This window comes from Prinia subflava, chromosome 5 (genome assembly GCF_021018805.1).
Source record: "Prinia subflava isolate CZ2003 ecotype Zambia chromosome 5, Cam_Psub_1.2, whole genome shotgun sequence".
In the NCBI taxonomy this organism is placed as follows: Eukaryota; Metazoa; Chordata; class Aves; order Passeriformes; family Cisticolidae; genus Prinia; species Prinia subflava.
Genome location: NC_086251.1, coordinates 41,953,188 through 42,097,366, shown reverse-complemented (window position 1 = coordinate 42,097,366; position 144,179 = coordinate 41,953,188). Strand labels below are relative to the sequence as shown.

General features: G+C 44.8%; 1 protein-coding gene across 5 annotated transcripts; it reads right to left on the bottom strand.

Moving 5' to 3' along the window:
- Positions 1 to 65,925: 65,925 nt before the first annotated feature.
- On the bottom strand, positions 65,926 to 141,601 carry ADCK1 (aarF domain containing kinase 1). Of its 5 annotated transcripts, none has more exons than XM_063399083.1 (11): positions 141,476 to 141,601; positions 138,525 to 138,662; positions 134,150 to 134,233; positions 112,865 to 113,068; positions 89,645 to 89,803; positions 85,826 to 85,984; positions 82,508 to 82,624; positions 72,979 to 73,128; positions 72,563 to 72,760; positions 68,769 to 68,962; positions 65,926 to 66,960 (listed from the first exon to the last, which is right to left on the bottom strand). In XM_063399083.1, the coding sequence occupies exons 2-11, from the start codon at positions 138,648 to 138,650 to the stop codon at positions 66,789 to 66,791; spliced, it is 1,563 nt and encodes a 520-aa protein (XP_063255153.1). In that variant the 5' UTR covers positions 138,651 to 138,662; positions 141,476 to 141,601; the 3' UTR covers positions 65,926 to 66,788. The 5 variants fall into 5 exon arrangements, with proteins under 5 accessions (XP_063255153.1, XP_063255151.1, XP_063255154.1 ...); XM_063399081.1 differs by having other exon boundaries at positions 138,525 to 138,665; positions 141,476 to 141,572; XM_063399084.1 differs by lacking the exon at positions 141,476 to 141,601 and adding an exon at positions 140,968 to 141,469 and having other exon boundaries at positions 138,525 to 138,665.
- Positions 141,602 to 144,179: the final 2,578 nt, after the last annotated feature.

The window sequence follows — 144,179 nt, the reverse complement described above, 5'->3', positions numbered from 1 at the left end:
AGGTTCAACCTCCAAAGTGACTCTGACCACTTGCAGGACATCACCATTTATTCTAGATTCACAGGCTTTTTCCTCCTCCAAGCATGTTCTGTTGCATTTATTTAATAGAAAATGTATACATTGTATACAGGAAGTAATTTTCTGAGCATCATTTTATTTAAGTGAGTGTACAGTGGACAGAAACTATAGAGACACAACTTGGAGTGTGTGGAAATGTATGAATGAACAAAAAATCTTGATGTGTGTAGCCAAGAATGTAAGGGTGAACCCATTCAGGTGAAAGGATTCCTTGTGGGAATAGGGCTTGAGAGAGATTAAATAAGTGGTATGTGTGCTAATGCTGCAAGAGCAAATTCAAGGCAAATCATGTAGGGGAAAAAAGTATATTTCGTTACATCAGCTGGTTTGGGGAAAGAAATTATGCAAGCCCTTCTCCAAGTTTCATACACTGTTTTCCATAATCTTTTGAGCATCATTGTAAGAGGATACATTGTATAAGTGTATTACACATAAACATTAACAACAAGAGATGAGACAGACATGGGTGCACACTCAGTTCTGCAAGGGAGAATAAAATAAAAGCTGTACATTCTTTAAGCCAGTGATACAAAATTTAATGGTGGTCACATTGGCTTTGTGGCCTCCACTGCCAGATATCAGACATTTATCTACATCTCATTCTAAGACGTCCACTGCCGTCTCCCTCTGTCAACAAGCCCACTGTGACCCTGGCTCTGTGCAGGCCAAGAGGAAGAGAATCACTTCCTAGGGGCAGCAGGTAGCATCCAGTGAAATGGCCAAAACCAAAGCCACAGTTCAGAGTTAAGGTACAGCCTTCTAACAAGTATTTCCACCAGTTTTGAACTCCATCCTTTGCTTCTTTTATCTTGTAACTCCATGGGATCACTCCAGTTTCCATGACGTCACCCAGCCCCTCACCTGCAGTAAGACTCAGCAGATCCAAATTGCTTACTACCTCTTCCACTTGAACTCTGCTTCTGCTCCTTGTTTCTGAATCTTCAGATGGAGCCATGAAAATTAACCAGTGACATCATAGTGTGCTTCCCTGGCAACAAATATCATGTCATACCTGCTGCTCCATCAATTGGTTGGTAAGAATGGGAATTGATGAGTACTAAAAGAGGAAGAGCTAGAGAGACATGCAATCAGGAAAGCTGGATTTAACATGAGTGAAAGATAAATCTCTCTTTAATAAAATGCTAATCTAATGCATCCACAGGAGCTACTCTTTGAAGAACTTCAGCAGCTCCTCAAGGAAGATTAAATACTATTTCCTTTTTGCCTTTGACCCCTTCAGTGACCCTAAAGTACAGACACCCTTGATTGCTCAAGATCATTGGTACTAGATAGGGACATTTCCTGCTTAACACTCCAAACAATGTTGGAAACACAGACAGTTTGGGAGTTTGTGTCTAGTATTGCATTCAGTCTTTATAATCAACCCCTACCAGTCCCATGTCAAACACTTAGCTGTAGCCGGCCAGTTATCCCCACAAGACAGAAACCCTTCCTGGCCAACAGGAGCAGGTGGAATGGAGACATCAGGGCAGTATAACAGCATTGGGGCATGACATTGGGCAGACTGCCCTCCCTTTCTCTCAAAAAGCAAACCACTCAGACTGACTACAGCACCCATCTCATGACTGAGTTAAATGTAGATTCCTCTGCAGAATATTTTTTATCCCATGAGGTCTTGAAAGGTGTTTGTAAGCATCATGTTATAAGCAACTGATCAGTTGGGAAGCTCTCAGGATAAGGAACAACTGCTGCACCAGTGCCTTTCTAATGATTCTGTTATCTCATTTTAAAACCTTATGCACTATTTTGGATGAACATGATAAAATGGAACAACTGTTATTTTCTCTGCTGACATGCCAGACAATGCCTTCAAACATCTTTCTGTGCGTAGGGGGAAGTACTTTTCATTCACAATCAGATGTCAATAAATGTATTTTTTTGGCATGAATCTATAATGTGAAGATTTAAGGTGAGATGAGAGACCCCATAAAACCAGGGCAAGGGAGGGAAATTCTCTTCCTGCTGCTATAATACCGTGGGGACTGGGAACTTGGTATCTTCCACAGAATCCTTCAAGGAGCGAAAAAGAGCAAAACATACCTTCTCACTGAGCAAACACTATTTTTGATAAAAGTCTCTTAGCTTCCATTTGGTGATGGGTGTGGCATATCTCCAAGGCAAGCCTAAAGCATTGCTTTTGACCTTTCAAGCACTATATGCCTCTTTTTCAAAATTTTTAGGCATTAGGTATCCAGACTACTTAAACACTTTCTGAAAATCCTATTGAGTACCTATCGAGGAAAATCCAACCCTCACAATCCTGGGTCTTATCTTTTCTCAAAGGAGCTTAAGCCAGCACTGACTCCCAGGCACACAAGGAGGTCCATCATGAACTAGCAGCCAGGACTCTGCCCTACACTTCTTGCAGGGCTGTGCCCTCCTGCGTGTCTCCCCTCCACACCTGGTGGAAGGTTTGACCGATGCAGTGAGGTTGGCAGCAGGCCTGTGTTGCCCGGTTACAGGTTCTGCACCCATCACTCTGTATTAAGGCATATTCTTGCATTTCCTGGGCTCAGTCTAGGCTTTAAGACAGGCAAGTTGAAAAGCTAGACAAATGCATATATTCAAAAAAAGGGACAGCAAAAAAAAAAAAAAAAAAAAAAAAAAAAAAAAAAAAAAAAAAAAAAAAAAAAAATTTGAGAGCAGTTCCCCTTCTACAGCCTGGCCCCTGTGTCCCAGAGCAAATACAAACCTTGCTTTAGGGCACTATATAAATTGGTATTATAAATTCAGATGGTGCACCAGGGAGTGCCTCATTCTGTATGATTGGAGTCATTCTCAGGAGCAGTTCAGGCACTCAGCCTGCCACATGCGACTGCTGCCCCAAGGGCTGCCATTACAGATGCATTATTACAAAGCGCTGCAATAAAGCATGAACTAAAACAACTTCATTGAAATGAAGATTAATACTGAACATGTGTTCACCTCCATACACTCAGAAGGAACAGTCCAGCAAACATAAGCACCACAGTGCTGGGGCTGATGGGCTAGGGGAGCAATGTGCTGGCCAACCACTGCTATTGCTGAAGGCAAGCAATACATTTCCATAGCATCTTTAAGTGTCCACGGATGGATTTAATGCAGCAGCTGTGAAGCAGAGTGAGGCAAGCAAAATATGTAGAGTGCTGAAACATGCAGAAAAGTGAGCGGCATTTGAAGCAGAAAACAGAGATGGATGCTTCAAACCTAGAGAAGAATTACCATTCACTGCAGAATGATCTGTGCCTTTAGTTATCACGGACTTCAGTGGATATTGATGGATATTCTGAGCACTTCAAAGTGTTGTACCCACATGAGACTTAGAGGTGAGAAAGATCAGCTAAGGTGAGAGTTCTTCCATTCCACTCACAATCAGAACAAGGTTATTCCGCATGATCTATTAGTTGGTGCCATTGTCACCTCACTTAAACTCTCCTATGCCATACAACACTCACTACCTCCCCCTTCTGACGCCCTTTGAGAGCCTCATAAATTTCACCAAAAACTGAGGGCCCTTACTATATATTTCTGTATATTTCCTGCTCAAACTAAATTCATGATAGTCTGTTATGGTTTAATGGCCCAACTTTTATGCTTCTTTTTCCTGGTGTAGGTTTTTCACTCTTCCTTTCCTTGAAACTATTGTAAGGCTCCTAGCAAAACTAGCTGTGACTACTGACTACAGGTCCCAGTGGATTCATTGCTTCATTCTAGTCACCAAATTAGACCTCAACTTGTAGTAGTAAGTACAAAGGAATCTCGAATAGACACAATCCATGACACCCAGAAGAAGTGACTTAGTCAGTTCTGGAAGTGAGTACTCCTAGATCCTTTTGAAGTCTCTGAGACGTGACCCAATATGAAGGCGTTGAAAGACAGTAAAATATTGTCTTTTTACTAAGGGGAAAAAAAGCCCACATGGGGAGGGGCAGATGGCATTTCACAAGAGAAAACAAAGCATTAGTTGCTATATTACACCTCCAAAGTAACAGATTCATGATTAATCTGCATGACGGTATTTTGCACTTTAAGGAAAAAGCAACAGTCTTCTCTGAGGGCACATCTCATGGAACAGAGGCTTTAACCCTTGGGAATCAACTTCATGTAAAGGCCTTTATTTATCATTTAGTAGTGTTTAAGACCTCATAGATGATCTGTCTTTGGCATAACACCCAGATAGGCACATTGTAATGGATGACACCGGCAGCTGGGAAAAAAACAAGAAAAGAAAACAAACAAAAACCAGAGTCATGCATCTCTGTATATGAGCTGAAAGTGAATGTGGGGGAAAGCACTAATAAGAGAACAGATGCCCTCATGATTCTGGCATCTACATTGCTTTCTGTTTCTGGAATGAAAAAAAAAATTGTCATAAAAAAAAGTAAACTGACATAAAACATTTAAATTTTAGGGGAAAAAGAAGACTGAAGGGGATATGTAAATACACAGTAAACAAGCAAAAGCTCCTGTTAACAGGTTTGTCTTTCCTCCCCAAGTTGACAGGCACTGCACCGAGGCAACTGAGAGAGAATGAGATCTGCTGCATGCAAACAATTCCTAACAGAGCTAAAACTCTGCACTGAACATGAACGAGGAAAGGCTGGGCAGCTGCCCTTAGACAAGGCTGCCATGTCACTGCCCATTCAAAGGGCAGTACTGTAAAGCAACGGGTGTGAATTATATTATTTCACAGCAAGGTGCCATCCATTCCTCCTTGCACTGCAATTTTATAACCCCAAAATAGAGTGGCCTTCACAGCCTTCCCACAGTGTACCTCTCACTCCACCACAAATACAGCTTGATAACAATCCATTGTCATCAATATTCTCCTGACTGAAGATGACTTAATAAAACATTCTTAGAAGCCAGTCAACAAGACTTAAAATTAAAAGGGAGTCCTTGTTAAGCTCCAGTGAATTACTGTTTTACTCAGTTCTCCACACTTGTACTAAACCAGACATAACACTACATCCCAGGATGGACCTCTGCTATGTCTACCTCTCAATGGAGAACTCCGTAGACCTCTAAAAAGACAGGACTTCTTCTATGGTCTTAAAACACAACTTCAAAGACCTACAAATCTCCTAGATGTAGACCATGTGTAGAAGCCAACAAAGGTCCATATGTTGGTGTGTCAATGCCTTCATAGACCTGATTCACATCACGTGGAAAGATACATTAGTCCTTATGCAGGCTTCCTATGAAATGACCATTACATTTCTCTAATGAGCAGGTTCCTGCTAGGCAAAATGTTACTTGGATACTTCTACTCAGAGGTGCAGGCACTGAAGCTTTCTACCATCAGATCTAGGATCAGGATTTGAATTGCAATAAAATAATTGGTGTACCTGGTTAAATGATGATGCAGTGCCTCTCAGCATTGGCCTTGAGTACACAGAAGATAGACTCCTCCTACAGTTGCTACATTTTATATTCCATCCTAATAAACAAGAAGGTTTCCAACAGGCTCTAACAAAGTTTTGCTTAGCCCAATGCTGTCTCAGCAAAAAGCTCAGGGGTTAAGTCAATGGGACTGTCATAACCCAGACACAGGCAAGAGTCAGACAAAGATGCACTGCAGTGTCTGGGAAATAGTGTGCTCCACTAGATGCAAGGAGTCACAGTGATCATATGCAGCATGCTTATGATCACCCCATGCTCAGGAAAATTCATAAAAGATGACTCCATCCTACCCCGTCCAGCTACAAACCACAGCTGACTGTGGAGATACTGGCCTGCAGACAGAAGACATTGATTATCTTGTCCTTTTTGCCAGGCACAATCTGAGAACTATAGCTCAACCTGCTTGTGGTATTACTGATCATCACTGCAGAAAGGGTCATGCCATCTCTGAGCTCCTCACAATGTCTGCAAGAATCATGCAAAAAGTGCTGCTGCATCAGAAGTCAATTATTCTGTTTTGTACAAGACAGAGTTTTACTGGGCATGTAAGTGTAACTTCAGGAATCTTGTTAAACAAGGAAGTGTTACAAACCTGTGTAAATGCTTGCTGCAGAATAGGAGGTGCCTTTTCTTGTTTTCCTTGGTTTAAGCTCCCTCCAAAGTGATGGAAGCTCACTTGTGAAAAGTTATCTTATAAAGAAACAATGAATTTATACCAGCATATCAATTTAAGTTCACACTTACACATACCAGTATCACTTCTCCAGGCAGAAAACAGATAGGGGACTTTCATAGCATTATCAACAGCAAAAAGGAAAGAAGCTCCATCAGATACCAGCACTGGCAGAGAATTGGGGTCATCTCCCAGGTCTTGTTTCCTACCTCTGGAAGAAATCATGGTTTGGTGTCAAGCTGGAATCACTGAGAGATGGAACTTGACAGTCCAGACACCTGCAGCCATGTCTATAAGCCAGTCTCCTTCTCCATATCTCATCTTATCCAATTTTAATATGAAAAGCCTCTCTCCAATGAACTTCCCATATCTTTTATAAAGGTTAACTATTTAACACTAAAGATACCTGCTATGAACAAAAATAATGGAAGGCTGTACATGAATAATCTTAAGAAGATAGATGAGTTATTGCCCTGACAGCAAGGTTTTTAGGTTTGGGGTTTTTTCAAATTTTTGAAGACAGAAATCTGGCTAAATCCCATCTTTAAAGACCTTCCATATTAACAAAAGTTTTCCTACCGTAAAACGTTCAGAATTACTCTTTCCTTCTCCCTCTGTGTCAGGGGAAAAAAAAAAAAAGCTATTGCAAGGGGTTATGATGCATCTTTAATGACAGAGCTGAGAGAAGTGCCTGCCATACAAAGAAGCTAATCAGTCAATCAAGAGCCAGCTCACCAGACAGAAGCCGTCAGTGCCTAACTGCTCTGCCTCCACCTGTCCAGGGAAACAACAAAACACCATGGTACATGCCTGACAATTGAGTGCAAAGTAGCACACATATTTATCTATTTCTAAGCATCACAGGAGCAAGTTTTTGCTTCAAAATAACATTTTCCGGAATAGCAAACCCAGTACCACACATGCACTAATGTGCATTTGAAACAAGGCTAGTGACTCTTTCTTTTTGAAAATAGCAGCAATCCTTAAGAAACAGAAGGGCAGTAGGTGAGAACTGCTATAATTAGGCTAGCTGGAAAATCATCTGCCGTGAGCTTAGCAATCTAGATCAGTTAAGTGAAGAATTGTAGTTTGAAGAAGGAAATACATCTCCTAAAACCAAAACAGGAAGGGCTATAGAAGCTGTATGGTTTTGTATTCAGTGGGAGCATAAAGGTCATAATTTTATTTCCCGAGTTCAATATTGGCTGAGACAAACCACATTATCTTTCTCTGCCTCAGTTTCCCCAACTAGACAAGGATAATGAAGCCTACCTACGTTATAAAGGGATGATTGATTTTGCAGCTGACTTCATTAATATTCACAAAGTGCGTGGAAACCCTTGCATGAAAAGTGCTGCCCAAGTACTGACTGCTAAACCTGCCATTTTGCTGAGTGCTCTTGTGAAAAAACTTCGATTTTTTTTTTTTTTCCTCCCAATTCTCTTCAGCCAAGTGAGTGTTGGGGAAGTGCTTGGCATACAAAGACTTTACAGAAGCAGCAAGTGGCTTGAAATACCCCGCTCGTTATCCGCGGCGGCGTGAGGGCGATGGCGCCGCGCTGCCCGCGGCCGCTCTCCACGGTGCTGAAACCCGAAGGGGCTTCCCTGCCGCGCCCGGCCCGGCGGGCTCTCACCTGAGCCCTGCCCTGCCGCACCCGGCCCGGCGGGCTCTCACCTGAGCCCTGCCCTGCCGCGCCCGGCCCGGCGGGCTCTCACCTGAGCCCTGCCCTGCCGCGCCCGGCCCGGCGGGCTCTCACCTGAGCCCTGCCCTGCCGCGCCCGGCCCGGCGGGCTCTCACCTGAGCCCTGCCCTGCCGCACCCGGCCCGGCGGGCTCTCACCTGAGCCCTGCCTTTGGCCTCACCCGGCCCGGCGGGCTCTCACCTGAGCCCTGCCCTGGCCGCACCCGGCCCGACGGGCTCTCACCTGCGCGAACAGAACTTGCTCGACGTGAGGAGAGGCGGGCTGGGCTGCCAATCATTGCAGCGTGTCCTTGCGTGTTGACTATTTCAACACACAAACCTGAGCTTCGAGTCTAGATTGTATTGCCCTTTCTTACTAACCTGACGGCTTCCTGATGAGAGGTGCCAGGTCACAACTGATCTGTGATCCCACCAGAGTTCACAGTATGAACATCTTTCCTTATGCTTAAATCACAGAGAGGTCTGTGCATGCAATGGGTCTAAACCCTTCTGTATACAGAATTCTTTTGTGGAGCACTCTGAACTCAGATTTCTGCACCCTGAAGCACAACCTGACTTAAAGCAGTCCGTCGCTTGTCTATTCCTATGACAGCGAAAGGCAAAAGGAATACCTGCAGACTATGGATTACAAAATAAATAAATTAAATATTACTTGGAGGGTAATCTCTCTGCATCTTACCTACCTTTATCTTTTTATTCTGGGTCACAATGTATCTACTTATTTCTATGCTGACAGAGACCTTGACCAGCAGCAAGTCTCAGAGCACTGTGCAGCTGCTCTGCAGGAATTAGTCTAAAAAACTGGGGGGGAAAAAGATCTGCCATGGTTCAACCCCAGCCAGCAACCAGGCACCACACAGCCACTTACTCACTCCCCCACCAGCAGGATCAGGCAGAGAATCGGTGTGGTAAAAGTTAGAAAACTCATGTGTTAAGATAAACACAGTTTAAGTAGGTAAAGTAGGTAAAACAAAAGCCACACCCACAAGCAAAGCCAAACAAGGAATAGATTCACTGCTTCCCACAGCAAGCAGGTGTTCAGCCATCTCCAGGAGAGCAGGGCCCCATCACTGTAACAATGACTTGGGAATACAAACACCATCACTCCAAACATCCCTCCCCTCCTCCTGTTTCCCCCCACTTTCTATACTGAGCATGATGTCACATTGCCTGGAGTATCCCTTTGGGAACTTGGGGTCACCTGTCCTGGCTGTGCCTCCTCCCAACTTTCCCTGCACCCCCAACTTCCTCACCAGCTCAGCAGTACAGAGAGCAGAAAACGCCTTGGCTCTGTGTAAGCCCTGCCCAGCAACAACAACATCTCTCTTGTATCAATAACATCCCTCTATTATCAACCCTGTGTTCAGCACAAATCCAAAATACAGCCCCATACCAGCCACTGCGACAAAAATTTACTCCAGCCCAAACAGCACATCTCACCTCTTTCATCAAAATCAACACTTTAATGAGAGGAAGCACACGCTTTCCATGTGCCCTCCACTGGCAGGGCTCACATAACAGGAAACCTTACCTGATCAGAGAATCCTACTGTCAGCCAGAAGGAGGAGGGGACGGGCCAGCTGCCTAGCATACAATACACTACACAGGAACAAACCTGATATTTTGTTCATGAAATATACAGTGATTGCCCTCTCATTCTGCCCTCATCATGAGTAAGGCCAGCAGTGAGGGGAAATGCCCTGTTTTCCACTAGGTCTTTTGAGGCTCATTAAATTACCCATTGTTTTCTAACCTGGGTATTTATGCCCTTCCCTTGCAAAAAAGGACAGCAACTAAAACTGTAATCCCCAATGCAAGGAACAAACCAAACTGCCCCAATCTTATACTTCTCTCAAGGACCATTTCTAGGTGTGAAAAGGCAGCTGGGAAAATACTTCTCAGAGTCACAGATATATATTAGACTAAATTATTTCATGTTTTTAAGGCTCAGATATTATAAGACTGCAAGTCATAGAAAAAGCTTATCAAAAAATTAGATAAAGGGTCCTAAGTGCCTACCTCTAATCTTCAGAACTCTCAGGATGGGGAAGAGAGATAAATAAAACCATAGTTGCTCTGAGGGTTAACTCACTGTCATGGCTAAAATCCAAATTGAGTAATTACATTCTGTCTCCTGAGTGTGCCCTTGAAGTTTCTGCTAAGCATGTGACTTCCCTTCACTTCCTGTTGCCAAGTTTTGTTACGTGTGCCTAAGCATCAGCTGTACCCACCCATATGACCTGACACACTGCAGGAAGAGGAAGGTTTTGTTCATTCCCCACTCTGCAATTTTTTGATGAAAGGTCTTGTTGCATTATCATACCTCATGTGAGTTCCAAAGGCATTTTGCTGGGGCTGCTTCTCTATTAGCAGCAATGCCATATTTGCTCCATAACACATTTTATAAATACCTTTTTCCAGTGACAGCTATACTAGGAGTGTGCCAAGCCTCTAATATCCACAGCACAGCTCTTTATACTGCCTTATTTAACAGATGCTGAAAAGGCTGAGAACATGCTGGTTGTTTGTTTTCAGCATGGGGTTTAAAGTTTGGCATTAGAGTCATTCCCTGTACTACAGCAAGGGCCTTTAAAAACCCCCACAAAAATCTCATTGTGATACTAACAGAGCCATTAATTGTCTCTTGAAGACACTTTTATACATCTCTTTATTGTATATTTACTTAGGCTTCCTTCTTTACAGCACATTTTTTCCTAACAGGAGACACGTTTTACACCCCTACAACATTACTCCAGAGAAGCCAGGATGAAGATACAGCAAAGGCAGCATCCACTTCTCACAGGCTGCTTGATTTTCCTAAAACTCTTCCTAACAGTAGAAATACTTGGAAGGAGATTTTTAAAATTGGGGCAGAAAGGAAATGAAAAAACACCCCCCACACATAAAAACCCAAACAAACCAAAACAAAAACAACCAAAACCCAAATAAGCAAAACACCCAAACAAGCAACCAAATAACCCCAAACAATCGAAAAATCCCACTCATACAAACTTGCTTCCCCAGCTAGATCTTACATCCTAAAGATATACAAGCACTTTAATCAAACTAGAAGAGATTACCATTAGCCACTTGAATATTTAAAAATCTGGTCCCCCAAGTCTCTATTCTCTTTTTTACCTGACATCTTGGACCCTGCTAGCCAAGAAACAATAACATCTTATAAAATCAAGAGATTCACAAGCAGATCTTCCAAAAGATCCCCAAATGCACACATCCAAACAGACTATCTGCATTTCCTGGAAGCTGCAAAACAAGAGAACTTCATTCTGAAGTTAAATCAATTACCAAGGCACCTTTTTTTAAAAAAAAAATCTAATATCAAGCAGCAAGTGGGAAAGGTAGACCTGAAAAAATAATAAAAATAATGAACTCTAGTTCTTATAAATGTTTTCTATCTCCACAGTCAGTAACCTCCATTAACAGAGAAGAGGTCTGTCTTGTAACATGACATTCCAAAGTGCTAAAAATCTGAAGCTCCATTTAGCTTTAATAAAAGCTGTGGAGAGTAAACCAAAAATAAGACCAGAGGTGTCTGATAGTATTTTGCTATACTGGGGGCAAGCAATTGTCTTCATCCATACCTGAAAAGAGGCCAAGTGCCATATGTAACTTGGCATCCCAAATGACTTCAAGGTTGAGTTCATGCTCTGACTACACAGAAGGATGCTCAGCGCTCACCTTCTCCTGAAGGAGCAAGATGAGAAAGGCACTTGAAATCCACATTCTGAATGTCAGGAGCGCAACAGCTGCAAAACACCAGTCAACAAGTTTGAATTACTTGCAGGAACAGCTACAAAGGAAGGGGCAGCTAGTCCTCTGCCTGGAAGTCTTGGAAGTTTCCATCTGAATCCAGACAAGGGAGGCACTCTCTGGACAGTTAAGTGTCTATGGTATGCACTTAGTGACTAACAACAGTCAAGAGATATGTAGGTAACTGACTCCAGCACCTCAGCAATAATTCTGAATTGCTGCTGAATTGCACCTACTTTTTTAATAACTTCACTCCAAGGTCAAGATATATGTTCATGTGATCAAGACCCACAGCTGTCCCTATAAAAATGGAAGCCATCTCCTTAGGGAACACTGGAAATGTCCCATACAGTTGAAGTCCTTTGGCAGTGAGAAATGTTCAATTGTTCTAGAACAATAAATCACAATGACAACACAGACTGATGTGGAACATTTTCTCTCCAAGAGAGCATTTTTATGCTTTGCACCTTTTCCTCCTATTTACAATACAACCCACATTCTATAATCTCAGTAAATGACCATTTTCCATGCTTGACTCAGACTAGCTACAGAAATGAAAAAGCAGCAGCATCACAAAAAAGTGACATAAGCGAATGAGCCATCTGATGACTGCTTACTAAAAGAGACCTAGGAACCTCATGTTCTCCCCTTCCTCCAGTTTGTCACTATAATGAAGGCTAGGATACTGAGGTCATAGCACTGCACACTCAGAGGACTGATGTAAATCCCTGCAAGACATCATACACTCTCTTCATACAGGACAGCTCTCCAGCTAGTTAAAATGGGATTCATCCTTGCTTTGGTTCCCTATGCTGTCTCATCTCCTCATTGGACTTTGCTTTGCCTCAGTGAACTCCCATTGTTCACAGCAGAACATGAAGGTTGATGAATTTATCCTCACATTACTCTCTGGAAGGCAGAGAAGTGTCAACTTCTCATCTGCAAAAGGGTGATAATTAAATGCTGAGAGAATAAATGACTCGCACAAGGTCACTTGGGAAGTAAGTGGCAGAACTGAAAATTAAATGCAGATCTCCAGAGCTGCAGGTCAAGGCCCAGAACACAAAATCTTTCTGCCCTAGTGGCACAGTGAAGATCAGGTTCCCAGCATACCATAAAACCCTCTGTAGGAATGTGTGTGTCAGTGCTACTGACACATCTTGCACGTAGTTTATCTGTAGGAAGAACTGGATACATTTCAAAGAGACAGGTAAGTACCAAAGATTAGGCAAAGAGAAAAGCAACACAGAATCCACCTGAAAAGTTATAAAAGGCCTTTTCAACATCTTGTGTAAGGCAAATGTGTCTCTATAGCCTTCTCTTGGGCATCCTACTAGTCCAGGGCAAAAGTTAACATCAACACAATATTTAATGTATAGAAATCATAAAATGCAACCATGGAGTTATCTTTGTAATTTAACATAAGACTTGTTAACAGATTAAAGGTTTTGGTAGTGCTACAGGTAGTGTCAATAGTTTAATAACTGTTTATCTGGATCTTCACATCTTACTTGCTATGCACACTTCTGCTAAACACACTCTTTTAACCTTCCTTCTCTTCTTTCATTTGCAGATGCTTCCAGCAGATTAGATTTCTCCCCATATGTATAACAGGTTTCCTCCATATCTCTCCATAAAAAGCTTTTAACTCTCAGGCTTTCAAAAGGAAATGAAGCACTGGAACAGGTTGCCTAGAGAAGTTCTGGATGCTCCATGTCTGGAAGTGTTCAAGGCCAGGTTGGACAGGACTTGGAGCAACCTGATTTTTTGGAAGGCACTTCTGTCCATGGCAGGGGGTTAGAATGAGATGATCTTTGAGCTCCCTTCTGATCCAAACCATTCTATGATCTTAAGTAGTATGTGGGTCCTCCATCTGCTGCATTTTGAAGCTAGAAGTGACACAACATTGTTTTGGCAGGGGAAATGTAGGGGTCCTGTACACCATAGAGCCTCCTTAAGAAAGCAGCAAGGTATGAGGAAGATGCCTGGGAAGCAGCACAGAGCTGAGCTGTGATGGAAGTGACACTGGGTGGTGGGGCAGGGAGGTACTTTTGAAGGTACTAAGAGAGGAGCACATTTAAAAAAGATGGAGAGCTGAGAGAGGAGGCAACTCATTCAAGTGGAGACCTGAACCAGCTGGATACCAACCCCATCTTTGATTTCATAACAACCAGGCAAGGCATAACAGCATTCTGTATTTGTTCAACACTTGGTGCTCCTTTTTAAGAGGTATCAGTACCACAATGGATTCTAGTGACTCTGCTCATCACTAATCCCAGGTGTTGGCCTCATCTCTGTGGTGATTCCTCCTCACATTTAATGCATGTTGCAATGCTGCTTTGGTGCTCTCTGAGCTCTCTGTGAAGTCCCAGAGTGGTCTTTGTTCTTAATGTGCACAGAGGGGTAAAGTTTAACAATAATAATAATAATAATTTGTCATCACAGTTCTGAAAATTTGCTACTGATTTGGCAAAATTTGTGTTTGTATTCAAAAAACGCAATTACAAAGTTGTGACATTAATTACCTGCTTCACTTGGACAGCTCAGCTTTTCATATTGCAGTCTAGTTTCCACATAATTCCATGGTGTTTCATCAAATGAAATATTTGGAAATATTCTAACTATAATATTTTCTTTCAAGGCACATTTCATCATCAAAATAAGTTCATATTTGCCTTACATTTTTAAAAATAAGATAAGTATTCATAGTGAGAAGTAGTATTTGGAGTAAAGAGAAAGATCAAATGGCTATAAATTATAGCCCAAAGGGAGTTAATAACTGTATTACATTTTTTCTGGTAAATTAAAGTATTCAGGAAAAAGTTCACTGTGAAAAAAAAAACTCTGAAATAACTGGAGGAAAAAACAACCAAACCTGTTTTTATGTTTCTCCACCTTTTTTAAAAAAGTTTTTGCTTAATACTCTTAAAGTGGTCACTATAGGGTGTCATCAAATTACACCTTTGGAATTACAATACGTTAGGATTATCCAAAGGCTTACTTCATCCTAAAGAACATCCCCAGATGAGACATCCAACTGTTCTGTACAAAAAATCAACTTTACCCTCTACTCCTCTGGGAATATTGCACAGTGTCCATAGGCAAATCTGCTCTACTGCCACTGAAGAGTAAATGCTGCTGCCCTGCCTTGCTTTTGCATTTACTCAGCGATTTAAGTTTTAAACATCCCAAAAAATCAACAATAAACCCCTTAAAGTCAATATCCTAAAGCCTTTCTTGCTGTATTGTTGGAGGATGTATATGCTGGTACATAAGAATAATCTCAGACATTTTTTATTAATACCTCACCAATACAAGACTATATCCCTATCAGGTCTATCTGCCCACTGATCCCAGCTGATTACATCTGTTTACAGTGCCTCTGCAGAGATAACTTTATACATCTAATACTCCAGAAGTGCCAATGGCCCAAAGCTGATCAGTGGATTTGGCTGCTAGAACCAAAGCTGCACACTCCCTTCACAGCCAATATCTGCTAGTGAAAAAGGGAAGGCTCACCAGGCTGCTCTCACCAGGAGACTCACCTCCTCCTTAACAAATATTTAATTTTTGTCCTTCTTCTTTCTCTTCCAAATCCACTACTCTTAGCTCTAAGAGGCAGATTTCAGTAGGGTGCCATGTAACAGCTATCCAAAACATAGAAAAAGCTAAACCCTGTAAAACTTGAGTGGCAGCTAGGTCAGGACTAATAACTTCCATGGAAGAAGAAAACTAAAATTACTTTCAGTATTAACAGGGCAACTCTGGGAGTAAGGACCATTGACAAGGACTCAGGTACATCAGATCTCTGTACACAAGCCTCAGGTAACTCTGGTTGTCCCACTGCCAACACTGCCCCAGCCAGGGCTGACAGTAAAAATAAAAATAAAGCAGGACAACTCTTCTTGCAGGCTGCCACTCTGTCCTCCAAGCAGCAGTGCACACACTAATGGGCAGCATAACCATTGTTAGGAGGGGAGCCCTGAGAGCTGGGCTGAATGCAGACATAAGCTGCCGGAGGGACCACAAGGTCCTGGGCAGTGCAGTGTCCTACTCGGCTCAGAAAGTACTCCCAAGTGTGTGAAGCAGACCCAGAGTGCTCTCCCAGCAGACACAGCCTGCATGGAGGCACAGATTTTGCACCCATGAATATGCTTAAAATGTGATAAAAGAAGGAGGGAGATGCTGCAAACGGGGAAATGAAGTCTCCACATTTTCATGGAACAATAGTTGGAGGGGTCCCACAGGATCACATGCATAATTTTCAACCTGGCAACCCCAAATATGCAAGGCATTGCGTGACTAAGACACAAAATTAGACACATAAAAATTACTAACTTTCAAACCCTGGGGGTTTCTCCCTTTGATGTAAACATCTCTTCCCATTGCTGCAACTTCATCATCTTTGCTTTTGAGGGAAGCAAATTTTGATGACTCCAGCGGAAGAGCACCAAACCTTGGATGAGAGTCAGAGCTCTGACATCAAAGTCAGCAATGCCCCTGCAGAACGAAGTGCAGCTGAGAAGCACAAGCACAGTCACAGGCCCCTTCTCTTCTGTAGTTTTGCCTTCAGCATGCTCACCCCCCCCACCCAGAGAGGAGGGAAAGAACACGATGACAGCTTCATCACACCTTTGCTGGGACTGGCAGCTTTACACTATGTGAATACCACATTCTTTTCTCCCTGATCTCTCATTTTCCACTCTCTAGGTAAAAACATCATCCCTGTTGTGCCCTTCACACTCTTTCCCTCTCAGACACACTTCACCATCTAAGCCTTTTCCCCATGTTTTGCCACCTTCTATCCTCCATGCAACCCCATTCCCAGTCCTTCCAAGCTGCTCCCACCTACACATCTCTTGCTCTTTCCCTCCTCAGCCCTAGCCCCTCTCTAACCCCTTCATCCTTTCTCTGCTCTCCTCACATCTACAGTTGTAATCTCATTCTCTTCCCTACTCCTCCCCTCAGCTCATATTCTATTCCCAAACTTTCTTGCTCCCTCAGACCATGTTCCCTACCCACTCCTCACTTTGCTTTCTCAGTTCCCACACAGGTATTTCTGAGCTCTCACCACTTTCCTGAGGGATCATCCCTCGCACAAGGTCCAGCTTGCCACCTTTTGTTTATACACAGTCAGGTCTTCCCTCTCCAGCTTTGCTTTTAGATCTGCCACATTTAGAGAGTCACCCTGACCTACTTAGGTTCCCTGACCTAGTTATAACAGAAATACCGATTCTAAACACTTGAGAAAAAAAGGGCAGTAGGAGGAGAGAAATAATATCATTATGTTTTGAAATAAAAACAAATCCACCAGCCCAGGGCTGCTGAGTTATTTCAGCTCTGACCATCCCCCCAGGGAAGGAAGAGCAGCAGTCCACTTGATATTTCAATGCCAGTGTGGCCATAGACAATTCAAACCAAGACATCACCTGGAAAACTGGTCTGTAGTCTCTTGCTATTATCCCGTTTTCTTTTTTGATTCCAGCCTCATTCTGTTTGGCCTTACTCACCTGTCCTGACCTCCACACAGGTATTTCACAGAAAATCTGGGTTTGCCCACTGCTCTCACAAGTCCCCCTTGACTGTGGATCCAAGCTACAGCAGCAACCTGTTGGCTCAAGAACAGCATTTCTACAGCTGAGATTCATTTAGAAATCAAGCAATGCTCTGCAGGTGTTTGTATGACCTCCTCAGCCCTTCAACTATTGTCACAGCTGTCTTCTCCCTTCTCCTCCAAATGGTGCTATTCACTCACCTTGCTTTCCCCAGCTAGCTTGGTGTTGCAGTGCTGTCACTCTGTTTCTGTACCAGCTCTGAAATGGTGTCAGCAGTGCCAGCAGTGACACATAAACCTGACTAGAAATAGCAGATATTCTTCAGAACTAGTCAGGAGTCTCAGGGTTAGCAATGCCCATTCACTGTGTTCTGTGTACTGTGCTCATGACTTAGCAGCCAGGAACCACTGCTCTGTGACAGCTGGGTCTGTGATTCACTTCCAGCTAGGCTTTTATTTTAGTCACAGTTAATAGATTTCCCTGTAGTGTTTGTATTTTAGGAATCATATTAGCCCTTTCGTTGCCTGGATGAGTTCATTAAATCAAATCATGTCTCTTTACAGCTGACACTTGTGGTGCTGACCCACCCTGTATAGGGCCAGTGGCCTGATTGACACTAAAAGCAGCCTGCTCTGCACCCCGAGCTCACCAGGTACTTCCACCACCACTGCTTCAAATCCTGCCAATTATTCCAGCAGAGGCTCTCCCTCCATTGCCAAAGTCCCATCAAAAAAATGTAGCTGAGTGCCCTATAGCCCTCCCACAATTCCACCAGATGTGTTTATTCAGACATGAGAGTGTAGTCATTCTGCATTTTTTTTTCTGTGATTTTATACCTGTTTGCCAGCATCACCATAAACTACTTTTTTTGGTTATTGATTTCCTGGGTTACGCACTAATCTGCTGAGCAAATGGCTTCAGAAATTTACTGTGGAGCCCCCAAATCCCTATGTTGTCATCAGCCACTCCCTGCAAAATGTGCACCTGCAGATACATTAAACTGCAGTTTTGGCTCCTGCATTTCCTTTATACCTGATTTCTCCAGTCTAACCCTCTACCTGTTAGTTTTGTACTCCTCATTGTACTGTATCTACATTTGGGTCTGGCCCTACAAAGGCAGGGCACACCCACAGTCAATTCAACCACCCTTGGTTTTGACTAAAGGCATCACTTGCTGGTGAGATCCAATTTTTGAAATTATTACAGAGATGCCTCTGCCCAAATTAAAGAGCAAACAAGACCACACGCCAAAGTCAATAGTATGGATTTTATGTAACAGTAAATGTGAGGTAGAAAGACAGACAGAAAGAAATAGAAAAGGAGGAGAAGGGGAGAAAGAGAGTGAGAGAGAGACAGATTAGGTAAAAAGATATCACAACTCTTTGGGGCAGTGGCATCCCATTGATCCTCTTGTTCAGTCTTCTCAGTGATGGGGGTCCCACAAAACAGAGTTCTATGGACTAATACAATTCAGATGTATGTGGGAATGCCTCAGTGCTTACCCTGCAGGGGAGAGTTTTACACTGTCTCTTGCAACCAGCTCTGGATCCAAAGTGTTGCAACACTTTGGATCATGTGCAGCCCTCTGGTGGAATGCCTCAGAAATGAGTCTGGGGGCACTTTGGGGTCTTTGATGGTTTATGACACCTTTTAAGTCATGACAGCTGCCTCTCATGTGAATGTCCCATGTGAATGTGACCTTTCCAGGGGCAGGGCAGGGAGTTTTACAACTGAGTAAATTTGTGCAAGGGAGGATTCTCCATAGTCTCTCCTTCTTATTGGGCTTGTAGCCTCTGGTGGTGGGAGTTCAGCCTCTCTGTCTTATCCTGACCAGATACATCACCACACATCCAAAAACTCTCCTCTTCTCCCTCAGCTGAAGGAAGAAGAGTATGCAAAACCAGCCTCAGCAAGTACACTGGTGGGCTATGGCCTCCCCCTGCCAAATTCAGCTGGAGCTGATTTTCAGCACAGCTGCTGAGTTTGGCTTTCCTTGTGGATACATTCTGCTCCTCCAGCCTTGTTTACTTGTCCCGTCAGGTGGCTTAACTCATGGTCCAAATTCCCATCAGGAGGCATATTTGAGGGGTGGGGTTCAGCGGTCACAGATCAGCAGTTGCTTCTTTGCACAGTTTGGTACAATGGGCAAAGTTCCTCAGTGATTTAAAAAACGTTTGAGCCATTATCCATTTCAGTATCTGACACTGGCCTCTCTGCTCTTTCCCCCACAAAACTTTGCTCTCCCAGCCTACATCAGCATCAGCGAGCCCAGCCACAGGCCTCCACACCATCCTGATAATGCCTCTGTCTTCTGACCTGCATATTTAGTCAGAGCAAAATTGAATTCTCCCAGCATGCAGAAGTGACAAGTGGGGTCTGAAATTTCAACAAGTCTTGAATCCTGAATACATTGAGAAAGTTCCTTATGCCACAGGCAGGAACATCCTGTGTTAGCATTACCCCCTACCTCCATTTATAGACTGCCAAAAAGGGGTAAAAGGACTGGAAAGGGAAAAGGTTGTGCCTGCACAAGCTGTGTGCAGAGGATCCTTGCCAGCTTCTCAAGGCAATATAAACCCAATGAATTAAGACAATTCCAGACATGCTAATTACATTTGCCTTTGCAATTTCTGATGGGATTTTCAGATGTCTCTAAGCATTCTCTACCTGGTGTGTGTCAGCCACACTTCACTGCTGCTTTTATGTTATTAATATTGACAGCCACTCAGTTTAAACACAGGTTAGGTTTGAAATCCTGTCTGTTTGCTTATCTCTGCCTTTTGATCTTGTTTGTTCCCATTCATCATAGAGAAAACTTTCTTTCCATAAAGCCCTTTTGAATGCCTCAGCAAACATGCAAACACAGTGCTAAATGGATTAACTGGGAGGTACTGGGGTCTGAGGCTTGCCCCAATAGATGCTCCTGGATCAATCAGCTCTGCATACCAACTAATGGTCTACATTCCCTTAATGGTCTGAGATCTTTCATTTGTGGGGTTCAGAACAGGTCCAGTGGCATGCTGGATATAACTCCATGTGATTGGAAACAAGCCATTCACAATTCAGTGTGTTTGATGAGGTTCTGGTAATGAGCACTCACTGTCTAGGAGCATGGGAACACAATAACTAAACTGAAGCTTTTGAATCTTTGTGGAAGAGTCATCTTAAAGCAGTCACAAGAAGAGGGGTATCCTCTAACAGAAAAGATGGGTGTGAGCATAGGAAAACACAGGTGATGGTCTGTGAGCTCTAGGAGGAAGACACAGTCATAATTATCCATCAGGTCCTAGCATTTCCTAGCTTTGACATATTGTAAGGTTATGGAGGAAGGATAGGAAGGAAGAGGTTGCTTGTACTTTGCACAAGTAGTAGCTGATGATGTGCATGGTCAGAATAGGCAATATGACCTTGCATTTCAAAAGCAACCAGGATAGACATAAAGCACCTTGGACTGCACCTCCAACCTTGATAAGCCATTTTGATCATGCATGAAGTTCTCCTTCTCCTCCGTATTAACATCTTGATGAAAAGTGACAAGCTGCCTGGTGAACAAAAGCAGATGAGCAGATCCCAAGGAAGCAGAAGGAGGATGCCTGTTAAATTCCATGTTAATTTGGGGGGTAAAATCCCATAAAAAAAAAAAAAAAAGGTGTTCATTTCTATCCACTTATAAAAGTATTTTGATGTTATGGGCAAAACCCAGATTACTGATTTTGGGGGTTTTCAAGCAATTTAACTTACTGTCAATGAACAACTTTCTAACTATCGATTCTGGTACTGAGACAAATAAATGGGCACACAAGGAAAGCAGTCCTTGCCTCTGCCAAGACTCCCTTCCCTACTTTCTTCTCCCCAGTCCCCTCCCCACACATCATACGCCATCCCTTCGCCTGCAAGAACAATGCAGGAGAATGGGGTCAGTGCCCTCGCCCGCTCCTGCGGCTGCCGCCCCAGCCCAGCCCAGTCCAGCCCGCCCGGCCCGCGGCTGCTCTGCTCCAGCGCCGCCTCGGGCTCCGCCCCGGTCTCCCCCGCAGCTCTGCCTCCTTGGTCCCAGGGCATGGCACCCGGCGCCCTTTCCAAGGAAAGCTGTGCCGGAGTGCCACAGGCCCGCAGGCGGCTCAGGGCCCGGAGCCCGTCCTGCGCCGGGGCTCACAGAGCGGTGAGCCCGCCGTGCGCTGGCCGCAGCCCCGGGACGCGCTGGCTGCCCGTGCCGCCCTCCGGGCAGGGAAGGCTGCGGCTCCCCCGGGGAAGGGAAGCTGCTGTCCCGCACAGACCCGCTCCCCTCTGCCCCCGCAGGAGCCCCGGTCCCCGCGGGTGGCAGTGCCAGCCATGCCCCTGCGCCACCGGCCACTCCTGCTTTGACTGATACATACATTTTCTGCCTATTATACATATATATTGGTTTTCAGGGAGAAAAGCATTTTTTGCTTTTAGCACACTTAGGAGTTTAAATAAAAACAAATATATCTGTATTGACTGTAGTTATTATGCTTGGTTTCATACAGAGTAAGTGGTTCAAACAAAAATAGATTGGTTGGAGTGAATGTGCATCAGTTCCAATAATAACACAGGCAGCTTCAAGAAGCATGTAAGTTTCATTTAATGTGCACTGGGCTTTCAAAGAAGAGGCAAGAAACACTGGGTTAGACCAGCTTTTAGTCTACATTTTCTGTCTAAAGGCCTCTGCATTTACCAAATTACTGAAATAAAATGGAAGTCCATAAACAAGTGGAGAGAGGCGTTTGTTAGGAGGCCAGAGTGGTGTAACTGAGGGAGGAAGTGGTACACAACAAAACACGATCCCAAGGTAGAATTTCCCACCTATAGTATCTCTTTATAGTTATTCCCCTGTGTGGGGGATTATCTCCCCACAGAAAGACTGGGCTTCAAACTGGAGCAAACAAAAACTTGGTATAACAAAGGGTTGCAGGTTTTGAGAAAACTGCACTAGCTGAGGGCCAGTTCTCAAAGGGAAAATTAAGAACAAATATGAACTGGGAGCTTGACAATTTTCTTGGTTTCAGGCCATATCCCTCAAGAAATGCTACAGAAAACTAAGAGAGGGGTGCCTTGGGCAGGATGCAGAGCTACTATAGTCATAATAGCTCCAGGTTAGATAAACACAAAAGGAAAAGACATCTCTTTAAGATATCAGATGTTCTTTCAAAAACATCAGGGAAACAATCCAAGAGGCAGTGATTCATTTCCAGGAATGGCTGTTGATGGTGAAAGGATCAGTTAAATCCAGCACCTCTGCTTCCCAAGATTATAAAATAGAGCAAAGCTAGGACTATAATTCAAGAGTGAATATTGAAAAGTGACTTGTTCAGGTCCACGTGAATTCATACGAGACCTAAGCAATGGATTTACACCCCGGTCTCCAGTCATGATGGAGGTGTGTGATGATCTTACCTCAGGTAGTGCAAGACATTTATCTGCAGGCAAGGAGCCATTTGAGAGGCACCAAAGAATAAGGCCATTACTTCACAGTCTTTGAGTTTATTTGTTTTACCTATTTCCCTCTTCACTCCTCAGATTTCTTCTATGTCCTTCAGAAAGGTGGACACTGCCTGTGCATTGGAACCCCTTGCTTCAAGTACCCACTCACACCTAATGGCAATGAGAGATTTCTCATGGGATGAGAAACATGCTAGAGGAGAATGCTCTCACTGTGCCTTTAGGATGGGCTTTTGAGGTAAAGGATGGGATCCCATCTCCCACAAAAGCTCGTGGAAGTTCCCAGTTCTGAGGCCATCTGTTTCCCATGGGACCATCTGTTCCCAGTGAGCAACACCCCAGGAGAGTGTGTTTATCAAGACTAGCAGGTTGAAGTTTGGCAGGATCTGCAAGTAAGCAATAGGAAGCCTTTAAATGCAGACTTTCTATTTGCAGTATGTGAAGCCTGCATGTGTGTGTTTCCTCCAACCACCCATATACCACAGGGGAAAGCATTCAAAAACAGGATCCAAAAATAGAAGAAATTGTGTGACTCACAGCTCTGCCACCCTGAGTTGTATGCTCAGCACAAATCCCGGGCAAAGCAGCTTCAGGTGCTACGCACCCTCTGCACTCAGAGCTGCATGTGACCCCAAAGGAAAACTGACATTGTCTACATATAACAATACATGCTGAAGACACTCACTCAACAGTGCTCTTCCCTTCAAATGGGCGCTGTTCCAAAACCACGCTCAGAGGGTTTGCTTCTGCTGACTATGTGGGTCTTTGGTGAGAGACAGCTGAGAGGACCAGCTTCCTCTGGTGTGCAAAGCACAGGCCTGGCTGCCTACATGGATTACAGCATGACACAGGAATAAAGAAGTATTAACACCACTGTCCTTGGCCACGTTTCTATTTCTCTAGGATTTTCAGCTAAGAAAGTTATGCTTTACTTCTGCTCTTAAATGTGTTGTGTTCAATATCATCACGGTCCTTCCGCAAGATGTGTGTAGTTCAGAGGTCACTGAATTGAGTTTTTGTCTATAGAGAAAAAAGGTACATGAGAGTTACCAATTTTTGCCTGGGTAAAATCCAGTTTCTTGTCAAATAAACAGCAACCAGCTGAACATTTTCTCAAAAAAACGTATTTCTAATAAGAGTATTTTAGCAAGCTTCTTTATTTTTTCATTGTAAGACTGTCCAATATTGCAATATATTCTGGCCTCTTCTGCAAGAACTACAAAGGATAAAAACGAGTTGTTTTAAAGAACGAACAAAAAACAATTAAATAAATAAAAGGGATTTTCTTTGCCAAACCCCATCTTGAAGACAAGTGTCAGTCAGAAAAGAGAAGTAAAAATTCCAGCAGGGAAAAAAAGCTCATTTCATGATCCGCTCCAGCCATTCCCTTTTTCATGATCACTCCAGCCATGTTGGCCAGGTGAACTGTGTGATACCAATAGCAAACAGGTTTTCTGTGTGTACTCATGTCTCTCTCTAGTGGAAAGCCCTTATCACTACACAAATGCAGATAAGAGGCATGGACTTGTCAGTTCAGCAAGGGGAGACCTGCACCCCGCAATACCCCTGCATCTTGGGGGCTGATGCTGCCCCATAATCGGGGCAGAGCTTTCCTGCCTTGCACAGGAATCCATTCCTTTTGCCCTTTGCCCTCAGGCAGGGCTAAGCCATGGCTTAACTTAACCACAGTATCTTGGGGAGGGGGAGACATTGGTGTCACACCCAGAGATAAATCAGTACCAGAAATATGTTGGCATTTAAGGATTTGAGTCAGATCCATTTGCATTGCAACAGACAAAAAGAATTATCTTCAATTATCTTGTTGAATGCATTTCCAGGTAGGAAACCCCACAGAAAGAGGGAGGTATCATCCAAATTCTCATGGCAAACCCTTTGAATTGCAGCCAAGCACCTATCAGCTACCAGCCCACTCTGCCCAGCTCCTCCTAGCCCCTAGGAACAGGCAGGTGACTGTGCCCTGGCAGAGCCCACTGGCCTCAGCTTGCCAGTCCCTGCTCACATCCCGACACAGCCACAAAATCTTCACTTTAGGCTCTGAGCAGCAGTTCTGAGCCTGCTGGCAGGAGGCACACGCACCCCTGACCCTTCTTGCACTGCAGCCAGCGCTGCTGCAAAGCCCCCAGGGAGCGTGGTGGGGTGCAGCAGACAGTGCTGAGCCTCATGCTGGCCAGGGCCAAGCAGCAGCAGCCCCCGCCAACAGATGTTGTGCTTGCACATGGCTGGGCTTTCCTTTCTGTGGTGACAAATAAGCACCATTCATCTGGCAGAGATGGGGGCTGTTCAGCACGGAGAGGGTGGGTCATGCCTTGCCCTTTGCCTCTGCGGGGCGGGGGGAAGCCAGATGCTCTCTGCTTGCCAGGGAATTGCTCCTTACCTTGCCAGGCCTGGCTCAAACATTGCTGCCCGCTTTTATTCACAAAGGGGCCTGCATTGCATTTGCACAGGATGACTGTGGAGCACTGTTAATCTGGAAGCTGCAGAGTCAGCACAAGTCATCCAGGGGCCCTGTGAGCAGCCTGCACTCAGGCTGGCCACAGGCTGTTTTTCAACACACAGGGACCTTATCAGTGGCAGCACCGGGGTCCATCTCTGTAGTGTGCTGTGAGCACTGCCCCAGAGAAACCACAGCATGGCTGGAGGCTGCAGGAAACCCCAAGGGCTTAGCTGGGTTGAGCAGCCTGTGATGGCTCTTAACACCCAGGTTTTCTTAAGCTTGCCAAGTTACCCAAACTTTACGTGCTGTCATGTAGTGTGTAAAGTCTATTTTGGCCTGTGGGCTTCCCACTAAGCTGTTTATTTCCTGCAGCATTGCCTCCATTACACAAAGGTGGAAACTGAGAGATGCTAAAAGCAGAAACCCTCAGTTGTAACTGCAAGATGCCTAAATGCTGGCTGCCTTGATGAACAGATGTACAGAAGTATGCTTGGTCCTGCTGATGGAGGGGCATCTGCAGGTGCTCCACACTTGGGTTAGCACTAATGAAGCACTCCAAATAACTGGGCACTTCTGAAAAATCTGGCCTAAATGATGCATCTGGGGTGGTGAAGTGTGTGTGAGGCATAGCTGGGAGGAGCAGCAGTCTTCAGGCAGTTTCCCAGGTCTAAAAACTAAGCCTTCTTTTCCTATGAACCCATATTTGACTGAATACCTTGTTATCACTGGCTTCCATGCATACACTAACCTCTGTTTTAACAAATTTTTAAGCCCTTGGGGTTTCCTGCAGCCCCCAGCCATCCCATGGTTTCTCTGGGGCAGTGCTCAGAGCACACTACAGAGATGGACCCCAGTGCTGCCACTGATAAGGTCCCTGTGTGTTGAAAAGCAGCCTGTGGCCCCTGGATGACTTGTGCTGACTCTGCAGCTTCCAGATTAATAGTGCTCCACAGACATTCTGTGCAAATTAACACAGATTCCATGACAGAAATCAGTATTGCATTTCTAAGTAATTGTATGTATTTCTAAGTATTTGAGCTATGTTGGGAGGACAGCAGTGGGTGCAAATGGGTAGTACAGTCACCAAGGCCCTTGAGCTAAGCAGCATCCACAATGTCCTCTGCTTGTGCCCAGCAAAGCTGATGACTGTAATATACTTCACTCAGGAGAGATGACTACCGTGTATCAGGCATGAGCTTTGAACCAGGGAGTAACAGGCATAAAGCTCTTTACTCATTTCATTTGAGATACAACATCAAGGAGCCACTGAAAACAAAATAAAAATATTTCAGAGAAGTCTTGAAATTCTCCCTACTTTGCCTGTTAAAAACTGGCTGAAAGAGATATCTTTGATTGCCTAACTTGTAATATGCCTCTAAGATGCGATGACAGCAGTGACTGTCAAGGCATAAAATTCCTTTTCTTTGCTTGCAATATTTGTCTTCCACCAATAAGCTAATTGATTGAGCTTGGCTGTTGGGAGCCATGAGTTTTATCCACAATGAACCCTGTATGTGTTTAATACCTGTCATCCAGAGGTCAAAAAAGAAAGGTATTTAATCTCCTCCTCAGTCCTAGTAAGAACGATTTTGAAGGGATAGGTTTAAGGGCCCACATCAATTTTGTCTCCTAAACAATTGTTTCCCCACATTCTTTCAGTTATCCTTTATCTCCAACAGGATCTAAGCAGCAGGTATTGAGCCTGACTTTAAATCTTCTCAAGCCCCAGCTTTCCCTGTGGCAATACAGAGGGAAGTATTTAGTGCCAGCCACTCTGCCACTTCACCTCCTGACACAATATTATTTCATCATAACCTGTCCAGTGATCAAATTGCCTCTTTGGCCCCCTTGCTGTCTCTGCACAAGGGCTGGGCTATTGATTGTGACAGTGTGCCAGTGTGCACAGGGTGATTCCTGAAGAGGAGGGATCGATGGGAGCATAATTGCTACCTTGTCGGCAGCAGCTGGGGAAGAGGGGCTGGAACAAACAACTCAGTGGCAGAAAAAAGCTGACACTGCTTCTGGAGCATCTTCTTCTGGCTGCAGGGTGCCCCACCATGGGGCAGGGGACACAGCTAAACTGATGCTAGGGGAAGAAGCATCAGTTATTCCCATGGAGGTGGTTCTGCACTTACAGAGTCACTTATGGAGAATTAGAGAGCTGCAGACAAGGGGAAAGAATGGGTGAAGGATTTGTATCTAGAAAGGAGCCATCAAATGAAGACTTCATGGGAAAAGTGCCAATGGCACTGCAGGTTAGCTTTTCCTCCAAGGTTCATGTGCATTGCAATCACAGAAAATAGGTCTGGAAGGGAGACTTCAAGGGTTATATAATCCATCCCCCTGCTCCAAGACATGACCATTAACATATACTTACACCATTGCAAGGCTGCAATCCTGGCTTGGGGCAGCACACAGTGGCACAAAATGGACCATAAACCAGCATTGTCACCTTTAACACAAGAACATAAGCTTCTGTACTGTGCAGAGACTGTAGCATACAGAGTGACCAAAATCATGCCAATAATATTACATGTTGGAGTAATCCACTTTGTAAGCAGCACCTCTGTATTAAAGTGCCTCAGTGGAATATTTTCCAAACTTTCCCTCTGGGGAAGGTGTAAGCTTAGGGGAGTTTCAACTGCAAGCAGGTCCTTGCAGGAATTGAAGCCTGCTTTCAAAAGTTGGGGACACTGGGCTAGGTTCCACTGCTTTCTTCTCTGTTTTAATTCCATTGAAATGTCCCAGATTAATTTCTGCCACACTGATGATGCAAAGTCATGGCATTAGCAGCTCTCAAATCTGTGTGGAAAAACAAGTCTTCAAAATTCAGCAGTGATCTCATGCCAGCAAGCAGACACTCAGCTGGCCGGGGTCTGAGGTGACAGTCCTTTTTGCTTTCAACACACATCACGGTTTTTTTCTCACTAGTACCATCCCAACTTATCACAGCTTTGTGTACTGCAAAAGATAATGTTTGTTCTAAGTGCTGCTTTTGTCCTCCTGGCAGGGACTGGCTGGGAAAGAGCCAACACATTGCTGGTTATCTCTATATCCACCTGGAAGTGGCAGCACCAGAAGTCGTGCTATGGAGCATCAGGCTTGGCAGAGGGCAGGGAAGCAGCAGTGTGCTCCAGCCACCCATGTTGAGACACACAGAAGCTAAGCAAGGAAGGCAGTATTGAAACAGAAGCAGTGGGGTGAGGAAAAACACCAAAACTCAAGTTGCAGCAGCTTAGCATTTTTCCAACCTAATGTTCAACAAGCACAGAAGAAAACAGAACCCAGACAAGCCTGAGCTCTAACATTCCCCTGCTGGAGAGCCTGTCTGCAGTATATCTTGCTCCACAAAGACAGAAATTGCACATGGTCCTCTCCATGAGATTCATATATCTTTTGTCTCTTTACTTGTCATGTTACATCATCCTAGGGACTGGCACAATATATCCCCATATGTGGAGATTGTGTAGAGATGCAAAGTCACTTATTAAAAAAGATCTGTTAACTCCCCAACTTCCCCCAGCTTTATCCAAGTCAGGAACAGACAGCAGCAGGGAGGGGAAGGAGGCAGGCATGTCACTTCATGTTTTGATCAAAGATTCAAGTTTGTTATTGATTCATCCAAGCCCATTTACCTCCCTCCCACCCCTGAATTCTTCCCAGCATCACTGATTCTGCCTCTGGTACTTACACACCAAGCCAAAGAATCTCGTCCTCAAAACTGTGCTATGAGAAAGCAAAGGCAATGTATTGTTCTGAGAAACTCCATCTTTTCAATCACACACTGGCCTCCTGCCTTCGGACTCAGCTTGCAGCAGAGAACAACTTTGTCATCACTTGTAAATGAAGCGCCTTAATGCAGATAGCACCCAGGGAGAATAAACATAAACTGCAGTTCTGTTTCACAGAGTTACTTCTCTGATGTTCCAACAGTATGTAGAGCTTGCCTGGTGCTTTGTCTCCTAAGACCTCAAAGCAGCAGACTTGCTGTCAACTTGATCAGGAAAAGGGCTTCTCCCCACACCTCAGACCTAGAATGAGATTAACAGCCTAGAACAGACTTCAAAAAAGTTAAAAGGAGCTTGAAATAGATGTAAAGCTCTGTTGGCTGTGCCTGTGTTTATGGTAGCAATTAACAATACTACCACTGAGTAACCACTCTACTCTGCACTGGTGTGGCCTCACCTTGAGTGCTATGTGCAGTTTTGGGCACTCAATATAAGAAGGACATAAAGCTATTAGAGAGCTAAGATGGTGAAGGTTCTGGAGGGGAAGCTGTCTGAGGAGCAGTTGAGGTCAGTTGGTCTGCTTAGCCTGGGGAGGAGGAGACCGAGGGCAGACCTTAGTGCAGTTACAGCTTGCTCAGGAGTGAAAGCAGAGAGGCAGGCACTGATCTCTGCTCTCTGGTGACCAGGACCCAAGGGACTGACATGAAGTTGTGCCAGAGGAGGTTTAGGTTGGATATTAGGAGAAGGTTTCCACTCAGAGGGTGGTTGAGCACTATAACAGCCTCCCTTGGTGATGGCACCAAGGCTGCCAGAGCGAAAGGAACATTTGGACAGCACTCTCGGTACATGGGTTATTCTTGGGGCTGTCCTGTACAAGGCCAGGAGCTGAACTTTGATGATCCCTGTGGACTCAGGATATTCTATTATTATAAATAATAATAATGTAATAGCAGAATAAAAAGGCAATCATCTCCAAATATTGGCAGTCTCTCAGAAGAAGAGGTAAGATGTTATCAGATGGTAAATCTGATAGAAAATAACAAAAAGAAGGTAACAAAGGAAACCCAGCATGAGTATTAGCATATATCTATTGGAAATTCATCCAGTACAGGACTCAGAACTGAAACACTTATTTCCTCTATTTGCTGTAAGTTGTTACAGTTTCTGAGACTAAATACAGAGGAAAATGCCTGTGGAAAAACAACTCCCCAGGATGGAGAGGACTGTGTGCTTCACCCATTAATAGGGTGGCCAATCTGCATCAGTCTTCTAGCCAAGCCAAGCATAATTCTTCATGGAGATTTGGCAATTATCTCATACTCACTATCACACCATGTTTAGAGAAAAAATCTAAATCGATTGCTATTCATACATCAGATGGGCAAACAGATACCAGCTGCAGAGTAACCCACTTATTCTGAATTAGCAACGACTGTATTGCGATTCAGGCTTTGAGCTTTTCTAAAATATAAGCAGGGACAGACCATCATAATGTCTGTGATAATGACTGGGTGTGTGGATCATGGAGCTGAAAATTATTTCTCCTAAACTTTTTTCTTAGAAGAGGACATGTGTTCGGATTTGGCTGGTTGGTCTGAAACTGTGCCTGTGTTCATTCATCCTTGGTACATATCCAGTTTGTGGGCTGGGACATATCACCATGCTGATTTCAGTTCAACAATATCACTTCAAACAGATAAAAAGCACAACCTTAAACTAACCTTCCACTGCTGTATTATTTAATAATTTAATAACACTTATAATTTTGGAATTACAATTATACCACGTAGAAGCCTGGATAAGAATGCCAATTTGGTTACACACTCAAAATATCTCCTCTTTTCTGGAACACAAGCAAGTTTCTATTATAGATTCACATTATAGGCCAGATCTTCACCTAGCATAAACTGGCAACACCACTGTCCTGTACCAATTTATACCTACAGCAGATGTAGCCCAGTGACTTTAAAATAATCAGATCAGCAGCCCCATCCATAGCACTAAGCAGAATCGTATACAGAAATATATTACACATGCCCACTCACTGTGGGTTATGTATTTATAGAGCAAGCTAAACTGAAAGGAGTTAAAACTGTGCACTGTGATGCATTCAGTCCTTTGATGCGAGCAACAGGGGTGATAGCAGTGTTGTATTGGAATTGGATATGAAGGCATGAACGTGCAGACGTGGCTAAGTGTGACAGCTGTGCTAATACTTGGAGACTCACGTAGTACAGAATGTACAGAATTTGTGATTTTCTTTCACTGAGAAAAGATTTTCATCAGCCTCAGCTAATGGTTATTGGTCTCTGAGGGCAAGAGGGGACATATGCATCTTCCCTTGCAAACTGCACTTGTGTGTAGTAGGAAAAAAGTTGGTATGTCCCCATAACTTTATGGGCTAAAGCAGCAGTTTAAATGGATGCCAAATCAGATAAATCCTGGCCTTCCACATTCAGGACTAGGTCAGTGTCCTAGGCTCACAGGAAAGCTGTAGACAGAGCAGGATGTAGCCTTACCCATATGCTGCTAGACAAGATGAGCAAGAGAAGTCCAAGTATGCATCAGCAGAGCACACCTTGGCTCCAGCTCTTAGTCAGCCTCCCAGTCTGTCTCTTCATCCCATACAAGCAGTGTAGCACCTACAAATAACTGCATAGGGAAAACCACAGCTTGCAGTATTTGTGCAGGCTACCCCACCTGGCTCGTCTGAGAGCATGAGCAGGTACAATCAGGAGTGCTGAGCACTGAGAGTATAGCTTTGCCTTTGAGTCTAATTAGCAATGCAAAGTTGCACCCGCAGCAGAGCCTGCCTAACGTACAAAATAAAAGTGGCCTATTTCTTAATGCTCTTATTAGCACTAAATACCTTCCCTCTCTACCCAGACACATGGCAGAGAGAGCAAGAGATGAGGGCTTTAGCTTTGTGCATAATCAGGTGGGGCGAGCTATCTGACCCACACTTGCCTCTGCCTTCCCCCTTCCAGTTTGTGCTTTCATCATGTTGAGCTCCTGTGCTGTGGTTTCCAGGCGAATTTCCACTCAGTGCTCAGAGAGCTGAAACCTTTAGATTAATCCCAGATCTGTCAGCCTCCATCATTTTCAAGCAGGGCTGTGAGCTGCAGGGCACTCCGTTACTTTCTCTAGTGCTGAGGAGCCTTAAGCTTCTTGCTCTCACTCTCCTGGAGAGTGGGCAGCTCCATTCTTTTCCCTCCCCAACCTGAGATGACCTGAGTCTGTGGCCAGTGTGGTTGCAGCAGGATTCTCTGTGAATCAGGTGATTAAATTGTTTCCTCTCCCTCAACGAATTTTGACTTATCTGCAAAGTTCCAAGCCAAGTGGGAGACAAATGCTGCCAGCAATCCCCTTGCTCCCTTCCACATGGTTGCCCCAGCCCCTAAGCTGCAGCCACTCTGTCTCAAACCATAATCTTGTTTGCTGCAATTGTGGAAATGAGCCTAAATACCCCACACTGAAACTCTTAAGCCAATTCACTGATAGTTCAACACTCCTCTTAGGCTAAACTTGAGATTTTGCTCAGATCTGTTTTGGTTAGACTGAACTTCTCTGATTCATCTATTGGTGATCAACTGCCAGGGGAATATCTTTCCCTTGCTCCAACAGACCATCATTGCCAGTTATCTAGCCCCCATCTCTAAAACAACACTCACCAGTCACTCATGGACTTTGCATCCTTTCCTCCTGGTTACTTCTGTTCATTTTGCCCTGCTGCAGACAGCAGCAATGGCTGCTGAGCAGAGGCTGAAGTACCTAGAACTAGTGCCTAAGACAGCATGGTTCAGCATGGCTCAGCATGGTTCCCAAGATCCTTGTGCTCACAAATCATGCATGAACCATGAGAACTATGGAGAACGCCTCCAGTAAGCTCTTAACCTGCTGGAGATGTTGCATAGCTAATCCAGCACCAGCAGAAACCTTGTAAGATGAAGCAGAAAGGACAGAGGATTTGTAAGAGTACTCACTGAAGACTCAGTTCTGTACAAAGCACAGGCAAATAACTGGTGTCTACTGCGATGACCCCTAATCAACCACAACACTTTACAGCCTCTCCCCATCCCTGAAAGTGAACTAAGCTTACTCAATCTGCAGCTGGCTCTGCTGGATTTCCTCCCATGCTCTCTAGCATGGCATAGGGATAGAAATCTGCAAGAGGCTAAGTGCTGCATAAGTCACCACTGGTAGAACAAAACAGTCCTATCCTGACTGGTAGGCATTAATGTCATGTTCTGGAAGCTGGAAGCCTGGTGTGAGGAGCTGGCTTGAACCAGAGGATATGTTCCCCTGTATGAGCCTGAAACTTTCAGAATATCAAGGACAAAGGTTTTCCACGTCTGTGACAGCCCTGTGCTTTAACCCCACTGATGCCAGGGAAGTGATGGGGAAAGAGAAAAGCACAATGCTGAAGCCCCTTGAGGGGGCATGAAATGAAGTAGAAATAAGAACAGTGAGGACCTGAAAGGTCTGTCCCTAAAAAAAAAAACAAACATTGCATACATTGGGGAAGCCTGAAAGTGTGAGCAGAGCAGTGCTGGTAGCCACTGCCCAGGATGCCAGGACTTTTTCTGGGGTCCTTCCCTTCACACAGGCGCTGAGATGGGCTAAAGAAACCTGGGAGGGACCCCATGTGCTGGACACCAGGCCATGCCCCTGACACCAAGCACCCCTAGGAAGAAGAATAGTCATTGCCAAGGGTTTCAAGAGAGACTTCTTGAAACTTCAGATACAGCCCAGGAAGCAAAGCCCGACATACCAACTATCTGTGATGCTGAGGAAACTGTGGTTTGCTCCAACCCCAGAGGAGCAGATGATTACCTAACACTGCAAGGAGGTCTCCCAGCCAGCGGGCCCTACAAGCCAGCCATGGGCAACTGTGAGCCTGCCAAACAGGGCAGGAGAGCTGCTCAAGGTGCCAGGCTCACTGATTCAGCAATTATCCTTTCTGTGGGTACCTCCTCCTCATGTGTGCAAAAGGGAGATACTCTGATGCTGGGTGCTGTGGGAAGAGTTTAACTCTTCAGCTCATAACAAATAAATCCCATTGTTCCAGCATCCTGGCTAGCACTCCCTTCAGCCTGTATCTCCTGAATCCCTTTTGAGAGCAGCTGAATCAATGTTTGACTTGTACAAACAGCTGCCTGACTGCAATTTGGAAGGGATTCAGATGGGGATTACAGCAAGGCAGTGGATAAAAATCTATTACATGGCAGTATTTATTTTAGATCTCTGTGGCACTCAGTGTGAACTCTGGCAGCATCTCCTGTTCCTTATTCAATGGCACAAGTGCAAGGGATTGAGAAGAATCACTTTCAGGAGTGTGTGCTGCAGACCAGTCAGAGGAGAGGACCAAGATCCAAAATGAGTATACATTTCCAAGCCAGACTTACTTGGCTCCACAGTGGATCCTCCCAAGGGGTGGGAACATGTTTAATTTTCAGGAGGATTTGATATTGGTAAAATTGCATAGTTTTGATAGCCCTAAGGGCCCATGCCAGCTCTGGTTTACCAGACTAATGTTCCTGGCTTAGTGCAGCTGCATCCAAGATCTAAATCCAATCCTGTCTTTTCTCTTTGAGCACAGAAATGATCCAAGCCCCGAGTCAGCAGTGGGACCTGCCTAAAAGGAGGAAGCTCTTGTGCCTTGGAGCAACATTGCAGCAAGCTCCACTTTGTTACCCTCTACTAATAGCTTAGCAATGAAGGGAATAGTTCAGGCAAGAGGGCACGTTCCTGTAGGTGGCAATCTCAGAGATGAAGTGTCCCAGGAACAGGACTGCAAACAACCCACTCCATGCCCACAGGGGTCACCAACAAACCACCACTGCTGGGCCAGCCTGGCCAAGCTAGTCAGGAGGGTACTCATGCCCGGGACAGGTGTGGGTACCCTCAGTCCTTTTCCAGCGTATACGCACACAGGCTGCTGGCAGGAGCAAGCACCAGGGTAGTGCTGAGAGATGCTGCTGACTTAACAGGCTGTGACAGGGCTGTCCAGCAGCAAAGAGAGGCAGAGAAACCACCACTCTTGAAAAAGAAATACAGAGAGGGGAGATGTATAGAGACTGAATTGCCTATCCCCAGCTTTGCCCTTTCTTGTGTTGAAAGTACAAAATTTTCATCTGCTGGAGGTACACCACGTGTCGAGAGAGACAGACCTCTCTACACCAGTGCTGCAATATTTTCTCCACAGGGTGACAGTGCTAAGAGCAAAATGAGCACTGGCCAAGACTGCCACCAACGAGGCAGCACATGTAGGCGCCCAGTCCCTGGCAGCAGCATTTATTTCTGGGCTGAGTGATGCAGAGATGACAAGAAGAAATGCACTGGAGAAGGGCTGGAGGAGCCAGAGCTAGTTTGGGCAGCCCTGGTCATGAGGGACCTGCCCTGAGCAACAGCCACAGACTTCAAAGCCCAAAGTGGCTGTGTCCAAAGCATTTAACAACTCCCTCTGGGGACTGCTCACATGGCTGCATCTGTGCTGTAGTCAGCCCCATGCCAGTGAATGAAGCTTTCCCATGAGGTGCCAGCAAAAATACAAGGTAGAGAACCTCCTCTTCCTCGGCACTTCCATGGGCTCTGCACAAGTCACTGCCCATCCTGTGCAGCTGTATGGGTGACTGTGTTGATGGACAGGCTTCAAATTAACCAGCATTGCTGGGGCCTGGAATGCTGGGTCATTTTCTCAGCTTAGCATTTTGAACTTCTGGTTTAAATTTTGCTATCTGTAGTCCAGAGATAAGCCTGCCCTACAAAGATGCTGGGAAACTTATGAATGGAAAGCTCGCAATGTGCTTTAAGATCACAAGACAAAAGATACAAGAGACAGGAAAAATACATGTAATACGTGCAATACATGTAACATTTTATCAGATTATAACAAATTTTAAAGTACTTCATGTATCAATCTTTATATATAAAGATGTTTCTATCATAGACTTTTTCTTACAGGACCCACACTGCACTGAAAAGATCTAAAGTTCTGGAGGGCTGGGAAGAGGTCATAAATCAGGTTTCTGTCCCCTGGATTCATCCCCTCCATATGGTCTTTTTTTCCCCTCACTTCCTCTTTCACTACAATCCACATTTCTGCTATCCCCCATTTCACCCTGTCTTCCTCTGTCTGCTGTTGTGAAGTTATTGCTCACTGGGTTTTGTTTTCACACAGAAGCCAAAAAGCATAAGAAATAACATGGGGCCCCAGAGGCAACCACACCGGGATGGCAGCATTCACATCTTTTCCTCTGGATGCTCTCACTGCCTTCAGGAGCTGCAACAGGAATAGGAATCTGTGACTCCCCCACTTTTGTGTGTCCCTTCTGTAACAACACAAGCTTTAGTCCCACACCAAGCTGAACTCCCCAGGAAGGAGAGCTTCATTTTTGTGTCATGGAAGAGCCTCCATCCTTGTGCATGTGCACTGGTCCATCCTAGTCCCCAGAGATCCTGGCTTACCTGAGCAAGCCCAGCTCTTCCACTCAAAGCGAGACACTGAGGTGTCATGCTATATTACTACTAATGAAGTTGCTTTTGTTTGTTCTGTTGCTTAGGGGAATAAGTTAATGTCTCAGAATGCCCTTTAACAGTATTTGACTTTGTTTATTAAATATTTATTTTGCAAGATAAATGCTGATAAGAGACTCCCAACAGGATTCCTTCTGGAAGGAGAGAGCGCTAGGAGTCACAGGATAAAACGGGTTCAGAGATACAGGTTGAGTTCTTATCCAGATCAGGATACGTCACCCATCCTTTTTAACAGTGTAAAAGATAAAAAGTTTCAATTTCCTAATTCTCAGAGTTTATTCCCCAATAACCAAAAGAATGTGGATATTACATGCTTAGGGGTCTTTTGCTCATCTTTGTCTGTGGCCTGACACTCCTTCCCTCCTTTTGATGTAAAAAGACTGTGCTTCCCAACACAGTGAAAGGGAATCCTACAGGCTGATTGCTCCAAGAAGAATTTTGCAGGGCAGGAGGGGAAAGCAGGATGGCACTGGTATAGGAAGCCTTCAGCAGCAGTATGAAGGGAAGAGGGGAAAATCACATGGATGTATCACAGCCAGGATTAGCTTGTTCACTGGTAGCCTTGCAGACTCCATACACACCTGCTTAGCCTTTCTTGAGTAAGCAAATGGCAGAGGACAAATACAGATAAACCATGGAATATTAAGGAGATGAAATGGACCTTAAAGATCATCCAGTCCCAATATCCCCCTGCCGTGGTCAGGGATGCCTCCCACTTGACCAGCTTGCTCAAGGCCTTATCCAGCCTGGCTTAATGCAAGAGGGTAAGCAGTTGGGATCAGAAGTGAGCACTGTGGCTATCCTGGAGCTTTGCAAGAAAGTCATAACAACCTCCCAACTCCTCCCCAGTAATGATAGCTGTTTGGTAGGTCCCTGCAGCCAGTCTGTGACTCACAGGATCAGAGGTTTTATATAGAGAAACAGAGGTTTTAGAAGGGACATGCCTGATGCATCCCAGCTCTCTGCCCCTGATGCCCCAAGGAGAATTGGCAGGCTGGGAAATGGTGCTGCTCTCTTGCACAGCCACATTGTATGATTGGAGCGAAGATGCCATCTCCTCTCTGCCCGTGCACATGCCTGGCATTTGAATCTAGCCTTTCTGGTCAGAGCCCACTGTGGCTCCTTGCAGAAAAAGATCCACCCCCATGGCATCCTTCTGCTGGGAGGATGACTCCCCTGGCCCCTCTTCCCTGGAAGCAGCTGTAAGGGAGGAATAGCCATCTCTTCCTGATGTGCATGGGAATTGAGCTGAGAGGGAGTGGCGTGGATTCAGCCTCCAGCCACCTGCTGTACAGAACGAATGGGCAGATCATTACCCAGAGAGCTCTGTAATTTTGCTTTGCAAATGCTTGCCCGCTGGCACAGAGCCCGAGGAGGGGAATAGGGAGAGGGTGTTTGCTCACAGCTCTGCATGCCAAAAAGGCACTTTACCATGCATGAGGCAACAAACGCTTCTCCAGCCATGAGACCTTGCAGGCTTAACCCTCTCTGCTGCTCCCCAAGGCAGCTTTTTGTAAGAGGGGTGGAAGAGAGGTAAGAGAGGGCAGAGAGGGAAAGAAGAACAAGAAGGTTTTGAAAAGAGAGATGAAAGCAATGCAGAGAAGGGCAAAGGACTGGCTAGGGAAAGGGATGTGTGGATATCATGGAAGTATGTCAAGACAGGAGTTCCCGCAAGAGTTGCATGAAAGGGAGATTCCGTCCCCAAGGCCTTCCAGGCAGGAAAGTTGTAAGAACCCACTGGGTACTAAGAGCAAGAGCGAGGAAGAGCCTGCTTGGAACTTGCTGCTACATGCACCAGCCTGCTCGTAGGGAGGCTGGCTCATGCGTACATACCGTGTGCACCTGCAGCAGCATACCATTCCTCCTGCCTCCCCAGCCTCCCCAGAGCTTTTTAATTTGTGGACAAATTTCAGCTAAATCTATGACACAGATACATCTCTGTCTGAGAAGATTCATGGAAACAGGAAAGCCAACAACAGAAGAGAAACCAAATTCCTATGAAGAGATGTGAAATGTGAATTCAACACCAGCAGAGAAGCCATATAGAAGAGTGCTTTGATGAATGTGTCATGAAGTTCAAACTCTAACCCTCTGAAAAGTATCTTTTCAGCCAGCAATTCTGCAAAACCACAATAATTTGAGTAAGCTGGATCTCCATGCTCTGCTCTATGCTGGTACTCACCCTCTAATTTTGTTTGAACTCATGCCCTAGAGATGTCCCCTTCTCTGAGGTGTACATCAGAGATGGCAGAGAGCTGAACCTGCTAAGAACAAGTGTAAACCCAAGTGCTCAGCAATCATCTTTGAAGAAACTCTCCCTGCCCTGCAAGTCTGAGTCCCCACACACACTGCCAGAGGATGGCTACATCCTACAGAGGATCTCTACAGGGAGCTGTGCAGATTTTCCCAGGCAGCAGGGTCTTTACTGCACTGACTTGGATCGCACCAAGAAACTGTGGCAGAAGTATGGCCCAAGAGGCTGTGTGTGGCCAGGATGCTGCACACCAGAGAGGGAAGAGAAGGCTCTACTGCTTTCCAGTTTTCCCAATGTAATCTCATGATTTCTGCTGCTAGGCCTATGCCCATCTGGGAAGAGGTTCTCAGGACAAAAGGGAAACAAGGCTTGATCCAGCTCCCACTTTTCTAGCAAGCTGGGAAAGCATGTTCTGTTTAAGCACCTCTAGACATTCCTTTTCTACAAGCAGGTAGCTCCAAAAAGAGCAACCTTTATGCTTTTCAAATGCCATTCCCCAGCCTTGCCTTAAGGGCTCTGACTAAAGTAAACATATCAACAACAAAAATATCTGACAAAAAGATTGTAAGTCGTGTGGAAGCAGGTCTTTGGTATCCAGGGCCAGATGCTCTCCTTTTTATAGCAGAACATCCGTTTTCTACTTCACAAGTGCTCTCAATCTCTAATAGTATAAGCCACAAGAAAACTAGATCCACCCTGGTCACCTGACCTATTGTACCAGCGAACACACATCCCAATTCTGCTGACACTCTTACATGCTCCCGTAGTATCTATAACTTACAGTATATTTATTGAGCTTAAAGTCACTTTAAGAAGCAATTTTTAATGTAATTTGATGACATTTTGATGAGTCACACCATTTTATTACAAATTTGGATCAGCCCTTATTTTTTTTTTTTTTAAGTGTAATATGGGTTTTTCAAGCAGATAATTAGGGGTTAATGCCCTGAAAAACTCCAATCTGTGCCCCTTGATCCTCCACATATACACGTTGACTTGATTTCAGCATCAGGGCTTTAGATATGAAAATGGACAGGCGGGAACAGGCAGAAAGGGGGAAAACCCCAGAATGACTAAGAGAGTATTCAAAAAGTTGGTTGTTGTGATTTTTACTGTTTTCTTCCCTTTCTCCTGAGTTTTTCATCCAGTTCTCACTCATTCACAGCATGGTGCAGTGGCAGGTGAGTCTTTCCTTGGCAGAGCTGAGAAACTAAAACTCTTAATTTTAGAACTTCAGGAAGAGTCCCTTCAGTCATGCTAACACGGCTCAGTATGATGTTGGAATACAGCTGGGAAATAAAGGGTCAGAACAAAAAAATTTTCCCCACTGTGGAAAAAAAAAGTATTGCTGTTGATTGCTTAATTGCTTTCCAAAGTACATGAGAGAGATTTCTTGTCAATAAGATTTCAAGAAAAGACAAAAAAGGGGGGAAAAAATGCAGAGACTTTCTATATTTAGCAGCTTCTAAATTTTGGCACATTTTCTTGCTAAAAATACCCAAATGGTATTACCTATAGGTGTGGTGAGGGAATCTGTATTCTGCTTTTTACCATCCAATTATCCAAGCAACAAGAGAGGCAGCCAATTGCAATTTGATGTTCCCTGACAGTTGTCTGCTGAACACAGAGCATTTAAATGCCGTTTGCAGAACATGTCGAGGAACAGAGTCCAGTTAGTGAGTGACTGAGGTGCTTGGCAGCGCACACAGCTGTGTCAAGGCTGAGCCCAGAGAGCCAGCAGGCAGGATATCAATGCCACTCCTCCCCTGAGGCTGGGAGATAGTGCCCTCATCCCCCTTTGGCAAGGGCCCACAAGCCACCAAAGACAGCAGCAGGAGGTGCACAAGGAAAGGAGACATGTCTGGAGCAAGTCTGTCCTGCCCAAACTCTCATCCCAGGACTCCTCTGAGCAGTGCGGATGCACAATCTATCCTCATTCCTGGATTAGGATGCAAGTTACTTCTTTAGGGAATGTGGGATGATGCTTACTCTGTTTCTTTTAAGCACTGCCCTAGCATGGTGCCTGTTAGGCAGCCCAGTGCCCAGTGCCCAGCTAAAGACCTAAGGTGGGAGCATCCGCAGCCTGAGGGGCTTGGCTGTCATAGCCAGCCCTGCTTGGTGCCTGCATCTCTGAGAAAAGCTACTGATGCTGCTGCAGAATTGTGCTGCCCGTTGTAATCTGGCTTACTTGAGTTACATTTCTGGACCAGGATCTAGGGGCAAGTTTCCTTGGGTTGGTTCTTAGTTTCAACCTTCTTTACATGACCAGTCATCAGTTTCTTGGGACTAAATCTTCCCTTCAGAGTAAATATCACTCGTAGTACATAACCACCTCCAAGCATGAACTGGATTTTATGAAGTACACATGAAGCTGCTGAGAGCCATTGGTTTAAAGTGCTGAGCTGTATCCTTTAAACAGGAGCACCTTGAACCTACAGTAGAAATTATTCCTAAACAGCAGCATAACAAGCAATAAGGATTTACACATGCATCTCTAATCACAGTGATCTAGCCTCCCCTTCCAAAACAGTAACAGGGCTTGGGAGGCAGCAATGCAATGTCTTGACATAGGATTCAAGATAGTCAAGAGAAGATTGTCTAGGTGAATGTGCTTTAGAAAAATATTTCTTTAAAATAGTTATCATTATTCCATTGTCAAATGAAAGGTGTATGGAGTGGATCCTACAGGTATTCATTGGAGGGTCCAGCACTACTCAGTGTTTCCATTAATGACTTGGATATTGGAAAAAAGAGTATACTTATGAAATCTGCAAACAACATCAAGCTGAGTGGGACTGAATACACTAGAGAACAGAAACAGAATACAAGACAAACACACCAAATTGGACAAATTATCTGAGAACACAAGATAAAATTCAACCAGGACATATTCATGTAATTAGACTTAAGCAGGAATATTTAACTTCATTAATTCATAAAAAGGAACAGCTGTCTGGGTGGTAATTCTACAAAAAGGAGTCTGGAAGTTACTACACATAACAGTCTGAAAAACAGTAAAAAAACCTGTCTCACCACCACAGGACAAACAAATATCATATTGGGACTCTAATGTCAGTCTGACAGACCTGTGATTTTTCCCTCAAGGATTATGTCCAGTGTTAGGTGTCCCACTCTGAGAGAGAGGCCAATTGGAGAGAGCCCATGAGAGAAGCAGAATGATCAAATCACAGCATGGGTTTAGGATCCATGGCCAACAAGAGTAGACAGAACAGACAGAGGATGTCCAGATAAAGAAATGATGACTGGGGAAGCACACCACAACAGTTTTCAAATATCTGAACAGCTGCTAGAAGGAAAAAGGTAATCAGTTTTCCATGCCCATGGTGAATAAGAGGCAATAAATTCAACTTCAGCATGGAAGATTTGGGCTAATCTGTTAAGAATAGGGAAGCACTGGAATAAATTGCCCAGAGCTCAGTCAAAATATTGGCAAAGGCAAAGGAGATGCAGCTGGATATGCCGTGGGCAAGGAGACAGACTAGATGATCTCTCAAAGCCCCTTCCAATCCTATTTCCTATAGCTTTTTTTGATAAGTAGTAGCAAGTTTAAACCAAAGCTGTTCACAGAACTCTGCATTCCCTGACCCTCACATGAGGTATTTTCCACAGTGTAAAGGGAGAGTTTTGAAAATTTTACAGTACAGCAAAACACACACACCATTCCCTACCTAGCTTCAGCAAATCTCTTTTCTAAATACGCCAGACACATATTTATGTGCTCTCAACGCTATGTGGAGCGGAGCCTGGAACATTAATCTTTCAGCAACAAAACCATAGTCCTCTTCCAACAAGCCTGTGTAACTGTTCCTAGGGGTGACTGCAGAGCCTCAGACCTCCGTGGTTGCCTGCACACACTTCCCTCACTCCACAGCCCCAGCTAGGAAAACTGTTTACATCCCAAGCTTGCTGCTCTGTGTATATTCCAAAAAATACAGAGTTTTGGAGGGTTGTTTTGTTTATGTCTTCTTGTGTGAACTTCTCACATCCTAAATCTAATGCACCCACCCAACAAATTACAGTCACATCTAGAAACATTATAAAACCCTAAAACCAGTGTCAGTCTCAGATTCCAAGAATAGGACCAATGGCAACTAATGTTTTTAACACCTGTAGTTGAAGTCAGCCCCTCATCCCTTTACAAAAAGAGGAGGAGTCCTGCCAAGAGCTAGAGCTGTTGCAGGACCTGTTGTGCATGTCACAGTGTTCTGCTGGAGGGCAGCATGTGCTCATGGAAATGGGCAGGGAGCATGTGCTGGGAGCATCATGGCCTGCAGTGCCCCTGGAGGAACACGACACAGGTTATGGAAGTGTTTACTACCAAGAGGAGAAAAATGACCGCAGGACTGTAACTAGTGGGATTAGGGCAGACAAAGACATGCTGCTTCCTTCTTTAGTGATCATAAAACTTTTCTGGTGTTACGATCAGGAGTGCATGAAACACCACCTCCCATGCCATACGTGTGTCTCCGTATGGTCCCATGGTGATTCCCTCCAAACTGAGGTCATGCTTCCTATTCAGTCTGCCAGCACTGAAGATCACTAAGGCCATTTCTTAGATGAACCATAAAGTTACAGACCAGCACTTACCAAAGGCAATGGGTAACATATTTTGATGCTGAAGAGCTTCTGAGACAAGCTGCCAGCTGACCCCAGCTGTCCCAGCTCCTCTTGCAAGGGCTCAGCTGCGGCTGAGGAGTTTTGCTTCCCTACCACTCTGTCTGTCTGGCAGGGAGCTCCTGCTGTTGCACACTGGGTGTCCTCACCTCCTGGGGACTTACAGCAAACGAGGGCATCTCCTTAAGTGGCTGCCCAAGCAGGACATTGAGTAATTTTGGTACAAGACAGAATGAGCTCCTCTGCACCTCATCTGGGGAGATGTGGGACCCTGCAGCCTAAGCGGATGCACCGCAGGGACAGGGCACAACTACGCTTTTCTTATCAATGCACTCAAGGGGGAACGGGGACCCCTGGGGCAGACTATCTCTGCAGCTGGCCATTCTTCCTCTCCCGTCTCTCGCCCACGGCAGCTCCCAGCGATGCTCCCAACACTGGCTGTGCCCCTGCTGCTTGAGTTAATTACAGTAATTATACCTGTGCTCTTCAGCTCCAGCTCACTTCTGTTGTCACTTCCCTGCCCATTCATTTGCAAATCTAATCACTCCGTGGATTTTTTCAAAAGAAAGAGGGGTAGGGAGAGCAAAGATTCAAACGAAAAAAGAAAGTATGATTCCTGCAACAACAATACAACAGAAATTGAGGTGCCAATGAGCAGCACGTGGGGTTTTTTTAGTGACACTGTGAGGGCTGCACGCTGCTCCCAGTTCTGATAGACAGGCCTTTGCTGGGTTACAGTACTAGAACAGGGTGAGGAATAAAGAAGGAATTGCATCAGCCTCCCCCAGTGCCTGCCAAATTGCCTCAAGACACTACCCAGTGCCTGAGAGCTCCCTTGCAAAAAGGCAGAAGAGCTTCCTGGGCATCCAGCGTTCCCAGCACAGCAGGATGCCCACATGGGCACAGGCACCATGAGCCCCCAGCAACCACTCTGCCTGGTGTGGGTCCTATCCATTTCTTGGGCAGGTTTTGTGTGTACAACGGGTGCTGCAGGATCAGCTGTGGAAACAGAAATCTCTTTTCATGCCTGGGAGGCTTTCCAGCAGTGACCCTGGAAGAGCTGTGGCTAGAAGCATGTACTTCGGGTCACCTGCCTGATAAGGATAGATTTGAGGTCAATCTTTTGAACACAGAGGGGAAAAACTGTAACCAAAAAAAAAAAAAAAAAAAGGCAGAAATGGCTTCCTAATTGTTTGCAGGTGCTCTGAAGAAGTGAAAGCAAGAAAAGGAAGCTGTGATGTGCCCTGCCAGCTGACACTGGGACCAGTGTTATATTGCTGCCAGGCAGCAAAGGAGAGCAGATGGGTTTTGTCACCCAGTACTGTGTATACGGTTTTGAGGAGAAAAATACAAACCTGTTATTTTTGCCTTTTACTGCCAATAGATACAGTGAAAGACAGTGAGAGGCAAAGGGACAGCCTGGTTCCTTTGCACGAAGTGCAGCAATTTAATTACACTGCACTGAAGCATTTTCACACCAGCATTACACCAGTTGTTCTGTGTAGCCACACACTTCTGAGCTTGTTCACAGTATCATCCCAGATGCCAGAATTTCCCACTGAGTGATGACACTTCAGTACCAGGGCTTCTTTCTCTCATTGACCATGCTAGAAAAGCAGCCCAGGGGCTGCAGATGTCTAGGAGGCTGAGAAAGGTTAGGATAAACCAATTCCCTGATAAAGTACTAGAAGTATTTAAGAAAATAGCTGATGATTCTCATCACCAGAGTAAATGTTTCTTATCACTGTATGCTTTGTACACAAAATATTTATTGTTTTGCATATCTGTGTAGGCAAGAGAGCACTTCTCTGGACAGGAGCGGGGGGTAAAAAGGCCTTCTGAACATCACAGACAGGAAGAGAGGTAGTCAGGGAAACATGTTGGAACTGTAAAGCAGTTCTACTTGCAGTTAATATCCAATTGGAATATCTTTGGTGAAGTGAAAGCAACAAATTCATTTTAATGTAACAGACGGGCAAGTGCAAACCCTCCAAAATAATGCCTTGTTTCCAGGCAAGAAATATTAAATGAATACTACACTGCAAAACATGTAACTGCAGCATGGCAAACTAAAGGGTCTCCTTTAGGTGACATGCTCAAAAGGTTTTTTTTATCTCCCAGGGGGCTGATTGCTCGGGGAGGAGAGAGAGGACCTACAATTAGGTTGATTAAAATAGCGGTCCCAGCATGGTCCGTTCTTCACTGTTGCCAGGAGACTAGAAGGCTAGGATGAACAGTTCAAACTTTTTGTAACAAAAATAAGTGTTTACTTCCACACCATATGATCTTGGCCCTCTCTAAGGTGGCCCTCTCTAAGGCTTAGAATTATCCACTAGTTCATAAAAAAAAAAAATCCCAACCCAACTTCACTTTCTTAGACCTGTGTTAAGATGGATTTACCATGTTCAAAACTGCACAAATTCTTCTCTGCCTCCATCCCAGCCCAGTGCCAAACTCCGGGCTCTATGTTAACTATTCAGTGGCTGTTCTTTCCCTTTTTGTAACATCAGTCTGGTCTTTCTTTCCAGATCCGGGCCCTAGAACCCAGTAAGCAGGTCAATTCTAGGTTACTTGTCCCCTCCACAGAATCTACATCTGAAGCAAAGGCTGGGCAGGTGGTTCAGCTGCTGGGTGAGGACACTGAGATGGGCAGCCATTCATAGGTTACTTGGTGGACATGCACTACCCTCAGTCAGTGCCTGATGCTGGAGGAGGTCACTGTAATACAACAGGAAACAGAAGATCTTGATGGAGAAACCAAGCCAGGCTATCTTACCAATTTGCTTCATTTCCCCCCCTTCATTTCCCAGCTGATACAGAAGTAAAAGGAAAGTAAAAGGAAACACTGAGTATATTGGTGGGAGAAGGTTATAGCATAAAGTGAAACCCTACTTTTTTCTTCGAGTCCCTTTTGGTTAACATCCTAAAGCATACAGAAAATACACCCAAACAACAACAAACAAATAAACAAAAATAATCTGCAGTACTAGCTGCTCCAAAGTTCGGATTTTGAAGATCTTTATGCATTTGAAGCATTTGATTTAGGCCTTTTGCTTCAAGGTAAGTCTTTTCTTTGCTAAAGCCAAGGGTATTAATAAAACTTAGCCAATATGCCTTTACTAAAGCTTTCTTTTGTTGTATCTGTTACTACAAAAATTGTACATGCCAAGCAATGTGTTTGCTTTTTAACACCCCAATGGGTGTTAAAATCCTGAAGCAGGTGGCAAGGGGCTGTGATAGATGGATGGAAAGCAGGCATGACAGAGCTTTAGAAAAGAAGGATAGAGATGACAGTGAAGGTAGAAGACTGCAAAAGTAGCAGCAAAATTAGCTGAAAGCTGAAGTCCCTGCTACAAAAGTACTGTACATGCAAGGTTTGAATGCCAAAAGAGAGAGGATCCTTGCTCTTGTTAACGCAGCAGCAATCAGGCAATAGCAGGAAAGAGGCATTTAAACCTCCCTGTGTAGCTGTGTTGCAACACAGTACATAATTACTCATCATGCTCCTTCCCACAGCCTGCACAGGCTGCCTCCTGGAATTCACAGAATCACAGAATGGTTTGGGCTGGAAAAGACCCTAAAGATAACCTAGCTTCAACTATCCTGCCATGGACAGGGACACCTTCCACTAGACCAGGTCACTCAGTGCCTCATCCAACCTGGCCTTGAACACTTCCAGGGATGGGACATCCACTACTTCTCTGGGCAACCTATTCCAGTGTCTCACCACCCCCACAGTAATGCATTTTTTCCTAAAATCTAAACCTACTCTCCTTCAGTTTGAAGCCATTCCCCCTTGTCCTATCACCCCATGATCTTGTCAAAAGTCCCTCCTCATCTGTCTTATAGGCTCCCTTTAGGTACTGAAAGGCTGCAATTAGGTCACCTTGATGCCTTTTCTTTTCCAGGCTGAACAAATCTCTCCGGCCCCTATGAGCCTTTCCTCATAGGGAAGATCTTGGCCTTTCACTTGATGTACTCCAACAGGTCCATGTTCTTCTGTGTTGGGGACCCCAGAGCTGTACACAGCACTGCAGGGCCTCACCAGAGCAGAGGGGCAGAATCCCCTTCCTCACCCTGTTGGCCACACTGCTTTGGATGCAGCCCAGGATACAAACTGTCTCTCTGGGCTCCAAGACTTTGGTCATGTTTAGCCTCTCACCCAGCAACACCCCAAGTCCTTCCCAGCAGGGCTGCTCCCATTCTGTTCATCCCCAGCCTGTGTTGATATTGGAGGTTGCCCCAACCTGGGTACAGCCCCTTGTACTTGACCTTGTTAAACATCATGAGGTTTACATGGCCCCACTTCACAAGCTTATCCAGATCTCCATGGATGCCATTTCATCCTTCAGGTGTGCCAACCACATCACTCAGCTTGCTGTCACCTGCAAATTTGCTGAGGGTGCACTTGATTCCTTCATCTATGTTAATAATAAAGATATTAAATAACACTGGTCCCAATGCAAACTCCCAAAGGACACCACTTATCAGCTGCTGTACTCTATAGTCACTTTAGCACAGTTCGGCCACGACACTCCCTGGATACCATCTGGATCAGGTAGAAATGAATTCACACAAGTACCTAAAAGTTTCCTGACAAAATCCCATCATGTGCATGAGCCCTTCATAGTCACCAAGCTTGCTGCTTGCTTGTACTCTTGTGGAGATATGGCACCATTCACAGGGATCTCTAGCCAGAGAAAGAGGGCAAGCAGCAGGAGTGCTACCACAATGTCTGGTTTGGTCCTTAGTCTTCAGGTACTTCACCACATTCAGATTGGACAGCAGCCCTGTTAGTGGCCCTTCCCTGCATTTGCTCCAACACATATACCCAGTACTATGAACAAGGATCTCTGGCAGACACATCCAGGAATCCTTGGAGGGGCTCAGATTGGAGCATGAAAGCACAGCCACATTAGAGGAGGATACAAACCCACTATTATTAGCACTAGAAAAAGAGCATGAGGTTTCTCACCAGCATTTTAATAGGACTGTTTCTGCTTCAAAACCACCTTGACTGGATGTCAAGGACACATTATAAAGGTAGGTCAATCCAGGTGTGAAGCAATGTAGCATAGACATAGCAGCTGAAAGAGTGCCAGAAGCAAGAAACTAAGAACACACCCCAGAACCTTAAGCCCAGCAAGCTCACAGTGCAATCACTAAATGAATTGCTTTCTGCAACCTCAGATGCTAATTAGTTGTGTGTTTTAATTTTTGTACTTAACATTCTTCTGTCCAAATTAAAGTAAATCTAATTTAATGCCCCCACACAGACTTCAAGCATCTTTTTCCTTGAGAGCTTTTGCTGCTAGCCAGCACCTAGATCCCACAGGAGGAATAGTGTAATTTTAACTCCTATGTGGCTTTTGTCTTCATGTTGACAAGACATTAAATTGTGTAACTGGTAAAGAATGGGCCTTCAGTCATGTCTGCCAACTAGATATAGCTATCTACCCTTCAACAAAAGCTATTGGGAGGGTAACAGAGACCAAAGAGATGCACTGCAACATGTTAACAGCATCCAATAGATGCTTCTCAGTTCATTTCCTGACTCTGCAAGAAAGGAGAGCCAGCCATAGAGCTCAAGAGTGCATTTCTAGCTTACTCTCATATATTCCTATCTATTTACAAACTCTTCTTGGATAGGCAGCCTCAGAGCCTTGCTTATATTCCTTCCATCTTGGATATTGCTCCTCTGACATTGTTCATTCCTCAAGTTTCCAGAGAGTCCTTGTGGCTCAGATAAAAAGATTTAAAATTCAAGATTGCTTTGGAGGGTCTGCAAAACCAAAGTTGTTATTTAGCATCTTGATATCAAAGTAGGGGGTGGATTTACAGAACTATATATCCAAAACCTATTTTGCCACAGATTTCTATCACTTCACAGCTCTTTGCTTCCACCTTGATGACCTTTGCCTCTGATGGTAGGAGAGGAGGACATCTGTTTCAGCAGATAAATGGCTTCAGAGACACAGAGGAATCTGTGAGGTAGATTATTGAGTAGCTGATACAAGGGGGATTAACAAGAGTATGGGTTATCTTCATAACAAATACAGCCTGCCACAGACCTCCATATTCAAGAGCAGCCTCTCAGGGTCAGTAGGCTTGGTAGCTTTGGTCAGTCAATAAGACCTAGTACTAGTCTCAGCAAAAGTGTCAGATACTGCTTAATAAAACATGGTTTATGTTTCGAGTCTCCTTGAGATGTTTCTACTGCAAGCTTCTCCTCACATGGCCAAATTCTTTAGAAGACCAGGGAGGAAAACAGAGATGCTGGTGAGCCAACAGGCAGCAATGTTTTTGTCTGTGTAAGCAATGCATTGATGCACTCAATCAAAATTCTCCTCAGTGACAGGGGGTGAGGAGGAATACAGGCTGGCAGAGACCTCCACAAAACACAGCTCCCTCCAAAAGTCTCTGCGCTGCTTTGCTTTTCTCACACTTTCTCACATTGGTCCTCAGCTGCCATCACACACCATCCCATGGCTACAACCAACATACAAGACAGGATGAAGGTCCCCTCATGTACTCATTGTCAGGCTCACAAAGAATTTCAAGAGATACACTATCATATTCAAAAGCCACCACCATCTCCAGGAGCAGCACTTCCACTAGCCACCCTGGCCTTGTTTTTTCCCACAGCAAAGCAGGCAAACAGTCAACTTTCTCCAGGTCACCAGACAAAACAACTCTGCTCCCTGGGACATCTCCCTGCTCTGGGCTCTTCCCCCTGCCCCTTCTTCCCTTCCTTCTTCACATTGCCCATATATCACACCAAATGAGCTACCAAAGCCTTCAGCAGATGCCCTCGTTAACTTCAGAAAAGGCAACCAGAATCCAGAGCTGCAATCTCTTTATAATTTGTAATGAGTTGATGGGAAAATATTTCTGCCTGATTAGAATATTTAGCAATCTCCTGATCATTTTGAGTGGAATATGGCTGGCCTGCTCTTTTGTCCCAGCCATAACTGCAGGACAGCTTCTAGTACACTGAATATATCTCTTATCCTCAGCCCAGCAGGAAGAGGTATACTCACTCTTCCCCTTCTGTGCCACACCCTGACAACAGCAAAAGAAAAATACTGCTGGTATTAATATATCAGCCCTTGCTGTAAATCAGGGTTAAACTTTCTGCTGCTTGGGAAAAACCTTTAGTCATCAGCAATGTCACCAAAGACGTCAGCCAAAGACAATGAGTCACGTTGGATTAGAGAATGTGCTGTGATTGGGGGTTTTAAGACCCTTTAACAAGTGCTTGGAACCAGGATGCTCTTTTTCCTTTATATTGTACCTATTAAAAATTGTTTGCAACGAGTACTGTTGAGTAATTCCATTTGCAGAGGAAAACTGCAAAATAGGTATTTACAAAAAAACATGCTCAATACTGAATGGCAACCACAGGGCTGGGACTCCCAAGGCTGAAATGCTCAGGAGCCATCACACTTTCCCCAGATATTCTCCTTGCTGGCAGCTTCAGGAGGAGCCAGAGAGGCCATGACAGCAAATGTTCCATCATCCCAAGGGGGATCCCTGCAAGGTGGGCTGTGGTGCATATGCAAGGCTGTTCTCTGGATCACACTGAGAGTTTTCTTGTCTTCTTTCAGCTTGGAACTACAGATTTCCCCACAAGACCCTCTCCCTCTACAGCCTCCACATTTCCCCAGCACTGCAGGCCCACCAGGCAGTGGCAATCAATAGAGGCCAGTCCCTCTCCATCCCACATATAAAGTCTGGGACTTCATATATGAAGAGTCCTTCACCTTCATCTCCTGTCCACTGTCTCCAATTTCAAGGCACTCAACTCCTCCTCCTTCAAATTCTTCAGACAAAACCCTTGCAGCCCGCCCTCTTGACTTTCTCTCCAAAAGCCATGACAGATAGCAGCTCTTCTCATCAAGGGATTCCTTCTTCCACAGGGACCAGCAGCATCTTTTCTCTGGCTCCCCAACATCCCAAACACCAGGCCAATGAGTGGGAGGGGACAGGAGAGGTAAAGCCAAAATTACTTTATAACACAGCTGATGCACTTGGTGTGGAAATTGGTTTAAGTTAGTCCCTTATAAATACACAGAGGCAGACTTTGAAAAAGAGGTAGGGTGAGAGGGAGGGAAGTCAGTCAGTCAGTCAGTCAGTCAGTCAGTCTTGGCTCCAGCACTGATGCATTGATCCAGCTGATGAAGTGTCCAGGGTTCTGGGGGCACGCACCTGGGCTTTCTGGGGGTACCTCAAAATAGATAAGTTTTCCTCACCCGGGCGCTATGTTTCTCTTTCTATGCAAATTAGTTATAATGCACAGTTTGTTTCTTTCTGAAAATGGGTCAGAGGTTTTTGGGAGTCTTTGGTGGTCTTGATCTTTCCCTACAGGACTGACCTTGGCTCAACAGTCCATGACCACTTCTTGACCTCATACCTGCACTTGCACTGTACTGTGTTGTGCTTATCTCCAAGAGCCAGAACAAGGACATTTGTCCCAGAAAAGCAGTGCCCTACCTCCATATGGCCCCTTTCTCCAGCCACATAGTGTTCTTGCTCATTTGCACAGCATGTTCTTACCAGCAGTCCTTGGTTGGCTCCACGACTATCTGGCTGTTGGTGTTTGAGACATGCATATTAGCCCCTTATCTTCTGGGCTTCTACAAAACTTTTACTGTATTTTTGAAGACACTCTGGAATTTACATGCAGTTGACTGGAGCAACTGAACTGATCTTGGGAAGTGAGATGCCTCGTATGGTCTTGGTGACTCAGCTCTAGCCCACACAACTTAAGTGCCTAAGATGACCTGGTGATGTGATGGAGCCAAGTGATTCACATGACTAGGAAGGCTCAGACAGGACACCTTGGTGACCACTATGACTCAGTCTTTGCCACTGTTGTATCACAAGGAATGGCTGGGCCCAGAAAGACACTCGGTTTGTCACTGAGCCCTGCATTGGTTGTAACAGTTTCAAAGTACTCAGGCACAGCTGCAATATATGTAAATACATACATATTTATTCATAAATGTTAAGAGATATAAATTTTCTTGTTAAAATTTTAGATCTATTATAATCAGAAGTATAAAGTAGGAAGAAGCTGCTCCACTTGGCAAGTTTTAAGTGTTGTCCATTTGTGTGGCTTTTCTACCGCCCTCTGCACCAGCCAGAAAGAGCTACTTTTAGAGGCTGCAGGCTGGACTAGATAGAGCATTGGTCTAATCTGGCCATTAAGATTCCAGTCTTATGTTACAAATTGTGGTTTTTAATTGTAACTAGTGCTAATATTTTTAATTACATTTTTTCATCCATTGTCCTTTAGTCTGTGTAATGCCAGATGTTTGGAGAATGTGGTTCCAGCAAAAGAGAACTTGAAGATTTGTGCCTGGGAATAGTGGTACATATTTGCTTTATACATGCAGCCCTGGAGCAGAGGTGGTGAAGAGCCTGCAAATGCTCTCAGGGACCTCAGTCTAGGACTGGTGTGGATTTCCCTTTGAACTGACATCCATGAAAACCTACAACAAAAAGTGGTGCTTACAAGGCTCTCAGTTGAGGTCTCTTGACTCTGTCCCAAACCTTGCAAAATCTCTGTGCCATATCATATTCTTACATGGCCAAACAAAAGAAAAATAAATTGAAAGACTGTGTGTAGTGGGATCACCCATTCGCACATACCATGACAATATAAACGTATCCTGTCTCTTGACACTGGTTATTCAATTTTTAACTCAGGCATTGATACTCAGGGCTTACAATGCTTTCAACCTCTATATATCAAAGGCCTTCTGTGAAAGGAAAGATGCTGTGTAGGCTGCTAGAAGCCGGAAGATAACCCATTAAGATTTGGAAATAGTGGCTAATGTACTTACTGACCATGCTACAGATCAAAAAAGTGAAAAAACCCTCTGCCTAACATACAGCTGGTTTGGTGTGAAGCCCAGAATGGCTTCCCTGGAGTAATGTAGAATGGAGTTCAAAAACATCTTTATGTGACTATTGCAGTAACACAGAGCTGCTTTTGTAATCTAAATTCCTCATTTCTTAATATAGTCTCAAGCAGAATCTGTTGTTTGAATCCAGAAGGCATAATATACCTGCCTGAACACTTCTCATTGCCATCCCAATACAGGCAATGAGATCAGAGATTAAACAGCACTCTGCTCCCCAACCTCTCCCATATGTTATAACCCATGCTGCATGCGTGCATTTATGGGCAGAGGTTGCAGTGTCCCACTGTGGAGAGATCAGTGGGCAGCTGTTTTCCACTGAACATGTGAGAAATCAATGACAAAATGAGGGTGCTGGTGGAGGCTGAGTTCTATCCTGCTGTAATAAACCCAGTCATGTCCTGTCTCTCCTGACCAAGCAAGAGCCCTTGACTTTTTGCTGTATGCTTTTAATTTCCCTTTTGCTTCCTCTTCCTCTCCAAACCACACTGTTTTCTCTTAGAGTTGCTCATCCCCTCCTCCAACTGTTGTCCATGCTCAAAGTGATTAACTCTGCCCCTTTCTCTGGGCCTGTTCCTCTGAAGATTACTGTCTCACGCTTGGAGTGGATAATCCATCAACCAAATGGCCTGCTGCCACCCAGGGGTCTGTCGCAGTCCTTTGGCACTAGTGCTAGAAGGTCTCTGACTGCACAACCACTGGAGCACGGAGAAGGCTGCACACCGGGAGCAAGACCAGCACAGGCTGGAGTTCAGTGCTCCAGCCAGCATGTGCACACATAAAAATCAGCACACATATGCACACTCATACTAGCAGCTCCATAGCCTTAAAACCCAGAAGATGGCTGGAAGATGAGCACAGGAATGAATTAGCCACAAGGAGACAACTTGCCTGCTCTTACACTGCAGTGACCTCCATTAAATCAGGAGAGGAAACTCTCCTTGCTAAGAGCCAGGTAGTTTTCAGATGCCTTATGGAACCTGAATAGTGTTATTAACTAACACAAATATGGAAGGCTGCTGGAGCTGATCATGCCCATGCTGAGCCCACATCCTGTGAGCACATAGGGTTCTCTGAGCCCTGTTCTTGAAATGCTGTAAGACTTTCCTGCCAGAGCTGGTGCTTCTACAGGATGATTGACAAACTCCTGGCCTGGTGATGCCATTGCAGACTTGGCTTTCCTCATAGCTTTGCAAAATGCCTCCAGCCTGACTGCTGTGCTTGTCCCAACTGCCCAGGATGAGCAGAGATCTGAGTTACACCACTATTAAAGGCTAAACTATGTGTCTTTGAAATGATCTAAACCACACCCAACAACCCTCCACAACAAGGATGATTGATAAGCAACATCAGCATCTTTACAATATAGCCCAAACCACAGCCAGGTCTCTTTCAGGCTGGAGAGGCAAACCAAGCATAAGAGAACCACTGCAGAATGAGCTAAGAAGGAAGGGTGCAGCAAGAAAAGTAACAGGGAAATGACTCGGCACAAGCAGACTGCTTTGGGGAGGTGGGCACAGCCCTACCAGCTTCATGCAGCCAAGACAGGGCAACATCTACCTTGTGGCTAAAACAGGGAGCGAAGGGAAGCTGTGCCCCATGCTCTAAGTCCCTCCCTGTGCCTTGTTTGCTGTGCCCATAGCACCAGCCAGAAGTGCCATGAAGTGATGGCACACAGGCTTCAGTGTAGCAGAAACTGGGAAGAAATCGAGCTCAGAAAACCTGTTGCAAGTGGTACAAATACACAAGAGAGGCGAAGTGCAAGACACAAGCTTCTTGATGGGAGTGGGGCTAAGCTGGCCAGGCTGATGGCAGAGTGAATGGGCATCTGGCTGATATAACAAGCCATTTAAGAAATCCATTTTCCATCTACTTTTCACCATTTTTTCTTTCTCTTTTTTCCTTTGCGTTTCCTTTATTAGTCATTCTTTTAAGGGCAGACAGCTTATCCCATCAAGCTGCCCTGAGAGGAGGGACTGGGCTGCCTGAACCTCTACCAGTTTCCTACTGACAAGCATCTATTCAAATCCTTCTGCAGTTTCAAGCAAGAGAGGCATACAGATCCCAGAGATAATTAAAGTCTTTCAGATGTAATGAAAATAGGTAGGTGGAGAGGGGAGAGAGGACTCTCTGAGCACCCCCACTGCGAGAGACTGCAGTGCGAGCTAAAATACCAAGTACCAGCAAACCTTTGTGGGAGAAATCCCATAACTACTGCTGGCCGTAGGAAACACATTTATTTGCCACTGCACTCAGAAGGGCACTTGCAGCTGGACATGGAGCAGGGAGTCAGCAGGCAATGGAGGCAGGCACAGTCCATAATGGTTGGATCAGTAGCAGGTCTTCGTTTCTGTGGCCTCTCTGCAGACAGTAGGCACAGCATCTGGGAGCAGATGCATCCATTGCACCCAGTTTATCATGCAGGTTGCCTTCCTGGCATCATTGGCCAGCCCTGAACTCTGTATTCATGTCTGGGACTGCCAAAAGTGTTTAAAAGGCCTCTCCATCTCTCATAAAGTAGAGAGCATTCTCATCCCTTTTTACATCTGTCCCAAGGAGACTGTATCCTCTATGCTAACAATGCTAGGCCAGCTTTGTAATGAAGCCAGACTGTGTGGCTAATGCTCCCGCATTCTCTAGGCAGAGAGAGGCCAATGAGCCTGCTCTCTGCGCAGGCCTTCCCACACCCTCTCTGCAAACAAGCTCATGCCAGGTCACAGCCTGACTCCACCACTGACTTTGCTGGCACATGAGCTCCCAACAGTTCCTTCAGAAGCTGCTGAACAATATGAACCAGGCTTAATGATGGATGCGACTCTTGCATGCTCCCTGCGGATTTTCTGTACTCTGCTTGGGAGATCCCATTTCCCCTCTGAAGGAAGTAGGCAGCAAATGGAAGGGCATTATCCCTCTTATTTGCACCGAAACTTTGGCAGAGCCAGCACATAAAAAATGGAAGGAGCCATATACCTTCCTCTTTTAAAAACAGAAAGGCTAGGATGCCTTCCAAGCCTAGAGACAAACTTAAGGCCGAGGCTGACATTTCAGGGATCATTGCCAGTTAACTTAATGAATAAAATTCTCTTCTTCAGCCATGCTCTGCATATGCTGGAGAGGAGCTAGATTGTTTTCCTGCCCCAGTTCTGGATAATAATTTTCGCTGTATTCACTCAGAGACATCTGTCTGTTTTCATGCCTGCAGTGTAAGCTAGTGTTGAAGTTGCATCTGCTAAGGAGCCTTTCAGCTCCCTATCCTGGGGGCTATTTCAGGGCAAAAGTATCCATTAACTCTTACTCTGAAGCACACATTTAACAAAAGCATGAGCAAAAAACATAAGGCTCAAGCTCCACATGTAAGTCCTTGGCTACAGCCATGCCTGAAGAGATGGCAGGGTAGTGGTCATGAGCAGGGTGGCGAGGATGCATGGACTACCCAGCACCATGCCTGTGCCATGGCCTTGGCAGCAGGACTTGTTCCTGGGCATCCTGATGCAACCAAAACCTCCAGCATGCGCGGGGCCCCCAGGCAGCCAGACTCATGGCAGCACTGCCCACCTGCTCGCTGGCCCTGGGGGGGGACACACACAGCTTCAAACCCTTGCAATCCTGCAGACCTGAATCCACATCACATCCACCCTCCTCTCCCTGCCATGCCTGAGAAAGGGATGTTTCACCAACCACAACTTAAAGATGCTGAATAAAATAGCAGTGAGTTCCAAAATCCACTATAAAAAGAGAAAGGGTGAAAGAGAGGGTTGGGTGTGGTCTGTTTCAGGGGGAATGAATAACTGGAAACAAAACCCAGATCCCTGAAAGCTCAGAGAAAACAGGAACAAAAAGTGGAAGAAAACCACATAAGCAGGAGGGAGGCGATAAGGAGAGGGGCTCTTGGTATTGATGTTTGAAACGGTCTCTTTAAAATGGAAGATAATGACACCGAAAATTATTCTGAGCTTTTCAAAGGCATAAATGACCAAACTGCCTCCTGACTCCTGAATTACATTATCCAGAAAGAACTTAATAGCATGTTATTATCGCTTCTCCTCGCTGACAGGATTTCAGCACTGAAAAGACAAACAAGAAGTGCATTCATAATCACAACCGCATTCACCTCTGCGACACACTGGCCACAGCTAATTTCAGGTAAGTGTCTCAGCAGCCAGCCAGAGAGCTCAGCAGTGAGGTAATTGCCTTTGTCACTACCTGAGAGCGGGCAGCTGGGTGTCCCCAGTGGCGCCAGTGCCAAAGCCTTGCTGTATAGGAAAGAGGGGCATGTCCTGGACTGGCTGATGGCAGCTGGTGAGGACACACCTCCATGAGGCTGGCTCCAGTGGATCACAGTGTGTCCCATCCTGGCAGGTACCTGTGAGGGGCCCAAGGCTGTGTGGATAGCCCTCTGTGGGGTCTCTATGTCTGCTGCAGCTGTGGCTCTGCTGGCCTGATGGGAGCTTGTAATAGGAGCAAGACAATAAGGGGGGATGCAGGGATGTGTGAGGGGTGGGGTAAACAGCATGGCCTGAGCTGTCCAGGGATAGCCCCAACCCTTGGCATTTGTCACATCATTAGTTTTCATGACCAGCAGCCCTCAAGGAGACAAAAGTGCTTCTGATTTCCAGAGCTGAGCAATTTGGCCAGCCTCTCTCCCTATTCCCCTACCTCTGCCACCCATTCCCATGCCTCAGCTGAGAGGTCAGAAGGCAACTTGGTCATACTGTGCTCCCTGCCAATACTCATGCCCTGGCAGTGTCCTAGAGGGGCCTGGTAATCATCTGGTGTAAGCTGGAGATGACCTTGTTATGTCACATAACTCTACTGTGCCACTGTCTGAGAGCAGTTTGCTTTGGGCTGTTCCCAAGGCTTTTCTTTACATCTTCCTTGTGCTCTACCAAGGTGTGCCACTGCAATACAAAGCATCTCTCTCCCAGGGGGTGCTCCATATTCTCCTGAAATCTGCCCGAGTGGACAGAGATGGGGCTGGCTGCAGCTAAGGCAAGGCAGCATGGGAGCTCAGCCCAGAGGGAAAGCAACAAGGAAGGGAAAGAGGCAGAGAGCCGTGTCTGCTCTGCTGAGCTGCCACTGCCATAGGATGCATTTGCATGGACACAGATCATGACCCAGCCCAGCAGGATCTCTGTGCAGAAGACCATCCCTGCTATGGTGCTGATGTGACAAGGCCAAGCTAAATGCCAGGGGAAGCCTTCACACAGCACTGTGTCCTGACCATGATTTATGTTCCAGGTTTAGAAGCATTTCATTTCAGCAGCCATGATCCGACATCTGCAGGCCCCTGCGCAAGTGAAGAAGGAAACTGCCAATGATAACAGCCAGCTCTGTGCTCTGCCACCTGCCCACTACACATGTAGGTGTGACTTTTTTCTCCAAAGCACAGTAAGTGAGATAATCCTTCCCCACTCCCAGCAGAAGATAGGCTGTGGAGGCACTCAGAGCTGTCCACATCAGGGTATGGCTCTGCAGCCCAGACTTTGCAGAAGGCTCCAAGGTAGGGGCCATAGGAGTACCTGCACCCATAGCAAAATTTGGGTGCTGCCAAGGACATTGCCCATGGCACAGGAGCACCCAAGCAGCTTTGCAACCCCATACCCTCCCATGGAGACCCCTACAGGGTCTGTTTCTTGTGCAGCCACTGCTCTTGGCAGAGAGAGCAAATGCAAAACCAAAGGAAACCATGGGAAGAAGACGTTGGACACAGCTCCCTTGAGTAGGACCATGGAGCAATCTCAAAAATGAAGGAGTTCCATCAACCACATAACCTGGGCAGGATTAAGACTGAAGAGCAAACTGCAGGGAATAGCCCTCAGCCAGCAAGAGCTGCAAGGGCAACCTTATACAGCCTGCGCAGCTCTTCATCACATTCTCTGGCTTCAGGAACTTAAGGGTAAGACTCTTCTCCCATAAAATTGATTGTTCAGTCTGTTGTGCAAAATTATCAGTGGTACCACACTTAGCTGACTCCCACACCACATCAGTCTGCTTTCCTCCCTTTGTCTTCCTTTGGTGTTCTCTCCAGTTCACTAAATGTGTTTTAGGTCTATTGATACCCCAAAGTAAATCCTCAGTCTGCATCACCTCATTGCTTAGGTCTCCAAACCAGCTGTTGCAGAACAGCTATTTGTCTGCTGACCTTTTGCTCAGTGACAGGCTCATCCTGCTCCAGTTTATCTGATGATGCAGAGAAAGGTACTGCAGTCCCAGTGCAGACTGGGTGCAGTGCAGGTGGCCATGGGACTCACTGCCCTGTGATGTATGCATCTTATATTGCCAAGTTTTCCTTTCAGCCTTATCGGCATGATGGATAGTTCAGCCCTGGTGAAGTACAAGACAGCAATAACAATGCCCATGTGGTTTTTTTTCACGTTTTCTTTAAAAGCAATATGTTATTACCAGGCTTCATGCATGTCACTTTTTTCATTAGCTATCATTTAGTAACCTCTTCCATCTTTGCTTTATTAAAGCTAGATGTACTGTTAGGCTGAGGGTTAGGAGGAGAGCAAGGGCTCAAGGGGCACTCACCCTGGGGAGATACTTGCCTGTGCACATCAATACTAAGCCTGAAGCTGCAAGCCTGCAAACCACTAGCAGCTAATGTGCATTTTACATGCAGACTTGTCCTGCCAGGTCAGACCCAAGTCCTGTAACCTTCTTAGCAGAGCTTCAGTTACAGGAAGGACTTTATGAGTGTTTTTTATGCTTGTATGTATCAGAGTATGCAAAAGTAGCCTGAAAAGTAGCCTCTCAATCAAATGGAAATAAAAAGAAAGTAAACAAAATAAAATAAAATAAAGGCTCCTCCCTAGTCCACTGTTCATGCAGTCTAGGTGAACAGTCTTTACCAGACTACCAGAAGTCACAAGTGCCTGCAAGCAGCTCAAGGCACAGCTGTGCACAGAGCATCCTCAGTTCTGACATCATGGCTGATCTGGAGTGACATGGAGGATGGTGCAGAATGATGCTCTCTGGATCACACAAGTCAACCCATTCTTTGGTTGTTAGCATTTGACAAGGTCACCATGAGCTGCACAGGGTCGGCAGAAGGTGTGTGGCTAAGAGCACAGTCAATGTCCTGCTCAGGGCTCCCTCAGGCACTGCTGTGCCATGTTCTCTGCAGGGGACAGAGGCACTGATCACTACCCTGGACAGGTGTAGCTCCAAAAGTCCTGTCAGGAAAGCTTCGAGCTGTCTTGATGGAACCTGATTACCATCACACAGAGGTCACTGAGCATCCTTCCAGCCCACTCAGGAAACCTTCAGCTGGATGTGCATACAATTTACTCCCGGTTTAAAACCTATTTAAAGCCTCTGTTAGCCTGGGAACAGGGTCCTGGGAAGGCATCCACTGTCTGTTCTCTGGAAGGCACTGTGATGTGCAGGTTTTGCCCAACAAAGAAGGACACAAGAGGCAGCTGGCTGATAAAAACTACAAGGCAAGCTACCCAGGCTGGCATTTGCCAGCACAGGCAGTCTCACACCCAGTTCCACAACTGAACCAAAAAACCCAGTTGGTAAGCTCTGGTCTAGACTTCAAAGCAAAGACAAGACCTGGTCAGGGATGATATCTTGCGTCTGAGCACAGACAGTGACACAGCAGGAGAGATGGGAAAGCTGAAACCCAGATCCAACCTCATCCCACAGCACTGACTCAATGGCAATGTGAGCCAGCTCCTTGCCTACTCCATGCCATGGCTGAATGGCTTCACCAACAGGCTGGCTGGAAGGGGCCACTGGGCGTCTGACTCTTCTCCTGCTCTGAGGGAGACTCTTGCTAGCAGATCAGCTGAGCCACTCTGCTGGGCAGCCAGGATGGAGACCCTTTCTGCGTGACATGTCCTAACTCCACACCCCCCTGCTGGTGAAGTTCATTCCTAACTTTGCAAACTCTGACTTGTGGACATCAGCCCTTGTTTACTCATCTGGTACTACCAGAAGGAGATTGGCTCTAATTGCCTTTTAGAGCCTCCAGCTATTATCAACTCACCTCCTTGCTTCTTCCTTCCAGGACTAAACAAGTCCATCTCCCTTAGAGCTATAGGAATAGGTCCTGACCATGTTGTATGCCGTCCACCAGACCCAATACAGTTCTCCAACATCCATCTTCAACCAAGAGAATGGAAAGAGGACATAGTTTCAGGTGTGGACTCAATATCACCAAGCAGAGGAGGAGAACAGGTAGCCTTGGACATGATTTCTACTGTTAAGTTTGTGTTTAATCTGGAGTCCCCCATAACCCCTTACTGCAGGGCTGCTAGTCCATTAGTAGGTTTTCCTAGTTCTAGTGATACCTCACAGAGTAACATGTAAAGTGATGCCACCATCACCTGTATAATTCTTGGAAAAGGTAATTTTTCTTAGGCAGATAATTAATTAAATGTCAGTCTCTTACTGTCCAGATCTTTTAAAGTCCTGGGCAACACCTGAGCAGATGCTGAAGGAAGGAGGATGACCCATATCCTGCAGACACCTCAGTGGGGCTGACAGAGGGCCAGCCCTTTCCTTTCCCTTTCCTTTTTCCATTCCTTTCCTTCCCTTTCCCCTTTCCCTTTCTGTTCCCCTTCTCCTTCCTCACCTCCCTTCCCATCTCCAAGCTCCCAGAACTCACTAGCAAAATTAATTTCTGCAAACACTCAGAATCACATGCATCCTCACACTGCTCTGTGAAGAGCAGTTTGGTGGCTGGCTGGAGCATCAACACTGTGCTAGCCACTGGCCACTGCCACACTGCAGCAAAGCAGCTGAGGCCAAGTCCTCTCACATCAACAGGGGCAGAACAGCAATTATCCCCTAAAACTAACAAAACTGAGGACTGCCAAGGGGAAGGAGCAGAAAGCCTTTGTGTCTTGCAGGCTCTCTCCCCACAACATGGCAGGAGGCAGTGAACAGGGAGTGTGACAGCAGCTTGCCCCTAGAGACCACAGCTGCTGGCACCTCACTGCCCAGGGTGGCCCCTAGGAAACTTTGGAGGTCCTGGCCTCCAGAACTGCTTGCAGCCTTGCCCAAAGGGCAAAGCTGCATTTATGTGGCTTAGGAGCCCAAAGCAGGGTCAACAGGGGAAAGCAGGATTCCTTGGGTGCTACTGCGTTCCTAAAGCAAACAAGACCTTCATCCCAGCCTGCAGGCAGGAGATGGCTCTTTGGTGCAGAGAGCAGCCCTTCTGCTGCTTTTCGAAGGACACCAAGAAGGAAGTCATGAGCAAACCTGAAGACTCCACCTGCTTCTTGTCTACACACCCTGCTTCACCTTAGGGCACGTTACTTGAGAATCCGCAGCTCCAGCCAGACCTGGATTTATCCTGAGGACTGAGAGCCTCTGAAGCATTCCTCCCACCTTTCAGCTCAGCAGCACCAGTAAATTCCACCCCCCAGCACAGTGCATGGCCCCAACCCACACCTCTCTTATCTCAATTTATTGGCTCTGGGCCATTTGAAAGCTGTGATACACAATTCTTGCAATCACCCTGGGTAACATGGGCATGGAGAGAGTTCAGGTTGCAGGGGCAGAAGCCAGCCCCAGATTCTTGCTTCTAGAGAGGAGCCAAGAAGGAAGAAACATCAATCCCCTCTTTCTAGCCATTCAGTTGTTGGGGGATGAAAGGAATAAGGCACTGACTGTCCTGAGGGCTGTATCACTTCAGGCATCCCTCCCTTTGTCCCCATCTGACTGCTGGGCATCTTGGCACAGCCCAGTCTGTGTGACAGCTTCTTGCATGCTCCAGGACCCAGCAGGCTGCCCATACCCCTTTGGACACAGGGTATGGGGGCAGAGGGAATACTACAGGGGGATGCAGGGATGCGCAGTGGAGATGGGGGAAGAGCCCTGCCAAGTGACGCACTGGAAGAGGGAGTCATTGTGAGGGGAATCATTTTGACACTGGCCAAGCTGCACACAAATCACAGCTCATAAGACATATGCTGTGGGAAGCAGCATGTGATTCATTCCAAGGCTTCTACACTGTAACTGCATGAGGTTTGTATACCCCTGAAGATGGCAGACAGCACCATGCGGCCTTGATCTGCAAATCTAAATGCCACCCACTTGTCATCATTAGTGTTCACTAGATGGGCTAGGCAAAGACTATGCTGTTCAGTCTGGACTAATGCTCTTGCTGGCTTTTCTTCAGCTGGATGTGCAAAAGCATGTTCAGTTCATACCTGAGATTCTTGGAAGTTTTGCACAGCAACTTCATTTTCCCTGACTGCCCCATTTTCCACCTTCACAGGATGTAATGATGGTACATATAAATGCTAGATGAAATATCCACTGATTTCCCAAGATGTCTGAGAGCATTAGGATTGGTGATGCCACAAGGCTACAACAAAGTACTTCATATTACAGGAGCTGAAAGACACCCATCAGTTTTGCACCTCTGGCCACATCTCTAACCCCCCTGTTAGTGCTGAGAAAGAGACGGTGGGCTGCAAGGCCAACATTTAGTGTTTGCACCAAACTTCAGTTCACTCACAGCTGAAGCTGGGCAGACAGCAGCCCATGTGCTGCCTGCACGCAAAGCAGCAGAAGCTGTAAACATTAAATGCAGGTTGGAAGGAGAGGCCAAGTGCACAGAGCTGATCCAGGTTACCCACATTTGACAACTGCAAATTGGGATGAGAAAGTTCTCAAAACCCCGTTAACACATTCACCTTTGAGAGCTCTCAGCAAAAAGACAAGGCAGCAATGTTACAGGGTCAAACTCCATGTGTTTGCTTGTTTTTCTTAAGACAATCCTTCATTGATTGACTGTGGGATGGGTGAGAGCTGAGCGCAACTGATGGAGGAGTCCCTCTGTAACACTGCAACACAGTTTCCCAGCAGACTAATGACAACAGACAAAGCTTTGCCAAATATTCCCTGTTCTCTGCCTGCTGCACACCCTCAGACCAGTCCGAGGGGCTGCTGGTTCCCTACCACTTTTAAGAGTCAGGACCTTCCTCAGGTAGCAGAACTAGCAGTCATGTGGTGGGATTTTGAAGGAGTGAAAGAACATGGATGGCTGAGAGCATGCTGTGAGCTTGACAGCCAATGCAAATGACAGCTACAGGGAGCCTTTCCACAATGTGGGATCCTCTAGAAATGAGGGCCTAAATGAGGGATGAGCGTTCACTCACAGATGAGAAACACAAACAGTGCTCTGGTCAGTATATCCAGCCATGAACAGGCAAAGGCATTTGCAGAGGCAGCTACAAGATAAGGGTGTGCAGTTGGTGGCCATTACTAGAGGGTCTCTGGCACTTTAACAAGGCACACCAGGCCAGCTTTCTGAGAGGAGCTCTACTTGTGATGAGAACAAGTCAGGTCCACCCATGCTGGACAGCCTACCAGCTGTAAGTGCCTGAGCAAGGCACTGATTCAGCCAGAATGCTCACATGGGCAAAGATTAGTCATGTACAGGCTGCAGCACCAGTATTCCAAGGCCACAGTGATTCTTTGTTGACTCAGGAGTCTGATCCAATTACCACCACTCTGTTCCCAGATGCCATCACACAATGCAGAAGTCAAGGGAATCTCTAACCTGTCATTGCATGGGTTGAAGACAAGCTCTGCAAGGACATTCAGTCTTACCAGGGTTTCTTTTTTCCCCCTAGGAATGATCAGAGGGCACATCACTCCTGCTGCTGTCCCCAAAGTAGGAAGGGCTGAGAGAGCTAATGCCAGGATCAGGTGATTGACTACACAAAGAGCCCTAAAACCCCCATTCAGTAATACCGTGTCCAGAACTCTGCCAATCACACACCACTTCTTGACAGTCCCTAGCCAGCCAGTTCTGCCAACGTGCTTGTGAATGTACACAGCCACTGTCTGCACATCTGCAGTCCTTAACCCATCATGCCCAAGCCCACCAGCAGCCAGGTACCTTGTCTGGATGACATTCCTTCCCTTTCCCACACAGCCAGCAAGATGATTGATTTGTCAGGGACTCACACACACACTTACCCACACTCTGTCCCTTGCTCCCCTTCTCAAGCAAATGAATTCACTTCAAGGTGGGGTCTCACACCTGTGCCAAGTTGGGAAATGTTGGAAACTGGGAGAGTGAATGGCCTTACAGTTTGCTCTCAGGGACAGTTTGGTGCCCGGGTAACCCTCAGCTTAGCAAGTTTTCTAACAGTAGATGGACATCCCCATCCTGTCCTTCATGTCCCCTTTCACCAAGGCAGTTTGAGAAAAGCTGAGATGATGTGAGAAGTCACCTTCATTCACCCTTCCTGGCTAAAGGAATTCTTACAAGCAGCAGTGATGTCTCCCAGTATCTCAAATATGTCTCCCATAAAGCAGACCTCTAGGTGGGACTCTCTGGTAGCTATCCCACAACTGCGGAGTCAAAGCCATCAGACCTTGCACCACTGAGCAAATGGCAGGTTTTTGTCTGAGGCTGGAGCAGTAAAATGTCACAGGCAGTGACGAGGTGAAATGCTCACTGTGGCATGGGGATGGTGACATCTCACAGATGTGCTGCAGTGCACTCCCACAGGCAGGGAGGAGGCAGGCTCAGCATGGATCTGGGCAAAAGGGTGTGAGGTGTCCTCCCAGGAGAAAAATGCCTCCTCCTCCATTCCACCCCAACACACATCTGATGCAGTACCAGAGGACTCAGATGTGGTACAAACCTCTTGGATAGAGAAAAGACCATGTGGACATTTTGCTTACAAGGAATTGCCGGCACTGCCTGGCATTACTCCCTTGTGGAGAAATGGAAACAGGATTTAGGTTAGAGGCCCAAACATAACTAGTGCACAGACAAGCATCCCTCCCCCAAAGGCCTTCAGTACAACACATTTATTTGGTTGTGTGGAAGTATTGTACAGTACACATACATTACCAGCAGTTTCAGAGCCCTGAGTCGTCATTCCTACTGCCTTCCCTGTTCTCAATTCTTCCTTAAATTTCAGAAGAGAGGCAAGATGATTGTCCCCTTCCCTCATTTCACCTGCAAGGAAACAGGCCAGGAGAAGTCCTAAAACAGAGGCACTTGCTGACAGGACTGGAGATGAACCTTAGAAAGTCAGACTCCCAGTCCACCACTCTCACCATTTGAGTCCTCTTTCCCTGGTGCTGGAAGAGAAAACTCTAGTGACAGCTCTCCACAAGGTCTCACTCCTCCGAGAAACCTTTTGCACACCTAAACAGAAATCAGACTAAGGAGATTGCACAAACTATTATAAACCCTACTGCATTTTAATGGGACTTACCACCTCTCTCTGAGGGTCTGAGAAATGTTTTGGGGCATTCTGGGTAGGGCTGGGATTCTCTTAAATTCTTTTAGGATTGTTTTAGAAAGAGTCAAAGAAGCATTTGCTTCGAGCACAATCCCACTAGAATCTGAGTGGAACTTAACCTTCACAAATGAGGCAAGAAGGTATCCTTTCCTGTCTTTCCTGGCACAAGGTATCATGCACCTAATTTTCCTAAACCTCAAAACAGTAGTGCTCTGGTACCAACTCAACCTCTCTGTGCCACAGTGGAAGCTAATTCTGTAAAGGAAAAGGACAGTGCAGTGTGTAATGTGGAGTAAGATCCAAAAATAGACAGAAATAGTCAGAAAGGCAAATATGCCATGGAGAGCAGAAGGGAGGGAGGGAGCACCCAGGCCTCTCCCACCAGTTCGTGTCAGTATGTGAAATGGTGCATCCGTCTCAGGAGAGCAATGACCCAGTTCCCCAGCTGGGACCCCTTCAGCCACAGAAAGAGTTCATATAAGTTGATCTGCCACAGGCTTAGGACTTCTGTGAGTGAGATCTGGGCCCTTCTGTAAAGTGAGTGACTCTTGCTCCTCTGGTACCTAGAATGAGAGAAACAGCTGCATTAGACCCAGCAGGAAACAGCCCAGGAGGAAGGAGGCCTGTCCTACATCTTCCGCACAACTGACTCTCCCCAGGGGTGGGCACTATCCACCATCTGGAGAAGCCACAGGGAGCAGGGATTTTCTCTAAGCAGTGCTTCTGAGGAGCTGGGGACTGCCTTTCTTAGAAAGAATCTGGCAGAAGAGAGAGCCTTCTCCCTTGAGAACTCAGTTCTCTTCCCACTGTGTGTAGTAATCCTGGGTTATGGCACTCCTCTCTTTCTATGCCCAGCTTCACCTCAGCTCACAGGAACAGGTGCACACTCTTATTGCTTTTTCTGGTAGCACACTTGTAAGACTCCAGCAATCCTGACACACAGATTCCAGGGAAAGTATTTCTCCAGCTTTCTTTGGCAGTGGCTAACTGGGATTCATAGGTCCCTCATCAGCCCAAGAAAAAACTGTTACATCATCTACAAGGAGGAGGAATCTAAGGCAGAAGTGCATTGATTCATAAAAATCACAGAAGGAAATCACTTGCACAACTCCTGTTCCTGGCTTTTAAACATCAGCCTGATCTTCAGTCAGCCCAATCCTCTCAATCAGGCTACAGTGAAATTTCAGATCTATGCTATTCACAAATACTGCCCAGTGGTAATGCCTGCAATGGGCAAGAATCCCCTTCCCCTCCTCCGGGCAGACAAATCCTAAACCCTTAACCTAGGTGTGGGCCTGATATTTCTGCTTCTGAGAGATTTTAGCCTGCTAGCAGCTGCTTCTTTCCCAAGGGAAAATTTCTCAAGAAAGCTTCTTCTCAAAACAATCTTGGCAAACAACTATCCTTTCTCAAAACGATCTTTCTCCAGGTGGTGTTTTGCCTTTCTAGTTCCCAAAGAAAACCATTTTAGTTGTTTCTCTAGTTTAACCAATGGGATTAGAGAGGTGTCGTTCCTATTCACCAACCATTCATTCATTCATATTAACTCTGTATCAGAACACCTTATAAAAATTAATAAGAATTAGACAATAAAGCTTTTTATGCTCTTTGCCTTCTGAAATATTTGGAGTCTCTTATCTTTTTTTTTGTGTCATACAATGACACCTAAGGCCTCCAACTCTATCCCTGTCCCCAGCCCCAGGGTGACAGGTTTGTCCTCTTGAGAGGCTGATGGATGTAAGAACAGCACAGACAGAGGCTGTGACATATAACTGAGCAGGGGTAGGACCACAATGAGGGGAAGAGATCCACAGCTAACAGTAACAGGTCAAGAGGTTAAGTCAGAGCTTTGTCAGGCCCCCTAAGTGGGGCCCTAATAAGCCTTAATGGCCCTGATGGGCCTGGAACCATCCGAACCCTCTGCTCATAGGCCCATGAACCTCAGCTCATCTCAGACCTGCACCTTCAGTTCCTGCCTGAGCTACACGGGGAAAGAGCAATGGTCCCCAGCTCATGCCCTGCTGTGAAGCCCCATGGCCAGGACCACAACTCACATATTGACCTCTTTGCTTGACCTCAGCCTTGTCTTGTCACCATGACCTGCTTGACAACCACTGGACATAATCTACAGACTGACTTTCTGGTTTGTCCTTAGACCTGCTCCATCACCAGGATGCTGCCTTATCATGTGGACTTTTGATTGGATCTGACCACCATCTCAGGGTCTGTCCTGCTTGCCTTGCTCAGCTGCAGTGGGACTGGACCCTGATGGGCCTGCTGTACCTGGGATCTCCCTCATGTCCCAGACTACAGGGACAGTCAACTCCTGCTGTTCCCTGTCTGGCCTCTGACGCCCGGATAAGAGACTCACGTGGAAACAGCTCTGATGCAGCAGCGAGACATGTTGAGGAAGGAGCTGGCACTGGCCCGTGTGTGCAGGGCTGACTCAATCCCCCTTAACAAGTCATTGGTCTTCAGCAGAAGCAGCATCTGGCGGGGAACGTTGTTGAGGAGCTGGGTGATCTGGGGCAAGTAAGCAGCAGCGTTGGACCGGATCTCCATATCCTGTGGCCAGCCAGGTCATGTCAGGGAGAAAGGAGAGAGAAGGTGAGAGTACATGGGAAATCCAGGTCCAGATGCAGCTGAGATTTGCCTGGAAGAGACAGTATTTTAACAGACCATGACACTAGGCCAGAAGCTGCAGAGCTCTGTCCTGCTTTCCTGCAGACACTGGGCACAGCACTCACAGCACAGATCAATCCTGCCATATCCATCTGCCCCTCGATGAGATAAGGACCTATCCCCTCACTGGAAGGATTATTAGCCTCTCAGGAGAACAGCCACTCACTGCTATCTTGGTTCCTGGTCCGAGGCAGCCTGCAGCAACCAGATCTCATTACTGCTCTTGGAGACTTCTCACCTCACCAGCCCCAAAACTGGCAGAGTTACAGGTAGTAGAATTGCTCTGGAGGGTGGAGGGATCCTGCAAAGACAACCAGGCTGCTTGCTCTTTGCTGCCCCATGCAACTGATGGCTCTATGCTATACTGATGAAGCCATTTCCAAGGCCTAGTTTAGTCTTCAGTCCTCAACACAATTGAGCAGAGGTGAGAAAGAGTTATGCACTTAAGCATCATGTTAACCCAAAAGATCAAAAATCATCAAATTGTCATGTGTCAGATCTAGATCTACATCCAGTATGACAGCAGCCATTAGCAAATAATTAAGGAAAGAGTGTAAGTCCAAGGCAATCTTTCATTTTCTCTGGTTCTCCAGATTCCAACAAACACATTGCCTACTGTAAGAACACAGTGATAACTTAGGGGTACAGTCTGAGTCACTTAAGATGAGCTCCTCTCCAAATACAGCCACAAGAGCATGCAAGACAGTCAGTCCTGCCTCTTCCTCCTGTTTTTAGATCTGAGAGTCTCCTCACAATCCCAGTAAATGTAGCACAGTGTAGCTGGGAACTGATCCTGTATGCACACCATGTCCTACAGAGGCCGTGACATGAATCATGACATGAAGTCCAAAGAACATCCCTGGAACACCTGAAATCTACAAAATCCAGGAGGATACATGCAGGGCAGCAGTAAATAACTTCTTACAGGAAGGAGGCTCCTTCATGGGAAATGACAGTTCTAAAGCCTCCTTTCTGGAATGAGGGATGGCCTCTATTACATGACGTGGGATCTCACACTCACTCTTTGTGAACTTCAAACTTATTATAGAGGTACAGACCTGCACAAAATGTGCAGGTCATGATGGTCAGAGATGTACACAGCTCACACACCACCATGCTGCTGACAAACAAATCTTTGTGTCCTCCTGCCTCCATCACAGACCAGATACACAAGGCTTCAGCAAGAAGATGCTTAGCTCTCCTAAATGTTGTTTTGTTCCATTACTTATCGGCAGAAAATTCCTCCCTGATAATCTGTTACCCTTTTCCCAGCCAGCATCATTGCAGAACCTACATTATTTTCCAGACATAGATTTTCTTTTCTACTTCTTTTCTTTTTATTTTTAGCTCCAGCTGCTTGTCCACATCACAAAACAACCACATGATCTGTCATCACAACTGTCATTTACTGTCAAGGGCAAAGCCTGTGTGCAGAGGAAGAAATAAGCTATGCCACAGGACCTGAGAAAAGCCCCTTGGCTGCAGCTGCTGAGGCTGCTGCAGGATGCAGCAAAAGACATCATAAAGTCAGATGAGATGAGGCTAGCAGCCACCCTAAGTGATCAGCTCCCTGGCCCTGGCTTAAGGCAGGAACAAATATACCTATGGCAATCCTCTTGCGTTTTCCCAGTCTGCATCTAAAACTCTCCAGTAACATAAAAACCTCCCCAGACATCTGCACTGGCATTTCACTACTTTGCCACTAGATCTGGCTTTTCTCATGTTTAGCTGAATCTAAACTCATGACTGCTTGTCCTGCTTGCAGCACTCTTTAAAAAACTCAAAAATCACTTCTACAACTCTTCCTGACCTGCCTTCTCTAGATTTTTTTTTCACCTAACTTGCTCAGACTTACCTCATGGTTGCACCTCCTTGGCCACTAGTTCTTGTAGATTCCTACTGGACTTGCCCCAGTTTCATCAAATCTTTCTTGAGATGCAGTGTCCCAGACTGACTACAGCACTACAGATAAGATTTTGTTTCAGGAAGGTTGCTTCCTTGTCTCACAGGCTACTGTCATGTTGATACATCCTCAGGCACTCTCTCTGGAGTTCTGCGCTGATGGTACCTGCCTACACAGCGCTCAGCTCTTGCTGCTGATAAAATCTTTCAAATTCACCTCTAAAGTAAGGGCAAGCAGCAGCTCATTTCCTAATGCCACAGCAAATCTGCTCAGCTCCCCATTATCTGCTGCAGGATTATCTAGTTTCAGCATTAATTGTGTCATGTAGGCAAAGACAGAGATGGTTCCATCACGCAATTCAACTCAATGACAAAGTTCCTTAGCACACACAGGGTACCATGTAGCTGCAGCTACACCTCTGGCATAACCTTCACAAGCAAGCTGGGAATAAACATTGTTCACTAACTCAGATTCAACACTGGCCTGGTAGTACTGAAGTGAGTGCTGCGCCAATTTGCTTTGGCACCTCTGAATTTTTTTTTCTGGAGCTACCAACTCCAGAACTAACCAGATGAAGCACAGATCTATTAGATAGTCATTACATTATTTCTGATGTGCAGAAAATTAACTCAGATAACTGGGAGTGGTCCATTACCCAAGGTATATGACCTACTCATTGCTATGGATAATGGCAAGCCAGGACAGCAAATTCTGCCACATCCATCAAAATGAAGGAACTTTTAGAAGAGAATTTCATAGGACAATATTATAATGCTACTTAAATAAATTTCATCCTCTCTACTACAAATGTGTGCAGATAAAAGCAAACCATAGAATACAACACACTTCTACTTACAGACACTCATCCATTGGCTGAATCACATTGCTTTATGCTCTCTAGAAACAGCACAGTTGGCAGTTGGTTTGCTGTTCTTAAGGTGGGTATTGCGTGTATCAGGTTGTGCGAGGAGGTGTGAGAAGGAACCCAGCACGTGTGGATATGAAAGGGTGGAGAATGTAAGTGGCAGTTTCCCAGATTTGTAGTGATTGAGTTGACAGGATCTGCAGTTAAGCAACCTTGACTCCAAGTTAATAGGGTTTTTGATTGGGAGGTAATTTCCAGGGGTTTTTAGGAGTTTGTATCAGTACTGATAGTCATTTACATGAATAGTGATAATGCATTATCATTCTCATGTCTTCCCACTAAGCCTTTATGTCTCCTGTACCTCATCATAGCCTCCTTGATGGTTTCCTGCACAGCTGCGTTCAACATTTTTTTAAGAAAAGGACAATCTACAAATGTTTCCCCAGCCAGAAACAGTGAACACTTAGGTATTAAAATATTATACAAAATTTAAGCAGCCCATGACAAGTGAATCTGGGAAATTATTCAGCTACTATAAAATACATTGCAGAAGGAGTCCTGGCTTTTTCTAGCTCAGCTATCAATGCAGAAATTGCTACAGAGCTGCCAGGGGTTGCCCAGCATGCTGTACTATCAGTGGTGCAAGTGATTTCAACGAAAAAAGGTACTGAAGAGAAGAAAGGACACACGTTAGGGAAGGACACACAAGACTTACCTCTCTGGCAGAGACTGGTGACTGGTCAATGCCCCTGTTGACAGATTCCCAAGATCTGGCAGTCAGCATGCAGGCAAAGAGAGGATACAAATCCCCTGCCCCAAGCCGCCGGCTGTACTTCTGCACCCTCTTCATATCAGCCTTGATGAGGGCCTGCCAAAGGCGACAGTAGTCCATGCGGAATGACTCGCTCAGCACCTGGGAAGGGAGAGAAGCCCACAGAGGACAGGAGACAGAGGGAAAGTCATGCACCCCTTACCTGTGCCCTATCCTCCATTTCAGAGTCAAAAAATATCATTGGAGAGTTATGGAAGTAATAGGAAAAATGTATTCATATGTGCTTAGAGGGGCAAGGCTGCAGCCTGATGCCCAAACGCAGCCTCCCAGGGCCCTGGAAGCCCCTCATGCCAACATACCTGGTAGAGCCCATGATCCAGGAGGATAATGTGAGCCTTGCCAGAGGCTGGGCACTTCTTCACCAGCACATTGCCTGGGTGTGGGTCACAGTGCACAAAGCCATTCACAAAGATCATTTCACTGTAGAGCTTCCCCAAGTTGCGAGAGATCTGTGAGGAGACAAGAGATGGTCACACACTGCCACTCACAGTAGGGTACCTGCTGGGGAGGGGAGGCAGCCTCTGTGTGACAACCCAGGAAGCAAGGGTGTGTATGTGCTGATATCCCCATTCAGAGCTGCTGCAGATCCTCACACTGATGGAGGCAAAGCGTGGCTGCTGGCATCTACAGGTAGCAGGGTGGTCCAGGGCATTCAGGGAAGGATCCATGCAGGGAGCACCATGAAGATATTTGTGGGATCACAGGTTATTTAAAGACACTTGTCTAGCATAAAAAAGAGATAGTACCTGTGGGTAGGACTGGGGTTTCTGGTAATGAGGAGGAAAGTGGGACAACAGATAATGGCAGACATGCATTCACAGGGGAGGCATAGAAATTGCTGCTGGGGTGACTGAGACTGCTTGGAGGAAGACTCAAGTGTTTCAATCCATGGATGGCAACAGGACACGGTGGCAAAGGGGTGGACAGAGACTCAGCCAGTCAGTTTGCCCACCAGAATGAACATGGGTTCCCTCTGCCCTCCCTCCATCACACTATCCCCCACTTTGCTTCGTCCTTTTCCCAGACCCCTGTTAATCTGATTTTCATTGTCTGTGAAGATGAAGAAGCACAGAAAAGCTGTATGAAACATCCTGTCACTGCTGTGTCTCTCCTTACTACTGCTCTTTATCACCAAGAGATGTTATTAAAGTTAAAAACCTCCTAGGGGAAAGCAAACATCCCCAGGGCGAGGGGTCAATCCCGTGCCATGCACTAACACAGCGGCCTTGCCCTGCCATCCCACCACCAGCCCTCCCTGCCATCCCAGAGAGGCACAGTGCTACACAGCAGAGTGCTGAACAAGCAATTAAAAGACAGTCGTTATAAATTATTTTAAGTATATCTCCAGACACACTCTGTAAGCAGCAAACTGGCAGCTGTCCCCATAAGCAGAGGTGGTAGAAGAGGTAACAGGGATAGTAATGACAGCTCATCCTGCAGGAAACCAGACAGACAAGAAAGGGCTTGCTTTACCCACCTCTGAAATGTGGCCACCTCTGAGAAGAGCATTCACTATGAATAGTGGCCAAGTAACTACAAATGAGGAGAAAGAACAAGAACCCTTCCTGCAGCACACCAACAGGGAAAGCAGTAGGATCATGTGAAACAATCCTCTGTCCCTCAAGTGGGACCTGGAACCACTGCTGAATCACGTGAAGGCTGGCCCACCTCATGATGAATCACCCACACAGACAGAACAATGCAACCCTGTGATCTCCTGTAGTGCAGCTTCCCTAATGCCATGCAGGTGTTATTTTAAGTACTGACTGAGGTGAGTGATGTTTCCCTTCTGAATCACCAGCAGAGATCACCATAGCCATGAACTGACCGTCACAAGTCTCCTTGATCAGCAAGCTCTAAAATTAGATAGGACCAAAGTACCAGGTGCTGTGATCTCATATAAGAGCTGAGTAGCCCTTGCTGACAGTCCAAGGACATGCCAAATAGTCTGTTTTATGCCCATCATGTCACTCATTCACAAAGCCTCCCACGGACCCATACACCAGAAGGAATGGACTCGGACATTATGACTGATCACAGCATCAACCCTGACACCGGTGCACACACCGGGCTAACCACACTCAGCCCTCACTGCCTCAGCTGCTTGTCTTTCGAGGGCATGGAAAAGCACAGCATTATTGAAGATGAGGACTTGGGGACAATCTGGGGGCCAACATGATGCCTCATACCCATTGACCACAAGTCCAGACAAGGGCTGGCAGTTATGCAAACCTATTGAGTGGTCATGGCTGAAGGGGCTGTGCAATCTCCATCCTCAGAGGTTTTACAGACCTGACTAACACCCTGAGTAAGCTGGTCTGATCTCATAACTGATCCTGCCTTAGAAGAAGATTTGATAGAAACCTTCTTGAGGTTCCATTCCAAACCCAAATATCCTAGGATCCTACAAAAACGCCTCTCACCAGGTTATCCATGCCAGCCTCATTAACAGCATCTTATGATATGGCTGCAAGTTCCAGATGCAGAGAAGGTCCTCCCTCCTGAGTCTCTATCACCAGAAAGGTGACTAAACTGGTCTATGGTCATAGCCTGTTGCAGCCCTAATGCCACACAAGAGCAGCTTGAGATCCATCTTCCCATCCTCCCATGAAACAAAGGCATTATAGCTCTGCTCAGACTCACAGGCTGGGTCATGGGTAGAAGACAATGTTCACTGCAAGATCCCCATCCTCTCTCTCTTCCCTCCTGTACTTATATTTACCTATTCCCCAACATGCAAACTTAAGTATCTGCAGTATCTTCAACCAAACTTTATGACTTCTTTAAGACATATGAATGTATTCTATACTCTTTCATTAGCATATAGAAGATATGTTACAGGGATTTATAATGCAAGCATATAAACAATCTTCACTTTTGGAAGAAATTTACCATGGAGCTGTGGCACACACTAAAGTATTTTCACATAATTTTGTCTGTTGTCATACCTCTAAAATAGGATACCAAATAAATTAAGATAGAAAGCAACAATACTGTCAAATTCTAAACGAAATCAGAAGCTTTACACTCTAGGTCCTAAAGTGCAGTATGTGAGTAGCAACCTATCATTATAATTCAGACAAAGGGAGTTTGCATTTCTTGAGAAAAAGTTTAGGAAAAAAACCTTTATATGAACCTTTATATACATTAATTCTTCAGTACTGTGCCTTGTCACTTCAGGCCTTTATTCCACCCTTACTGAGAAAGCCACTGGACAAATAATATCTACAGAATTCTCTTTGGAAGAACATGGCTAGGTGAAATGAGAAAACAGACTTATGAAAACCTCTGCTCAGGAGAAGGGAGGAATTCAGCATGCATTTAAGCAATGTAAGACCTCAGGGTGAAGGTGCATCACAAATTAGAAAAAAGGTTGCAATGATTTACAGAAGCAAAGACCACAGTTAACACAGAGGCTTTTTGTTATGACACAGAGAGGTCATCAGTCCTTTCTCTGTTTATCATCCAACAAAACAAGGTCTTTATCATTACCACTGTCCCTCAGCATTCTTCTGCTGCACACTGTAAAACAATAATAATCTTGTAATAATAGTCTTGGAATTCTGCATTCACTTCCAGACAACTCATTAACTCAAGAGATGCAGACTACACAAAGGGAATTCAGAGAAAGCAAATAAATGAGCAGGATGCAGGAGGCACTTACATGGGAAAAAGATTAAAAGAGCTGAAGATTCCAAAGTTGGCTAAGGAATGGAAGAGGGGGAACAGTCTACTGGTTAAGAGGTTTCAATAGCAAGGAGCAGAAGCACCTGTAGTTCTGTAGTTCTGTATGCAAGAAATACAACCAGGCAAAAGCGGGTGTAATCATGAATGGCATAATTTAGGCATAACACATAAAAACAAAAACTATGCTGATCAGCAAGCAGAGCTTAGCTTGATTTATCAGGATGACATCAGGCTCCAGGTCTGACCAGAGGCATGTCCCTGCCTATTGCCAGAATGTGTTTTATTGACTAAAAGAAGTTAAATTTGCCTGTCTGTGCTGCAGCAGAACATGATGACTACAGTCATCAAGTGAGCCTGTGGCCTTACCAGTCAATGCAAATACCAACCTGCCATTGCCAAATTATGTGACATGACCATGACACTGTGTCAGACAAACCACACATTTTCAGCCCAATGTTTTCATTTTGAAAAAAAGCCAGACCTGAGGAATAAAGAGATTGCTGACAACAGTCAAACAATGGAATGATAGATACATGTATAACAGCTGGACTCGGGAGTAACTGTTCACCAACCTAAGCACATGAAGTGCTTTTCACATACTCAGTCTGGCAATGATGTTACATGTCACCAACTATCCTATGTGAGTTGTAAACAAATACAGAAGAATATAAGAATGCAATGCAGACATTAAGGGTTGTTACTGTACAGCATCATGCAGTCCTTCTATAAACTGGTCAAGTTCACTGGAAATATGTAACAAAGAAAGTATGACTTTGGTAGCTGTTTGAAAAATTTGCCCTTTAGATGGTCAGAACGTTTCCCCTAAACCCCAGCCTAACTTTAAGGATGTTCGGTTTAAATCATTTCCTTAGCTAGCATAATCCTAGAGTTTAACTAGTTCTGTTCCTCTCCAGTATTTACTACTCCAATGTGTCCATCAGTCAGATAATAATCAGCCTAATAAGAAGCAGAAATACGCCCCATTTTCTACAGGATGCTCCTTTACCTGGTGTGTCCTAGAAGTCCATCTGTCCTTTGCAGTTGCACTGCACAGGAAAGACACACATGCTGTGATAATATCCTAAAGTTAATTCTAATGTGGCACTTCCCTCTGACAAACTCTCGGTATATTTAAGAAACTCTTCTCATTAGTTTTCAAGCACATAACTTTTCACTTGACATTGCTCCTTTTTATCCCTTTCTACCACTTCAATCCTCAAGGCCACCAAGTGCTATTGATACTCTGGTCCTCCTCTACAATGTCAGACCCCCCAGCCTGGAATCATCAACAGTCTCCTTGATATAGTTCTGTTTGTGCTGAGGTCATCACCAGTTTGTTAAATGAGGTCTGTTTGAAGAGCAAATCTCACAGAACTCCACTATGGTAACTTCTCTCCACTATTGCCTCTTTTGAGTTTCTTATCGACTTTGCAATTTCCCTACTAATCCCTACTTTTTCTAGTTAATGGTGTCATATCCAGTGTACCGAATATTTTAACAAGTATGCCTACTGCATTTCTGTCACCTAACTCAGAGGATCCCAAGCTGTAGTGCAGGTACCAGAAGCAATATATTTCTTCTTGTATATGTAAACAGCCACAATATGTTGGTGCCATCAGTTTTGAAAGCCTAGAGAACCTGTCACCTTTGCCCCTGTATGCAACTCTCCCTGCAACAAATCAGCACACCTCCTGACAGAGCAATGTGACAGTAACAAAACTCTAGAAAGTTCATCACAAGTAGTACCTTTAAAAATACCAATACCCAAGAGTTAGCAAGAAACCTCCTACAGTAAAAAGCACTCCTGGGTAGCGTGACATAATGCAATATAACAAACCAGCCGGGGTTATCTGGGGAAAGTCACCAATACTTTCCTGGACTTGTGAGCAAGCTGGAGTGGTTCTGGCTCTGTGCCTCTAATGGACATCAAGAAGAAAAGCTCAGAAAAAAATACTGTGCCATGGTCCTGTAGAGATGATTTCACTGCCTGCCCCTGATAAGTCCTAGATGAAACGGCCTGATAGTGCATCATCCCTTCTCATCCCACCTCCATCTGTGACTGTCTCTTTAGATCAGGAGCAGATACTAGTCTCTGGTCTTAATTTGGCTGTAATATTTGCCAATTATTTTAAGAGATGGCGACACTAACTTCTATTGATCTCATTAAAAGTAAAGGTCGTTGTGCAGCTCATTTCTCAGGGCTCAATATTACCTCCTCCGGCCAAAATAATACCATTGATTTTGGAACCTTAATCGAAGGTTAATTGGATTGAAGACTGTATTGGGTTTTTGCTTGCTTTCATTGCTGTTATTACAGCCATCGTCTAAGGTTTTGTTTAATCCTGCTAGGGCAATTCTGCCCAATTAAACTGGTGTCAAATTAGCAAAGGGTGTGGATGGAGAATAGCCACAATTTGAAGCCTTCTCTGCCTCTGCTCTGAAATGGCTCTTATCCATAGTAGATTAGGGCGGTCACACAAGAGATCTGATTTCACACTCTGTCCTCTGTGATCCAGTTGTGAGGATCAAAAGTGCTGTGTTGGGCAGTACTGTTACTATGCAGTGATCCAGCATCACAGCAAGATGATGTCTGAACACACCTGATGTCATTAAGATACAGGAACAGTTGTTAGGACTCCTGGCGTGCACTCCTAGCATGTCCTGTACTCTGTTGGGGACTCAGAAAATTATTTTCACGCTCAATGCTCCATCTTCCATGGTGTGTAAGTGGGGAGAAATACTCTGACTCATCCACCAGGGAACTGAGGCACTAACTCATCAAGTTTGCACAGATTCTCAAAAGGACACAGCTAGAGAAGACTAGTCATTGTATTTTTTATTGTTTCTTGCATCTGTCAGACCCAAAATGACCATGGGGATCATTCTCCTTTGCTTTAAACGCACTTGTATTTCCTTGGACTTAATGTAAAGCATCTTGTTGAGACTTAAGCAATTGATTGACATTGATGCTCAATACTTACTTTCAGTAAGAAACAGGTCTGTGTGTAATCTAACTCTTTTACCTGGTGTCTGTACACTGTTCAAAAGCTGAAAATACTGGAGGTCACTATTCCTGCTTATCAGTGCCTTGTGAATTTCACTAAGCTTCAGACAAGATGAAAGTAGGAGAATATGTAAAGAAACCTCTCCCCAGACTAACTCAGTAAGTGCAAAGAGCAAGAATAGCCATTTTCCCCAGAAACAGAGCTCTCCATGCTCCGATTCATCTAACACTTGAGTGTTATAAGCACAAATACTTGAGACATGAGAGGTTTCCACTGCTGACAAAAGGATCCCACACTGGGAAATCCCACTTAAATTTTAGCAGCTACACAGCTACAGCTCCTGACTCTTGGCAGAAGGGTAAATCCCACAGTGAAAGCGTATTTCAAGTTGCAAAGCTGTCAGCTACAGGAAGGTACTGGGCTCTTTATCAAGCTAAGAGATACTGTTTCAGTGCAGAACCCATTTAGTAACAGAAAGAAGCAAAAAGCCACAATAGGACAGAGTAACAGATGGCAATAATTGTGCACAGTAGTTCATCCTAAGTACCTTAGCTGTTCGCTTTCAATTCTCAGCTGGACAAAAACATTTCTGACTTCTGAATCAACCATGGCTTGTGACCAGGCTCTCAGTGAGCTGAAGTACATGGCATTGTTTCCTTTCCTTGACTCAAATCCAAATCAGGCTGATCATGGGGACTCTTCACTTGGCTACCTGAGCTGGCTGGTTAGTTTGAGGCAATACAGCACATGCCATGAGCACATCTGGAAGCTCCACAGCTGATACAGCAGCCTCTGCAGAGACAGGCAGAGAACTCACAAGGTGAGATATGGAAAACCCATGTAGCAGACCAAAGATAATGTTAAGATTTGTATATAAATAAGATCTCTCTAAATGAATCAGGTATAATCAGAATGGATGCAAAAGTAACATTTGTGCCATTTAGGATCTTCTTTAAAAATCCATGCTCTAAGTAGCCTTGTTGCCCTTCCTTTCCTCCTGTATACAGCATGTTACAACCCCCTTGCGAGCCCCTCAGTCTAATTTTTCTCTCTTTCTTGCTCTACCCACTTCTTCCAAATATACCTTTCCAACCAAGACTGCAAATTTTATTGTATTTAAAAATAGGAAGAGCCCCGTTTCCATATGCCCCCTTCTTAGCATTACCATGTTCTAGCCTTCCCTTAAAATTCCTGCCAGCTCACTCCTGGTAACTCCCCTCTCCAGATTTCCCTTTCACTGTCAATATCCCAGTTGCATGTTCCTCCTCAGCTACACTACAGTGTACAAGTACACTTGTACATGAATAAGTAACTGTTCCACAGGCACATATTTCAATGTTTGCACTTGTCTTTAGAAATCAAAGCCTTCTCTGATTAAATGCCATTACAATCCACCACTTGGACGGATCCAGAGAGATTAATGTGCTTTTGGGTAGCTTTAATGATAATCCTGCTACAGACGGTATTAAGTAAATGTCAGTAACCTGGTTTGAAGGGAGCTTTCACCTCAGGGATCCTTTCCATTTAGAGGAGAGAGGCTCAGCTTGCTTTTCAAGGCTGCATTGTCACAAAAGAGAAATCCTGCTTAGTGAAGACTCCTCTTCCTCCACACCATAAAACAAAATGGAGTAAAATGATAGAGGGATTGATAAAACAAGTATATTTGGGTGATTTACAGGGAGCTAATGCATCTCTTGAAAGCCAAGAGTGCTGTCATATTATAAGCCAGGTCACAGTTTTGAAACCCAGGTTGCCTCCCCCTCCTCATGCTCCTTTCAGTGTCTGCTGCCTTTTGCTCATCTCCCCACCATGCCATGCAGTCCCTTACCCAGGGCAACAACAGCAGCAGCCAATAATTAACCTAGGCAATATTTGTCCCCATCTGCTGCACCTTGCTGCAGAAGTCTGGGGTGTGCAGTGCCCCTACCTCATCTTACTGTGGCCATAATAACAGACATCTTTTCCCATCACATGATTCTGACAAGCTCAGTATTGCCTCCTTACTACCTTGCTTTGCTAGCAATCAGTAAAAGTTTACCATTAATTTCAGGCAGTGGGGAGAGAATATGAAAAAAGAAAACTCACTTCTACCACTGAGCTGAGTAACATCCTCTACCTGACAGATGGCTGGAACTCTCTGGGGCTTATACTTTGCAGTAATAGAAGTCTGTTGACAACTTTTTAAAAATTACGTCTTAGCTATTATTTAGAGACCAGCTCAGACTCAGGAAAGTACATGATTTCACTGCTGCATGGAACATATTGTGCCAAGTCATCACAAAACAACCTTCCCAAAGGCATGAATAAACAAAAAATTAGCAGAACTTTCACCCTACATTGCTTCCATCACAAGCAAAAGCCTCTGCAAGTAGGAAAAACTGAAATTAGCTGTTTCTCTCCAACTTTTCTACCTCCAGCAATGTGAGAAAATTCCAAGAAAACCCCAGGGAGCTACACTATGCTAACTACCTCAATCTCAAAATGGATCTGCTGTCTGAGATCTACGAGGAAGCACACCTCAAAATCTAAATGTACATATTGCTCAAGAGCTCTTCTGTTAATGTATCAAAACAAGCCCTTCTGACTATCTCAAGCCTTGAGGAATATTCACTCTTCTATCTGAGTATGTGGGCTAGATTTCACCTCTGCCTATAGCAGAAGTATAGGATAAACTCACTCAAAGAAACAACTCTCTCACTTGGGACCACTTGACTTGTCCAGATGAATGGAGCTGACCATGTTTTGCTACAGACAGAACTTTTCAAATCTCTCTTAATAGCAAAGTCCATGAGATAAAAATAATCAGAAACTGAAGGTATTCCTTTAGGGTAACAGGAATTTCCATCTTGGAACAAACCATGGGTGTCTTTTAATGTAAGAGCATGGTCATCTTTCACTATGCCTCCTTAAGATCTCCCTAGCTCTGCAGCTTACAGGAGAGTGTTCCTCAGAAGGGATTATGTACTTTTCCAAAATGCACGAGAACAGAAACCTCTCTGATTGCTCTGTTCACATCCATGTGTGCTTAGTCTTCTGCCCCACCCCATCCTGCCCTGTCAGCCTCCATTTTGCATCAAGGTCAAAATCAGTTTTGCATTGCTCAGCACGCCCAGTTCAGAGATGGCTGAGAAACTACCTCATTGACGTTGATGCCATTCCTCTCCATATAGGCCCTGTCATTCACTTGTCCTCCTTCCATAAACTCCATGAGAAGAACACGCTTTGTTGAGAGCTCCCAGTAGATCCTGGGGACCTGAAACAGAAACAGATGGGTTAGGTCAGACAACAGCTTGAGAAAGGAAGGAGAATATATCACACAAGTCCCAGAAAAGGTGTAAAAATGGAAGCAGCTGAAGCAAGGACTTGGTTTTTTGGATGAGCACAAAGGAAGTAAATCCATCTATCAGCCTCTTCTGCAGCAGCAATGTGTACAAGGATAATAGACCAATTCAACTACAGTAGGATCTGATCTCATGCAACATTTCTGACCACACTACAGGATTCTGACCACCTCCCATTCCCAGTGATGTCTGAGATACCTTTCTTACCTGCTCTGCAGCTCCTCTAGCTGGGCTGTTTAACTAGTACCTATTGCAAGTCTCTGAATCATCCACTCAGCTCCTTTAGACAGGAACTGCATCTTGTTTGCTACGCACAGGGTCCACTTATGCAGCTTTAAAAATTATAAGCCATGGTCATAAATTGTATCTCCGCAGTGCCCCTTGGAACATGAACGCCTTGGAGCTGACAAACCCTGCATACTTAGGCCATCTGCAATTGAACTGGGAGAAAAATCGAGTGTCACAAATAAGGGTCTTGTCACAGAAACCCTGGGAGACCCTTAACTATCTTATTGCCAACAACACAGTAATGAGTGTAAAATGTCAAAGCCCTTTTCATTCAAGCTGTGGTAGATCAAGCTGAGTGAGGTACCAGAGAAGAGGTCTGGTGTCATCCAGGGAGAAAGTGACTTGACAGGCTGGCTCCCCATTTTCCAGCCTCCCTCTCCAGAGAAATTTCTCCCATGCTCAAGTCCCTATTGTCAAGAGCCATTTTGCTGAATTCGCTTTTGAAACTCCTCATGTTACTGTGCTGATCAAACCCTAAATCTGCCCAAATCTGCCTCTGCACATGTGTGAAGACACACATGTACATTTTAGCAAAGACCTAAGGGAGCTCCGCCTACTCCCATTACTGTGCCCCAATAAAGAGATAATAATTTTGGATCATGCAAATAGTAAGCCAGCTTTGCAGTCACCTCTCCTCATCCTCTTGATTCAGCCATGGACTCAGGACCAGCACCTTGGGCCAGGACAGGAAGCGGTAAGAGGTGTTGTCCATCAACTGACCAAAACCAGGGGATGACCAACCAGGCCACTGTAGCTCATCATAGCTCCTGAACAAGCAGCATTTGTTGCTTTTAACTACTGACAATATCCCAGTCCCTTACCAACTATCTGCTTCCCTCCTTTCCCTGTCCTGGAGAGACCACTTCTACTTTCCCATGTGTGTGCCACTTTAGATCAAAGGCTCCTTTGCTGAGCAATTTCAATGTCCCTCAGTCCCACCATTCAACACTCCTGGTATACTTTGCATGCAAACCTTGCTTAGACTTTGATGCCATAGATCCACTGTGAGCAAGGGGGCTTCAGACACTCACAGACTTCCCAGCTTATCTGGATGCCCATTCTTTGCAGTTAGATTGGTGAGAAAGCCTCCTAACTCCGAAACTAAAACTCCCCATCCCCTCTAGCTCACTGATCCCTTAGATCACTTCCAGTGACACTCATTCTTGTCTCAGGATTTACACAGGCAAGTCAGTAGGCTTGTAAAGCGCTATTCATGCTGTCGAAGATGCCTCTCTCAATCACAGCCAAATTCTTCAGTGATTTTTTTTTAATTACTCACAGATGTTTGGCTCTAATGCTTGTGTGTGGAAATAATTTATCTCTGGCTTTAAAAGCTCAAACAGGTTCACAGCACAAAATCTGCTTCTCAGCTTTCTAGCGTGTTTAGGAAAATTTATGATACAGGAGCCCAATTCTTCTGTTGCTTTTAGGTGATGAACACGTCTCTGAATTGGCAGGTCAGACAGGAGAATCCATTATTTAGCCATCTCAAGTCATTTGTTATTGTTACACATACTGATATCATGATAGTTCCTTACCCCAGCAAGGAGGTGATAGGCCATCTCCACAGGGATTTACTTCACAGTATGCTACTTGCAGCTGCAATGGATACACTCTCTAAGGTGCATCACTTCTGATAAGCACCCACTCAGCAAAACTATTGGCCTCTGGCCTTCCATGTGGTGGCTTTTACCTATCTGTGCCTATGGGAAGGCCACTGCTGCCACTGGGCTCCAAAAAGACTGCACCAAAACTGGCATTAGGCAACATGGAATTACAGCCCTTACATGGAAGAAGCAAGGAAAACTGGATATATCCGCCTGTAAAGCCTAACAAAACTCACCTTATTTCAGACCTCTGTCACTTCTATCTTGGGACTTCTGCATAAACAGGAGCTGACAAGCTCATTTAGAAGTGTGTATGCAGGAAGGTCCACAGCAGGGTGCGTTTCTCACTGCCTCTTTGTATGTGCCATGGGCACAGTCACATCAGTGACTGCAACCATGGCACTATGTGTGTTTCCAGAAAGCACACACTGAACGCTTGTGTCTCTTGTATGGCAGCAAAAGATTTCTGAACACATGACTTTGAAGATGTGACCTTATGTCTTTCCAAGAATGAGATGTGTACATGTCTGGTTGTACTTGAGACATTTGTCAGTGACCTAAGCGTGTAGCAGGGGAGGTGGGGAAAAAGTATCAGTGGGGAAGACCACACATGAGTGCAATTTGGTTTCTCTATGAAGGTAACATGAATGCATTAGCCATAGATGTGTATGAAGGATAAAAGTCCAATTCTAGAGTGAGAATGTGCTCTTTTGCAGCAGGAAGGACTCATGTGAATATGCTTCTCCCTGAGATACAAATTGTCCTCAATACTACTTGACATCATATGTTTCAGTCTAGCTCTTCTGTTCTATGTCCATTTCTTGCCCTCAGTTGAGATAGAGCCCAAGGAAAGGTACCATCAGATGGCTCAGCAAAGAATGGCAAAACCACAGTCTCTGAACAAGTTCAGAAAGAAAATGAAAATGAAATTCAGAAAAAAAACCATGGGAAAATGAGTAGCAGGCTCCAAAGAATGCTGGTTGCAAGCCACTACTCCTGACCCAACACAGTGCATTCAATAGGAAACAGTCAAGGAGAAAGCACATCTTAGAGCATATTCTGGTCTGTATCAGCAGAGCTGTCTAGGATGAACAACACAGAGGGGCTGAACTCCATTCTCCCTCCTTATGGTTCCTCCATTTGGTGAATGAGAGGCATAAGATGCAGTAAGAGAGACTATTAATGCACACACATAGACAGAAATTTGTGCTTTCTCACCTTCAGAAAGTCAAAGTTTTTGAGCATATGAGCAACCTTCTCAGCATTTCTGCCTTCATTGAGGAAATCCAGCTCTAAGGGCAGATTCTTCTTAGCTTCTTCCACCAGCCACATGAACTCAAAATCTGGAAAAATCTGCTTCACAACCAAGAGGAGAACCTGAGAACAAGGAAACAATCAGTTGCATCCTGTCTCCAAAGTCACACAGCTACACACAGCGCTGTTTTGATAGGATCATTCCATATGACTTACAGATAAAAAACCCAAGTGTTTTACAAATTCTGGCCTATACTTCCACAGAGGAAGGCACACCTAGCAGTTAAATGATGGCACACACATCAAAGGGAGGCCAGCTGGCTGCTGCCTAGAAGTAAGAGAACAAAGCTCTGGAGAAGAGACCACATGGCCAGATCTCACCAAGGGGGTTGCGCTGGAGCAATTATCTTCTGAGTTCTATAATTCTACAAGTCATTCTTTGGCTTCCTTTGAACAGCTCTCAGATAACATAGATGAGGAAGATCTAAAGTAAGACTTGTCACCTCTATGTTACTTCTTCCACTGCTGAGGACAGAAAATCCTCTGGGCAGTTCAAAGAAGACAGTGGAGTTTGGATACAGTTAGTAGGCTACAGATTTTTAAGTAACACTCCTGGTGGGGGTGAAAGGGCAAGTTGCTCTTCAGCATCAGGCAAAGGCATCCTTACAAGGCTGAGGAGGTATTTCCCAAGTATCATATATTCAACACATGGAATGCTCCTCTTCGTAAAAGGGTTAGATATTCAGCGACACAGCCCCTTGAAAAGCCCAGCCAAAAAGTTCCTTGAAATATTTGATTGAAGAAACATTTAAGGAGTGAGTGAATCAACATTACACAATTGGATGGCATCATCAAAGCTTCATAGCAGCCAAGTATGCTTTCCATTCAAACAAAGGGACAGTTTCTCCACCAGAGCTGCAAATTCACACAAGCTGACAATTTGGAACACACCTTAAGGAAATTAATTTGTTTGCCTGTTTTTAACTAACTGAATCATAAAACAAATAAAAACCCCATAAAAATAGAATGCACTTTGCTGTCTTTATTTCACATTTATCTGGAAACAGAAAAAAGCTTTTAAGTGTGTGTTCTTGCAGAGTTTCCCTTTCTTGATCTCCACTACTGAGGCGTGAACTCCTGCACTGCAAGAGGAACATTTAAAGTACACACAGGAAGCTGCTATCACTGAAATGTATGACAAAAATAAATTTATGAACCAACACTGCTCCTGTTCAGTTGTGTGACAACATTTCTTCTCCACCCCATCTCAACTTCTCTTATCTAAATGTCAGTTGCAAACTCAATGTTCCTTTAAAAATGTAATCACCAGGTTCCAGACACTATTGAATTGTATTTTTACTGTTATATCTATAGGCATAAATCCTTTCAAATTTATGTTGCCCAAATGAAACGCAACCAGTGATCTTCATGAACATAAACTTCATAGGGTCTCCAGGATTATTTCACTAGTGTCTGACATGAGGAAATTCATGCATTTTTTCACTTTCTTCAAACGCTCTTTTCAGTCAATTTGCCAACTTGACCATCAGCAGAGACCTAACAAGTATTTCACCTAACCCTTTTCTGACATCTGTCTAACATATTGTCTTGAAATAATTATTGATATACAGAGCACTGAGGTGTCTCTCTCTGGATTTATCAGATGCTGTACTGATTTTTAATGAGTCAGCATTGATGCTATGAAATCTCAAGTGAATTTAGGAATTCTCCAGCTATGTTTTCTTGTTCAAATTCCTTCCCATCAGTCTCTAAATAAGGCCATCTCCATCAATATTTAAAATTAACCTCTTTACCTAGCTACAATGTCTGTCTGATTTTGAAAGGATCAGAACATTAGCACATGTGATATGGCTTTCTATGCAGTCTACACAAAAACAGTCCCACACAAGGATACAATCATGCATGTAAGCCAAGACTTCATAAGAGAGACCTTTTAAAAACAAAACATGTGTCACCTTCTGAGCTACTTTCCCAATACCTGTATATATACAACAAGCAGATAGTAAACTAGACTGTCTGTACAAGAAGGACAGTACTAAACAACCAAAAGAAAATAAACTGGTTTAGTTTCAAGTTTCCCAGAAGGACTATTTAAAGCCAGAAAAAATAGGAATCATTCTAAAATAATTTGTTTAAATGTCTCTTACCAGCATAATCAGCAATCACAGCAACATGGTGTGAGGAGGTATGTTTCTGTCATTTCCACTATTAGTGTCACAAATGGCCCAAGGTAAATACAGGTTTTGGGTCATTCACACATTCCTCTTATTGCCCTGATCCCACACTCTTTCATTACCTGCTCATCCTTAATCCTTGACTGCTCTTTTTCTGCCACCTTGTTTTGGGAGGGAGTGAGGGATGTCATAAGCACCCTGAGAAGTGCTGTGCACGTGATGACTCCCAGAAACAAATTCACTGGGCAGACCACTGCAGTGAGTCCTGGAGAAGATCTGAATCAAATTCAAATCTACAGCTGAACATAAAGCCAGTTCAAACAGTTTTGTGTTCTCAAACCAGCACTGAAACAGACAGATCCTATCTTATTGGGACATCTCTTTGGAACCCAAAAATTGATTTCACTATGAGTTCAAATTAAATACTCAGCTGCAAACTAATGTGCCTCAGCTGGAATCAGCTGTGCTTCTATGCAGACTAGCCAGGATTGCTCAAAGCAGGGTATTTTAACTGCCTAGAGAAGCTTTAGTTATGTGGCACTCTGAGAGGCTGCTGGCAGAACCTTTGATTTCTGATCTTCTGTGATGGAGAACTGTGTTACTGCATCAGCAATACCCTCCAAACACTCATCAGAACTCCTCAGCTTAAGCTTCCCCTCTTTAGTACCATGGACCTACCTGTCTGCCAATTAATGTGTACTTACTGTATATACAGACATATACATATATATATATATATATATATATGCTTTATTAGGAGAGCAAAAAGCTTTAGTGCTACCACTTACAGACCTAATCATTCCCATCTCCTCCACCTCAGCCCTGTGTCCATTTCCTGTTCTATGCCATACCACTGGCATTTTTGTCATTTTTGTCCGTTGCAATGCAGTACAGTGCTGCAGTTTTTCTCTCCCCCTTTCCATGGCTAGACTTAGAAGTTTGGGAAAAGCTACAACACTGCACTGGGAAATAAGAGTAGTGCCTACTATTCAGGAGAGGAACAAGAGCTAGGCATTGAAACTTTTTTCCTAGCTGAATCTCTCATCTGTGTTTTTGCCTGTTAGGTGACCCTCTCCATATTTCGGTATTTTTGTTTCTACCATGAATCAGTTCAGCATTAAGGAGCTGACCAAGAAACAAAACTGAATCATAGCAACCTCACCCACTGTTGAATCCATACTAGAATTTAATAAAAAAACCCCATGCTAATCAAGGACAGTGATTTTCCTTGCCACACAGCCCTGACTACAAGAGAACTGAGACCAGTCAATGGGCACAGAGGCTGAAAAGAGATCTCAGGACTCTCTATTTCTTAAATCTTTTATGGACTTACTGTGATGTCATTCATCTTTACCTGTCTTCTGCTCTCCTTCCCTCTTACCCTGTTGTTCAGTCTCTCCGTCCACACAATCACCAGCACTGCAATCCTCACCAATTTTCTCTATTAATCCTGCAAGACAGCATTGATCTCTGTGGAGGTTTCAAAGCCACAGGTTGGTGTTTTTCCTGCTTACACCATGGCTGAATGTGGTCCCCATATGTTTCAATGGCAATTGTTTAGTAAGTTGAAGTCAACAGGTAGTTTTACCTCCATGAGCAAAATATCCTTGGAGCTCTGAGCTTGGACCTTGGGGTGCTGGATTTTCACTGCCACGGTTCTCCCATCCTGCAGCACTGCTTTGTGTACCTGGGCTAGTGATGCTGCTCCCAAGGGAGTGTCCTCAAAACTCATGAAGAGCTCTTTTATCTGCCAAGAGAAGAGAAAGAGGCATCAGCTTGGGGTAACAGAGGCTATTCTCAGGAAAGCCCTGCCCACAGGCCAGAGAGTTCATGTGCCAAATCTGGGCAGACTCAGCCCTTTCATCCTTCTTCTGTCCCCTCTCTCAGCCTTGTCATTGTTTGGCCTCTGAGTCTGCCAAATGCGCAAGCGCCCTGGAGATACTCTGCTTCTGGAAACCTGTGACAAAGTCCCAGCAGCACGTTTCACCTTGGACTTGAAGTGGCCAGGCAGTATGTGAGAGATTTCTTCAGGTTGTCCTGAAAATCGTTTGGAGTGATTATGGTCAGTATCCTGGGTGCAGAAGCCAACAGCTGTTCCTTTGCACTTATTTCTTTTGCAGATATTTAATACCACCCACCATCACCCCTGAAACCTGACAGTGTGTATTTCTGTGCATTACAGCAGCAGCTAGCTTACTTGGTGAAAGCCAGTACATGACTGGGAGCAGGAGTTAAGGGCTGCATTCAGGACAGGGGGACAAAAATTGCTGTTTCAACCTCGACAACTTGGCCTGAAAACATGTTTGATGTGATGGACTTTGTACATGACACCTTCTGTAAAAGTAACCAGTGCTCTCAACTCAGAAAAAGCACCAATCAGGGATGGCAAAACACTTGGCCAGCAGGAGAGGAAATTATTAGAAGCTCTGGCTGAGAAATTCACGACTAGACTACAAGGAATGCTCCTCCAGGAGCAGGGCCAGGAAGCAAAATCCAAGGTAGACATGAGTGAGGCAAAGGGAGAGGGTAAAGGCCCATCTGCCCTGGATAAGATAGCACCCTGCTAGAGACCCTCTTGGCAGCACCAGGCAGCACAGGCTCTGCAAACACTACAACCATAGTGGTGCAATTTCACCCCAGCTGATGAGCCAGGGCCCTCCATGCAGTCAGTCAGCTCACAGGGAGGGCCAACACAGATATGTGGCTTCGGGCATAGTTCTTGTAATGCTGGGTGAGGATTTTTGTCCTGCTCTGTAGGGGAAGGTGAACATCAGCTCTGAGGTTTCCAGAAGTCAGCAAAGGAAACCTGTCCTACCCTTCTCACGGGCTCGACTGATTTCAAGTGAGCAGTTGAGAAGCCTGTAATTTATGCAGTAACAAAAAAGAAAGAATGTCAGTGCATTTTTATAACCTGCTTTTTAAAAGGTAATTAAAGATGGGAGCTGCAGCAACCTAGCAATTAAATATGAATAAAGACCTTCTAAGCAAAGTCTTCATGCAAAGCCTTAAACGAATACTCTTTTTGCTGAAAAGCAAGAAAAATACTACAAGGAGCAGCCTGTTCCCTCCTGCAGCTGCCAAGGAATGAGCCCCCTCCCACACCACCCTACCCGTTCTCTCCCAGCCCCTTCCACAGAAAACTACTGCTAACAACAAACTGGAGCATTTGCAGTAATTAGATACCAACACAGACTCAGCTGCCTCCAGTAATTCACTAGGAAGGTGCATTTTATTTATTTAATTAATTCTCTTTGGTCCTGGCGGCAAAATCAATTAAGTAAAACAACTGCATTTAAAAACAACTAGTTATGTGGTTTTTAATTACAGCAGGTCCATAATTCAAACCTATTGACATTTGTGTCTCAAGAGAAAATGTGCTAAAGACACAGGGACTTTTACCTTTATGTGAAGTGTATATACTGCCTGAAGAAAGGATCTGTTAAAGATTTAAGGTGGCCAAGAGCCTGCTGGGCTGTAAGATCCCAAAAGGAAGAAAAAAATGCAAACAGAGAATTTGCCACATGAGGTCAAGCTGGGACTTTTTTCAACTCTCTCATTACCCTATATCCTTGTATCAGAGAGATATATCCTTTACAAAATGGTTACTAGCCTAACTGTCATAAGGCTGGGTAACATCTCCCAAAGGTTAAAACATGGAACTGGGAGATCACTGGCTTGAATCCAGCAAGGTACATTTATAGTAAGATCATATATAAATTGGATAAAATTCCATCTGCTCTGGATTTCAAAACCTCTTAATTGCCTACACTGTCAATCCAGTCATTTTCACCAGTACTGAATGCATGCAGGGGAAAAAAAAAATCTGCACATGTTCCTTCTGGCAGGAATAATATATACCTCATTATCGTGTGACTAAGTTTTCTAAAGAAACATAATTGAAGAAAGCTGCATCTAGGAGTTATTTTGGATAGAAGAGTTTCATTTAAAAACTTGCTACTTAGCACATGGAAGGCAGGTTAGCAGTCATGCCTGGTAGAGCCCTCCCGCAATTTCCAGGGCAAACTTGTGCACATTCACAGGCTGCACACAAGGACAGCAAGGCGAGGGACTGCAACAGGGCCAGAGGATTGATGGCTACCCCAGGAGGAGAAGGGCAGAGCATGCACAGGGGGAGGGAGTAGATCACAGCCAAGCCATTACATGAGCAGGTGTGAGGCTGAGATAAAGCAGAAGCACAATTAAGGCTGGGCTCCAGGACCCCCCACTTAGCAAATGACCCTTGTTCATTATGGAATTGTCTTTTCTCAGCTCACTGGAGGTAGCTAATGCCTCTGCTGCAGCCTGTGTGTCCTAGACAGGCAAAAGTGAGCAAGAGGCAGTATGACATGGAAGCAGAGAAGAAGTCAGCCTGGTTCCCACACTGCCTGGTGGGGGCGGGGTCTTTCCAAGGGAAGGTGGCTGCACCCATTTAATGCAAGCAGGGAGTTCTTGGAACAGGCTGCAGGGTCTTAGTGCTCACAAGCACCCTTAACAAAACCCGTAATTTCCAGGATGGATAATTAACAAGCAAAGGTCTGGGACAGTCTTGGAGCCCACCTGACTTAAGAAACCCTCAAGTTTTTCCAGGCTACATCCTGGCAAGAGATGAAACAAGCATAGTTTCTCGACAGGTTTAATAAAAGTTTAAAAGGAACATTAGGGCTGCTCTTTCAAAGCAACAGGACAGCTGCAAGTTTACAGCCATACAGGTGAGTGGTGTCCCTGTACACAGTGGTTTCCCTCACTCCTTCTGCACAGCCAGGTCCCCACTGGGCACATGCTCCACCAGCAAATGAATGTGCACTTGTACTTCACTTGCTGGAAACACAACCCTGACTGTTAAATTCTAAAGAATGAAGCTCATTTAATTTTAAATATGCAAAATATACATGATTGTTTGTATTCACACCTCAAGGAACTGATACAAAAGCTGTAACAGGATCTATCTATTTAGACTCTTACTAGTATGTATTCATGGTGAGGTTGCATCAAGAGACCACATTAAGCCTAGAGTGCCATGGTATGAGGTGCACAGCCACTATATGGGCCCTGCACAAATTCATGCTTTTGAGGAGTTCTCAGAAGTCAGGCTTCCTCACATGCTGAAGTGCTTTCCCAAAGCACAGCTGCTCTTCCCAAGGTCTGCAGCACATACCACCTGATGCCACAATATTGGGCATCAGGATGCCTCAGTAGTTTTTGTGAATCCTGTCCTTAAACACTTAGGAAGATACTGGAAATCAATTGGATTTAAGCTCCCAAATCCTGAGTCCTTTCTGAAAGTATTACCTTACACGACCTGCCTAGTATGTTCTGAGAAGTCTTTGACAGAGCTGGGATTTAACCCAGATATCCCAACTTCCAGCCTGATATCTTAATCTCTAAACCATAAAAGTTAAATGTGCATGTCTTGCTAGCTAATTTCTTTTGAAATATATTGCCTCTTAATCCCAACCTTTTTATATCCATGTGCTGCAGCAAATGATGGAGTATTACTGCCTGGTTTCTACTTGGCCACTTCACAGAGAGGTATGTTCTCTTCCCTCTCCAGAAAGGCTGCTAGCAGGGTACTCTGGAGCAGAAGCTTAAGTCATGGAGCCTTTCCCCAGCCCAACACTATATAACATCATTCTACATAAGATGTGGTGGCTCTGCTCTGCCACTGTGATGAATGTTTGCCATGTGTCAGCAATTTCTTCAAGACATACTTAGGGAGCAGTGAGATGCAGGATCACTAACAACAGAAGGATCAGGACTTTTAGAATTCACTTTATCAATACTAGCACGCTATTGCTCTCAGAAATCTGAATGCCCTTCCTGGTTTAAGGAATGTGAACCTCATCCTAGGCTGGTCATCTTTATAAGATACCCATAACGGCTCAGGCTGCCAAGGACTCACTGATCTCTGCAAGTCTGCAAGACCAGAGTTCTAGGTGTGAGAAAAATGTTACCTTGGTGTAGAGCAATATACTTCCCAGACAGCAAGTGAGGGTTTTTTCCATTGTCCCAGCCTTTCTATCCCCTCTACAAAAACAAAATGTCACAGTGTTGCTCTGAGAATTATTAAGATAGCAAAAACTGAAAGATTAGATTTATTGCAGTAGACAGTGGATTATGAAGAATAATTCATCAAACGTCAGAACAAAAAGCCCACAATTTATAGGCAGCTTTGTTGAGTCAGTGAAATCTGATTGGACTTCTCTCCACCTAATGAATGTCAAGCTTAATTGATGGTTCCTAAATTCATCTCTCAAGAACACATATTTATTAATTCAGCATTTTTAATAATATTGTAGATGTATAAAGAATAGTGTTTTGTTTTCAATGGATTTGCTGGTGTTCATATTACATTTACACATGCATGCGCATATTATACAGAGAGGTATATATGCTGCATCCAAATGAAAGCAGGTAAAGGTATGTGTGTGTTCTCATGCACTGAAACAATTACCTATGGCTTATTACAGAAAATCCCTGCATCTTTCAGTGCACAGGATGGAAAAGTAAGGTGGTTTTTTTCAGGGGGAGATATGCAATAAGGTGCCTGCCTAGAATTTGGAAGAGCTGAGGTCTAACATTGTTTCTCCTTGATATCCCATGTGATGCTGGGCCACACCATGTTCACAGCGCTCATGCTTCAATGAGTAGAATTAGAAAGCTAGAAATCTGCCTTTGTCTAATTTATAAGGACCAAATTTTGAGCTTTGCTTTTAGAAACCTATCTGTATAATACATATACAACAGTTATTACATACAGCCACAAACATGTCACTTCATGTGTCAATGGTACACATTTGCTCCTGGCATGGCAATCACCACTAACTTCATTAGTCACTGCTAAGGTTTCACAACAAGAGCACAAAGTCAGGGCTGTCCATCAACCATCAGCATTTTTTCTAGAAAAAGGGCTGTGAAGTTCACTTTTTCTGGTTATTTCTACCTCATACCACTGTGGACGTCTGCAGCCCACTACCTGCTAAAACCCTGAGAATCTTCTCTGGGATCCTACCAACAGCATTTCTCAGTCACAAAGCCATTAGTGTTACAGAAAATGAACTCTGCCAAAGGAAGAGTCCTTGATCCCCCTCATCGGAGACCAACGTCTGCTCACTCATTCATTGTCTGACGCTTATGATCCTGGCTACCTCCTGTTCCGCTTACCCACAATCCTTTTTCTGTACTCTCCTTTGGCTAGACAGGCAGTGGAAAAGCCTACACGAAGGCACTCTTGTATTCATTACATCCCTCCACTGAGCTGTGCAGTATCAGTCTACTTTACTTGCTACAGTACCTTTAATTTTTACAGAGCTATACTTTGAGGAAAAGCACCTTTTATTCCATCCCTGATGACTCCTGCATAATAGTCTGTGCTCAGACACACTCATGGTAGCTTCATTTATTTTCCTGAGTAAGTCAAATCCTTAAGACAAGGCAGAACTGTCTCAGACTATCACTCATCCCAGATCGAAACCTGGATCTCAGTGGTGACAGCTACAGCAGGCAGTAAGAGCAATGAGCAGACAGAGCAGATGTATGTCTCCTAAGCCCGAGTGTGTGAGGTGGACCTCATCTCCCATCTCTCGAAAAGGTGATCACTTACCCATGGCTCTCACAAACAAACAATACTCAGCCTAACAAAATCAAGGATTATCATAGCCAGACTGGAACATAACTGGCTCAGGAACATCCTCCTGACTGGCACAAGGAGATAAATGTTTTTCACTGATTAAGCTACTGGATGTTCTACTACCTTCCAGAGACACAGGATGCTAAGATTAACAGATTAGCTCAGCACCCAGAGATGCTTTCAACATTTGGGAGTTCTACAGGTTTTCCAATGGCATTTCACCACAGCCTCTTCTGTGTTTAGTTTCATTCAGCTGTTCTTTGTCCGGGTGCTGGTTTCACAAAGCACTCTGAAAGCAGAGAAACTGCACAATATACTTCTGATGTAAGGCAGATACCAAGCTAAATTGTAAGAAAGCAGAGTCCAGACATCATCTGCAGGGCTAGCACAACATCTTTGGAAGCACAAGCATATAATGAAACCAGAGAAAGGAAACAGCAAAGATGGGATGTCTCCAAACAAGTTTCTAATCCATCTACGTGTGTGTGAACATTATTCCTGGTCAAAGCACCCCATACAGGTAGCTCTCCCCATGTCTATAGTCTCATACGCAGAACTACATTCCAAGAAATTCTATTTCTCAAAAATGTCCATTACCAAGGGAAAGGTTTTGCTGTTGGAAGCTACATTAGTATTTTAAGCTGCAAGTCCAGTTCACTTCCCTCTGGAGAAGATGGAAGGTAGAAGAACCTTGAATGACTGAATCAACTATTTCCTCAGAATCCCCAAGTAATAACAAAGGGATTAATAGTCCCTCTAACACTGATGTGGACATTGAGAAAATGCTTATTTTGTGTCTCCTGATGAAGTTAATTAGCATAATGACCTGTGACCTGTTCAGCATCTCACTGCTTTCCATCTCAGAATATAGTATCATGTGTAGTTAGTCATCTTCCTGATACCCTAAACCATTTCCACACCCCAGACTGTCTGTGACTGGCCTCCAACAGCAGCCAGTGCTCCTTATCCTAATGGTCAAGCAAGAGTCCACCAACAACTACAATTGTGTGGAAAAGGAAGATGTAAAACTACACTCTCTTATGTGCACAGTAAACAATGGCACTGTGCAATCTATTTTGCATGACGTAAGTATCTTATAGCCTATGCAAAATGCACAGACCAAAGCAAAGTAAAGCAAAGGTGTGTATTTTCATGTATAATCCTGTTTGCTTTCCATTCCATCATGCTGAAAAAGAAAATAGTGACTTGTGAGCTACTTACTCACTCCAACAGTGCAGGCTACGAGGCAGATGTTTCCCTGCTCTTTCCTTGCACATACAAATACTCTGTTTAATTTGCTCTTTTATCTTTCTCCCAGCTGAGCAGTTCTCATTAAACCCACTCTTTTCCCTCTGACTTTTTGGGGAAATACTACTTCCTCTGCATCTCTCCTGTCTGTGAGGATGGAGCCACACTTGTCAGTTATTCAGACTGGAATCACAGTACCTCAAGAGCACACAATGACTCCACTCCTAGCCATCTTTTGAATTTTATTGAAAGCACTCTTTCCTCCCCAGCTAACAAAGGAGGGTCTCATTTGTTACACCAGTGCACAGTAGAAGCACAGCAGAAGACAACTCTTTATTGCATCTGCCCAAAAGGGATTCTTATTCCATGGCTGAGGTAGAGCAGTAGTGGCCCCTTTCCATTAAGATCTTCAAGGCTTTCTGTGTTCTTTGCAGCTCTTCAGCTCCCAAGCAATAGAGCTGAAAGTGCTAACATAGCAGGAACATTCCAGTAGCTCCTAAGGAAGTGAAGAGTCTCCTCAGCCTTCTGCTCTTTTAATGGCTCTCTTAATATATCTGAGCAGCTGCTTCTCCCTTTTCCAGCTTTCTGGAGCTGTTACACAAAGCTCTGCTCCCAACCTCTACCCCCACTACTGCATCTGGATAACAGCTCACATAAAATTCCCACTTCCTTTCTGCTGACTTCTAGTTCTGGCTCTGTACCGTACATAAGCCTGCTTCTAACCAAACTACAATTTCAGCCTGTTTCTCAGTCATCTTCTTTCAGACACTCATATCTCTGCTCACATTCAACAAAGCTAAAGCACAGTTCCTAATCTTCTCAGTCAAACCATCCCTTCTATCTCCTTTCTCATCACAACAGAGAATGAATGTCACCACCTTTCTTGTCAAGTATGCCTGAAGCTTTGACCTTGTCATGCACATTGACCTCATTTTGAGGTCTAAATCTAGTACTAGACATCAAGTGCCTGGTGAAATTACAAATGGCAGGTGGAAACAAGCCAATAGTCCCCCATCTCCTCAAAGTTCCATTTCTCTTGAGCCACACATGTAGTAAGATATGTGGAGGTCCCCAACACAGAAAACCCCTTGACTGAATTCCTGAAGACATATTCCCAAATGATATATCACCCGTACAGATGTCAGCAGCCTAGTGCAAAGACAGAACATTTGTAAAGAGTTATCAAATCATAGAACACCTCTGGTTGGAAGGGACCTCAAAAGATGGTCTGGTTTAACTTGTCATGGGAAAGGAAGTCTAGAAGAGATTGTAACATCTTGAAAAAATAGGATGAGGTCCCTACCACATCCCTGGGGAAACTGTTGCCATTGGTAGTTCTCAATGTAAAAAATTTCTTACCTGAACCAAAATGAAGCCTCACTTGAAATGCCACAGAGATGGGGCCAGTTGCCACATAAGCAAGAAGGTTAGATTTAAGAAAACACTCAGACGCAAATGAACTTCCAAGACCATTTTGACTCCAGATACAAACACATCTCCACCACGCACTGGCTGAAACCTGTGTAGGAAAGGGTCAAGGAGCCACAACAAACAAGCTCCATGTTAGTCACAGCCAGGCAGGGCGAGGCTCAGAGAGGACTGCAGAGTTACTCCAAGGGCCCTGTCCGCACTAAGCCTGCACAGCAGTAGAAGCCCAGTGAGAAATAACCACCTGCCAGAACCTGAGGATATATGGGGACCTCCAGGAACACACATCACCTGTGCCTCATATTAAATGCCTCTGATTCAGCATTGAAAGCCTGGGGGCTTCAAGAAGTGTATACGACAAGGCAGGGGGGTTGTGGGGGAATGTGTATGGGCAGTTTTATATCACTATACAGAGTGAGATGAGGGGATGTTTGGAAGAGGTCAGGTGCAAGGATTTGGTCAGCAAGTGAAGCTGTGCCAATGCTTGAGCACAGAGTTAAAAAGGAAGCATGGAGCAGGGCATTTGTAGACAGAGCTTGTATGGGGAATGGTAGGCAAAATCTATCCACAGAGAGGCAAACGAAGAATAGGATCAGGACAGTGTTTGTGTGTGTGCAGGATGAGTGCAGGGTTCCTGCAGTGTGTGTGCAGGACAGTACTGCATTTTGTTTTATAGTATCATAGAATGGTTTGGGTTGGAAGAGACCTTAAAGATCCATTAGTTCCAACCTCCCTGCCATTGGCAGTGACCTGTTCCACTAAACCAGGTTGCTCAAAGCCCCATCCAGCCTGGCTTTAAACACTTCTAGGAATGGGGCAGACACAATTTCTCTGGGCAGTCTGTTCCAGTACCTCACCACCTTCACAGAAATTAGAAAAACTGGATTTCTTTTCAAATATCTAACCTAAACCTACTATCTTTCAGTTTGGAGTCATTTCCCCTTGTGCTATCTGTTATGGGTTAACACTGGCTAGATGTTAGTGCACTCATGAATATATGTTTTTTCTCTAACAACTCTTGTGGGATGTGATCAGGAACAGAGCAGAGTAGGCTTAAATCTTGAAAACAAAAAAAAAACTCACTAAAACTTTATTAATTACATAAGAACAGGGACAGAAATACTCTTAAACACACACAGAGACAGAAATAAAAACTTCTTAGAACATTTCTTCTCTTAGTTTCTACTTCTCCACCCATCACTCTTCACAGACCAACCCTTGGGTTTTAGATCAAACAATCACCACTCAAAAACAAACTAATCTTTAATTCAGCAAGGGAGAGAGGAGTCTCTCTCACACCACAGACTGTTCTTCAGAAAACACGGGTCCACCCCTTATGTGTTTCTATGTCACCCATAGCACTGCCCGGAGAAGTCTGCTAAGGTGACACTCTCTTTTTCCTATGTCTAGCGCTCTCACTGCTGTCTACAGGCTGAAAACTGCATACAGGGCTCTTTAAGGATACTTGCATGCCGAGCTCTCTCTTTTTCACTCAGGGGCCAGGGTTCCAGGAGCAGGTCTGCCCTGAGGGCAGAGGGTGCTACCTCACCTTCTCTCTCTTTTCTCTGCTCGCTCCACTCTTCCAAGTGCCAGTCACTGTAGCAAAAACAAGGGCAGCTGTATCTACCTAAAAATGCAGTTTATGTTCAAAAGAGACTCAAGTTCAGTCTATGGCTGACATTATGCAAGAAAAGTCCAGCTCCAAGGCTATTCCTCTCATTCTTCCATCGAGTTCTTTCCAATTATGCTTTATCATCTCGGTTCCAGGCCGCTTCCCTCTCTCCGAAAACTACCAGTCATGAGAATCAATGTCTAAGAAAAGTTTCTTTCTGCCAAGCAAGGGTTAACAGTTTCTTCTCGGCAAGGTGCAGGCTCAGGCACTCCCAGGCTCCGCAAACCCTCACGTGGCTGAGCAACTTCTCCCGGAGTTTGGGGGGAAGGAGGGGGTGAGCACACACAGAAGGCACTTCTACAGTTTTCTACCCCTCTATCCTGGACGAGACAGCTCAGTTCCAGTCCTGTCCCTTCTCTTCTCCCCCCCCCGGGGGCTCCGGCTTACCTGAGCCGACTACGTGTTTCTCCTCCCCCACCCAGCCTCGTGGCCAGGCGGGGAAAGGAGGCTAGAGACGTCTCTCTGCTGAAACCAGGATCTGAAAAGAGGCTAAGCCCCCCAGACTCCTGCTTTTAACTCTTTGTGTCCTCAGAGGCGTGTCTAAACCTCTGAGTGACCAACCCAGGTGCCAGCAGAAAAGCTGATCACTGATTGGACTGCCCACATCCCCCTGGAAAAATTCACCTCCCCCCCCCAACCACGACACTATCCCTTCCACACCCTGTAAAAGTCCCTCTCCAGCTCTCTTGTAGGCTCCCTTCAGTTACTAGACTGTGTTATGATGTCTCCCCCAGTCCTCCTCCAGGCTGAACAACCTCAACTCTCTCATCTTGTGTTCACAGAAAAGGTGTTCCAGCCCTCTGATGATCTTCATCACCTGGGACAAAGAGCAGGAATGACAGAAACAGCTTTGGACAATCCAGCAGCCTGTCACCAGGGTGGACAAAGGCACAGTATAACAATGACATGCAGAGGGCAAAGCCCAGTCATAAACAGATTCTGCCCAGTTATATCCTTTCCTCTGGCTTTGGCTATAATTCCATAGATACAAGCAGGCCTGAAGTCTTACTGAAGCATAACACTGCTGCAGATTAATAGAACAGGGAAGTAAGAGTACGGGTCTGAGGTGGACCTGGAACTACATGCAGTCTGGCAGAGCTGGGCAGCTCTGCCTGAACTGAACTGGTATAAAGGGATATAAGAAGGCATTACTTTAGAAGAATTATGCTTAAAAGGAAGTAAAGCTCTGCTGAAGATGTAAAGCTCATTAGCCAGTTACTGGTGTTAGGTGTGCCTTGATGGGATATTGAAACACCAGCACACATGGCAGACAAATCAATGTGAAAGATACAGCTATTCAGCACTCCATACCACAGAGACCAAAGTGCGGGGACTAAGCAGAAGATGGGGTAGAATAACTTACAAAAAGGTCTGGATGGGGCCCTGGAGTTTGTATCCTTTGTAGCCAACTCTTGGAAAAAAATGTACCGAGATAAATTAAAGTCTCTCAAGAGAGACAACTGCACAACAAATTAAATCCACAACTGACTTTGCCAATAGTGTCACTGGCATAATACATTAGGTCCTCCCTAATGACCAGTCATGCAAACCATGGAACCCTGAGCTCTCTGCACTGATGCAAAGAGAAAAATCCTATGCTAAACCAGCCACATCCTGTCCTGTTTCCTTCTTCTCAATCTCTCCTCTGAATATCAACTTTTCCTTTCTTTTCCTGACCATATTTTCCCTACTTTTCACATCTGCTCTCACCTTTCTGCTCCTTCTACAGTTCATTTATTATCTGTCTTTCTCCTCTTCCTCCCATGTTTTTTTCTTTGCCCCCAGATCTTAGTGAAGGACTGCCAAATCCCTGCTTCACTGGTGTAACCCAGCTGATTTACTTTCCTTAAAGCAGTGTCTGCTCTCATGTAAATTACCCTCCAAACCCAGCCTGTGAAATGGGCTTGTTCACTAAACTCTATGAATAGGAAAGTAGGCACAGCTGGCCTATTCATAATCAACATAAAAAATAGATTAGCACTTTACAGATTAAACATTATTGTTTCAATAGTTAACATAAATCAACTACACTTACAGGCCTAGCATTGCTGCTGCCACTGCAGGGTGACAAGTAGTGCAAAGGGAAGGGCTGACAGTCCAGGGTACAGTACGAAACAGCTTGAATGTGAGTTCTCCTCTAGCATCCCCAGTGTGTACTGCTAGAGGTTGTTACCGGGACAAAAGTGAGCTACAGAAACAAAGCTGGGGGATAATTTTGATTAATTCACATGCGTTTCCAAGCAATCTAGCAACCCATTACTTTAAAGCCAGAATTCAAATGCCTTTCTTCCTTCCCTTAGGCTGATATGGCTAAAAAATGGAGCAACAAAGTCAGCCTCTGAAATAGGAGCAGGACAGGAAGTTTCCAAATACTAACTGGTATGTAGCTCTGTTTCCTATAATTCAAAATATTTAGGCTTCTGTGGATGAAGATAAACAGTTTGGTGGATTCCAAACTATTGTAACTATCTGAAAAAGCCTTTCATTACAACCCAGGATTCACCTCACCAAAGAGAGGTCAAGTACCAAGATCCACTTCAGACATGTCCTGTGGAGAGCAAAGCCAGGAGAGAGTATCCCAGAGTGGTCAGGCTGCACTTTCTCCCTCATCAGGTACAAGACACTAAGTCACTGGAGACACTCAGTCCAACACATTGTAATCAGTGTGCCATGTGTAGCCATTAGAGAGATAAGGCCCACAGAACCATTCTGCTCCATACCTTTTCCATTCCTTCCTGCTCACTCACTGTCTCAAATGTTTATCTTGGAGCAGCCAATCTGTAATTCCTGAGCTGGTTTTAATGACTGCAAGGGACTGACAAAGGCCTTGGCCAGGATATCCCATTAAGAACCAGCCTCACACATCTTTCAAACAAAAAGGAAAAATAAAATAGAAGAGGAATACATTGGGTTATGGTCCAAAGGACAAAAGATGGACAGGAAGGGGTGGCATTGGCTTATACGTTTTCTTGGCAGACAGGGCAAAAACATTAGCAGTTTATAAAGGACAAGCTGGAAAAAGTTACATGGAAAGACTTCTTTACTATAACCCCTCTTAACAAGCGCTAGTCATTTTAATTGCTCTAGCCTCCTTCTAGGCTTTCTTGATAAATGGGAATAGCAGTTAATAGACCTGAACCAATCAGCTACATCCAATAAGGTGCTTGAGAAAATCAGCTTTGTTCTCCACGCACAACTGATACCACCTCAGTTTCATTCATTATCCAAGATGAGCTAACTAATGTAAATTTTCTACTAATAACTTGAAACTTGGAAGGATTGGTGCTGAAGAGCCTTTTCCAAGAACCTGCCAATTTTTTGAGATGCAGTAGTTATATGAGCTTTGTAAGGGAGAAACTTGCAGGTTTGCTTCAGCTGAGCTCTCCTGGCACAAGCAATAGGTCACGTGAATTTACTTCTCCAGTTGTCACAGTCAGCTTCAGAGGTTTGGCTCTGAACTACTCATCCTGTAAAACTAAATACTGCAAAGCTTACAGAAAATAAGTGCAAAATGTGCCTGACATTCACAAACGTAACATGAGAAAACTTCCTCAGGCTGGTCTGCCTGTAAGGAACAAACACACTGCTCACTAATGGTGCAAAGAATGTGGAGATACCTTAGATCCCAATTTTTTGCCGCAATCATCAAAACATAAAAGCATCTTTAGTGTGTCTTCCCATAAGGAGAATTTCCAATGCTCCTAGCAATATTTTCACAGGGAAGAAAACTTGTCGGTAGAGTTGAAGTTTTTTTTTACGGCTCAGCATCCTTCCATAGAATCAAGAGCTGCCTGTCAAACAGATCCCAGAAGTGCCAAAAAACAAAACCTATTAGATCACTGTATATCTTATAAATTCATAAAAATTCTATGTGACTATTCTCTGTGTTAGAAAAATACAGCTATGTCAAGGTCAGGCCCTGTAACTCCTTATTTCATCTTATGCCATTTGTTTCATCTACAAATAACTTATTTCCATAAGTTGCCTGACTCACTGCATCATGTTTTCATGTTTCTGATGGGTCAAGAGCCAAGTAACTGTGCAGATGTAAAATTCTGAAAGAAATTAGGAGATAATAACTAGGCAGCATCAAGTAAGACATTAAAAGATCAGTGGGAAGGCAGATGATGGGATTCTTCCCTCCCTCAGAAAAATTCAGGCATAGCAAACCCAGGCTGTGTCCAGATCAAAACATCAAGAATATTTCAGAGGGTATCAGCAGTGGGCTTTGAAAAAGAAGCCAGTCCCTCAACATAGCAGCTCAGTGTTTCTGCCCCTACATGGATCCTGCTGTGTCAGAAATGCCTTGCTGAGCAAAGGAAATACACATTTCAAAAAAGAAAGTCTCTATATGCAAGAATAAGGACTATTAATCCCAGCTGCAGACTGCAATTTCCAGTAATTGTTTGGAATTGGAAGAGTTACCCACATGCTGAAAAGTGTTTTCTGTCAATGGCTTGAGCATTGCTGTGCAGCACTCCACCACCTCTGCAGGATGTGGACACTGAATACAGCCTGACATAGCTGTCGTGTGTACCATCAGCCAAGATGTATTTGCTTCAGAGCAACACTTCAGGTGTAATCAAAACTCTGAGAAAACAATACTGAACACAGCTTACCATCTGCACAGAAACTGAACCAACAAATTCCATGCAGGTATATCATACTCCCCAGACACCTAAAGAATTTGTAAATTGAAGGCAAAAACGTCACTAAGCATCCAGTTCAGAACTATTCCTTAAGAGGCCATTGCCCATTGCACCTTTTGACCTGAAGTTTTTCTCCTCCTTACAGAAGGCCCTCCAAGCAATCCTTCTTTCTACTGTCCAACTTTCTATATTGTAAATCTTGCCAATTTGAAAGAAGTCAAAGGAGATTATCCTCTAATCTATACTCAAAACCTTCCCTCTCTTAGACTATGGGGCCTATAATATGCTGGAAGAGGCTGCTATGAGCAGAACCCAGCCAAACTCTCCCAGAAGCTCTGAGTGGAGAGAAAACCCATGGAAAGAGGCAGCACCCTCTTTGAAAGCCCCCCTGGCAGTAAGGACACCAGGTTGTCCTTGGCACAACAGTAAGGGTCAGTAACACTAGAGCTTGCATAGAGTGAGCAGGGACACAAGAAACAAAGCAAGGTTCACTACCTGAGCCACATAAAGCTCTCTGTTTGCTTTCTCCATCTGCCCTTGGAGCAGCAGTTCTGGACAGCTGCTGCCCACACAAGGGCTCGGTGTAGAGGCAGCCACACTGGGATCTGCCAGTGACTGGGGCCTCTTACCAGAGACAAGGCAGGCCAAGCACAGCAGAGGCTGCAGCAGCAGCAGGACCTGCACAAGCAGCCACTTGTGCCTTTCAGTTGAGTAATGCAGGACCATTTGTTCTGGGTGACATTAATACTATTCACCATCCATCTCAGACTCTTTAAATTACCTTTTTATGGCCAAAATCCTTTTCATAATTGATAAAAATCTCTTTTTTATTTCCCAAGTTATTGAAAGAAATGTGAAGGTTTTTTATTCGTCATTACAGTTTTAATAAAAATGTAGTTTTTACTGACGTCTGCTTGGAAGCCCTGCTGGGTGTACTGCGAGAGGCACAGAGTGGTGGGAGAAGGGCCATATCTTCCTGTCCCACCTTCCAGCCCCTAACACTGTCACAGGAATGGCCACCACAGCTCAGCCTCCAAGCTGGTAGGTAACAGAGGGTAATGCAGAATGAGGAGATTTCCTGTGACCAACAACAGCCATAGCAGGCAAAAGAGGCTCTTGCTGACCTAGATCTGGTTGCCCTGAGTCTGTTACTGATGAAATGCACAGTGATGGACTTCACAGACCACCCCAGCACAGCATTGCTGGAGATGGTGTTTTAGGACAGAACCAGGTTCACAAACTACAGGAGACCTGGGTGTTCAGCAAAGCCATTCTGCATCAGTTCACAGCCCCAAGCAACCACGAGAGGGACAGTGCACTGTGCCATACATCAGTGTTTTTGGGCAGACCATTCAACCACAGGGCTGTGCAACACTGGAGGAAGCAGGCACATGTTCCCAGCATCCTGGATGCGTTAGACAACACTGCCCACCTAAGAAAAGGCTTTCTGGAGCCATAACAGAACTTGCAGCAACCTTCATTATGAAATGAAAACCTGGCAATCTAGCACAGTAAATTAATCTTCTCTAGAGCACCATATGGAGCCAGCTACAGAAAGGGTCTCATACTATCTTGGGAATAACTTGGATGCTGTAGGACATGCAGTGTAATACCCAACAGCCTATTGCAGGCTTAGCTCCTCTCCCACAAGGCTGAGCATTACCTGAATCATTCTGCAGATCAGAAATAGGCATATGTTTCACCAGAGCTTAAAATGCTCACTGACAATTCCAGAAGACAGGGAATAAAGTCCATCCTTCTCCCTGTCACTGGCACAGCAAAGGCTGCCATACTATACCAACAATTCATACAGAAATAGGAGTAAAAAGAATTTTTTCTATTTCTGCTATTTCTCATACTCTCTTAATAGTATGAGGACAGGGAAGTCTCTTGCACTGGAGGTTAGCACCTTGCTGTGGTGTGGTCTCATTCTCTGTCTTTCCCATGGCAGTACACATGGGCATACAATTTTGGTTCCTCCTTGTCAAATGGCCATGCAGCATGACTGCAGATCACTGCAGTGACCATATTCCCAGATGTATATGGGTACATTTTGACAATAGATGAATAATATTTCATGTACCCAACCCAAAAAACACTTTGGGAACTTTGGGAGTGCCCTAGTTCCAATCAGGACAGAGTTAATGTTTTGCACTAGCCTGGAGGGGTGTGGCCAAGACCCTAAAGTTACTTGATACACTTCACTTTCTTCCTCTTCCAAGAAGGGGTTCCTCCCAATCTAGTTAAAATGGTGGACAGAACAGTCAGGTATTGTTTATTGTCAGGGTCTTTTCACATAAATTGTTTCTTTGTCTTATACCTTTCATTATTAATATTGTTGCTGTAATTGTTTTTTTTTTCTTATCTCATTGCTGTTTCCCAGTAAATTGTTCTGATCTCAACCCATGATCTTGCCTTCTGTGCCTCCAGCTGGTTTTTGCTGGAGTACTAAATTGCAGAATACCACTCATAAGCCAAGACAGAGAGCAATTTAAAGTATTGCCTAGAAATAGAACAAACCTTCCCAAACAATGTTAGAATGATAATATAATAGCAAACCTTTACTTGGAAACCTTCAGGTACACAATATGGCAAAAAGCACATATGGTACAGTAATTACACAGTTTTTGTAAGGTTAGTTGACTAGTACACCTATTAAATATTGTCTAATTAGAAAAGAAGTTGGTTAGGTAATTTTTCCCTGGGTACTGCCCCATTGGAATTGGTCCCATTGGATAGAGAGGGGCTTCTCTATCCCACTTCTTGTTGTGTCGCCTAAGATTCTGGTTGGAAAACAAAACATGCTTATTGGTGGTCCTCTTCTTAAGTAAGACTAAGAGTATTCCAGGAATGTGTTAGAAGGTTAGCTTATTGTTCTAAAATGTAAGGGGAAAAAGTAGGAAAAGTACTAGGTGCTACAGTCATCTATTAGCAATCTACAAGGCTACAAATCTACGAAAAATATATAAAAAGCTAAAAATTTTTAGGCATCATTTTCCCCTTTAGAGACTTGATAAAAATTTTATATTGTCTAGTCTCTACCACTTACATTTGACAAAGGGCAGCATTCTTCATAGCCATGGTTTTGCTGCAAAGACAATTAGTTCTCAGACAAGGAGTATCTGTTTCTTACCTGCACAACACTGGGCTGTGCCAGGTACAACAGCAGGAATCCAAGGCTGAGCCCTCCAAACATCACTGTGGAAATGCATCCTCCTTCACAAATCACAGCACAGGAGGTTCCTCTACAACATGTGCTTTGTTTATAAATCACAGTCAAACCATTGATGTATCCTGCCCTGCTCAATCAACAAGCTCCTTTACTGTATGGCTGCAGGAGGTTTCTTGCAAATGGCAAAATAGTGCTTGAACAACCTGTAAAAGCTGCAATTAACTGTGGATGAAAAGGATGGTCTCCTTGGAGTTGCTGGGTAATCAAGCAATTAGAAACTACTTCCCATTACCTGCATTTCCACAAAGCAGAGCTAGAATGACATCCTTCCAAATTACTATCTTTCCATCTGTTTAAGCCCTTTACATGATTTGGATTCAGCAGAGAAGCCTTGACATCTGAGCTCTCCCCAGCCTTTCTCCCATCCTTGAACAAAGCAAGCATTGTAAGCAGAACTTTCAGTCACTGGTGTGTTCTCCCTATGGAGCCTGTTTTGCCTCAGCCTTCCCCAGAGCACAGCAAACTCACCAGCAATGGCATAAGTATGTATGTACATATGGATACCTGCAGTCAGGATTTCTTGGGATCCCTCATTTGGTAACATCTGAGTCTGCTCAGCTTCAACCATTTCTACTCCTCTGCAACAGTGTCAGCAACTGTTAGATGTGAAGGTCAGTCAAGAGCCAAGGAGAGACACTCCCACAGGTAGTTACAGGCTTTACACCAGCCCATCACCCCCCAAGCAAAGACAGCCTGGACACAGAGCACCTGGGCAGCCGCCCTACACAAGCACCCCACCAACTTGGGAAAGACACTGCTTGGGACCACACTGCCCTCAGCTGGGAACTTTATCCTTGCCCAAATCCCAAACCAAACAACCTCATACCAGAGACAGGAGCAATGATACAGAACCTGCCCAACAGGAACCTGCCAGAAAGAAGCAGGAACTGGGATATTTCTGAAAGGAAAGAGTGACAGATGGGGAAGAAGGGAGTGTCTCCCACCAATGAAAATTACCTCCAACCTGATTCAAGGCCTGGGTAGAGTATGGACTACACAAACATATCAAGAGCGAGAATAAGAAGTCTAAGGGAAAAGGTCAGTAAGTTGATGAAAAAATGCCAGTGTAAGGATGGGCTGGAAGGTGATGAGCAATAGGCTGTGAAAAGTGACATCCTGATGTACACAGAAGTAATAGAGTGGTGCTGAGTGGCTAGAGCTGGCCTATTGAGATGTGCAGTACGAAGAGGTTTTTTGGGATAGAAAGAGGTAAAAGTGTGTGTTGGTGTAGAGAGTACACAGTGAAGCAAGGAGATGTCACAGTATCTAAACTGTGACAGCACTGTGCAGCAGCACAGAAATGAGACCCATATTAGGGAACGCACTCAACAGTAATGGAGCCAGGCAACATAAAGGCACAAAGGATATTTGAAAGACCAGGGCTGTAAAAGCTGACAAGTCCTTCTGCAACCACTCTATCCTACGACAAGGAATGCTGTGAAGGGCCCTTAATCAGAACAGAGTGGCATCACTTCCCCAATATCCCTGTATCCCACAGTTACATGACAGTCCTTTCCAACAAATGTGCCAGAGGGAGGAAATATCCCTAATTTCAGTGCTGTCAAAATTTTTTCCATCTTTTCTGGTTTCTAAGCACAAAGATTTTGTGCTTTTAAGGTGCACTCACTCTGAAAGTTTTATTTTCCAGAGCTCCTCATCAGTCTTTCTCCCTAAATGTGTGGTGTCCACATTTAACCAGAAGTTGCCTGGTTCTGGTCTGCATGCACTTTGTTGAGTTAGAGCACTTAGCCAAACCAGCTGTCTCTCCCTGTGTTAATTATTAGTTCATTAATAGAACATTAATAGTTCTTCAGAGAAAGAACATATTTGACTTGCTTTCATCTTCCACGCTTGGGACCTTTTCACTTTCAGAACCTTGTTCAAGCAAGGAAGATAAAAACAGAGTTAGGAGAGACACTTTCATTCATATCTTAACACCCATTCTTAGGAACACAGTCCCAACTGCTCCAAGGAATACACCCAGAACAAGCCCAACCTGCAGGATCAACACTGTCTCCCCAAAACATCTTGCTCTGTGATCTCACTAGTGATTGTTTCCAGGAGTTATTACAAAGATTTCTTTGTGCACCTCTCCCACTGCTACTACTTGTGTTACTCTGTGAATCCCACCCTGCCCACTTCAACCTCTTGCATATAACACTCAAGAGAATGATCATCTCCCACCATCTCTCATCCAAATCACTGTGGCTGAGATTAGAAAGCCAGCATTTGCTCCCTACTGATTATTTTTATACCAATGTTCCTTGATAGGTACACAAACTAGCCCTGGACTTAAGATAGGGTTGGACAGGACAACCCACTAGTCAGCATATATGATGCTTCTCCTTCTGTATCAAATCAGCACACATGCCATTTGCCTTTACATCAGAGCCACATGCTGCTGCTCCCAGTACCCAGCACCAAGGCCACGATGCTGGCCTAAAACGGGCAACCCCTTCCCATCAGCAAGGTATCAGATAAGTTTGTGTGGGGACAACACAGTCATGTTGAACTGCCATAAATCCACCTCACAAATGCTCTGTCTGCTCAAACATGTGTCCTGTTGGTCTCCATTTGGTCTCCATTTAAGCCAGTTTTCCCACAAAACATTCGTCAAGTATCCAAGCCCATGATAAGATTCACAGGAGTAGGTCACATCACAAGACTATTTCTAATTGACTGAAAATATAATGCTTCTGTACATGAAATTGGCTTTTTTTTGATCTTCCTGCCCTTTTGCAAGCTCTTGCCTAATTTGTTAGCTTGTCACATTCCTCCCTAGGTATCTCTATATTTCCAGTTGCTCTTTCTCCCATTTGTTCTGCACTGATCCAAGCTGTATGTAATAACTCATCTGAAGTGCCCAGCTCTTGGGCCTGATGGGAGAACTGGAAGTCTTACCACGGAATTCGAGAGCAGCAGGACTAGGCGCAGGCATCCTGACAAGGTTTCCTCATTGCCATTTTTTCTTCTATTTGAATTGATCTGCAAGTTCCCAGGTGTGATGCTGGCCCCAGGAGGGAAAATTTCAGGATCCCTCTCTACACTATTCTCTACCCTGATACTCCACCTTGCCACTCTGCCACCAATATTTCAGCCAAGTATATCATATTTAAAATATACTGAGGTTCTAGCTACACTGGAATTAAATTTGGTCCTGAAGCAACCTTATTAAACCCTCTAGGCTGCAGCAATGACCTTTCTGGTTTTAAATATCTTGATTTGGTACCTTGTAACTATTAATACAGGCATTCACATCAGCTTTTAATACTGCCCAGTTTTACAAGGTCCTTTATTTTTATACACGTTATTCTCTTCATTTATCTCTCTCATCATTGCTCTCTTTTGCTTGTTACCATTTCCTTTCCATCACTTTCTTCCCATTTCTACCTTTTTTTACCCTCCCTCCCTCTGTAACTTTAAAATTAAATATTGCCCAGCACTGCCCATATGAAGGAAGTGAGTGCTATGAGGTAAGGTTGCTGTGGAGACTGTATTCAAGCTGCTTCACTGGGAATCAATGAGGCACGGAGTGCTCATCTAGCTCCCAAGAAGCATAAAGAAATCAGGGATTATCAGTGGCAGCTGAACACACACTTGAGAGAAAAGGTCCCACCTCCAAGCACCAGCTTCAGCCTTTAAGAGACACCGCACAAACTGTGCCAGAGGTGGCTACTGTGGTAATTTAATGTGGGTTAACTTTGGGGTTGCTTTCCACAGCTCCTGTGGAAAGGGAGATTGCCACATGGAAACCCATGGAGGCAGAGGCCTGCAGGGAACATTCAGGCTGCTCTACTCCATCTATCCACTGAGCTATGAAACACAGCTGGTACCAGCCATGCCACAAGGATGGAATGCTGATAGAGGGAGCATGTTGTAGACTAGGGGCTGCCATTAAACTGTAGGGAAATCTTAATAGTCATTGCTAGCTAGACAATATGTAGATCCTAAAAAAACACATAGGCAGACTTGCCCCATTCAAATCTGCATAATATATCTTATAGGGGCAAATACTTTACCTCCCTCATTTTTCCCATGCACCTCCTTACCACACAGTCAGACAGGCCAAAACAACCAAAACAGCCCCAAAACCCTCTATATATGAGAAACAAGAGATGTACACATTGCCTCCCTTCTTCAACCTTCTGTCTTCCTCCCCCTCACAAACACTTTCCCTAGCATCATCTTTGCACACTGTTGCCTCCTGCCTCCCTCCTTACTATGTCAGTTGTGATCCTTGAAATGCCTCTCCTCAACCTGGGCTAGAGTGTGAGGGGACATCTTGTAAAAAGCAAGATGAAAAGTAGCAGAACACCCTCTGTAATTTACTGTGGTTACTTCCCTTATACAGTCACCTACCTACTGATCTCTGTGGGCTGCTGAGGGTTAATGATGGCACCGACTCCTGAACTACTGCGTTACCTGACTGCAGCACCGAAAGTGATTTATGTTATTATTTTCTTTGGGGGTTAATTAGGGGCTCGAGAAAGTAAGGGGCTGTCAGTGCTAGCTGGAATTGGTCTAGTGCGGCCAGGGGAGAGCAGTCATCCCTCACAGAGTTCTGCCAATATATCTTTGTCCTGAACATCAATACCTCCAGCTCCCACACCTCAGTGTGGCAGACAGCCCTCCATCCTGGCCTCCAGCAACCCTGTTCATCTTGGCATACAGAGTACTCTGCTCTGCTGAGTCCTGCCGTTTTCATCTGAGACCTTTCACACCCTTACTCCTCTATTATCTTCTCCTCACCCAAGTCTGCCAATAATGCCAATTGATGGACAGGGACACCTCGCATGGCCTTCACCCAGAAGCAAGGAAGAAGTATCTCCCCTCAGTATCTCTTATAACTCAGAAACAGCAGTTTTCCTTCCTCTAGCTGCTGTTTTCCTTCCTCTAGCTGTGCAAGGCTTGCTGAGGCCTGAGAAGCCAACACAGTCTATGGCTGCCCTTACCTCTTTGCCCAGATCCTCACGGATAACTTGCTCAATCTCCTGCCTGGTGCTCTGCGGGGCCTGGCTGTGCAGCACCTTGAGGGTGCGGGTGTACTCCTCAGGCAGGAGGTAGTCCAGCGCTCCCAGGTGCTGGCCCACCTTGATGAAGGTGCCTCGGTTGGAGCAGCACAACTCCCGAAGTCGCTCGGCAGAGCGCAGGTGCACCTGCAAAGAGACCAGAACATCAGTTAAGCCCTTTTGCTGTCTGTTACATGCACATGTCTACAATCTTTTTTGTCCAACATTTAAGCAGACCAAGGATTTCCTTTCTTGATTCTGGGCATCATCATATAATGCATCAGTTCACTATTAGGACTCTGGCTTGATTTAAAGGGTCTGAACCAGACCAGGACAAGATGGCCCAGAATATAAAGGGCTTCAACATTTGTTTGTATAGGCACCATAATCAGTAACAGCATATTAGGTTTTGGCCCATTCTTGCACAGAATAAAATGTCTGGCCACAGGGCAGCATTGGTTTGTCACTGTGATTCTGTACTATGATGCACCGTTTGGAAACTCCTTGTCAAAAGACAAAAATCATGACCACAACCATTATGTTAGACTTAGCACAAGTGCAGTGAATTAAAATGAGAAGAAAACCACAGACACCATCTCAGAAACTTCCAGGAACTCAGAAGAAGAGTCTGTTAAAAATCAAAATTAGATTTCTCCTTGGCAGTGAGGAGGACAGTATGTGGGCAGTCCTTCATCTTCCTCACCTCACTTTGACATGCACAAGGGGAAATTACATCCCTTCAGTCCCATCAGGTCATGGATCTTACTGCTTACATTGCCAACAATGTCTGCAGTGACAGTTGTTTGCGCAACTAAGTGTTAGAAGCCTTGCCAGCTGTGCTCACGGTGGCCAAAATGCAACTACTAAATGACAAAACCCATTGCCAACTACTTGCCTGGTCTGTATTTCAGCTCTTACATTTCATTTTGCTCCTCAAGAATATACCAGCCACCACATCGTTCAGTGACAATGATTTATTCTCCCTTTATTACTGTCACTAGAAAAGCCTGTCAAGGACACAGCTATATTGAATAATATTTAATGAATTCCATATAAATTTACCCTGATACATTAATAAAACCTAAGCAGATCAATAACAAAAAATAACTGTGCACCCATCTCCTGTTGAGGCCTGACACCAATCTGCATGAAGCATCCTCATTCCTCTGGCTTCTGTGTCAGAAGTCACTGAAGGGCAAATCCTGTGTCTGCAGCCCTTAATTGCACAAGATCCTGTGGTGATGGACTCCACAAAACACCTTGAAATACGTGACAAAAAGGAACAATACCACAAACATTCATGAACAACACATACACTCACACCATTCAGTAGCTATCTTGGCTCTCTGTGCAATGCAGTGCTGCATCGCATCATGGGACAGGCTGAGTGTTTTGCATTTGGGAATGTGTCAGGGGCAGACTGAGTGCTGAGCTGCAAGTGCATGAAACACAGGCCTAGGGAAGTGTGAGGAAAAAGCCTAAAGTGCAAGTCTTGCCCTCATAGTGAGACTTGACAGTCTGACGCACACATGCTCACACGTGCCCATGCATTTTCCTAGGTGGGCACATACAGCCAGTGTAACTCATGCTAGGTGAGTGAGCTTCCCCCAGCATATTGCCAGCTCAAAAACACTCACACATATACAGGCTGCAAATAACACCCATGAGTGTGCCGCAAGTCTCCCACATCATTCTCCTGCATTTTACACAACAGCTTTGAAGCTCCTGCTGTAACAAGCCTCTGCCCTGGCTCTTTCCCTGCTCTCCTCCCTTGTGTGCAGCAAGGACAAATACAGGCCAAAAGGGAACAAGGAAAGGAAGCTGTAACAGATGAGAGAGAAAGAAAACCAGGGTGGGAGCAATGGGATAAAAGAGAAAGGGAGAGAGGGAGCCAGTGCAACTGGATTGTTTGTCACAGCACCAGGACTGCAGCCCATCACAGTGAAACAGCTTTTTTGCAGCTCCAATAGTCACCCTCTACCCACTGCCTCCAGCTGTGGAGGAAAACCCCCGCCAGCAGTGAAGGAGAGTGGTGGCCAGCCACACAGTGCAAGGTGTTGGGCAGCCATAGCCAAAGGCACTGGCAAAAAACAGGGACAAGGCTCTTACAGACATGTTCCAAAAAACCCCGCACTGAGCTCCTAGCATTGAGCTCAGGCCAGCACAGGGCCCTGTGATCGCCCACGCACAGCAGGAGCCCATCAAATGACTCCAGGCTGCAACATGATTCAGGGCAGAGCAGCAGCAACCCGGGGCTGTAGTGCAGTGCTTGGGTGTCAGGCCAAGCAGCCAGCTCAGGGCAGAGGTGCCGGCTCCAGTGCATTACCCACACCACATGGATTCCCGGCTGGAAAATGAAACTGGTTGTAGACTCACTTGCATACAGAGTGTATCTTCACATTTGGATTACTGCTGAGAAGGAGGTGGTAATAGCCCCTCTTCCCTCTAGCACAAGATGAGAAGAAACTTTTGCCCTCCACGCTGCTGAGAAGCTGGGTGGCCTCATGGACACAGCAGTCCTGGACAGGGGGACTGCCTTGGAACAAAACAGAACAAAACTCCCTGCAAAGAATCTTCCACAATGCTCTCACAAGCGGCTTGGCTCAAATGCCTAAGAGATAGATGCCCTGGCTGGCTGGCTGAACCAGGGAATTCCAGCTCCTGAACTTCTAGAGAGACAAGATGACCAAGCACCTTGTCTTAGAGGAAGTAAATCTGTATCCCTACACCTTACAAAACTCCAGTCTGCATTAGAGGCAGAAATATAGTGAGCATGAAGCAGGACTGTGAATGCAGCTTCCAAGGACTCTGCTTATCTACCAGATCTGATTTTTTAGTAGAAAACTTTCCTAATGATCTCTATTATTTTCTTAGATCTTGCCAAAATATGTCACAGTCCAGATGCAGCACTTGTTTCTCTGACAGACTACATTCCCCTAATCACAGACAAAGTAAGAGCATCACATTCCTACTACAGTGTCCAGTAGGGGTGGTCCACATTTCTGTTCCACCTTGAAGAAAATGTAAGGTAAATGGGAATCCCCAGAATGGCTCAGAACTTTTCTTCAAGATACTGCTCTTTGTTGCCCAAGAAATACTTCAAAGACTGTTTTTATCAGAGGAAAGAGCTTGAAACAACACCTAGTTTTATATAGACATACTTGTATGCACCACCCCGAGGAGCACACTACAAAGAAAGGAAGCATTTCACATACTGAGGAATATCAAGAATAAGCTTCCGTCAGAAAGCCCTTCAGATCACAAATGCTGTCTGTATGTGTGGCTCTTTCCTCAGTCCACATGGGCATCTCTTTCTGTCTCAAATCCTTCCTCCAAATGTCAGTAGGACAAATTCTACATCGGCCCACATGGCTATCAGATTCCTCTGCTTTACCTAAACCTTGGTTAGACTGGTATTAACACTGATTATTAAAACTGTGAAAGTAACAACTCTTAGGGGTGGAAAGGAGGCATCTCTGGGATGAAGCATATGCTCAGTAAGGAGAACTGCAAAGGGATGTATTTTAATTTATGTTTGATGTACAAGTAGACCTAGCTTCTCAAGCAATTTGGTTGCTTTGGAAGGAGCCTTTACTCACACAGATTACTGGCAAAGAACTGCTCATCAGAACATCAGATGTGCAGATGTCATAAACTGGCAGGTGCTAATCTGGTCTTAAAAAAGGAAAGAATTAATTCAAAAAAATAAATACTCAAACTAAAATCTGCCAGTGAGAACTTCAATATTTCATACCTGGTGACAGACCTGGTGGCAAAAGTGCTCAGAAAGGCCACTGAAGAGAAGTATGTTTATATATTAAATATATTTACCATACAGTAAAGTAAGTGGTGGAAGCAACTCCTCCTATGAAATCCCTCAGAAAAGATATCCCAACTCTGCAGGGCATACTCTTAGCTGGCAAAATGTGAAATGAGGATTTGGAATGCAGAGAGAACAGCCTGCCCATCACTGCCTACAATGGAGATACACTCTCCAAGACAGTATTTCAAGAAAGGTGTCTCCAGAAAACATCTGGAAAACTTAAATCGCATAAAAATTAGAGATTAATTCAAAAAGTAGCTGAGATGCTAATAACCATAATAAAAGGAAATCTCATATTAAAACTGTTAACTTGCAGAGGACTGAAAGAGAATAAATGTTGCCCTATTTTTAAGAAAAATATAGACTAATCTGGGAAACTGTAGTCCTGAAAGCTTTAATTCTGTATGAACTAAATTAGTTGAGACTATAATTACAGAGAGTACTAAAAATCATCTAGCTAAATGTGATATGACTGATAAAAAGCCAACAGGGACTTTGAAGGGAAAAATCATTCTTTAACAGTCCACCAAAATACTGTGAGCTTGTTAATACAACAGCCAATAGAAAAGAGGTATTAGAAAAGGGGTATTTACTGGGACTTTCAAGTGGCTTTCAATAAATATCCTCACAAAGAATGAAAGGAAAACTCAGTAATTACTGGAGATACAAGAACATCACTTGCTCATTTTATCCCATTCCCAGCTCAGAAACCCAGCACAACAGACCGCAGCAATAGAAGACACTCCAATTAGGAGAGAGTGGCAACATTTAGTGCTGTTTTCACCACAGTTTCATTTCAACCTGCTCTGAGCATTTTTAGACCAGATGATCTTGCAGAAGCCTTGTCTATCTTAGGACCTGCATTCTTTTTACTTCCTGGGAGAATGAACTAGCACTGGAAACAGAAAAACATGATGAAAGGGGGAAGCAGCCCAGGTAGTGCACAGAAGGCAGAAGGAGCTCTCTACTATAAAAGGATTGACCTGCATTACTGTCAAAAACAAACAGCAAAGCATCCCATTATACCTGTTCTTCCACCAAAGTTTAATTTTCTTGCTAGTGATCTGGCAAGGAGAGAACAGTGCAGTGACAAAAATTCCATGAGATATAAGAGATATTATTCACCACTGTGGAAAAATAAGCCGTAACAAGTCCCTACCAAACACAGGTGAAAAATCAATACACCAGGAGATCTCACCCTCAGCACAGATGGCTGCAAGGTTACACATTGCATTGGGAGGTGCAGTCTGTCCTCCCCACACACACTGCTGGGCTCTCAGTTAACTGGAACCATCCAACACTTGCATCATATTCTTGTGGACAGTTCAGCCTGCTCAGTGCACAGAGTGAGTCAGGAAAAAAAACCAACCTTTTTGACTATGATAAAAAAGATTAAAATATTAAAAATATCATGACACTATTGCATAAACTGAATGTACAACCCCACTCTGGATTCTAGACACCCTATCACAAAAAGGAGGTAGAGAAATAAAAAAGGACAGAGCAAGAGAGGGGAAATATGACAATGTCATATTAAAAGTCTATTAAAAAAGAGACTTTAAATATTGGGAGATTGTTTACATTACAGAGAGTTGATGCATAAGAGAGAAAAGTTGCAACCATGTATGCAATAATGAAAAAAAATAAGCTCCCATTACTATTTCCAGCTCTCATAAACCCACAAATAATAGGGCATTCCACAAAACAACAACTGTTTTTAAGTTGTTTCTTTTTTTATATCCCATTTTGCACAATACAGCATTAACCAGTGGCACTCACTGTCAGAGGATAGAGAAGCCAAGAGCTTAATGGAATTCAGAAAGGCTTTAGATATTTATGATAAAACAACCATACTTGATTTTATATAAAGCTTTTCATGTCTAAAAGTGCTTTTACAAAGCTCTACAAAACTCAGGATCACTATTCTCCATTTACAGGCTTGTAAGAACATTACAGGTAATAAAATGTCTAAAGGGCTTTAAACTCTATTGCTCAAGGCCTCAAGATAAAAATTACCCTACTGTCTGGCCACAATGAGAGAATGCAAACAGGGTGCATTATTAAAACCTTTAGAGAACCTATTTCATGTATCCAGCCCCCAAATTCTGGTTACATTTTCTGCTGAGGTCAACCAGTTTTGAAGGGTCTTCCATATTAACTAAATTACCTGCCATTTGAAGGACTTGTGACATTGATGATGAACTCTTGCTTTGTTCCACAGAACAACAGAACCACTGCTTATGGTCTTTCATATTAAACCTTTGGGATGCTGGGACGAAACTTGAGGCACACAGTGGGTGGAAGCATCCCAAGCATATGCTGTCAGCCATCCTAGACAAGAACACTCTTCCAGAAATGCCTGCAGTAGGGGACTGGAAGAGCCAGGCTGTCCTTTGGACTTCCTACAGAGGGAAAACAGGATGTCATCACCTCTGTGGTGGGTATCTCCAAGACACAGTTGGGTAGGGAGAGAAGACATGTCAGAGAATATAGGAAAGAAATCTGTTCATAGTCCTTTTCTCTTCCAACCCCAATAATGACAGGGCCATATGCACAGGACTAGGAAAAGCTGTAGAAACAGTTTTAGATGACCCAGGACAGCACAAACCAGAGAAAAATGAAAAGCTCTCCACCTCAACACAGTGAGAAACTGAAATCAGTGGCCATGCCAAAAGATTTGTAAAGATGCTAAGGGAGGATACAGCTACTGGTGATATGAATAGAATACTTGGGTGCTTTTAAAACAGCAATAGAAAACATAGAACCCATTTCAGTGACAGTGTAGTTCTGTCTAAAGGGCTGTTATCTCCTCTTTCAACTAATCTGAATAAGCATACAGTAAATACAAACTACTTCAGCCTTCGCTAACACTAGCTAGCAGCCTATCAGTAATCAAACTGACTGGCAGCAAGGATGCTGCAGGAAGACACACAACTCTAAACAGAATAGTTATTGCCTGCTTTTTGCATTATCTTTCCTACTTACCTTTTGCAAAAGCTCATTCCTAAGCACACCAGGTATTTGCCATTCAAATGCTTCCTTATACCACCAGTAACTGATCATACTGCTGATGATGGACAGATCCATGCCTCTGAAATTGGAGTAAGTCCTGGTGTGATGTACCTCACTACCTAATAATTTGTTATTTTGGGGAGTTATGTATACCTTAATAAGATCCTTCAGAAATTCTGGCACAGCAGTTGGTTTCCAGTGGGACAGAAAGGAAGTGAGAAAGAGAGCTTTATAGTTTGGAAAGGCTTAAGGATGGAGATGATTCCTCTGACTAAAATGACAACTTCTTAGCTTCTCAGTTTCATAAACACAGAAATAAGGAATCACACAACTAGCAGGATGGCCAGTAAACTTGGTACTAATGGAATAGAGATAGTAGGCCCACAGACAGCTGAAATCTGGTGTTGGTGCTGTGGCCTTGTATCAGTAGTGTTACGGGTAGCTGAAATTAAAGCAAACACATTTCATAATTCATGCAAAACTTCCCTTAAGATCACAATGGACTCTTCCAAACCCAGGTCAACACATTTGACACTGAACAGATATGCAAACTCACACCCTCCAAGCCATCAGGACTCTGAATTTGCACATACAAGTGCTGCATCCACCTGCGCCACACATACTCCCAAGTGTTCCTGCCAAAACCCCTATTCACAACTTGGTTTGTATAGGTGACTGAAGGCTGGCCTAGCAACAAACCACTAGTGTGAGATGCCACTTGGTTCAGAAAACATTGTCACACTAGGCTGAGTCCGCCTCTTTGGCCATCACTCCCCAAGCTGCTCTGGAGAGTAGGCAGCAGTGTTTCTCAACTACAGGGCAGACCACCAGCAGTCACCTTGCTGAACCCTGCCCTCGCTGGCTGGTGCATGCACAACCAGCACCAATCGCCTGCTTGTTTTCCATCTTCATTTTACTCCAAGCTCGGTCATTTGTGCTCTGATTATCTCTCATTACTGACGACCTTGCTGTAATGAGTTTTAATCTGCCTCGTATTAATTAGAAACATTTTCATTAGCCAGCTCAATTTTAGGTAAATAGCTAATAGAAGCAACTGAGCTGCAATTAGTTATCTGTGGGGCAGTTCAGGATAAAAATCAGGAGAGAGCAGCTGTTTCCCCTCTAGACACCTCTGTGATATAATGCACTGTTCTGTGTAAGTCTCCTGAGCCAGGAAACAAGGAGCACAGGGAAGGGCTGGTCAGAGACAAAGGGAAAATAGCATGCTAAAATAACTGGGCTGTAGAACTTCTGTGCCTATAGCAGGAATTGGAGAGTCAAGTTGAGTTCTCTACACCCACAGACGTTACCTCTGGTGAACAAGGTTCTGCTCTTGAGGCTGTTTTACCCTGTCACTATTCAAGAGGTCCTTCACACAGGCTGTCTTGTGGGGCACATACATTACTGTGAATGGTTACTTACACGGGAGGATAAGATCAGATTTGCTCAAGACAGAAGGATCAGACCCACGTATGCAGAACCATACAGTACTAGCAAAGACTGTAGGTTCATAAAAGTGCCTTGTCCTGATAGCTGATATACAAATGGATCTATCCTGTGCTTCACTGCAGAGAACCCAAGGAGGATAGAAAGTAATTCAACAGCATGTCTGCAGAAGACATGGAGACTTTCACAGAAAGCACAATGAAAGGAGGCACATGTCTTGATCCATTGATCACAGAGGCTGCAACTCCACAGAGGCAGGTGAAATGATAATAAATTTGACACAGCACCTCTCAAAATCTGGCTAACAAAATTAATTCACTTCAGCTTGGATCAAACCACGTGGGATGCTAGTGAAAACAAGCTGAGTACTGTAAAGACACCATCTTATTTAGCATTGTGTTTAGCTGGGGGGGGTGCTCTCACACCTTCCTATTAGTCCTAGGAAGCCCTGTTTTATTTGCTGTTTTCAGCTGCTGTAAGCAACAGTATCAACCAAGATGTGTATTACACTCAGAAGTGTTCCCTAAACAGGGGCTGCTGACACACCCTGCAGAAACCACATACTATTGATGGAATAGCAAGAGACGATGTGCAGTAAAAATGACCTGAAGGGAGAACACTCCCCAGACAGCTATTTTCACGTAAGAAGACCATGGAAAGGCAGTAGCATGGGAAGTGAGGGATGGTCTTGGGCCATGGGGAGGGTAGGAGGAAGAGCTCAAACAAGGCCACAGTAGCAATTAGCTGTCACTGAAGCTCACAGGGATTTGGCTACACTTTCAAAGTGATGAATCCTAGCAGCAGGAATGAAGATGGAGACCTGACAGCCTCTTCCCTATCCATCCTGCAATAAAATAGAGCTCGAAAAGCCATGAACTCCACAGGAAGCCTCAACATGCAGAAGACAGACTGAAAGGCACACTGAAAGGTAAGTTTTATGAGGATGAATGGCCCAAGCACCATGGAGAAAGCTCAGCTAAGTCTCATCTAGTTCAGCTGAGGGTCTAGACAGGGTAGCTTCACAGTCTGCTCTCCTACTGTGGGTGTGCAGAAAAGTAGGAAGCACAGAGGCAGCTGCTGCAGCTGGAGGGGAGAAATGGTCACATCCACTTTGTCAGTGCTGAAGAATCTGGGCTGGCATTTTTCTCTTCCCAACAGTCGAATCCCACCCTACCAGCTGCACGTCACAGCTGACCTCTAGTCAGGACCTATCTGAGTCAACGTCAGGCGATTAAATTGTGCAACAGCAGCTTCTCCCCCTTGTACATATGTAACTTCTCTCCTGGCAAGTCACTCCAACAGCCAGGGGAGCAGAGCAAGCTGGCTCCCTCTCTTACAGCCATGCAGACACACACCAGCATTCACCCTGGTGACAGACCCCTGAAAGAAGGGTTTTTATTTCGGTGTCTCTAAAGAGAATACAGCCCCTTACCAAACTGACACAGGCAGATTCCTTCCCCCTTCTTTAATCTGAGAAGCTCTGACCTTTAAAGTACAGACCTCTTCCCACAGGAACAGGATGCCTGAAGAGGAAAGAGACAGTAACACATGAAATACCTACAAGTGATTAAATTGGATTGACGAGGAAGTCAGGAAAGATAACAACCATGGGATTACGCTGTCAATTCCAAAAAACTGCAGTGACTGTCATAGCACCACATCCGACAGAGAAAGTGGCTGCAGTGCCAATAAGTCATCACCAATGGCAAAGTGCGGTTCTACATTCAAAAAAGCGTCCACGTTAAAATTGAAAAAAATCACAAGGAATGTCCCTTTGTTACTCAGCAGGTCTGCTCCCTTCTGAGTATCCGTCAGAGTTGCTGACTTCAGTGGAAAAGAATATATATAAATAACTCCAGCTTTTTCATCTAGTTGACGCCACACAGCTCCAGACCAAGAACGGCAGCTGGTGTCTATTAGTATCCCATCAATGTCACCAGTATGGGAGACTGAGCGGGTGTCTCTTCTGATTCATACACAACAGACCTGTTAAACTGCAATTAGAAGATCCAATCCTTTCTTGCAGCTGATCCTGTGCTTTCTCACTGAAAACAATAGGTTTCTGCAGGGGTCAGGGGAAGCAGAATTTGGATAAAACTGGCTTATGTGGGTGCCAGTGGAGGTAACATTTGGTCTTACTGAATCCTTATGGCTTCTAGGAACACAAGGAAGAAAGAGAACCTATATTGACTACGAGAGCGCCACCTTAAAATAGCATGAGATAGCAATTTAATGAAGTAAAACACGAATATCTGACATGGCACCAAACTGAGATCAACAAAAAGAGAGCTCAGGTGAGGCCACGTGTTATGCAGAGTAGACTACTTTTGTTCTCACAAAAAGCAGAAGGAATTATCTCCCGGAGTACCAGAGGCAATTGCCTTTACTGCAGCTGGTATCACAAAGAGCAATATTCTACATGCCTTGCGTGTACTCGGCTGTGGCTCACCAAGGTTGTGAAGGGAATAAAACTGATATCGTCTTCATACAAAATGACATATTCAACATTTCTCCATCAACAGGCTAGTCAAAGATAGTCAATGTCTAACTTTGGCTAGAATGCAAATAGTGAACTCAAGACAAAAGTATTGGTGCAAAACCTGACAGAACAATAATACTGGCAAAGATCCTCCAAAGAATCAGATCTTGCTGGCCAAGTACAATCACTGTGTATGTTCCCAAAGACAACATTTGCATGGCAAAAAAGGACATTAAAGAATTTACACAACACAAGACTGACATAAAGCAAAGAGATTAAAGCACACGCTAATAATCCAAAACTAATACTATCTATGACTTCTAACCTCAAATATTTAATATTAAAGTATTTACATACTCCACACAGAGATGCCATGAAGAATGAAGTTACGGCCAAACTGGGAGTTGATGTCAGCAGGCAGGAAAAAATAGAAAATTACATACACATGGTCTTGATTCAGTCCCTGGAAAAGAACTTCCCTGTTCTCTCATTAAGAAGATCATGGCATGAACGGGGGCTGTGCATTGATTACTTCTGACAATTTGCTCCTTTTCTGGACAGAGTGCTACAGGGACAAAAACTTGGCTGGAGATGGTAAGAGGGGACTCAGTCCCAACTATAGATCCTTTGATCTGTAGTTGCCTGACAACTTGAGTGGGACATCAAGGCAAAGCTGAGAACATGAACAGATGTCATCCAGGAGCTTCTTTAAATGTACATTATTTCTATTTTGAAGTCTGTAATTGGCTCCCTCTTAAAGGTTTGCTCATCAGCACCTGGCACTCACTAGCACCCCATAGTAGCCAGTCAGCCACAAGACACATACCTAACTGCCTCTTTGAAAGCACAATTACCAAGTCTACATGGATTGTTGTCCAAACTATTCATACACTGCGTGAGCTTTTAAACACAGCAGTGAGAAATATAGGTATTTCAAAGTCCTCCTCCTCTGAGAATTGCCAGAATGGTTCAGTCACAGGGAGGCAAGGTGCCTCAACCCCTCTGCTACGGGAAAGCAGACATGTTTGGGCCACATCTCCAACAGCTCCTAGAGAGCATACGTAAGAATAATTTGGAGCAGGTAGTCTGCAACTTTCAGGGGGACACAAGCATACTGGCCACTTGGAACTGAACCAGCACATTAGTTTGGCCTCCCCGACACAGAAAACTCTTAGTAGCAATAAAGTTATCCAGGTAATCACTTTATGTCTTGTTCTAAAATCCATAAAATTCACAAGTCCAGCATTCTTCACTTCAAGCCTTCATGATGCTGCTCAGCCATGACCCACAGAGAGGACACTGGTCCAATACCAACCATGAAGACCTCCCCTCCATATGGCAATGCCCTCACCCTAGCTCATTTTGGCACATAATGTTGGGGAACTGAAAGTTCAATAAAAGCAAGCTTGGAAACCCATTCTATACTCTAGTTCTAGGTTTTCAAATCTCCAACCTCAAAGAAAAAATCTGTTGGCTTACAGAGAAGCATGTGTTTCTAGCAGTTATATGGACGCTGTTAAATTTTACTATTCAGTTGCCTGAAAGAAAAAAAAGAAATCCCCTCTGTTGGCCTATTAATCTGTCATAACGAGATTCTTCATAATTAGTTTGTCCCTAACAGTTGCTTTGTAATGGTAGCAAGAGAATATTTCAGGAATGGCAATTACCTCTGGTGTCAAAATGATGAGGAAAACAAATGTTCAACCATCAACAAAATGCAGTGCCTTTTCCACTCCCACCTGATGGTGGGTGACAGCACTGCACATCAGAATTACAGTGCAGGTAATTACTAGGCCTGTTGCTACTGAGAATTCATTTCCCCTCTTGAGAAGAACTTGTGAGCAATGCAGATGGAAGGAGGGGCATCTGTCATTGGGATGGGGATCCTGTAGCTAAACGCTCTTACCAATACATTGCTTCTTTAATTCATTACACATATGTCCAACATTTATAAGCAGTGAACACTATTTAAAGGAACTTTTCTTTATTAGCTAGACATCCATCCCATCATTTCAAAGATTTTGAGAAAGGACAGAGCTGGACCTCTTTATTGTTACTTTATTTAAATCTAGTATCTTTCAAATAAAATTCACATGTCTGCATCAGGCACTTCATCCATACTAATAGGAAATACAGTGAGTTTCTAGGCTGTTTGTAAATGGAAGAGTTCCTTGGGCAGTGAGCTCATTGGATTGCAGCATATTGTGGAACGTGACATCTGACTGTCTCTGGAGTGAGATTTACAGGAATGAAACTAAGGCAGATGCACTGTGGAGCTCATCTTCTCAGATGAGGACCAAGTTGTGCCAAAGCCAGGAATCCTAATCCAGAGAAGGACTAGCAAGGGGAAACTTGCTGGTTTGGCTGCCATTGACACAAGTGTGCAAAGCCACAGCCTGGGAGAGCTCTCCTGCCTGGGTATGGCCATGTATCCTCCCAGCACTTGGGTCTCACTCAGTTCTCAGAAAATTGGGATTGTGGCAAATCTTTCCCACGAGTTACCAAGGAATGCAAGGCCAGATGGGGTAAGTCTATATCCAATCTGTCAGCAGGGCAGAGGCCAGGGAGCAGAGCTGGAGCAGGCAAGAAGCTGATTCAGGCCTGGTACAGGATGGCAGTAGAAGTGAACAGACAGCTCGGCTGTGTAGGGCAAGTGTGGGAAGCTGCATGCATTCAGATGGGGATCCACCAGGAGAGATGCGTGCATGAAGCTGCTTCTGTGTGCATTTTGCTCAGTACTCAACCACATTATCCAAACACTTGCTACCCTAAAATCAAAACATAGGTTTAAAAGAATCGAACATCACCCTCAATTCTGGTACAGATTCAGTCTGCTTTGGGAATAGTTGAAGTCAAGGAAAGTTGCAGAGAATACAACGCTGCCAGTCAGGGTGGCAGGAGCTGGTATTGCCCTTTGGAGGCCCTCACATGCACCAGGTTGCAGTCACCTCTTGTCTTCAAGCACACAGTCCCTCAGCACCAGCTCAGAGTGAAGAAAGTGCAGTTCCAGCTAACAGCCTTGTTGTTTCTCAGTCCCCATCACTCAGGAGCCATCATTCCAATTTAACGTTCCCCAGTCAAGGATCACCACGCTGTGTATGGACATGGAATAACTCCCAATTCAGACTGACACAGCAAAACCTCAGCTTACTGCAAAAAACAGAAGCAGGGATGTTGTCTGGAGAGGAAGAAGAGAAACAGAACAGCTGATACCAGGGCATTGAGGAGATGAAGCAGCTCCTGCTGAGCTCTGGAAATGCCTGGCTGTGCTGCCTGACTGTGAACGCAAAGGAAAGGGCCTGAGGGAGAAAAGCTTATCTTCCCTACTTCTCTTCACACAACAGTCCTACGATAAACAAAGCCTACTGCCCTTCAGCAGTTCTGTAAAAAACAACTTGTGTTCAGAAAAGCCCTACAATAACAAACAGGTTGCACAGTTACAGAGTTCACAGGCAACTCAAAATGAGTACATTTTCAAACAAAGACTGCACAGGCAGTAAAGACATTTAAGAGATGGGGCTTTTTTGAAAAGCAATTCTGCTAGTGACCTTTTCAGTGAATTTACCTCTAAATTCAGCAAAACTAGCAACATAGTAAAGGATTTAGGCTTGGCAGAAGGCATTTCAAAAAATACTGGGCAGGTTCATATATATGCAAGCTCACCTGCAAATTAGTTGTTAAAGTGGAGCTCAGAACAGAGTGGAGGCTTTATAAAGACAGCCCTTGTTTATCTGCTGGCTGTGGCCCTCTTCCATGTCACATCAGCTCAGTACACTGACAAAAACAAATTGTTACTGGTGTCAGACCTGCCAAAATGATGCTACTGCAGAGGAAGGAGCAGCAAGCTGCCCTGAATGGTGCACCATCAGCAGAACTTGCAGCCACTGAGACAGAACTCTCAAGCCAGAAAAGATTCAAGTAAAACCAAAATAAAGACACCCCAAGCCAGTTCTACAGGACCAAACTAGGCTTAACTATTGTAGCAGTGAACGTGATTACCTTCTTGGATTAACTCTTCCAAAGCCATCTTTGAACCTTTGATTTTGTTCAAAAAATGGCTGCCTTACTATAAGGACTCCAACCTGAACAAACTGGCACATGACTACAGGCAAACACATTAGTCTAGTGTCTGTTCAGATGTACAAAAAATCACATTTCTAGGCAGGGCATATGAACACCAGTAAATAATGCAAGGGGTAGCTTTAAAACCTGACACTGAACAATACTTTTTAGTTTATTCCTAGAACTAAATCATCAAATACTCTAGTTCAAGAGAAACATAGCTTCCTTTTTTCCTAGTCCACAGGGCTTCCTCAGGTCTGACAGAGTCCTGCCTGGCCCTGGGACACCAGATGGAAGAATATAGCAGTTCCTTTCAGAGACACCTTTCCCTCAGGTATGCAAACAGCATAGCCCCTATATATGTTAAAAGGATTAGCCTGGAACCCACTAGAATGCCTTCCACATTGTAAGCAAGTCCAGAGGAATGCTTGCAAGACACCACCCACCACAGCAATTCCCTCACCGCTGACTTAACTGGCTAAATGAAGACACTTGCTTGACAGGTAAGGTAATTGTGAGCTGCCTTCCAGCACATTCTTTTACCAGATACACTTTGGGGAGAATGGGATAAGGTCACTGCTTTGGCAGAGCAAATCCACAATATTTAGTCCTGCTCTGAAGTTCCAGCCTGGACTGATACATCAAATATCCTCTGCATGCCACCTGTTCTCTTCATTCCTGGTTTTACATCTGAATTGTACTCCTAATTTGGAGTGTTTCAATATAGTGTTTCACTGCAAACTAACTACAAGAACCCTAGAAAAGAGAACAGAATCCACACTAGGTCTTGCTAGGGACTCAAGGTGCAAATAAAACAGTATTTCAGAAATCCACTTTGGCATTGCAAGCATGTCTCGATCCCCAAATGAAACTTTTAAGTATCTCTTTTTCCTAGCCTCAGATACGATTATTTTTATTCTCAAGCCAGCTGTCTTCCTGTTTTTAGAATAGACTAAGTACTGGTTACCTGTCAGCTCTACTGATTTTATAGGTGGCCTCCAACAACCATATGGGCCATTCCCTTAAAAGTTGAACTCAAAGATCCTTGCGGGTCCCTTCCAACTCAGAATATTCTGATTCTCTGTTCTATGAACCATACAAACTGGTCAGTAGTTCAAGGCTACACAGTCCTTCACTAAGAAAACATCCCTAATCAGGTCCTGATCCAATGTCAATGGGATCAGCATTAAGTCACTTACAGTGGCATCCAAAGTAATTTCACTTTTTGTCTCCTTCCCTCTTTACACAGACCTCCAGCCTCTGAAAAATCCCACGTTCATGTGTATTTGCACCACTCACATCTAGGGTGAATATCTAGGCAAATCAACCATGACCATGAGCTCTTCAGAGAAGATACCATCTCTTGCCATACCTCTTGACTTTGGACTGGAGTGTTCATTTCACACTGGGACCCAAGGCATAGTCCCAACATTAAATAAAACCTGATTATTTCTCCCCTTCTCATTTGTTCCTTTTATAATGTTTCCTATGATGCAAGCTCCTTGAAGCCTGCATCCTCCCAGGGCTTCCTAATGGTTTCCCCACTCTACCAGATGAGATGTTCTTCAGATATTACTGTGGCTACTATGTACCTCTTCAACACTGTAATGAAGCAATGCGGTCCTCAGGGATTCAAATGAAAAGGGATAGCCCCACCTGGAGGAGAGACAGCTAAATGCTCCCCAGGCCTACTGTGTCACTCCTGCTGGGAAGCTGAGAGAGACGGCTCAGCAAGCCTAGTGCATGACAATTCACACTTATGTTCCTGGAGCAAAGCACTTCAGGGACGAGCGTGCACAGTCAGGAAAAAACATAGAATAAATGAGGCACTGCCTCCTTACCCTCACTTCTCTCCTTCTTCCTTCTTCAAAAATGTCACAGTAGATGGGCCATTTCTCTGAATAAATCACTGTAGATGACTGAAGAACGTCTAGTTTCATAGGCACATGTCCCACAAAAAATGGACCTTTTTAATGCTACACAATTAAAACCTAGAGATGCTATGGCCAGAGCATTCAGCTGACACCACTCCAGAAAGCACAAGGAGGAAAAGGAAGTGTCTTATAATTATAACATTTATTTTACAGCTTGTTATGTTTTCAGTGCAAAGCTTTCGTGCTTCATGTATTGGCAGGAAGTTTGCTAGACAGCAGTGCTCAAATGTAGAGTCATCAAGCCACCAGCTGGCCCTGATAGTAGCTTTTTTAGACTGCTTTAGTGTTGACCATGCCTTTTAGATGAAGAGATATCCTGGGGAGCACATAATAGGGCAACCAAACATCATCAGCTCAGGGACTGTGGATGGGCTCTGAAGCTCTTCACCTCTCCATTACTGGTTCCCATTTAGTTTGGTGACAGAAAGTCACTGCCACCTAATGGCTATTTTGTGTCTCATAGGAAAGTTCATCTGTTTCTCACCTCAGTTTACTAGAGGCTGAAGCACAAGTAGACCCACCACTGCACACATTGGCTGTTGTGGAGAAGAGTCCCCATTCACAGTTGCCTTTCTGAAGGAATGCCATGGACTGAAGGAATGCCATGGAGAGGTCCAGAGGACTCCTCTTTGCAGGTGCAGTCCACTTCCCTCAGGAAGAAAGTATTTTGGAACATCATTTAATATTTAAGGCACACAGTGTTACTGAATCACAAAGGAAGTCCAAAGACACAGGCTATTTCATTGGTCTGAACTATCCAGAAACTGTAGATTATTTTTGAAAACACACACACATGTACATGCATTCCTCTTTTTTCCAAGATCCTCCAACTGTGCAACTTCACTCAAAACTCATTTTGAAAATACCCACTCCACTGTGAGAAGTAAATATAGCAAAGCCAGGAAGAGCCTCAAGGAGCAAGTAATCGTATTCTGTATGATGGTGGCACAAGGGTTACACTTTCCAAATATTTGCCCAGTCACTGACAGCCCAATAATCATAAGTTTGAATGAGGAGAACATCCTCATTCTGCTCTCAAAAGGAGGACATTTAATTAACCTCCCCAAATGGCTTATCCCTGACAAAGCAATTTTGTAGCCAACAAAGTTAATTCAAGAATGGATTCCCACTGTCTTCTGAGATACCTTGACCACAGATCCTTTTTCTCCTTGCTGTCTCCTCTTCATTACAAAAAAACCAAAACTCACAGCAGTAACCTTTTGTCTTACAGAGGAAAACAATAAAAAGATGTTTTGCTCAAGATTTTCAATTGTGGCCACTTGTGCCAAAATCTGTAAGACACCTGAGCCATTGCAACCCTCTTACCACACCGACAACTCGGAATTCCACTGACACCAGCCCTTACACAAACTGCATGTTGTGACACACCTCCTGACTGACAGCAGGATCAACAGAAATTGATGCCAACAATGAAGAAGTGTCAGCCAAGACATCCAGATGCTACACTGAGAGGAACACCACTGGAAATGCCACATGATAGGCTGACTTGAAACTGAGAAGACAAACACTGTGAAGGACCAACATTCATTGAAGCAGAAGAATGTCAGAGAAATGTAGCCTTCTATAGAATAAAATGTTTTGTTGAGAAAGCAATAGGTAAGGAAATGGCACTGAGCAGGCTGCCCTCCCTCCTCAGGCCTAGTGCAAGCAGGACTAGAAGTGAAAAGAAATCCCCAAGCTTACATGTACAAAGATGTCCAGAATCATTTAATGAAACAGACATGAAATGAAGAAAGGTCATACCTCCCCTAATGCTCCTGACACCAGACCTACAGACATACGATGTCTTGGAGCCAACCATGGCTACCACTGACCTTGACATCACCACACTGGCAGTACTATCATATGCAGGAAAAGGGCCCACACACCAGGAAAGGACCCCTTACTTAGAAGAAAGATTGAGTTTCCAATGTGGTTGAGCCATCAGTGGTGAAATGAAGCAACCATTGGGAAGGACATAAAGCCCAAGCACATAAGGAGGTTCATCTCTGCCTCAGGCAGGGGCAGGAATGAAAAGTGGCTGTTGCTGAGGGACGGCAATGTGCGCCATCTGGCAAGTGGGTTCTCGTATCTCCTAGCTGACAAGAGATCTGAGGAGATGCAAACTAACCTCAAGACACACAGTGAATTCCCATCTACTGCTTGCCACTTCATGGAAAGTAGTAAAACACTCCCCATCTGCTGGCCATAAAAAGGTGCTGGGAACTGAGCAACTGAGGGGCTTAGAGTATTAGCGTCAAAAGTGGTTCACAAGGGATAGAAATATATAGTAAAATTGACAATAATTCCATGGAGCTAAGCAGGAACCTGGCTAAAAGTCCCTGGGGAAGCCATTTCCTTCTTAATCTGCTTTGCATTTAATTGTTTCCTAATGACTATGTCCCTGTTTGGCCCCAGTAGGCTCAGGGACTGGTGCTGCCACTGAACCTTCCCATCTCTCATGCAAGGTCATGGGTAATTTAGAGACCCCAGTTTAATGTCTCACAGGGAATCCATGGAGAACAAGTTAAGCATTATTTGCACTGGAGTAGCATCACCAGTATGCTGAGTAACTGGAGGAGATCCACAGGAAAAAGTGTTTTTCCACTTCCAGCTGCAAGCACTTCACAGACATACATGCACCTGCAACACTGGAGACGGAGGCACAAAAACCAGATTCAGACCTTTCGGCACTATCAGCAGTCCCACAGTCACCAAATCTCACACACTCACACACATACACCCTCCTCTTCTAGGCACAGCAACAAAACTGCATCTGGAAATCAGCAACTAATTCACACACATGCTTAAAAGAAAATTACAAACTCTCAGTATATAAAGAGCAGGTTAAGCTGGCCTCACTAGAAGGACAGAAACAAAGAGAACACAATGAAGGGCTGAGAGTACTAGAGATCTGTCCAGGACAGAAGCTAGTAGAATCAACATCTGGATAAGTATTGTTAAAACACAACACTTATTTGGGTGGGACATTCACATTCTGTTGGCCCTATCCAGTGACTAATCTTAAGTACCAACTCCAATAGGGTAACTTCTTACAAATCATTCTCAGCTAGTACAAGACCAACAAAATCAGCTACCACAGAGAGTAAAAAAAGCTGCAAGGTGGTAAAGACTTGGTTGCCATCCACTTAAAACTGAACGAAGATAAACAGTTTGGTGTGCCCAGGTCCAAAGTATCTCCCATGCCAAACTGATGCTTCACTAGCACAAGCTCTACAGGGTTGTTGCTGAAGAACCCACAAGTGCTGTTCCTGCCAGGCTCAGTGGTGGCACTCCATAACACCTGTCAACAGCAGGACTGGCCTCCACTGGTCAAGAGTTTCACCAATTCATGCTATGCCTGTGCCAACTTCCTCCTCTCTCCCAGCTCATGCGCCTGTATGAAGGCTAGCTGGCCATGCTGGCATGCTGTGCTTGCCACTGGCTCTGCCACGTGCAGGGGCTGACTAGTCCTGGCAGCTAGTCCTGGCTGCCAAGCAGGGAGGTCACAGCTCTGCGCAATGCTAGCAAACAGGGCCTTCCTGGCTGCTTGAGACATGGATTAACAAATCATCAAAACACGCAAAACAGAGGTTAATGAAAGCATGGAGATATATGGCAAAAGGTTATGGCAAAACAGCTGCTGCAAATTCTGCCAAAGGGTAAGCTGTCTGCAGTACCACAACTTGAGTGTCACTCAAGGAAACTACATACTACATACTTCAAACACACTATGCAGACTGGCCTAATCTGGCACAAGCTGTACTTCCCACTCCAAAGAGGCCGTGAGCTGGAATAGCAGAGAAGCCCCAGCTAACATACATCACAAGCACTCAACTGAAACTGGGTGTCATTCACAGCTCAATGAACTATAGGGCTATAGGCTGGAATGAAAGGTGTAGCACAAGATTTGAAAGGAGCAGTGGGAGTGCTTCTCTTCCTTCTCACTAGAAATGCTTTTGCTATTACTGCTAATTACTGATATCAAAACACAACAGTGTGTTTTGCAATGAGATGTACACTTCTTTGCACAATTCACATTTCCTCAGAGATCTGCAAGTCTGATTCATCTCTATTATTTCCTTTTCAACATACTCCTTTTACTTAAATAAGTCAGCCTTCGTCTTAGGGTCATTACCAAACAATATGCAGAATAAGAAAGCACTGCCAGGCCACTGTCAGCAGCTGACCACCACACAAGCAGTCTGGGCAGCAGAGATCGGGCAGCAGAGCCCAAATGCCAACACCAAGGACTTGAGTGAGCACTGGATGCATATGGCTACTTTTGACAACGGACCTTCTCCACTGGGCAATGCAAGTCCTGCAAGATGCTGATCTAATATGGGGCTGATATCTAACATTGCTGTTAACAAGCTAGTAGAAAGCATATTGAATTATTAAGCTGACAGCATTACAGCAACAAACCTGCGCCTTGGCGTTTCCAAGAAATGCAGTTCAGTGCTACTACCTACCTGTGATTTGAGGAATTCATACTCCTCTGATCCGTATGGGACACTCCGAAGAGAGGTGAGGTAGTCATAGGTGATAACTGCCGTCTGCAAATGAAACCAGAAATGCTGAGCAAGCTCTACAGTTATCAAAACAGTAAGACTTCTGTTAAAGAGAATGCACGTACCTTAGGCTTCAAAGTTCAGGCTCCACAGTGAAGCCTATGGCAACAGATTCATTAATACATTAAATGAAAATATTTTAATTTCAATGAACATTTATAAAAAGAAGTGCAGAGGCCTCATTGATATGTAGCTATATGTAAGCAACACTTGACACTTCTATACTATCTTCTATTTGAGATGCTCAAAGCATTTTCCTAATCTCTCAACAGCACCTTGCACAGCAGACTTCCATCTTCAGTCAGCTATCTGGGGCTTCCACAGTAAGGTCTGCTGCTAACAGAGGCCATCCAGACTCAGCTTGTGCCCCATCAGTTATCCCACATTTCACAGCTCCAAACTGCCTAACCTAAGCTTGCTCTGGGTAGAGACACAGCAGAGAACAGATTGAAGATAAACTCAGATTAGCACAAGCAGCAGTACTTTTGAGGCTGTTCAACTGCACAAAGGACTATGGGGGCAAAGGGTCAAATACCCAATTACAAAACCAGGACATGGGATCCAGCTCAAGCCTGTTAGTTAGACATGGCCACAGACAATGGAATTATATTCTTAAGTGCCTTAATGAATTCTGAAAATAGATCTAGGGTATTTCACAGTTCCTATCACTGAAGTTCCTCTTTCCACAGTCAGAACATCAGCGAATGTGAGAGAAACAGAGGACATTTCTGGAGAGAGAGAAGGGAACGTACACCAAGACGAGCCTGTCCACTATGTGCCATTTGAACTTCAAGATTCTTACCGGGAAGAACCATTTGCATAACTCCCACTGAAAGTCAAGTTTCCCTCAAATCTCCCTACTGAATGGGTAGCATTCCATTCTGGCACAGGATACTAGCCCCACCTTTCACCATAAAGATGCCCAGGAACGGCACAAAGTACGGTCAACATATCATGAAAGCCAGGGAGGCAAAAGAAGCAAACCTGGTTTGACACAAAGCCAGCAGAACTGACAATAGGGAAAGAGTCAAAAGCTCAGCAGGGCATCCAGGAGTGGACCAAGCTGGGAATTAGGGACAAAAAGACATACTCCCTCCTTGTGGAGGTTAGTTTCTCATGTTTCCTGTTTTCCAACTTGTAAACTGAACACAGCAATTTTTTTTCTGGTTTTTCAGGCTCTCTTGCCCCTGGTGAACTCAGGCACTGCACAGCTATAGAGACCATTCAGAAGAAAAATTTTTCAAAGCATCTTCACAACCTCAAAGAACAACTTTGAAGTGGAGGGAGGTTCAAATCAGTCTTGCACGAAGGCTTGAGTTGGTTCTTATTTTATCTCTGGTCCACAAGGGTAATTATCACCTCCAACTCAAAAAAAAGCAGCTAACAGATTGGCCTGTATTACAGAGGAAGAGGGAATTAATTAAGCGGTTGCTAATTACACTGTAATCTTAAACACTAAATTAATATTATGATGATCCTGATAGGCAACTCTGACATTGCCAAATCCCTCCCAGTGTCTAGCTGCTGCACAGAATGTTCCTTCCACATAACCAAAACAACTCATATACTCTCAAAAGAATACAGCAAATGCACAACGGCTCTGCCAGGTTTCTAATTTTACCAGAATACAGAAACGCTCTGCAGCGTGATGCTGCCCACACCACTGACTTCGTTCTCATCCAAGACTAGTGCTGTCATTCAAGTTACAGTGTGAGACAGAAGCTCGAAATTATAAAAAGATATACAAAATCAACCAATCCCTCCCTTTACAAATGCCAGATTACTTTCACTGAGCTTGCATCCTGCCCAGTGTTAAATGTCCCACTTAGTATCAATGAATTGTCAACACTGTACACTCTCCCACTGCTCCTAAACCTATCCTCAGATCTTACCAAGTCATGGCACAATGTTCCCCTTAGCTGTCTATCCATACATAAGAGCCAGTTCCCTAAACAGAGCATTAAAAGAAATTTTCTGCTAGTGAGCTTCATCAAGTTTCTTATGGAGTCTGCAAAGAACTAGTGAACCAACATGCTTGAAATGCAACCAGACTCAAATCTCTCTAATCAAACTTAGATAAAATCTGTCCAGTCTCTCACAGTTGTATGTCAGATTCCTTGATCCTCATATGTTCTCTTCTCCAGGCTTCTCCTTTGTTTTGTTTGCCCCACTGTAACTTTTCTTTAAGTTTTGTGTCTGCTGCTGCTGAACTTATCAGCTCTTAAGAACTGCAGTCTCTTCATTACAGTCTGCTTTTGTCTGGCTATGGTTCAATGATGGAGTCAAGTACCTAGGCTAAAAAGCCAGGGCAGGGCTAGATGAAGGACAGATGCTTTAGGTCCATGTAGATGTCACCAATATCCAAAATCATTTGTTTGCTACAGAGATTTATCTTCTGCAAAAAGAATAATCCCAAAGCTGAGCTTCTTAGAAGTAAACTTCTGTTCTACTGGCTTCACCTGGTCCATGGCTAAGGAATGACAGCAGTTCAGGCTGCCTGTGCTCAGATGAGAGCTGATTTCTGACTGTCCAACAATGAGCAGGGAAGGCAGAGGTCACTGGTGCAGCAAGACTAGTGAATCTCTCAGAAGCAACTCAAACACATGCAGTCATACATACCAGAGGAAACAGAGAATTCAGGAAGAGACAGAACATTCTTTTTTTTTTAAAGTATCCACACAGCTTTAAATGAATGCTGCCATCACCTACAGAAGACTGAGCATTGGTGACTTGGTTTTGGGGTCACTGCTTGCAGCTAGGGGTGCAGGGTCCTCTAATGCATTTAAGAGCAGGACCAGTGAAGCACTTTACAGCCAATGACTTGTGACCTCCCTGAAGGCATGAAAATCAGGCATGTCTGTGATTTGCCATCATCTAAAGCAAAGAATATTTCCTTTCCCCTACTTCCTATTCTTCAGCAAAGTAATCTCTCACCATCACTCAAAACACAGACCAATTGCACAACCTCATCACTGGAGCTTCTCACTTATTTTTGTCTTAACAGTAGACTACCACAAAAACAGTGCCTTAAGAAATACTGAGAAACACTGGTCCAGCGGGCAGAACTCAAGGACACACTGGAGAACCCAAACACCCCGAATAACAGATTCTCCTCCAGCAACAAGAAGCTGCATTCCCTCTCCATGCCTCAATTTCCTGTGCTTTAAAAGGGAAAGACCTGCTCCCTGCCACCAGGCAGCACTACCTTATGGTCAGGGACAGAGCATGAAGCTTAGCACTTGTTAAGTCAGAAGGGAAGATTACAGTTTCTATTCCTGCCTTCACCCTTTCAGAATAAACATTCATTTTTTCACAACAGTTTATGATGCTGCACACACATGGCACCTGAGCCAACCCATAGAGCTTGTTTCTTATTGCATCTGCCCTGAGGAGCTAACTCCTTGTAAAACTCATTAACAAAGTGCTTAAAAGTCACAGAAAATTCAGACAGACAGCTGCTTACCACTGGGGGTCTGTAAATGATGGAGATTGTGGCCTGAAGTGACAGCTGTATAATGCAACTGAGGTACATGGAGACTGATACCCTCTCCAGAGTCTCTGCTCTCCATGTTCCTGGCTGCTCATGGATTCATCAGTGAACATCGTCAAAGAGAAGGCAGCAGTCTCCATTCCCAGTTTTCTGAGAAATACCAGTGATGCTAGGCAGATACAGCATTCATTTTACACATCTGGAAACCACTCCAATCTCAGAAGTATGTAATTGCCCATCCTCACTTTACTCTTGCTTTGAAAATGATCCTCAAACACCAGTCCTTCTCTCCCCAAATCTCATACCAAGGGTCACAGGGCAATGGTTACCCTAGTTTATCAATACAACCAAGATACTTATAACAAAATATAAAAATGGTATATGCAGAGAAGAGGGTTTGCACTCAGGCACTCTTAAAAGGCAGCAGGACGCTGCACCTGGGCAACCGACCTTAAAGAGTGGCTGATAAAAATGAGGGCCCAAATTGAGCTCTTGCTCTGAAGGTCCCACCCTATCCAAGGAAGCAGAGACAGCTGTCTGCAGCTTGATATCTCCATTTTCTCTTTCCAAAATGTGCAAACAACAGCTGTATTCCTTACATGCTTTCACCTCCTCTATCCCCACTGTGTCAAGGACTTGAAGAGCTCCCCACAGACATTCTGATTTCCTAAGCCAGCTGCCAACTGAAAATGCACATAGGGAATGCAGAAAATTCCAAGTTCTTGTTAACTTCAATTCCCTTACTCATCTAGCAATCTTCCTGCACACTGCTACTGTAGAACTTACCGTAGCAACGGCTCGGCCCACACGAACAACTCCAAAATCATTAGGATCCAGGAACTTGTTTCCATACAGATAGATGCCAGAAGCAGCTGCTGTCAATGAGGCGAATTTCAAGGCCCTTAGTGCCATGACTGATGAACCCTGCTGAGACACAAAACAGCAACTGTAACATCTGATAAGGACTTAGTGATCTGATGCCTAGGGCCCCAGAGGACCTGACAATCCAACTTTTAATTGCTCCGTTCCTAATAACCCACTGCTAACACCGCCCCAGCCCCCAGCAACTGAGGGCAAAGTTGCTCATTGCTATTCCTAACTCAACAGTGTATACATTGTATACAAATCCAGAAGCAACCCACTGCTAGACCTTGCATATATGCAGCAAAACATTTGTTCAGGATCCCAAAGGCTTTTCAAGGAGACACAACAGGTGGACAACCAGAAGGAAGCATGAGATCACCAAAAGTCAAATCTGATCCTATCAATAGGCACTTCTTAACAAAAAGTTTTGAAGACAGTGTAGGCAGATTTTAAGGGGACAACAAAAGATTTTAAAAAATCAGGATTTCAAAAGAGCTCGTGCAACATCAAGAACACCCAAAGCCTGTTAGAAACTCTGCCAGGCTAGTTCTAAGAGTTCCACACTGATGATGAGTGGTCTTAGGAAGAGGCAATGCATCCCAGGACATTGTATGCCACTGAGCAGTGCCAGACAACCACAGAGAATGCAGGGGATGGGGGACCTGATCAGAGTAACCAAGTGAGATCTGTTTTCTCATTATCACCATCCCATTCAAGTGCCAGACAGGGAATGTACTGGCAGAACAGTCATCTGCAGGAATTTAAGCCTATTCCTAGCTCTGTCACAGGCCCAATACAGGCCTGGAGTGAGACACTTCTCAAGCACTTTTTTTTCTGTGAGACGATGGTGGGGAATGAACACATTTGGATCACTACACTGATTGTTTGCGGTATATAAAGTAGCATAAACATGTAAGTCATTACATGTTAATATATATATATTCTTCATTTCCTTATGTCATCACAGAGGACTCAGATACAAAAAAAATAACAATGAATTAGGTTGTCTTTCCTCTCCCTGTGGCTGGTATTGAGCAGAAAGTATGACTGACCATTCCTTCTGCTTCTACCACAAATCAAAAGGTATTGGCACTTCTCTGCAAGCTCTCAAGAGCACCCTTGACACAGTGCAGGCTCTTACCCCATCAAGATGGAGTCTACTGAGTCTACTAATCCTCCCACTCCTAGGCTTGACTGAGAAACTTGCCTACTTTTCATTGTGAAGCAGGGTCAGCCTGGCTTGTGCCTTTTCTCCTGGAAGCCTTGTAACCAAAAAACACATGCAGTGACACAGGTCAAGTCATTCAAAAACAGTTCACAAGAACACAATCAGCAAAATAAGCTAATATAGCAGAAGAGACCTTTGTACATGAACCTTAGCTAAACTTTATTTATTTCCTTTTATTTCCTTACAAACCCTAGGTAATTGTGAGGCAGAAAAGCTGAGACATTCTGTCAGTGCCTGTCAGAGCTGCCTGCAGCAACTCAGCTCTTTCTCCGGTCAGAATGTGTAGCTGACTGACCAGGACTTCTTTGAATCTATGATCAAACTCAACAGAAAATAAACCTGGGCTGCAGCCAAAGGTACTTGCACTTCACAAAAGAAGTCACCCTCCTTCCCCTGCCTCACTGGGATTCTAGAAATTTTGGGGTTTCTTCCAGCAGGACCAATCTTTTTTTGTAGAGAGATCGCTTGTATCCTCTATCACCTTCAAAAGTGATTTTCTGCAAAGCGTTTTATTTAAACCATTTGTGATCCTTGTGCATATCTGTAAAATTTCATTTATTGAAAAGTGAAAGGTGCAGTGACACAAAATATGCCTCTCTTTTTCATTATTTTTTCCTTCACTTTCTCAATTACTGAAAGAACACTTTATTGAAAGCAAGATGTAGCTCCATCTGTTCTTGCATCTTATTCCTACCTGAAGCTATAATCTGCAGTTTGTTACATCACATCTATTGCCATACCCGCGAGCTGTACGTCATCAACAGATGATGGGAACTTTAGGTAGCAAATAAACAGGCAGCGAAGCTGAATTCCTCAGCAAGAAAGTTCCTACTTTCATGCTTAGCGTGTTGTAGCAATAAAAAAGGGAATAATTAAAACCCCTCCAATATAAGGCACAGAAACAGAATTCTCTGAAGTAAATTGTATTTCAAAGTCTTGCATAAGGTATAGAGGAGCCTTTTCCATGTAAATGAGCCATTACGACACCCCTAGGGATATCTTAAGGGCCCTGTCAGCTGGGAAAGAAGCCTTGAGATGTCACTGCCTCTGTTATTAAGCGCTGCCTTGATGGATCACCTCCAGCTCTTTTTCACCTAGGTGAGGTAGCTGCTTTGACCTTCACACAACTTGGCGCACCTGAGTGTCCCTCGCGTTACAGCTAGGCTTCTCCTATTCGCACCAGGAGCAGCCGGGACGGTGCCGGTTCCCCGTCGGAGCCCGAAGGTGACCCCACCGCCACCTGCCAGGCTCGGGAACCGGCGGCGACCGCTCACTGCTCCGAGGGCAGCGGGGACCCAGGGCCGCTCCAAGCGCCAGCCAGGCCGCTCCGGCCCCGAGCGCCTCCGCCGCCGCGCCCGAGATTCGCCCCTGCAGGACACAAGGGGCCGGCGCTGCCTGCTCTCGGTTCTCCGTCAGCCCAGGCCAGGTCTCCCTGAGCAGCGTCCGCGCCCCGCGCCGATCCCGCCTCCACGAATAGCCCCGGCCTCGCCGAGCCCTGCGACAACCGGGTCCCCGCCGCCGGGGCCGCAGCTGCGGGCGGCATTCGCCGCCTGGGCCCGGAGCCCCGGCACGGGCCGAGGCGGCCGCGAGGGCGGTGAGGGCGGGACGGCCCGGGCGCTCCAGCGGCGCTCGCAGCGGCACTTACCGACCGCCTCGCCGGCACTTAACTCGCGCGCGCCCCACGCCGCTCCCCCCTCTACCTCGCACACAGTACGGCCCTGCCCCGCGAGGCACGCCGGGAAATGTAGTCTCCCATGGCGGCCGCTAGGAGGGGCGGGGCGCGGTGGGACTGCAAGGGGCGGCCCTGGGGCGAGCCCACGGCGGACCGGCAGGGGGTGCTGCCGGGCGTGCTGCACTTCGACGGCTCCCGGGCTGCGCTGGTGCCCCCGCCCTTGCTGCGGGGAAGTGTGCAGCTCGCACCGCGGGTTGCAGGATTGCTACCTCCTCCCGTTCGGTAACTGCAGGGTAACGCAGTCGAGCTTTGTCAGTGGGGCTCCCAGAAAACCCATCTTCTGCGTGCTTAAAAAATATCACGCTTAAATTAAATTTCACACTTGAATTAAACTTCACATTCTGTTTCACAGAATCAACTACGTTGGAAAAGACCTTTAAGATCGAGGCCAGTAACAGTACCTTGTCATGTACTTGTGTCACTAAGTGCCACATACAGTCTTGTCTTAAACACCTGCAGGGAGAGTGGCTGCACCACCTCCCCGGGGAGCCCATTCCGATGTTTAATCACCCTTTTCAGTGAAGAACTTCTTCCTAATATCCAGACTAAACCTCCCCTTTAACAGCTTGTGTTCTCTTGTGGTATTGCTGGTTGCCTGGGAGAAGGTGCCAACCCTCACCTGGCTAGAGCTTCCTTTCAGGTAGTCGTAGGTGATAAGGTCTTCCCTGAGCTCCTTCCTCTCCAGGCTAAACAATCCCTGCTCCCTCAACCACTCTTAATAGCACTTGTGCTCCAAAGCCTTCAGTGGTCCAAGTAGACAACATCCACAGTCTTCCCCTCATATACCAGGCAGGTCTCCTGGTCCTAAAAGGAAATAAGGTTGGTCAGGCAAGGCTTGCCCCTCCAAAATCTGTGCTGGTTGGGTCTGATCGCTTGGGTCTCCTGTAGTTGAAGTGCGATTTTACTCAGGATTATCTGATCTATAAACTTGCCAGGTACTGAGGTCGGACTGACAGGCCTGTGGTTTCCCACATTTTCCTTTAGGCCCTTCTTATGGATGGGTTCACATTGGGTAACCTTGAGTCATCTGGGACCTCCCCAGGGAGCCAGGACTGATGGTGAATGATGGAGAGCAGCTTCACAAGTCCATCTGCCAGATCCCTCATCACCCTAGGATGGATCCCATCCAGTCCCACATACTTGTGAGCATCTAAGTGGCTCAGCAGGTCACTGACTGCTTCCTCCTGGATTACAGAGGGACTATTCTGCTCCCTGTCCCAATCTATTAGCTCGGGAGACCAGGATATTGCACTTAAGAAAACATCCTGATGACAAGTCTCTCTTCCTGGATGAATAGGCTTTTCATTAAAGTCCCTGTGGAAAAGTGCTGTAAATGTAACTTAACTACTTCATTGCTGTCTGTGGAACAATGGTGTCAAATATTTTCCTAAAAGATCAACATAATATTTGGAACATTTGATGGGTACCTGTATTGTGTTTGTGTGGCAAGATTTTGTTAGTGGGGAGGCTACAGGGTGGCTTTTGTGAAAAGCTGATAGAAGCGTCCCCCATGTCTAACAGGACCAACCCCAGATGGCTCCAAGACAGGCCCGCCGCTGGCCAAGGCTGAGCCTGTCATTGACAGTGGCAGCACCTCTGCAATAGCAGAGGTTAAGAAGAGAAAAAAACTTATTGTGCAAAAGTACTTGCAGTCAGAAGAAAGGAATGGAAACACGTGAGTGAAACAGCTCTTGCAGACACCAAGGTCAGTGGAGAGGAAGAGGCAGAAGGTGGCTATTTTGAGATGACAGACTATCCTAAGGCACCCAGAAGGAACACCAAGTCCAACTCTTCAGTGAACAGCCCACACTGGGATCAATCCCACAACCTCGGTGTTATTAGCACCATTCTCTAACCAGCTGAGCTAATCTCAGGCTCTTAATACTCCAGGTGCCAGAGCTGAGATTCCCCTGCAGCCAGTGGTGAAGACCATGATGAGGCAGCTGTGCCCCTGCAGCCCATGGAGGGCCATGGTGTATCAGATGTCCACCTGCAGCCCGTAGAGGACCCCACACTGCAGCAAGTGGATGCCCAAATGAGGCTGTGAACCCCTAAAGCAGGACCTGGCAGGACCTGTGGACCTATGAAAAGAGGAGCCCACACTGGAGCAGATTTGCTGGCACAACTTGTGACCCTGTGGAGGGGCCATGCTGGAGATGTTCATGAGGAACTGGAGGTCATGGGTCTCAGGTGGGTTTTTTTTTTCCCAAGAAATATGGGTTAGAGTCTTTCTTTCTTTTGAATGCCCATGCCAGAAGCAGAGGAAAGAGTTAGAAGTTGCCAGCTCAGATTTTTCAAGGTTGTTTATTGCCCCTTATCTCTGGATTCATTCTGTGCCCAGCAAAGGTCCTTGCTGCGGCAGAGCACAAGGCGATTCTGTCCCCCTAATCGGGCGCGCTGGACCTTTTGTACCTTTTCTCTGACACAACCACTGTCCACAACGTATTCCTTATTTACAGTCTATTACCAATGCCTACTACCTATACTAGACATGTCATTTCTGTTCTACACCAGTCCCTTGTAACCCACCACAGCAGAAGATGGAGGACAAGGACAAGGAGGAGGAACAGGGCCACACCCTGATTCCTCCATCTTGCCTTCCCCATTAGCACTTGGT

Bases quoted from the DNA above. Each gene is read 5' to 3' on its own strand.
- ADCK1 (XM_063399083.1), bottom strand. From the start codon at position 138,650: ATGGCACTAAGGGCCTTGAAATTCGCCTCATTGACAGCAGCTGCTTCT. The intron at 113,069-134,149 runs GTAGGTAGTAGC...GTCTCTTTGCAG, and splicing joins ATGAATTCCTCAAATCACAG to GTGCACCTGCGCTCTGCCGA. The intron at 85,985-89,644 runs GTAAAACTACCT...CCTTGTTCTCAG, and splicing joins AGGATATTTTGCTCATGGAG to GTTCTCCTCTTGGTTGTGAA.